At 40.7% G+C, this 144,179-nt stretch overlaps 1 protein-coding gene and 1 pseudogene across 3 annotated transcripts; both read right to left on the bottom strand.

Moving 5' to 3' along the window:
• Positions 1-23,092: 23,092 nt before the first annotated feature.
• LOC132437640 (elongin-B pseudogene) lies at positions 23,093-33,381 on the bottom strand (annotated as a pseudogene).
• A 24,904-nt stretch (positions 33,382-58,285) lies between these two features.
• On the bottom strand, positions 58,286-137,892 carry SNAP25 (synaptosome associated protein 25). 3 transcript variants are annotated; one of them, XM_060031229.1, is made up of 8 exons: positions 137,742-137,892; positions 87,021-87,156; positions 85,049-85,090; positions 77,410-77,458; positions 70,399-70,516; positions 66,295-66,420; positions 63,622-63,766; positions 58,286-58,607 (listed from the first exon to the last, which is right to left on the bottom strand). In XM_060031229.1, exons 2-8 carry the CDS (start codon positions 87,090-87,092, stop codon positions 58,539-58,541), a joined length of 621 nt encoding a protein of 206 aa, XP_059887212.1. In that variant the 5' UTR covers positions 87,093-87,156; positions 137,742-137,892; the 3' UTR covers positions 58,286-58,538. The 3 variants fall into 3 exon arrangements, with proteins under 3 accessions (XP_059887212.1, XP_059887211.1, XP_059887213.1); XM_060031228.1 differs by lacking the exon at positions 70,399-70,516 and adding an exon at positions 70,114-70,231; XM_060031230.1 differs by lacking the exons at positions 70,399-70,516; positions 137,742-137,892 and adding exons at positions 70,114-70,231; positions 116,215-116,311.
• Between the last annotated feature and the right edge of the window lie 6,287 nt (positions 137,893-144,179).

Raw genomic sequence — 144,179 nt, 5'->3', positions numbered from 1 at the left:
ACTGCGTAACTTTTATAGACATTTAATATCAAAATGAATAAAACTATGATGATTTTCACATGCCCACTCTATAGATAATGACAAATATTAGGGCGAGTGGCCAAGATGGCAGAGAAGAAAGACCCCGAGCTCACCTCTTCCCATGGACACGCCAAAATTACAACTATTTACAGAGCAACTACTGATGAGAATGACCTGAAAACCAGCAGAAAAGGTCTTCTACAACCAAAGATATAAAGAAGGAGCCACAACAAGACAGGTAGGAGGGGTGGAATGATGAGCATTCGCAAGCTGAACATCCATATGTCACCAGCACCCAGATCAAGAAACAGGACACTCCTCCTTTACGTCCCCTTCAGTCACTACCTCCTCCCAAGAGAAACCACTATCCTGACTTCTAACACATAGACTAGTTTCACCTGTTGTTTGTACTTTACATAAACGGGATCATACTTTTTTTTTTTAATAAATTTATTTATTTTATTATTTATTTATTTTTGGTTTTGTTGGGTCTTCTTTGCTGTGCGCGGGCTTTCTCTAGTTGCGGTGAGCAGGGTCTACTCTTCATGGCGGTGCGCGGGCTTCTCATTGTCTTGGCTTCTCTTGTTGCAGAGCACGGGCTCTAGGCGCGCAGGCTTCAGTAGTTGTGGCTTGCGGGCTCTAGAGCTCAGGCTCAGTAGTTGTGGTGCACGGGCTTAGTTGCTCCACAGCACGTGGGATCTTCCCAGGCCAGGGCACGAACACCGTGTCCCTTGCATTGGCAGGCGGATTCTTAACCACTGCGCCACCAGGGAAGCCCCCAGGGATCATACTTTTTTAATAGGAGAAAAGCGTACAAATTTCATTTAATAATTTAATGTGCACACAGGAATCGTCAGAAGACAAATGAAGACACAAAGAAGCAGTTAGGACCAAGAGCTTAAATACTTTTTTAAAACAAAGAAATGATAAATTTTTGGAGAAGTAACAAGACAAAGGGGGTTGGGCTGGGGCAGTAAATTATGGGAAAGGGACTAGGAAATATATGGGGGGAAGTTCCCTGGGTGCCTAATGGTTAGAATTCCAGGCTTTCACTGCCGTGGCCCAGGGTTCAATCACTGGTAAGGGAACCGAGATCCCACAGGCTGCGTTCCACGCTCCCACTCCCCCCAAATAATAATATGGATAAGAAAACTGAAGCACAGAGGATAAGTGATTTGCCTGAGTATCCCAGGATGGAAAGCAAGGAAATATATGGGGGAAACTAATGGGAGATAAGGGTTATTTTAGTAGGGTTGTCTTATACAGATCCATTTTGGCATCAAATCTGTCTCCAGTGATAAGAATGTTCTTCTCTTCCTGGTACAGGGAGGGAACCTTTCTCGTGGGAAATGTTATGAAGCGTGTTTAAGTAGAAAGAGAATTCAGAGAGCCCTTCCTGCACCTGTTTCTCAAATGCCTTTAGCTCAAAATAATCAGTATGCCATAGCGGCATATTTTGGGTTGGCATGTTCTGATTCCTTTCATGGGTAATAGGTAAATACCTTAGTGGTTCTCTCTAAATTTGCTTCAATGGACAGCATACTGTCAGTAAGCAGTATTCATGCCTATCCTCTTTCACCCACCATTGTGTTTGTGAGATTCATCCATGTTGTTTTGTGAATTTATAGATATTTCATTTTTGTCGCTATTTTTGTATTGCGTTGTCTACATAGATCACAATTTATTTATTATCCATTCATCTGTTGATGCACATTTGAGTTGTTTCCAGGTTTTGGCTGTTATGAATAGTGCTGCTAAGAACATTCTTGTACATGTCATTTGGTGAACATATGTATGAATTTCTTTGGGGTATATACCTAGGAGTGGAACTGCTGAAACATGTATGCTCATAGTCAGCATTAGCAGATAAAGCCAGGGCGACTCACAACTAACCATGTGAAAGTTCCAGTTTTATTCCACATCCTACCCAACATTTGATATTTTCTGCCTTTTAATTAGCTATTCTGGTGGATTTTAATTTGTGTGTGGTTTTAATTTGCATTTCACTAATGAATAATAAAGTTGAGCATCTTTTCAAATGTGTATTGGCCCTTTAGATATTCTCTTTTGTAAGATATCTGTTCAAGTCTTTTGCCTATTTCTATCACATTGCCGTTCTTTTTCTTGTTGATTTGTAGGAGTTCTTTACATATTCTGGATAAAAGTCTTTTGTTGGATATATGTATTGCAAATGTTCTTTCTGTGAGTTGTGTTTTAATTCCCTTTTTGGTGGCTTTTGATGAACAGAAGTTTGTGATTTTAATATAGTCCAATTTAATCACTTCTTTCCATTATGGTATTTTGTATTCTGTTGTTTTTTATTTTTTTTTAATTTGCCTACCCAAAGTCATGAAGATGTTCTATTTTTTTTTAGAGCTTTATTAATTTACTTTTCATACTTAGATCTACAGTCCGTTTGGAACTGATTTTTGTGTAAGGTGTGTAGGGGTCAAATCACATATAGAGGAGTATAAAAAGCCAAAAGTACAGAAATTTATTTAGCTTCGTAACTTTGAAAGCTTAGGCTTAGAAACTACAGAGCTTGATTTAAATCATCCTCAGCCTCAGAAAGGCAGAGGGGAAATTGTTAGTGACAGGTAATTGTCCAAAGCAGAACATTTAAAAAAGAATTGACAACATGCTTTCTGAGTGAAAGGTGCTTCCTGATCAGTTTAGAATATTTCAAACCAATTTGCTTAAATCTTAGCTTGGAATTTAATTGCTGAGAATTTGTACTTTCTTATCAAAATGTATAATGATTAATCACCCTGTGGGCTGAGACCTTTTCCTTCCTATAACTGCAGTATAAAATGTCAAAATGAACAAATCTCTCATTGTTATCTATTGTGGAAGCGGAATATAACCATGGAAGTTTAATATATGAGAAAAGAGAGACCAAGAAACTTGGCTGGACAGTACCCTCTAGTTGTCCACATCAGCCCCATGCTTTAACAGATGAAAAACCAGAGGCCAAAGACATGTCGGGGCTTGTCCAAGGTCCTGCAGGGAGCTAATGAGAGAGCTCCATTAGAAATGGCGTCCAGACCTGCAATTCTCCTTTGACATGTTCATTTTGTTGCGTACATTTATCTAGGTTTTATTCCCAAGATAAAAAAATAGCGAATTGCTGGTATCAGGCAGCAAAATTTCATTCATGGGAAATCTCTGTGTATCAATCACCTATTGCTGCAAAACCAACCACCACATACTTGTGGTGTAAAACAGCAACAATCATTTTTTATTGTTATTATTATTTCTTGTGGTTTGGGGGTTCACTGGGTGCAGCCACACAGTTCTCAGTCAGGAGTCTCTCATGCAGTTGCAGGCAGATGGCAGCTAGGGCCAGAGTCCTCTTGAACTCTTCCTTACTCACATGTCTCCCTCACATGTGTTTCCCTCACAGGGAGGGAAAATAGTTTTCACGTGCCATTGGGAGGAGAGTAAGAAGAGCGTGTGAAATGGGAGATAGCATTGCAGCCATTTTGGAAAATACAATGGTCCACGCTGTGGTATAATGGAGAATATATCTCATCTTTTCCTCAGTTCCTCACACAGAGCCTCAAAAACCCTTAGAATTTTCTATAATAAGAATGTCTTTGTTATGCCAATGAGGTGACTTTTAGTGAGACCCTACTTAGCTTTAGGATGGAGGCTAGTCACCAGAAAGACCAACCACATGATTTGAAAGTTGGAACCTTGCACCAGCCTAACCTCCCGGAAGGAGAAGGGGCTGGAGATTGAGTTCAATCACATGCCAATAATTTAATCATGCTCAAGTAGTGAAACCACGAAAACTCTGGACACTGAGCGTATTAGTCTGGGTCCTCCAGAACTAATAGGATATACAGTTGACCCTTGAACAACGTGGGAGTTAGGGGTGCTGACCCACTGTGCGGTAGAAAATCTGTGTATAACTGTATAGTCAATCCATCATATCCGCTGTTTTGCATCTGCAGATTCAACCAACTGCAGATCGTGTAGTATTGTAGTATTTACTGAAAAAATCCACATGTAAGTGGACTGTGCAGTTCAAACCCATGTTGTTCAAGGGTCAGCTGAGAGCGAGCGAGGGAGAGAGACACAGAGAGAGAGATCTCCTGTTTCTATATATACATAGATTTTTCTATGAGGAATTGGCTCACATTATTATGGAGGCTGAGAAGTCCAAGATCTGCAGTTGGCAAGCTGGGGACCCGGGAGAGTCAATAATATAGCTCCAGTCTGAACCCTAGTCCAAGGGAAGGAGAAGACCAATGCTCCAGCTCAAAGACAGTCAGGCAGAGAAAAGGAATTCTTTCTTATGCAGGCTTTTTCAGGCCTTCAGTGGATTAGGTGAGGCCCACCACACTGGTGCGGGGATAATCTGCTTTACTCAGTCTACTGATTCAAATGTTAATCTCATTCAGAAACACCTCGCACACACACACCCAGAAATAACGTTTATCCAAATTTCTAGGCAGCTAGTGGCCCAGTCAAGTTGACACATAAAATTAACTATTGCATAGAGGCTCACTGGAGCTTCCCAGTTGGTGAGTGAGTTACACTGATGTGCTGGGAGGGTGACATGCCTGAATTCCATGAGGAGATGGCAATAAGTTCTGCCTTATCTTCCGAGCTTGCCCTGTGCCTCTCTCCATTTGTCAGATCTGTACTCTTTTTTTTTTTTTTTTTTTTTTTGCTGTACGCAGGCCTCTCACTGTTGTGGCCTCTCCCGTTGCGGAGCACAGGCTCCAGACACGCAGGCTCAGCAGCCATGGCTCACGGGCCCAGCCTCTCCGCGGCATGTGGGATCTTCCTGGACCGGGGCATGAACCCGTGTCCCCTGCATTGGCAGGCGGACTCTCAACCACTGCGCCACCAGGGAAGCCCCAGATCTGTACCCTTAATAGACAACTGTGATTATTAAGTATAGTACTTTCCTGAGTTCTGCAAATTATAAAACCTGAGAGGTTCACGGGACTCCTGAATTTGTAACCAACTGTTTAGAAGTGCAGATGTCCGAGGGACCCCACTTGTGGCTAGTGTCTGAAGCGGGGTCAGTCTTGTAGAGGACTAGTCTGTGAGGTCTGCACTAATGCTGGGTAGTTAGTATCAGAATTTAATTGTTGGACACCCAGTTGGTGTCACAGAATTGGTGTCAGACAGACATACCTTGTGACATTGATTCTTCTTCAGTTACCAAATTGTTTTTTATATTTGTCTTATTCTCACTTATCTTAAAGGGGAATTTAATATATATGGTGCCTACTCCAAATACTGTAGATAGCTTACAGGTATCACAGAATGCTCACAGAGCTCTCTATTTTTATCTCCAAAGTTCACTCTTTTCCATTTTCTCCTTAATGCCAAAGATACCCAGTGAACCTTTGTAATTTCCACTCCAGAGGATTTCCTATACTGTCTTAAGATTTAAGGATCATGAAGGCTTGGGCAGCACTCCTTTCTGATAGGTCAGAGTGTTCTGCTCTGATGGAGATAATTATAGCAACATCTCCAGAGCTCAGCCCTTGGATCTTTTCTCTTTTCTACTTACATTCTCTCCTTAGTTGTTTTCATCCAGTAGCATGACTTTAAATACCATCAATATACTCCAAACTGGATGTCTCCTCTGAACCTCAGGTGTCTACATTCAATTTCCCAGTCAACATCTCCATTTACATGTCTAATCCTCTTCTCAAATTTAACATGTACAAAACTGAGTTCACAATATTGTCCCCAAATCCTGCACCTCCCACAATCTTCCCAATCTCAGTTAATGGCAGCTTCATCCTTCTAGTTGCCCAAGTGTGATCCTTTATTCTCTTTCTTTCACATCCCACATCTGATCCATCAGCAAATCCTAACAGCTCTTTCTAGCTATATTCCAAATTCAACTACTTTTCTCTACTTCGCTGCCACCACTGGGTCCTACCATAATTATTTCTTGATTAAATTATTACAATAGCCTCCTAATTGGTCTCCTTGCATCTACCCTTCCCCTCCCACCTTCACATTCTATTCTCAACTCAGAGGGTAAAGAGATTCTGTTAAAAATAAGTTAAGAGGGCTTCCCTGGTGGTGCAGTGGTTGAGAGTCTGCCTGCCGATGCAGGGGACGTGGGTTCGTGCCCCTGTCCAGGAAGATCCCACATGCCGCGGAGTGGCTGGGCCCGTGAGCCATGGCCGCTGAGCCTGTGCATCCGGAGCCTGTGCTCCGCAACGGGAGAGGCCACAACAGTGAGAGGCCCACGTAACTCAAAAAAAAAAAAAAAAAAAAAAAAAAACTTAAGAAAAAATAAATAAGTTAGATCATGTCGCTTCTCATCTCATGCCCTCCAATGGCACCCCATCCCAGTCAGAGTAAAAGCCAAAGTTCTTAGCAAAACCTACAGGCCCTGCATAACCTGGTTCCATGTCCTCTCTGACTTCATTTCCCAATCTCACCCCCTTCTCGACCTCATTGCAACCACAATGGTCTCCTTCTTGTTCCTCCGACATACTAGGCACACTCCCACCTCAGGGCTGTTGCACTAATTATTCTCTTTGCTTGGAGTGATATTCTCCCAAATACCCACATGGCTCACCCCTCACTTCATTCAGGTCACTACTCAGAATTCTGCTTTTGTGTAAGACTTTCACTGGCCATTTTATTTAATATTTCAGCCCAACTCCTCCCCAGATATTCATATCCCCCCTTCCCACTTGATTTTTCTTCTTAGCTCATATAACTGTCTAACACACTATATATTTTACTCATGCAATGCCCAATTAGCAGCCAAGTTAAGTACTTTAATCAACTTAGGAGTCTAAGAAAAGCTGAGATTTGTAATAGCCAGGAAAGACTTCATAGAATAGGAGGATTTGAGATGCCTTTGAAGAATTGGGTGGGATTTAAATAGGCAGTAAGTTGAAAGGATGAGAATTCCATGTGAAAGAAGACATGAACTATTTTCCAGAGATTTGAGATGCAAAAAGTATGAGTATCTCTTAATAAGTAGGGCATTGCAGTACATTTTTGGGCCTTTCCTTGAACACAAGGACATTTTCCATATCTGTTTCCTTCATAGGTTATCCCAGTACCTGGCATAGAACAGAAATTCAATAAATGTCAGGTGGATTATTAGATGAGTGGATGGATGGATGGATGGATGAACAGATCAAAGGATGGATGAGTGCATAGGTGATACAGACTCATGGATCCAGATACCTTCTATTTAAATGACATTGGATTCTGACGCGTTATAACCATAAAGATAATTCTTCACCTAGGGGCTCAAAAACTGACTTAGTTTTGACCTACACAGGAAAGAACCTTTTAAAAAAGACTATATGAATTTTTTCATTGTACTAAAACATACACATTAAATTTACCATCTTAACCATTTGTAAATGGTTAAGTAGTGTTAAAGATATTCAGTTTTCTGAGCAATAGATCTCTAAAACATTTTCATCTTGTAACACTCAAACTCTATACCCACTAAATAGTAATTATCCCACCTCCCTCCCTCTACCAGGTCACCTTTGTACTTTCTGTTTCTATGATTTTGACTATTTTAGATAATTCATATGAGTGGAATTATACAGTATTTGTCCTAAAAAGACCATAAGAAATTTAAACCTCCTCTTATGCTACTTTGAAAGGAGCAGTCATTGGAAAACATTCTATCAATACCTTGGAAGCTAAAGTTTCCTGCTGCGCAGTTCAAAACTAGATTGAGAAACAAGAGCTGATTATGAATCTCTCGGTCTGATCTTTATGTTTATTCAGTAGGAAAAATGATAATTATTCTTATTATATAAATGAGGTAAGTCAAAATATCATATTTTATCAATTCTAAGATACTCATTTTCCCCCACATTTTAATATTTCTGAAACAAAGATGTGTCTTATAATCAGTGGTGTTTTCACATTGCATCGTAGTTCAATTGGCAGCAATGTTTCTTTCCTGATGTCATTTTTTATTGGTGTATTTTACAAGCATTTGTATCGTAGAGCTATGAAATAAGATAAATGATTAGCTCAGAATCTCACACCCCATCCATGGTGGGACTGGGATTGGAACTAAGGTTTCCTCAGATTTAAAGTAATGTTTTAATGGCTAGTAACATTTCCACTAGAAAATGGAGGCTTTCCCAGATTACTTTTATGCCATACCACATAAATTTAAGGAAACTATCATTCACCTCTAGATGGCTCTCATTTGATGTTAAAAGGGAAGAAGTAATGAGTTTCAGAGACACTCTCTTAGGACAAGTTTCTTGCAGCTGGGATCTTACCTAATGATGTGAGACATAGCAAAAAACAATACAAGAATGTCTCAAACATTGCATTGGACATCTTCCACTAAAAAATTTATCAGAAATTCAAATTTAACTGGGCATCCTGAATATAATCTTGCAACCTTAACCTCACCTAATCTTTGAAAGAAGGGAGATCAATGGACTGGCTTTGACTTTCCACAAGATTCTCAGCAAGGGGAGCTGCGTGGGGAGATGTGAGATGATCCAGTTCATCAGGAATAGAAGCCCTCTGGACAGTGTCTGATCCAGGATCTTGGGAGCTCCCTTGATTCAGCTCCTAAGATTCATGTTGGAAGTGTACCAAACCCTCAATTTGGCTGAATGCCAAATGGCCTAGTGTTAAAATAAATAATAGGCTGAAGCCAAATATTGTCAACTTACGATGAAGTTCTATGGCAGGTTGTTTTCTTTAAAAACTCGAAGCCTAAATGGAATTAAATAGCAAAATAAAAATAAATATAGGTTTTGAAGGGTATTTTGTTTAATGCCATGAATGATAATAACCTAATAATTATGCAAAGACTACAAATATGATTTATATATAGTCTCTATTATTCTGCTTTCCATTCTTATTTAAAATTGTACAAATATTTGTTGGCTCAAGAAGGATAATGTGTTCTTCCTAAAGTTATCTAGCAGAGGCATTCTTGCTTTAATATTCCTATTAAGCTGATTTTTTTCTTTAATGATTTAACTATTGGAAAGTTTTTAATCATTACTATTTTACATAAAATTAACACCACAATGGTTAATTATAATAGCATTTTATTCTTTCAGTAATAAATACAAATTTCAACTGAGTGATAGAAATTTAGCACATAAAGCACACAGGGAGATTTTTATTCAACAGTATATCTAGATGCTTACTTCAATTTGAAAATATTCAGATGTTAACAACAAATTCAAAAGAATAACACGTCTGTTTTATTTAATTGATTTTTTAAACATAAAGTGTGGCCCTGCATCAGCCGCATCACCTGGGAGGAATGTGCAGGATTTCAGGTCCACACTAGACTTACAAAATCAGGATCTGAGGGTGGGGCTGCGTTTAACAAGCCCTCCACGTGATTCCAATGCACAATGAAGTTTGAAATACTCTGGCCTTGAAAACCAATCTCCTGGCCACTGCCGGTATCTCAGACTCATCTCAGACCTAGGGAATTAGAATCTGCATCTCAACAAGATGCTGAAGTGATTTGTGCGCACATTAAAGCCTGAGCCACACTCTTTTAGAGTTTTAGTTTTAAAATATACCAAAACAGGACTTCCCTGGTGGCGCAGTAGTTAAGAATCCACCTGCCAATGCAGGGGACATGGGTTTGAGCCCTGGTCCGGGAAGATCCCACGTGCCGTGGAGCAACCAAGCCTGTGCACCACAACTACTGAGCCTGCACTCTAGAGCCCGTGAGCCACAACTAATGAAACCCGCGCACCTAGGCCCGTGCTCTGCAACAAGAGAAGCCCCCGCTCGCTGCAGCTAGAGAAAGCCTGCGTGCAGCAACAAAGACCCAATGCAGCCAAAAATAAATAAAAATTTAAAAATAAAATAAAATATACCAAAACTGAATGTTGTGTTTCATCACGTCTCTAACCAGCTAATGCTGATGAAAAACCAGTGACTTTGAGTGGTCCATGTGCCCAGACTGACAACTGGACTGGATTCAAGACTTTCCTTATCAATGAAATGTGGGGATTATTTCAACCAATGGTGAGCATATGTCAATCTTGTTCTATTATTTGTTCTATCCACAGTGTTCCTTTTCAATCCTTAATTAGCATAACCACCTCAAAAACCCTCTTACCTCCTGTCTAGTCCTTAGCCCTGGTTTTGTTACACAGTGATAACTAACCTATACAGTGTCCCTTAAAATAGCTTTATCAAAGTCACACAGAGGAGCCTTTTAAGTGGGAGGCAAGTAGGCTCTACCAGGACCATCACTCTAAAAAGCCCTCTCAATTGGGAAATCCACTAAATGCATTTGCAGAACTGAGATTTTAACCCCTGCTTCAGACACATTAAAACGGGCACATCAAAAGTTTGCTGTAATAATCATATTTTATTCTCTCTTCTTCCTAATCGTGTGACTCCCTCCAAATGTGTTGAGTTGCATCCTGTATCCACTTCCTTATCTTATCAGTAGAAAAAAGATCTGAAATGTAAGGGTCAGAGTCCTGTAGTCAGTCCAGAATTAACATTTAAGTTTGAATTCCAAGTTAAATATTGGTTCTGATCTCTCAACTTAATATAGTCTTTTGGGAGAAAATATCCATTTTTAACAACTCTTCTGGCCATAAGACCATTGTTTAAATTTAACCTAAATCCCTCTAGTAACTGAACAAGTTCATTTCTACTCTTGGAGAGGAATGCTTGTTTACGGCTCCACAATCCCAGATATGCTTTGGAATTGAACATTTTTGGAGTGTAGAAAGGTAATGCAGTGCATATATGGCATACTGTATTACACCTCCAGGGAGGTCTAAAGCAGCATCCTGTAACAAACACATTTAAATCTCTGCAATGAAACATAAAAATTCACAGTAAGAGGTAAATAGACATTATAAACAGTTTTATGTGAGTTCTGGTTTTGTCATTAAATTTAAAAGAAACTTTTAGTTTTCAGAGCTTTCTCTATTTGGGCACTATGAATAAAAGACTGTAGATTGCAAGTTGCTATAAAAAAACTTAAAAAGAGCGAACATAATTGGGAAAGCTGAAGGGAAACAAATGAACAACAACAGTGATGTACACTGGAAAAGCTCATCTAACGGATTTCTTCCCACAAACAAGCTTGATTTGGAATGAAAATTGTCTGGTTCCTCAGGGGCCAGGTTCAGATCCCCAGCCCGGAGACCTTACAATAAAAAAGAGACTTATTTGGATTGGGAGATGGGTTTTAGGGAGAGATGGAATGAGGGGAATATTAAAAAGCCTTGTGAGCACCTAGAAATGGCATCTTGTATGTGGGTTAATTATTTTCAATGATGATTCATCCCCCTAGGCAGTTTACAGCTTTTATTTCTTCCTTTTAAAATTCATCTACATCAGTGTGGTTAACGGTGGGTCGTTCAGGACAGATCCATTGTTCTTGTAGCTTTTGAGAAATCTCAGGTTCTATTTCAGGTCTTTTGATTTTGCATCCCAAATCATCTGGTCCTCTTTGCTCCTTGACTGTTTTTCTTGGCCCTTGGGTCTTTGGTTATTTAACTGGCTTTTGCTCAAGGAACATAACAGGTTAGTGAAAAGAAGATAGAAATTGGGAAGCTCTAGCTCTCCTTTAAGAAACATATGCTGCTTTTTTTTTCTAAACACATTTCTGAAGATTTTTCTTTTGGCATCATCTTTTAAAGAATGGATCTAAGCTAAGATGTGTCAGATCAAAGATAGATTAAAAATTCAAAAGCAAATAATTTCTTTTTCTCAAATACATTACTGAATAGAATAATCAAGCACTTCAGAAGTGTAAGTCACTTTTCGGACAGTCTCAGGGTTTTCTGTAATGTAAATTTTATCAATATATAGTGTACATACAGAAAATTGCACAAATCATAAGTGAGCAGATAGATGACTTATCACAAAGCTTACATGCTTTGTAGCCAGTGCTCAGACCAAGAAATAGAACATGACCAGCAAGCACTACAGAAGCCCATCCTATGGTCCCCACCTCAAGAGATGCCAGCATCCAAACTTCAAACAAGACCATAGATTAATTTTGTTTGATTTTAATTTCATTTTTTTAAATTTTACTTTTTTATTGAAGTATAGTTGATTTACAATGTTTGTACACTTTCATATTGTAAAATGATTACCATCAAGGTGTTACTAACACCTGCATCACATCACTTACAGTTTCATTTTTGTGGTGAACATTTAAGATCTACTCTCATTCTCTCAGAGACTTTCAAGTATATATAGATAGATAGATAGATCCTCTGCCTATTCTTTTATCAGATTTTTTTGTTTTGTTTTGTTTTGTTTTGCTATTGAGTTGCATGAGTTCTTTATATATTTTGGATGTCAACTCCTTATTAGAAGATGATTTACAAATACTTTCTTCCATTCTGTAAGTTGCCTTTTCATTTTGTTGATGGTTTCCTTTGGTTGTGCAGAAGCTTTTTAGTTTGATGTAGTCCCATTTTATTTCTGCTTTGTTGTTATCTTTGCTTTTGGCGTCAAATCCAAAAAAATCATTACCGAGACCACTGTCAAGGATCTTACCTCCTTTATTTTCTTCTAGGAGTTTTATGGTTTGGGGATTGAAATAAAATGAATTTCCTTACTTGTTCGGTTTTTGTCTTGGACAGAGCTCATGCTTTCATATCTTTAATGACTAAGGGTTGGTGGTTAAACTGGCAAAGATGAATCTTTCTTTATTACATCTGAGTATGGTAACATCAGAGGGAAGAAATGACTGTTCTTTTAAAGCCTGCAAGAATATCTTTTCCCCAAATTACTGCCTTCCTGCCCCTGGTTTGGTAGATCTAATAAACTACTATCTTCTCAAAGATTCTCTGAGGCCCAGGACATCATGTGGGCATCAGCATCAGTCTATATTAAGTCCATCCTTAGCATGCTCAGCAACCTCTGAGTTTCTGCTAAGATGCTGAAAATTTTTGAAAAGTGTGAGAATGTTTAAAGTGGAAATTCTCTAAACGCCTAAGTGTGTATGAAGGAGGTTGCAGAATTGATCTGACAAGCATTGGACGGCTTTGAACTAAGACATATAATACAGATGCTCTTTCAAGATTTGAATTTTATGTAGCAGTATCATTTTGTCCCTCTAGAAGCCCGCTTAACTTTTGAGCACAAAAGGTATTATGGAAAAAAGTATGTACTTATTCAATTTCATTTGTCACAAGGAAGAAAAAGCAACCACTTTCCCATACTTTACTAAAACACATGCTTTCTACAAAATAGAATTCTAGAAATAGCAGGGGACAGAAACTTTTATTTACTCTATTTTCCACTTTTGCCATTATAGAAGCAATCCTGAGATTAATAATAAAAAAAATCTGAGCATCCTTCTTTGCATTGCATCTGTGTTGTGGGTTCAGTATTAAGTGATTAGAGAATAAAGAATAAATAAACAAAAAGACCTTATTATTTTTTTAAAAAATATTTATTTATTCATTTGTTTTTGGCTGTGTTGGGTCTTCATTTCTGTGCGAGGGCTTTCTCTAGTTGCGGCAAGCGGGGGCCACTCTTCATCGCGGTGCGCGGGCCTCTCACTATCACGGCCTCTCTTGTTGCAGAGCACAGGCTCCAGACGCGCAGGCTCAGTAGTTGTGGCTCACGGGCCTAGTTGCTCCGCGGCATGTGGGATCTTCCCAGACCAGGGCTCAAACCCGTGTCCCCTGAATTGGCAGGCAGATTCTCAACCACTGCGCCACCAGGGAAGCCCCAAAAAGCCCTTATTAACCCTTATTTAAAAAATGGCTTTTGGCTTGAGGTTTTTTTGGTTTTTTGGTTTTGGGGTTTTTTTAAGCTTGACGGTTTTTTTAAATGTTTTTAGTTTATTTATCTATTTACTTATTTATTTATTTTTGGCTGCGTTGGGTCTTCGTTGCTGTGCGCAGGCTTTCTCTAGTTGTGTCAAGCGAGGGATACTCTTCATTGTGGTGTGTGGACTTCTCATTGCAGTGGCTTCTCTTGTTGCAGAGCACAGACTCTAGGCACGCAAGCTTCAGTAGTTGTGGCACATGGACTCAGTAGCTGTGGCTCGCGGGCTCTAGAGCACAGGCTCAGTAGTTGTGGCACACGGACTTAGTTGCTCTGCGGCATGTGGGATCTTCCCAGACCAGGGCTTGAACCAGTGTCCCCTGCATTGGCAGGCAGATTTGTAACCACTGTGCTACCAAGGAAGCCCTAACTTGAATTTTTAAATCATGGCGATTGAATGTACTATTTGATGGACTTTTCATAGAAAATGTAGAATGTATTTAATGAATTCAAATTAGAAATTTTGGTGCGGGGGCTCTCTTAAAATCTGGACTAAGGCATCAGCAGAAACTGAAGTATAAAAATCTATTAATTGTTCTTTGTGTAAAACTCTACGAAGCTATTATTAGAACTGTTATAATCAAAGGTGTCAATACAGAAAAGTTTATGGCTGTAGAAATTTTTATTCTGCATATAGGCTATGCAGAAATGCCACCTACTTACTTCTCAGGAATTTTCACTGCCCACCACAAACCTGTTTTCACTGAGATACCAAGCTTTATATTCATGTCTGCATTTTTCGGTTTGCCTCTAGAGAATAATTAGGCAGAACCAACAACACTGAAGATAATTAAAAGGTTGCAATAGATTTCAGAGGTAGCAAGAAATAACACCGAGCAAAGTATAGAGCTTTATGCACTATAGCAAAAAAGTGGCTGGATTTTGAACCTATAAACCAACCAGATTATTTTTGTAGTATGAATATACAGTTAGGTTATCACGAAGTTGTCTTAGTGTTTTCCCCAAATAATCTTTTTACCTTGAGTCAATGCATAGGACCTCAAGACCACTGTTCCTTATTCTTTCTAAATTAATTACAGACTGAGGTAATCTAAGGTCAAAATAGCAGTACCTATCTTACAGAGATTTAATTGACATATACATTGTATAAGTTTAAGATGTACAAGGTGATGATTTCATGAATGTATATATTGTGAAATGATTACCACAATAAGGTTAGTTAACACCTCCATAAGTTAATATACTTATCTTGTGGGGGGGATAAGAATATTTAAGATTTAGTCCCTTAGCAACTTTCAAATATATAACACACTATTGTTAACTATAGTCACTATTGCTGTACATTAGATCCCCAGTATTTATTCACCTTAAAACTAGAAGTTTGTACTCTTTGTCCAACATCTCCCCATTTTCCCCACCCCCCAGCTCCTGGCAACCCCAGCCTAGAGTCTGTCTGCATGAAACATGTCTATTCACATCCTCTGAACTGGATTAAATTGCAGTATTTAACTTATTTATTTATGTTTTTTGCTATCGAGTTGTATGAGTTCCTTATATATTTTGAAGATTAGCCCCTTATCAGATAGATAATTTGCAAATATTCCTTAGATTGCCTTTTTATGTTGTTGGTTCTTTCTTTTGCTGTAAAGCAGCTGTTAGTTTGATGTAGTCACACTTGTTTATTTCTATTTTTATTGCTTGTGCTTTTGGTGTCATATCTAAAATATCATTGCAAAACCAATGTCAAGGAGTTTCTCCCATATGTTTTCTTTTAATAGTTTTACAGTTTCAGGTTTTAAATTTAAGTATTTAATCCAATTGGAGCTGGAGTGCGCGGTGTAAGATAGGGGTCAGTTTTCATTATTTTCCAGGTGATTATTCATAAACTTCTCTCTTAGAACTGCATTTATTGCATCCCATAAGTTTGGGTATGTTGTGTTTCCATTTTCATTTGTTTCAAGAAATTTTTTATTTCTCTTTGATTTCTTCTTTGACCTATTGTTTGTTTAGGAGTGTGTTGTATAATTTCCACATATTTGTGAATTTTTCAGTTGATCTCCTGTTATTATTTCTAGTGTTACACCATTTTGATCAGAAGAGATCCTTGGTATGATTTCACTCTTCTTAAATTTTCTAAGACTTGTTTTGTGACATGATCTGCCCTGGAGAATGTCCCATGTGTACTTGAGATGAATGTGTATTCTGCTGCTATTGGATGAAATGTTCTGTGTATGTCTGTTAGGTTCATATGGTCTAAAGTACAGTTCAAGTCCAATGTTTCCTTACTGATTTTCTGTCTGAATAATCTATCCATTGTTGAAAGTGGGCTATTGAAGACCTCTAATATTATGGGTTGTTGTCTATTTCTCCCTTCAGATCTGTTACTATTTGTGTAATATATTTAAGTCCTCTGATGTTGGGTGCATATATTGGGTTGGCCAAAAAGTTCATTCGGGTTTTTCTGTAACATCTTACGAAAAACCTGAACGAACTTTTTGGCCAACCCAGTATACTTACAATTGTTGTATCCTCTTGATGAAATGACCCTTTTATCATCATATAACAGCCTTCTTTGTTTCTTGTTACTGTTTTTGAGTCTATTTTGTTTGATATGAGTATAACTACCTCTGTTCCCTTTTGATTTCCATTTGCTTGGAAAATCTCTTTCAATCCCTCCACCTTGAACTTATGTGTGTCCTTAAAGCTGAAGAGAGTCTCTTGTAAGCAGTATATATTTGGGCATTGTTTTTTTAACCCATTCAGCCACTCTATGCCTTCTGATTGGAGAATTTAGTCCTTTTACATTTAAAATAATTAACAGGTAAGGACTTATAATATGATTTTTCTTAATTGTTTTCTGGCTCTTTTGTAGTTTTCTTGTTCCTTTCTTCCTTTGATGTCTTCCTTTGTGAACTGATGATTTTCCATAGTGGTATTTTTTGATTCCCTTCTCTTTATCTTTTGTGTATCTACTGTAGGTTTTTGCTTTGTGGTCGCAATAAGACTTATAAAAAGCATCTTATAGATTTAACAGCCTAATTTACTCTAACAACACCTTAACTTCAATTGCATAAAAAAATTCTACCCTTTTATTTACCACTCCCTCCACACACGCATTTTGTTTTGGATGTCACAATTTACCTCTTTTTATATCGTGTATTCATTGACAAATTTTGTAGCTACACTTAATACTTTTGTTCTTTAGGCTTTATACTAGAGTTAAGTCCTTAGCATACAACCATAATACAGTATTAGAGTTTTCTGGATTTGACTATATACTTATCTTTATAAGTGTGTTTTATATTTTCATATGTTTTCATGTTACCAATTAGCAACCCTTTATATCAGCTTGAAAAGTTCCTTTCAGCATTTCTTGAAGGCAGGTCTAGTAGTGATGAACTTCCTCAGCTTTTGTTTGTTTGGGAAAGTCTTTACCACTTCTCTATTTCTGAAGGACAACTTTGCCAGGGAAAGTGTTCTTGGTTAGCAGTGTTTTTCTTTTAGCATTTTGAATATATCACCCTACTGTTTCCTGGCCTGTAAGTTGCCTGCTGAGAAATCTGCTGATAGACTTGCAATGGTTCTCTCGTATATGATGATTTTTTTTCTCTTGCTGTTTTTGAAATTCTCTCTTAGTCTTTGATTTTGGACAGTTTTATCATAATATGCCTTGGAAAAGATCTTTTGGGTTGAAATTTTAGAGGGGAACTTTGTGCTTCATGAACTTGGATGTCCAAATTTCTCCCCAGATTTTGAAATTTCTCAGCCATTATTTCTTAAAATAAGTACGCTGCCACTTTCTCCCTTTCTTCTCCGGGACTCTGGTTATGATAATGGTAACTCAGTGGAAATTGTGATGTCATATTTGGCATAATTGTATCAATATCCCAAAGGATAAGTATTATTATTTTTAAAATTTATTTATTTTATTTATTTTTATTTTTGGCTGTGTGGTGTCTTTGTTGCTGCGTGCAGGCTTTCTCTAGTTGTGACAAGTTGGGGCTACTCTTCATTATGGTGTGCAGGTTTCTCATTGCAGTGGCTTCTCTTGTTGTGGAGCACAGGCTCTAGGCGCGTGGGCTTTAGTAGTTGTGGCACATGGGCTCTAGAGTGCAGGATCAGTTGTGGTGCACGTGCTTAGTTGCTCCACGGCATGTGGGATCTTCCCGGACCAGGGCTCGAACCCATGTCCCCTGCATTGGCAGGCGGATTCTTAACCACTGCACCACCAGGGAAGCCCCAGGATAAGTATTGTTATCCTCATTTTATTGAAGATGAAAGTAAGGTCCAGTGTCCCACCCAACAACTTATGATTAGAAGCTGTAGAGATAAGACTCCAATGAAAATCTTCCATTTAAATTATTAGTAGACTGTATGATTTATGGCAATACACCTTGCATTGGCTTTTGTTTTTTCAGATTCCCAGAATGTTATAAAATTCCCCACATAGCAATTTCATACTCTGTATCCCTTTACAGAATCTCTGCCCATAAAAATTATTGATTCAGGCTTCCCATTGTTTGGGAAGAAGAGATACGTTTTATTAAGTTAGGAATGAGAAATGAATTATTTATTGAACAAAGCAAAATGAAACATTGATTAGAAGGAGCAAAAAGTATACTGAGCTTCCTGAGAGATGATCTGGACCTCATTGTTCAAGTTCTAAACATACTGAATACAGAAAACAGAGTCAGCAAGCATATCGTGGAAACTATTCACGGACTAGACAGAAAAATATTAACTCATAGAAAGCTCACAGAGTTGATTCTTAGAGTTGGAGCACCTGTGTGCTTTAGTTTCTAGAGGCGATATCACTATTAAAATTGTTTAATCTTTCTGGAGCTCAATTTTCTCATCTGTAGAATAGGAATAATAAAGCCTATTCTTCTCTTGGGGTTGTGAAGCTCAAATGAAATAATAACCATTACTATTGACTTCTGTGCTCTTCCTAGGACCCTCTGTGGGCAGGCTATTTCTTCTTGAGTGAGAGCAAGGGGCACATGTTGCTCCAGTTACTGTGAGCCTACAATTCTTCACCCAGTTCCAACATGTAAGTTCTTCCCCCACACCACCAAGCTGGGTGTCCTATAATTCAACTCAATTCTGACACTGTTTACTTGGAGATACCGTCAGATTCCACAGGTTAAAGGCTCAGTCCCCAAGACTAACCTCCACTTCAGATACCAATCATAGTCCAGGCTGTCGCCCATGCTTCTGACCAACTGGTTACAAATTACAGCATCCCATAACCCAATTCTTGGGTTTGATTAATTTGCTAGAGTGGCTCACAGAACTCAGGAAAACAGTTTACTCACTGAATTACTGATTTATTACAAATGATTTTAAATGCAAATCAACAGCCAGATGAAGAGATTCATAGGGCAAGTGTGTGGGGAGGGGCACGAGGTGTCCATGCTCTCTGAGCATGCCTTTCTCCCCAAATCTCTACTTGTTCACCAACCTAGAAGCTCTCCGAAACTCCTTCCTTCCTTTCTTTTTTTTTTCTTTTCTTTTCCTTTTTAATGCAGGCTTCATTACATATGGATGGTAGATTAAATCCTGGGCCATAGGCGATTAAACTCAATTTCCATCCCCTTTCCCCTCCCACAAGGTCGGGAGTGGTGGGTAGAGGGTGGAGGTGGGGGGAAATGAAAGTTCTGACCCTCCAACAGGCAAGGAGCCCCCATTCTTAGGTAACCTAAGGTCTTTCTGAAATTCACCTCATTAGCATAACAAAAGACACCATATGGCTCTCCACACTTAAGAAATTCCAAGCCTTGTAGGAGCTCTGTGCCAGGAAAGGGAAAAGAAGACCAAATGTACATTTCTTATTATAAATCACAATATCACATATCCTAAGCCAGCTTTCTCAGGAGAGAAGAATAAGCCCGTCATTTTTCAGCTTAAGGTTCCTTCCATGTAGCAATGCCAGTTGGAAAATAGTCAAGACCATGTGGATATGTCGTTATTATGTATCTATTATGTCTCCATAGAGCAAAAAACTAAGGCTTAGAAAAATTAATTAACTTTGCAAATATCACACAAATTGTAAGCTATAGAACCAATATTTGTATGTAGATCTGTAAATTTCTAAGTATTTTCTTTTAAACAGTATCTACTATTAAAGTCAGATATACAACTAATCAAAATAAACACATATTTGTACCATAATTTGAGAAGGTTTTGGGTTCTAGAAAACACAGATTGGCATTAGTTACTCACCTGGCATAGTTATTTTATGTAGATAGTCACAAAAATTTTGCTTCCATACTTGCTTTCTTCTTTGTGGTCTTCCTGCTGAAACAACCTCAGAATTTCCTGTATCACTGAAACTGAAGAAAAGAGAGGGTCTATTTTTAAGAAATTAATATCTAAGTATTATAACTTATATATGCTTATTGTGGATAACTTGGAAAAGACAGATTAAAAAAAATGTATAAGGTCAAAATTACCTAGTGCCATTTAGCTGTAATTCCTGTGTATATGTTGCTTATATAAACTTCCAGAAAAATGTTGTGTTACAAAATCGGGAACCTTTGACAGGGTATGAAGAGCAGTTTTCTTTCTTTTTTTTTTTCCCTGATAAAACATTTTTACTACATCAAAGAATTAAAGTGTTTAATATTATATTTATATCATAGTGAATGATACTAAATATCTGTGGTTTTAAGACATGTGAGTAAAATGTTTTGAGGTTGACCTTTTGTAAAACATCACAGACTTGGATCATTTCAAAGACTATGTTGGAACTCATGCTAGGATCTCGTTCAACTAAAGTTTTTATGTTGCATAGTTTAAACTGTTCATTTTCTGACATTATCAAACATGATAAATTAAAGATTATGTCTCAATAGCCAACTATAGATATTCTAAATTAAAGAGTGCCTTTATCACTGTAGTGAAAACGATTTTAAGCACTTTGAAATTTTTGCAGCTATTATATAGATATTCTTGAAGTTTCAATAGTCAAGAATATACAAAAATATCTCAGTAAATATTTATTTCAGTTTATGTATTCAATTATGAGTAGCTTCTTAAGCAAGAATAAAGATTCTTTATTCCCTATTTTCTTTACAAATGTTTCATATGACAACTTTTGTAAAAATCTTGTAGTAGGCTTAAAGAGTGTTAGTATTTCATATTTTAGTTTGTTGCCACTTAATTGAACAGACATGAATTTAAGAATAAAAAGCATATCATTATGAAAATAATTATCAGTTATGTTTTCCTAATACTGCTTTCTATACCTGAAATGATTATTAAATTGTAAATTATTTTATTAAAAAAAGAAATACTCAAAAGGGTTCAATGAATATTCTTGAGCACTTACCATGTTTTATTTTGGGTTCTCCTAAAAAACAGGTCCTGAGACAAGGATTTGAGAGTAATTTGGGAACTAATTTGAGTGTAAATTGGGAAGGTTTCAAGATTATTTAGGAGGTGAAGGGAACACAGGTTGGGGATTTTCTAAGTGAGACAGGGGAAGAAAAAGGAACCAGTGACATGTGTCTCACTGAGCCAGCTACCATTATGGATGACTGGAGCTTGATTCTGCTGGGGAAATTCTGTAAGCTAGTGTAGGATACATCAGGGTCAAAGGAACTTGACCTACCTGAATATCAAAGGAACTGGGACATTTATACACTAATTGGCAGAGGGGGCTCGGGAAGAGAGTGAAAACCCTGAGGGAAACAAAGGCAGAGGCTGGCTGTTGAAAGTTGGGCCAGGGTGCACTGAACTACTAAGAGGAGTTGGGGGATGCAGGTGGGACAGGAGCAGCACCTGATTTTCGGTGTATAGAAGTATAGCATCAATAATTGAGGAAAGCTAAAATCAAAATGGATGAGTTTTTCTGAGCACACAAGTTGGATTGAGCACAAGTATAAAATCAGAGTTGTTTTTTCTCTTTTTTTTCCCAAAGCTCCCTTGTCTTGTTTTTCTATTTTCTTTGTTCTTGCCCTACAGGTTTTCCCAACCAGAGCCCCCACTGCCAATGGGTGAATAAATATCCTAGTCACTTCTACTAGACTACGCTGTGCAGTTCTTCAATACTCAGTCTTGTCTCGATTGTGCCTAGACCCCTTCCTTAGAATAGTTTGCACAATCTTTCCACATTCAGAGAGCCTGGGATGTAGTATTAAGATTGGCTTCCATTTTAGGCTTGGTCCTCCTGTTTTCTTTGTAATTTGTCCCTGCTGTTTTTAAAGAGATTTGCATTGATTTTGTGACCTGCTAGTGGATGCTTAGAGGAACTTAATTGAAAAGGGACTGTGAACAATTTGGTAATGTGGGAAATGTAATGTAGGGGGTAAAATGAAAAATATTTAGCACACAACATGGTGAGGACACTTAACAATCGCCATGGACTCTTGACTGAAGTTTGGTTCTCTACTCCGCCAGAGTTAACTTTCTGGTAGTTGGCTGATTCTGGGGCTTCAAGGGAGAGAGGCTGGGATGACTGGGATAACTTGAGGATTACCTAAGGGGCTCATAGCCATGGCTAACTACCAATTGGCACTGAGATATTATAATATTTTAACAAACTGTAAGTGCTGGCTGAAACTCAGCCCTGTGTATAACCTAAATAAAAACTTTATCAATATTTAGTTCTTTGAATTGGGTTTTTTGCCTGCACCTGTTTGCATATGGGGAAAGGGAGTCTACAGAACCTCCCAAATGTCCGTAATTCACACTGGTTGTGGTCTAGTGACAGTAGGAGGTATGACCTCTAAAGTGACAATATGGACTGGATTAGTCTAGATGGGTATCTTAAAACCCTTGCTCTGATGCCATTTCCAAACAACAAGCAGTTGTGTACGTTTATTTATCTACTTTTGTATATAAGGTTATCAAGGAAAAGCTACAGGCTAATTTTTCTCTTTTTCAAAAAATATTATTTATTTTTGGCTGCATTGGGTCTTCGTTGCTGCTCACGGGCTTTCTCTAGCTGCCTCGAGTGGGGGCTACTCTTTGTTGCAGTGCACGGGCTTCTCGTTGTGGAGCATGGGCTCTAAGCACAAGGGCTTCAGTAGTTGTGGCGCATGGGCTTAGTTGCTCCGAAGCACGTGTGATCTTCCCAGATCAGGGATTGAACCCATATCCCCTGCATTGGTAGGCTGATTCTTAACCACTGTGCCACCAGGGAAGTCTACTTCTTCTTGAAAGTGTGATCCCCTGATGCCTGCTATACATAGCAAATTCCTGAAGGAAAACACCAGAATATGGATGAGCTGAATACCAAAATCTGGGTTGATTTTTCTTTTCTTTCTTTTTTTCTTTGTTTTTGGCACCCAATCTCTTTTATGGAGTGGGGGGAGGCCCTGAGGGGGAGCTCTCACTGCACAGCTTGTTCATTAGCGCTGCTTCCTGGGTCCTGCGGCTTCATCACATCCGGCAACTCCGGTGGGCTGGAGAAGGGTTTGATGGGCAGGGTCTCAAATGCTTCACCTGCCGGTAAGGCTAGCCCCACCCGCGTCTGGGTCTGGCTGGTGAAGCCACACTCACCCAATATCTTGCCATCGTCCAGAAACCGGTGGTCCTTGTACAGCCGCTGCTCGTCTGGCAGCTGCTTGAGAATGCCCTCGACGGTGCGCTTCAACAGGAACATGGTGCTGGACGCTTTGCCTTCCATAAAGATGATGGTCTTGCGGCGCCGTATTTTGAGGAACACGTCCACACCGGCTACTGCCTCTCCCCTTCGACTAGCCGGAAGCTCCGCCCCCTTCCTGGCAGCCCACACGCCGGCCCCCAGGGTGCCCGAACCTGGCGGCCCCGCCCCGCCCCGCCCCGCCTCGTCTGGCTTGATTTTTCTAATCAAGGGGAAGTAAGTAATTTGGAATGCTAAGGATTTAAATGAGTCATGAGCTTTCTCTTAGAAATAAAGAATTTGGTATTTCTCTGTTTTCAACATGTGTAATAGATTCTGAAGGAGATTCTGAGAATCTATGGTGCTGTTAAGCTGAATCTACTGTACAAATGAATAGTGTATAATTATTGCAAAATGTATAATTTTCAATTGTATATTCGTGGATTTAAATCACTTCTGATGTGACTTTTTCCTGAAGCGATTTTTCTGATTTCATGTTCATGCTTTTTTATTAATATTGTTGCAAAGAAAAAATATCCTCCAAAACTTGGAAGAAAAAAAAAAAAGATTGTGTCACCTTTGTTTTTATTTTTAGACAATGTCCTGTTCCTAGGTCAAAGTTGGCAAGTTTTGTTTGTTTTCTGTAAAGGGCCAGATAGTAAATATTTTAGACTGTGCTCACCACGTGGTCTCTATTCAACTCTGTAGCAAAAGCAGCCATGTATAATACGTAACAAATGGCTGTGGCAGTGTTCCAACAAAACTTTATTTACAAAAAACAAGTGGTCAGCTAAGCCCAACTATAGTCTGCTGACCCCTGCCCTAGAGTCACAAGATATACAAGTTTGTTTGACTTGCCATTTACTGTTGATTAAGGTCCAGACAACTCACAACTTTGTAAAGTTGGATGTTCCTTTATTGGAAACTGGTAAGATATAAATGATTTTTCCCAATAGTAGGCAAGTAATTTTTGTGCAATGAAAATTATTTTTGCCTGATAATAACACGAATGATTTTTCATACATAGAAAAGTTAGTCCCAAAGACTGGTCTTATTTCTGGTAGGACAATGACCAATTTTGCATCTAACTTTGTGATTTATCACAGCATTCTTCCTTTGCTTCATTGATTATATAATCATTAGTTCTCTGTATTTTTTTTTATAAAGCCAGAAATGGTATGATCCCTTTTTATTTATTTATTTATTAATTATAAATTTATTTATTTTTGTCTGTGTTGGGTCTTCATTGCTGTGTGTGGGCTTTCTCTAGTTGCGGCAAGCTGGGGCTACTCTGTTGTGGTGTGTGGGTTTCTCATTGTGGTGGCTTCTCTTGTTGCAGAGCATGGGCTCTAGATGCGTAGGTTTCAGTAGTTGTGGCACGCAGGCTCAGTAATTGTGGCACGCAGGCTCAGTAGTTGTGGCATGCAGGCTTAGTTGCTCCACGGCATGTGGGATCTTCCCAGACCAGGGATGGAACACCTGTCCCCTGCATTGGCAGGCAGATTCTTAACCACTGTGCCACCAGGGAAGTCCTCCCTGTATTCTTTTCTGAACCATCTTTGTCATCCTGCTGTCTCCCTCATTAATGAGTTTAATAAAACTTAAATTCCTGCTCATTATGGTTTTATATAAGAATTGCAATCTATGAAACACTTTGAAAATTATACTTTGGATATCATTCTGTTAAGATATTTACCTAGATTAGACCCCACGTTCTTGTCCTTCAATTTTATGACCTGGGAGAGGAAGAAAACAATGTTCTCAACTTCCAAACCAACAGGCAATTCTAAAATAATGGAACTAAGAGCTAAAGATAAACTATCTGAATGTGATACAGAAGCCACAGGTGCCTTGGATGGAGCAACCATTTAATCTAAATGCTGGGATGTGTCTTCAAGTTTGGTGATAGTAGAAAGTGTAGGAGACTAGAATGTGTGATCCCAAAATATACCTCTTTAGCATAAATGTCAATATTTAAAATTGACTATTTTGAGAAACAGCAGACACAGGAGAAGTTCTGAAAACAGGGTATAAGTTGTCTTTTTGTAAGGGAAATTTCCATTTGTAGAGGAAATTTCCATTTGTGAAGGTGTCTTCCTCTCTGTACCAGGAAGAGAAGGATGACTCTAAATCACAAGAAACTCATCAATAGAGAAGGAACAGTCTTAAATCCGCATAGCAAACCTTATGTTTCTTTACATACTTTTCCTGGTCACCTTCCCATAACTTACCTCCCCACACCCCCACCCCACACCCTTCTTCTTCTGTTTTAAATGAAGATGGCATTTAAGCCCAAGTTCTAGCCACCTCTTTGAGTTACTCATCTGTGAGTTTCTCCCATGTATATGTGAGATATACATGTTGATAAATTTCTGTTTGTTTTTCTCTTGATAATCTGTCTTTCATTACAGGATTCCCAATGGAGAGCCTAAAAGGAGAAGATATTTCTTCTCTCCTACAAAAGCATAGGCATGTGTTTTAAGTTCTATTATAATTTGATAATGTGCACAGGATAAACCTCTCACATCAGTTTCTATTTTCTGGCAACATTTATCTCAAGATTGCAGGTATTTTACCCACTGGAAGTAATCAGCACACTTCTCTAATGCTGCCTTTACTTCCATACATTGAAAGTGAAACAGAATTAAAGTAGCTTTCAAGTGTATGCTAAAAACATTCATTTAATAATTTTTCCCAAAAAGCAACCCTCAGGGGAATTTGAAAATTCCACCTACAGTTCCCCCTTTGGCTCACAGCAATGACTGTACCTGCATTCAGGAGAGGCTGAACCTTTGAAGGACAGCTGAGTTCATGCCAATCAGCAGGCAGTGGCAAAATGAAATGAATTTTTTTTCGCATTAGACTAGATGGTGTAGTGCCAAGCTGAAAAATAGTCTGTTTCATTTTGGATTCATGGGGTTTTTTTCCTAGTCTTTGATTTGACTTGAAAGTCAAACTGAATGTCTGAGATAAAAATGTCATGCAGATCATAACTCAGTGCTCCTGGGTTCATTGGAGATGGACACAGTTGAAACTCTTGACTGAGGTATAGAGAGGTCAGTTCAGCTATGCTGTTCCCCAGCCATCCCCTGCTATTCCTCACTCCAAAAGAGTAGTTCACTTTATTATGTCCAGTTGAACCTCAGGTAAGAGGTTCAGCTGGGCTCCTAGAAGCTTAAAGACAGTCAATTCATGAAAGTATTAAAGGATAACTTTTTAGAAAAAATAAACCCACATACATATTTAAAATGGACACATGTCAAAGATTTTATTTATTTAATTAATTAATGAGGGAACCAGTAAGATGTTACCACCAGTTCAAAGGAGACTCCAAAAAGAATACACATATGTAGGCTATCAGGAATGATGCAATGAATTTAGATTTGCTTAACTTGTGCCAAAATAGCTTCTTCCACAGAGAGGAGGAAAATTAATTGAACCTCCTCCAAATTCATTTGCATATATGTGGACAAGAATCATTTGTATCTCTTTCAGTTCTCTAAAACTTACAGATTTGTAGAAAACATTACTACAATGAAGGGTGTAAAGACCCCATAGAATCAGATAACTTGGAGGGGTATGCTAGACAATGCATAGTTTTCCATTGAAAACATCAGGAATTTTTTAGCTGTATTTCAGTCCTTCATAATTTTTCCCTACAAAAGAAAACCTGACTAACATTATGTTTGTATCTCTAAGGTTATATAAAACAAAAAAGGCGATAGTGTCCTTCTCCTGCATCTGTTTGCCAAAAACAATCAAAATAGGGCAACAAATGAACTTGAGTAGCAGATACTTGAAAGCTGGAGAAAACAAATGGAAGGAAAGTAAACTTTAAAATACCCTTTGCTTAATCATTGTCTTTATAGCACATTACTTTGTGTTTCACGTTGTGGAAAATTTTAAGAGAAACACTACATGGATGAGCTGTCCTTTAAGCTACACTGTTTTGATTTCACAACTTTTCAGCATTTTGGAATGTTAGGAAAAGCACCATGAATCTTTTAACCCTGAATCAAAAGCTTTGGAAAATAATATGAAAGTCTTATGACAATTTTTCATGGAAGAATTAGGAGACACCACACTGCATTCAATCCAGCAAGCCTTCCTAACAACTCTTCTTACATACCTCTCCCCCCACCCCAAAATTCCACTCCTAATGGCTGTTCCTCAGTCTCTTCTCTCTCACCTATGTTCCAAAGGCCTTTAGTTGTGCTAGCTTATCTCCCTATCATTTCTTTTTTTGCTTTTATAAAAGGTAATTTCATCTTCTCATCTTCTTCAAGTTTTCTCTCCTACTGTGCCTCTCAGCACAATGTCCTGGTAAACGAACCAAGCAAATACTATATCCTTTGAAGTGAATGAAGAGGGATACCACAAAAACTTGTAATTTGATATGTTCCTTCATGCCACACTTTATTTTCAACTTAAAGATTAAATATCTTTGCTATATACCTTGAAATATAATAGCTGCTACATCATAATTTTAAGTAGGTATACCACACAAGATAATGATTTTTATAAAAATGATAACATTTATAAAAAAAGGATTCCTAAGCTTTTTCTGAATGTTAACTGGGTTCCTCCTGACACTCTCAAAATTCGGGCAGGCAAAAGGACTGTATTAGTTTTCTAGTGCTGCCATAACAGAGTACCCAAGAATGGATGGCATAAACAACAAAGATTTATTCTCTCACAATTCTGGAGGCTGGAAGTCCAAGATCAAGGTGTTGCCAGGGTTGGTTTCTTTTGAGGCCTCTCTCCTTGGCTTGCTACCTTCTCCCTGTGTCTTTACATGGTCTTCCCTCCATGTGTATCTGTATTCCAATCTCCTCTTCATTTAAGGACACCAGTCACATTGGATTAGGGCCTACAGTAATGACCTCATTTTAACTTAATTCCCTCTTTAAAGACCCCATTTTAAAACACAGTCACATTTTGAGGTACAGAAGGTTAAGATTTCAACATATGAATTTTGGAGGGCCATAATTCATCCCTCAACAAGGACTGTTCTTTCAATTTCAGTAGAAGAAGGATGTCAGGTGTTCAGGGACTAAGTGACCACTGAACAGTCTAAGGAACACAGCCAGCACATCCAATTGATAATCTGTACTATGGATTTCTTTAAGTCATTCTTAGAAGAAAGAGATGTTAGAATTACAGACCTTCTTAGAGTTTCAGAGTTGGCATTATAGAACAAGAAAGCAATGCTTTTTTTGTCTTTAATTTAAAGATATAAATGATGGACATATGCCAACCTTATAAATATCCTTCAAGGTATCTAGGTTAGCTATTTCCATAGCTGGTCTAAATATTCATGCAAAAGTATTATAGGTATTTTTTGTGTGTTTTTTAACAACTGTATTGAGATATAATTTACACAGTGTAAAGTTCAGTAGTCTAAAGTGTACAATTATCATGAATATTTATGTGTGTAATTATGTGGGAAATTATTCTGCACTCTATGTAGATTAATGTTAATCTCTATGATAACTCTACAAGGTTGACATCACTGGCATTTATAGATGAGGACATGAAGCTTAGAAATGAAAATAACTTTCTCAGATTCTCCCAGGTAATAAGTAGGAGAGTTGGTCATTCAAACCCAGGTCTGTGGGGTCTAAAACCTAGGCCCTATATACCACACCACTCAGCTAGTCCTTCCCCATTTTACCATATGTAACACATTCTCATTGTATGGAAATCAAAGAGCACAGCTAAATAAAAAGAAAATAAAAATCATTTGTAATCCTTACCCAGAGTTTACCATCTATAACCATTTTGATATGTAACCTTACAGTTGTTTTCCCATTCATATGTGTCAAGCACATATAACTTCATACACATAAACTCATTTGTATCTTTATTTTCTTCAGATAAAATTAAGTGTATCTCTGACCTTCATCCTACAAGGTTGTCAGGAGATCCTGGTAAGTATTGAGGCTCCTGATGTTCCTTGAGGTCAAAGAGAAAATTGGGAGATTTGTGTACTACTGGGAGAGTAGAGGGAGGCCTCTGATCTTCAGTCTAGCATGGCAGCCTTCATTATTGTCTATGGTTCAGCAGTTCAGGAGAACAGGAACTGTACTGATTCAGGGCCCAGAGGAGCACAGACAGCCTTGCTCCAATGGGAGGCTCAGTGCTAGTTTTAGCTTCCTTCTGAGATCTTGCTACCTAAGGGTACTGAGAAGCGTGGGGTCTGGGTCCTCCAGCTCACTGTGCACCCCGCTCTACTTTAAGGATTTCCCTTTATCTGCCTCTGCCTGTCACTCTTTCTCCTGCAATTCCTTCTCCCATTGTATAGTCACTTTTTTTTTTAACATCTTTATTGGAGTATAATTGCTTTGCAATGGTGTGTTAGTTTCTGCTGTATAACAAAGTGAAACAACTTTACATATACATATATCCCCATATCCCCTCCCTCTTGCATCTCCCTCCCACCCTCCCTATCCCACCCCTCTAGGTGGTCACAAAACACCGAGCTGATCTCCCTGTGCTATGTGGCTGCTTCCCACTCACTATCTATTCTACATTTGGTAGTGTATATATGTCCATGCCTCTCTCACTTCGTCCCAGCTTACACTTCCCCCTCCCCATGTCCTCAAGTCCATTCTCTACGTCTGTGTCTTTATTCCTGTCCTGCCCCTATGTTCTTCAGAAACTTTTCTTTTTTTTTTTAGATTCCATATATATGTGTTAGCATATGGTATTTGTTTTTCTCTTTCTGACTTACTTCACTCTGTATGACAGACTCAAGGTCCATCCACCTCAGTACAAATAACTCAATTTCATTCCTTTTTATGGCTGAGTAATATTCCATTGTATATATGTGCCACATCTTCTTTATCCATTCATCTGTCGATGGACACTTAGGTTGTTTCCATGTCCTGGCTTTTGTAAATAATGAACATTGTGGTACATGAATCTTTTTGAGTTATGGTTTTCTCAGGGTATATGCCCAGTAGTGGGATTGCTGGGTCATATGGTAGTTCTATTTTTAGTTTTTTAAGGAACCTCCATACTGTTCTCCATAGTGGCTGTATCAATTTACATTCCCACCAAGAGTGCAAGAGGGTTCCCTTTTCTCCATACCCTCTCCACCTAAATAGACATTTCGCCAAAGAAGATATACAGATTGCCAACAAACACATGAAAGGATGCTCAACATCACTAATCATTAGAGAAATGCAAATCAAAACTACAATGAGGTATCACCTCACACCAGTCAGAATGGCCATCACCAAAAAATCGGTATAATCCCTTTTACTCAAGTTTAAAAAAACAAGAGCTAGGAAGGGAAATGTTTACAGTTCACAACTCCCTTTTGAAAAAAGAGAGAGTTAAAGGACTTGGCTATTGTGAAAAAATTTTTAATTTATTTATTATGATTATGATTTACAAAATCATATTCTACCTGCTGTTTTTATCTAATTTGACAATCTTTATTGTTTTTAATTTGATTTTTTCTTATTATTGAGCTTAAAGAATTTTTTGTGTATTTTGGATATAAGTTCCTTATCAGATATGTATTTTGCAATTATTTTCTTCCATTCTGTCTTTCATTTTCTTAAGTGTCTTTTATAGAACAGAAATTTTAAATTTTAATAAGATGCAACATATCAGTTTTTCCTTTCATATATTGTGCTTTTGGTATTGCGTCTAAACACTCAGTTTCTCAACATATAGGGATTTTCCCCATTTTCTTCTAGACCTTTTATAGTTTTTCACCTTACCTTTAGATCTATGATTCACTTTGAATTAATTTTTGTAAAGTGTTAAGTCTATATCTAGTTTCCAATATCACTTATTGAAAATACTGTTCTTTCTCCATTGAATTGCCTTTGAGCCTTTGTCAAAGATCAGTTTGACTTTGTGTGCTAGATATTTGGCTATATTTTGTTGGTCTATTTCTGGGCCCTTAATTCTATTTCATTGATCTGTGTGTCTATTTTTTTTACTGATACCATGCTGTTTTGATTATGGTAGCTATATAGTAAGTCTTGAAATTGGGCAGTTTAAGTCCTCCAACTCTGTTCTTCTTTTTCAATATTGTGTTAGTTATTCTAGGTCTTTTCCTTTTTGATATACATGTTAGAATCAGTTTGTTGATATCTACAAAATAGTTGCTGGGATTTTGATTGGGATTACAGTACATCTATAGATGAAGTTGGAAAGAATTAACATTTCTGGCCAGGATTGTCCACCAATGACCCATGGGAGATGGTTGATGAATGCCCAAGCTTTCCCATTGCTCAGGTGTGACATCTCTGTGCATGTTCCACAGAGCATCCCAGAGGTCCCCAGGAGGATCAAGCACCAGTTACCCACAGTGGCAACTTCTCATTAAGATAGCCTTTATTGAATATCTTCTCTTCCCTGTTCACTTTCCCATTCCCCTACCAGTTTTTCTTGTAATCACCTCCCAAATAAACTACGTTTCCTCAAAACCTCTTCTTAGGGTTTGTTTCTGGGGGATACAAACTACAACAAACCTGTGATAACACCCATATACTAAAAGTCAGGCTCAAATAAGACAACTCCATTTCCTACATGCACCCAGTTTCCAAAGCAGTATCAGACCTAATCAATTTAGATAGAAATTGCACAGTCAGATAACTTAATGCCTACCCTGAGCATTCAAATTATTCTGTAAGAGATAGAAAACAAGTGCCCCTCTCAAGTCTGCTCTCTCTCCAGAAGGAATAAAGGATAAAAACACATTTAATTTCAACAAGCATGCATGTGTGAGAAAATCTACCTCAAAATAGCTAAAATGGTAAAATATATGTAGCTATTTTAAAGCCAGAAGATTTGGATTCTCCTCAGGCAGCTTTTAGCTTCTAGGGTTTTATGGCTCACTAGCTTTAGGTTAGAAAATTAGAATTGCAAAGTATGTTGTGGTTTTAGTCTCTGCCATTCTTTCATAGTTTTGTAATAGAAGGGTTTGGGGGAGGCAGGATATGGGAGGGGGGGATAAAGTTAGGGAGGAAGGAATGAAATGTACCAGGAGAACTTGTCCAACTATCTGTCTTAATTTTTAACAGCCTTCAAAGCAAGTCATGCACGCTGAGTATTGCAGAAACACTAGACATTTGTTGGGGGAAAAAAAGTCTTCTGGGAATGCACTCCTTGCAGGGAGAAAATGGCTTCATAAAGGAATGATGCAAACACTAATCATTGCCCTGCCAGCAACTTCTCTCTTTATTTGCAATTGCAGAATGAAATATCCCCTATACCGAAGCCTCAGTCAGCTGCAAAAACAATGTGTTGTAATATGATATTTATTTTTGCTGAAATGGAGCCACAGCCTTGCCATTCCAGATTCTGCAGCCTTGCAAAAGCACCCAGAGAGGCTTCGTTGACCTTGGGGGAGTGCAGAAGGCTAATGAAACATCCTTACTTTTGCAATTTAATTTTTCTTCAAGAACCCAAGCCAGAGCTAGACGAGTTTCCATCTAGCTTTTGGAGGGAAAAACAAAAATGAATTAATTAAGATTATCAGACAGCCTTTACAAAATGTAATATCAGCCCTTTATTATGATATAATATCAGCCAACACTTGCTTCACTTTCCTTGCGAGGAATCGGATTGGAGCTGCTGATCATGGAAGAAGTACTCTGTTGTCTCAACCCACACATTCAAGCAATTTAAATCTAGTCTCCCAGAGACCTGACATCATAAAGGGAAATTATGTTCAGGTCTTCTAATCTATGAAAACATTACCTCAACACTGTTCAACTCAGTCACTATCATGATTTTGCTCTGTCCCTGAATCACCAAACTTCACAGAAGAGAAATTATTGCTGCACTATTTCACCACCTAATATTTCCTTAATTCTAAGATCGGCTGCCATAGAACACTTGAATGATGCTGTTCTTTGGAAGGCCATCAAGGACTTCACCTTCTCCAATCCAATAAGCATTTTTCCGTCCTGATGGACTGCACCATTGGATACTGCTTACCTACCTCTCCTTTCATAGTGAAGCCTTGTGTCTTCTTGCCTTTGTTGACATGGTGCTTCTCTCTTCTTGCGCATCCTCCCAGCCCTCCCTTGTGGTCATTCTCCAAAGGCTCTTGCTTCCAAACTCCTACTCTTTATATTCGATAAGCATCCATTCTCATATTTTTAGTCATCACCTCCCTGATGGCTGGAGCTTAAGCAGCAATCTTGAATGATGAAATGCCCTTGAGGATGGAATTCCCTAGTAGAGGATGCTGAAGAGCACATTAGAAGAAGCTTGGCCCCCTGATGACTTTGTTGGATGCACCATATTTGTTTGGCCTTGCATACCTCCTGATTTCTTCTACATGCTAGAATAAACTCTATGTGTTTAAGTCATTGTTAATTCGGATTTTCTGTTATATGCCACAGAATCTAATTCAGGTAGTAAAAATGGGTATAATAATGCCTTCTCGTAAAGTCAGTGTAAGGTTGACACGATATAATATAGGTCATATGCCTGGTTCTTGTGCTTAGTGAGGCAGAGCCCTACGCAGTCAAAACATTGTAGATATTATTATTATAAGCTCTATGCCTACACTCGCAACTTCATAATGACCATACCACACCACAGAACGTCAAGTACATTCAAAACAAATCCCTTCCAAATCCAACTCCTCCTCCTGATTACTTTATTCTTTGGTTTATGACATTACTAATCCTTAGTTGTAAATCAAAGTTTTGATTCTCTTCATTCTTTTCCTCCTAATGTAGAATTAATTGCTAATCTTATTTATCTAGTCCTTCAAATTTTCTCCAATTAATTTCCTCATTTTTCTATTTCCCCTGCAAACACAATAAAAAGTTGAAGCTTTTTTTATCACCTACCCAAACTATTGCAATCATCAACTCAGTTGTTTCCCCACTTCTTGCATTATCTTCCTCCTCCAAGTTATCCTGTGGAAACCCTGAGATGAATCTTCCAAAAGCACTGCTCTAATCTTGTTACTCCTCCAATGAAAAACCTGAGTGGCTTGTCATTGCTCACTGTGTTAGACAACACACTCCTCAGACTGGTGTTTGAGACCTCAACCTATCTTCTGGTCCTCTTCTCCATCTCCTTCCATGCTCATCAATCTAGACTCTTTGATTTTCCTTCTGCTTTCTTAATTCTGTCCTTTGGTTCACACTTCACTCATGGAGAATGTCCTCTTCCTATTACACTCTCTACATTTCAATATCATAGCTAACTTTCAAAGCTTTATGGAAATGCAGTCAATCCTGGAAGTCCTCCTTCCAAAATAAATGTGATTTTCCCTTTACTCAAAGCACTTTGTATCTCTCTTTGGTGCTTGTGCTCTATTGCTTTATAGCAGTGATTCTCAAAATTTAGAGCATCATAATCACCTGGAAGAACTGTGAAAATAGATTTCTGGGCCTGATTCCCAGAGATCCTGATTCGGAGGGTCTGGGGTGGAGTCTGAGAATCTGCATTTCTAACAAAGTCTCAGGTGATACTACTGCTGCTGGTCTAGGGATCACACATTGAGAACTGCTTTCTCCTTATCTGTATCTCATTCTCTCTACATTGTAAACTTCTTGAAATCAGACAATATGGTTTATTCTAATCTAATATTTCCTGAGACTCCCAGCACATGGTAGGTAGTAACTTTATTTAAATGGAATCGAATAGAACAAGAAGCCAAGTTTCTGCTTTCGAAGTTGGCATTGTTTGGAGTTACATTCAATTGTTGGTGTCCATCATCTAGAAAGAACACATCTAAGTGCTTTTGCTGAGAGCATAGCCAAATTCGTTCTGGTCTTTACTTTTTTCTTGGTCTGGGCAAGACCAAGCATGTGCTTGGAGGATTGTTAGGTATTAAAGGCAATGACATGACATGGGTTCAGGGGAAGCAGTAGTTGAAGGGCTCCCTGAAAGGAGTAGGATGACAGAAGTTCAATATTTGGGAAATTAAGTGTGAAGGTTGCCATGGTAAAGTAACAACAGATTTCAAATCTATAATTGTACTTGGAGAGAGGCATGTTAGAGACCCCCTCCATATACTTTTGTTCCCTCTTATGCTTTTAATGTTTCAGGAGTCAGTCACTGTGAATTCAAGTTGCGCTTCTAATTGCCCTTATTATTATTCTCAGAATGTTCTTTAGAACCAACATGATTTTTAGGAAAGGAAATTAATTGCAGCTTTTCTTGGTTTGGAAATGTAGGTAACTGGGTATTTTGGCAAATTCATGTCCTGTTTTCCTCCTGTGTGTAGATAACAGACTGATAGTCTCCTTCTGCTGGTCTATCCAGTTATCCAGTTAAGGGCATTTTTTGCTGGCAGGTGAGAGAAAATTTTGCATATGGAAAGTGTTTTTGAAATGACAAGAAAATAAAGGACAAGTCATCCAAAGAAACAAAAATTCCACAGTCATCCCCCAAAGGCCTTCGTCCTTAACTTTTAATATTTCATGTCATACTTCTCATGAAATAAGTCCTACAGAAAAAATGAAGGATGGATGGAGACCATTACAAGAAAGGATATATATCAAATAAGGATATTTTTTATTTTAAAGAGGCAATTCAGTTATACCCAGATGGAACATTAAAAAAGTCACAGCTATGCATCATCATTTTTCAGCAACTGAACAGATGGTACCTTTTCATTTGCACTGCGTGCCAACATAGTCAGTGCGTTCGGCTGTCTGCCCCACCCCCATCATGATTCCAAGTTTGCATGTAAGAGGACTTGTTGGTTAACTCAGAGACCGCTTGGGAGACTGCATTGCCTGGGGCTTTGACATTACTATTTTATAATATTTCCTCCTTCAAGGAAGCAGATGGGATAGTCAGACCATGACTTTTTTCTACTGTTCTTGAGCAAGGCACCCCAAGGCTTTCTGCCCTTTCCCAGAGACAGGCCACAGATCTACAGTGATGGAGAGAAGCAGTCAACATCGGCAGACCTTCTGTTAAAAGCTCTTGTTTACTTAAATGTCCTATTTCCTTGCTATTTTTGTTTCTAGAAATCAGGGAGATACTTATCCTTTCTTGTCTCAATAAGGTTAAAAATTACAACTGATGTCATTAAGGGCCCACAATTTATGTCCTAAGTAAAAAAAAAAAAAAAAAAAAAATCCAAAAAAAAAAAACCAATGACAATACACCACCACGACCACCATCATCCCACCTGACTGTTGGAATGGTTTGCCTGGGGATAGTGATAGAAATTCTGCTTCCTCTAGAGAAATTACTACAGTCTTTTGGGGGATGGGGGGCCCAAGAAAATCCCACATAGGGAAGGCACCAGGTAAATAATAACTGAGAAGGAACAAGGAGAATGAAATTATTTGCCAGGCTATCTCATGCTGTCCCTCAATTTCTGCTTCACTGTGATAAAAAAAAAACTGGCCAGAAAGCAGAGAATCCCGAATTTTAGCATACCCTTGGGTCCTAAGGCATTTCACAGTCTAGCATTTACTTATTCACTTTAATTCTTTGCTTCCTATGTGATAAGCACTTATCATTTTCAACATTTCAGGACTATGTTAACCACTGTTGTCTCCTGTTCCCAGCTGTTAATGTAGAGCTGCCAGTCCTTTGAAAAGCTCTGTCTTCCTATTCTTCAGCCCTTCCTGTGTCCCTGCCCTTGGCCCTGTGGCTTTACATACAGCTCCTTCCCTCCAGAGGCTGAGCTTGCTTCCCTGCCCTTTGATTCTGATTTATCCATGTGACCTACCTTAGCCAATGGAATATTAGCAGTTGTGACTCAAGCAGAGGCTTGAGAAAGAACTTCTTCCTTTCCATTGTGGTCTGTGTCTCTGCTGTCTCCATGAATGCGTGCCCAGGCTATCTTGCTGGAGAATGAGAGATGTATGGAGTAAAGTTAAGTTGTCCCATTTGTCCCAGATAAAGACAGTCTAGATCAACCAAGGGCCAGTGGACTCTAGTACCAATCCTTTATCTTTCAATCCATTGTCCAAGTCTGGTTTTACCTCCAGTGTAATTCTCGAGTTTGCCCACTTTTCTCCACCTCCACAGTCACTGCCTTAGTTTAAAGCATCTGCACCATATTTTGCCTGAATTTTGTAATGGCCTCTTAGATAGGGCCTTGCTTTCCCTCACGCTTCCCCATGAGGCTGTTCCCACTCAGCAGCCAAGGGATCTTTTAAAAACACAAATCAGAGGGTGTTAGTCCCCTGGGTAAACCCTTTGATGGATTCTCCTTGCTCTTAGAACAAAATCCAATATGTTATAACACAACTTTCAAGGTGTGCATACTGTGCTTCCTCATCTAAACTTATAAAACCCTCTTCCATCCTCTTACTAGACTCCTATTCTACTGATCTCCTCTTTTTTACCCTCAAATGAGCCAAGCCCCTTCCCGTTTTAGAGTCTTTGCCCATAATGCTCCCTCTGGAATGCCCTTTCCCCAACAATTCGAATCACCATGCCCTCCATCAATTTCTGCTTAAACATACCTTCTCCTGCAGATCCTCACTGTCCTTTATCAAACAAGCCCCTCCTAAGTCACAATCAGACCATTGAGATGGTTTCTTTCATAACATTAATCACAATCTATAATTATTCTATTTATGTATTTGGTTCTTTGTTGGCTGTCTTCTTCTTAGAATGTATGTTTCTTGTAGACAAGAATTTGATTTTCTTATTTTCACTGATATTTCCAGCATCTCACCTATAATCAGTGCTCTGTGTATGTGTGTATGAGAGGTTAAAACTGGAGGGCTCTCTCTCTCACACACACATACAATATACATGTAATAATTATTTGTGTGTATATGTTAATGAGTATTTTATCTTTAACTTCACACAAATATGTAATGCATATGTGGAACACACATATGCAATGTATACATTTGGGTATAATGTACGTATCTATGTAATGAGTCCTTTGTTTTTAACCTGACACACACACACACACACACACACACACACAATTTACTCTTCAGAATCTTGAATTATATAAAAATATAAGTTGGACATCTTTTTATAGCAGCAGATATAAGCCCACCTCATTCCTCAGGTTGCATAGTATTCCTTTGTACCACGGATGTACCACAGTTTATTTAGCCAGTGTGAGCTAGTACTAAAATTGTTCCCATTTCAGTGATGAAGAAACAGAGGATGAGGGAAATCATTGGCTGAAGCAGCCCGTGTTAGACGTGGGGTCTGAATCCCAGTAGTGGAATGGGAAGTGCGGACCTTGGCCTAGCACTCCCAGGGCATGAACACAGTTGGAGGCAAGTTTGTTGGGGGTCAGTTCCTGTTGCTGTTGCACTTCTTTGTGGCTTTCTGTTGACAGTCCTCTCTCCAATCAATCCATCCCAAGTTGAATGAGAGATATATGCCAGTGGTTTCCAAATGTTAGTGCCCATAGAATCACAAGGAGGTCATGTTAAAACACAGATTGCTGGGCCCCACCCCAGAGATTCTCACTCAGCAGATCAGGGCTGTGGGCTGAAATTCTGCATTTCTAACAAGTTTTCAGGTGATGCTTATGCTACCAGTCCATGGACCACACTTTGGGTATGTGAAGTGCTCTGTAAACTCTAAAGCCCACACAAACTCAGGTGAATGTGAACTTTGAGTCTTTATTAAGCCCCTACTGAGTGCCAACTATGGTGACAGGCGTTATGGGGAAGAAAACCCTACCATGTGGGGCCTCACCACAAAGACTTAAGAATTTAGTTGGTGAAAACAAAACGTGTTGCAAAAACATAAAATTTCAGTGCAAGGAAGAGTGAGATAAGTGTCAAAGGAATAGTCTTAAATTAGAAACCAGTTCTGGGAAAAAGAAAAGACACTCTGTGCAGACCATCAAATTTTTGGCATCTACTTATTGAATATCAATTTCAAAACTTTCTTCCTTCATTTTAGTGAGTGCAGAATTAGCATTCTCCTGGAAGTCATTGACAGCTGTTTTGAACTTCTGCTTGCTGACCTGTCTCTTAGCTAAGACTGTCCTAAGATCCACATCGCCACAAAGGGAAGCTGTCTTAGGTAGAGCCTGAGATGAGGATTCTTGTGCAAGTGATTTATTTAGGGAGGGCATTTAGGAGGAAACTGTGACAGGGTGAGGAGAGTAGGACAAAGCCAGGCAGGAGTGGAATAAGGGTGTGGTCTCATCTGTAGCCTCAGCTTGACACCCTGAGGAGCTCTGGAGCATGAAGGGCACCAAGAGCTGTCCCACTTTGAGTCAGGGGGCCACACTTAATACCCCAATGTCAGTCAGGCATTGGCAGTGGATTGCCCTGGGGTGGTGTGGTATCATCTCCTGGGTGGGGCACCTCCCATCAACACTTTCAGTAGGACCCTGCAGGCCCAGGGGCCCCTCCACTGAGGTTCACTGGCCTCCTGACTTTCCCCAATTTCCACAGTCTTTGTAAATACATGCTTTTCTTGTCTTATTTCACAAGCATGTATTGCCCACATATTCCAGGCACTGGGTATTTGTGAGATCCTTTCAGGGCCTTAACTCCTCCGTTTCAAAGCTCACAGTGATGTTAATTGATAATGAAACCTGACCTGGTGGCTACAGGGAGAACCCTGGGCCTCTCTCTCTCCAGGGCTGAACATCTGTAATTTAGCCAGTGTGGGATTTAATGGCCTACCTTTAGTCTAGCCCTCTCCTACCCTACTCCACACAGTTGTCTGGAGAATCCCCAGTAAAGAAAGTCTGACCACTCTCATGTAAAATCTTTAAGGGTACCCTGTCGCCCTCAGGTCTGTAAGACCCTTCATGCTCAGATGTCTGCCTTCCTCATTTCTCACTCATTCTTAAGCTCAAGGAATGCAGAAATATCCACTCACCAGGGTCTTTGCATGTCCAGGTATTAGGTTGTTGTAGTACAGGGAATAATGGTTACTCAAAGATGTTAAGTACTAATCCTTGGAAATTGTTAGTCTTAGTTTATAAGGAAAAGTGTCTTTGCAGATATGATTGTTAAGGATATTGACATGGAAAGATTATCTAGATTATTCAGGTGGGCCTTAAATGAAATTACAAGTGTCTTCGTAAGACAGAGGCAGAGGGAAATTTGACACCGGGAAGACAGAGACAAAGATTGATAAGGCCCTAAGCCAAGGAATGCCAGCAGCCACCAAAAGCTGGAACATACTGTCCCCTAGAGCCTCCATAGGGAGTATGGCTCTGTCAACACCTTGACTTCAGACTTGTAACCTCCAGTACAGTGAGAGAATAAAATTCGGTTGTTTTAAGCCACCCAGTTGTGGTAATTTTTTAGAGAAGCCTGAGAAAACTATTACAACTGTCATATTACCTATTTATGGAATGACCTGCCCCCCCCACACCCACTCTCTCCCATAACACATAATCCATCAGAATGATTCCTATCTCGGCAGCTTACATGCCACCTCTCCAGGTAGGCTCTTAGACCTCTCCTCCAGGCCCCATTCTGAGTAGACACGTCTCCTCTATCTCCCACAGTTCCTTGAACAATCCCCTCTTATTGTTCTTGTCTTATTCTTTTGTATGACCATCCCTAGGTCAATCTCCCTGTTAAGTTAAGAATCCCCAGGGGCCTCATTAATTTTTGTATTCCCTGGGTTTGGTACAGTGCTGAGTGCAAAGTGGCATCTTGGTGAAGGTATGTTTCTTGGCATGAAGAGGGGGTAGATGCTGCTGTTCAGTGGCCGAAGGGGAGATTCGGGGATCCGCAAGGCCTCACATCATTGGCCAGGGCCTGCTGTACATGGGTGGGTGACAGCTCCCCTGGTGGAGTCAGCCACACGCAGGCTTCTCACCTGCGCACCTGCCCGTCAAGACCTCCAGCTCAGCCTGCTCGGATGCTCTCTGAGGCTTCTGGCCTGGGGTGCTCCCCTCAGCTTTGTGTCTGCAGAGCCTGTGTTTATTTTCTGCTTTGCTCTTTTTATATAATCCTCCTCTGTCCACTTACCTCTCCTGCCTCCCAAACAACTGTGACTCACAAACACAAACGCTGCTCCCTTTTCCCATTATTTTTAGGAGTCTCACGATTTCCCTCATTATCACCTTTGGGCTAGAACAGGAGTTGGCCTGCAGTGTTTTCTGTCTCAGGGCCAAGCTGGGGAGAACAAAGCAAGTGACATTCAATAAACTGGGGGTCATGTTAGTGTTCTAGCAATCTAGTTGTTTTGAGGAGGTAGCAGCTAAATGTGGAACTTGAAAATTAGGAACTGGGCTTCAGTCAAAGGGATAATGTTAGAGTTTTTTCAATTCTTCTTCTACAAATTAGCTGTCCAACTCAGACTTCCTGGACAGCATTTGCAGTCAGACTTAACAGTTTCTCCTAAAACTTGATCGTTTTCTATTAGCCTCCAAGGAAGGTAGATAGTTATTTTGTCCTTTTTGTTTTTTTAAACATTAGGTAAAAGGCTTCCAAGGAGAGGGTTTCGTTGTTGTATTTTCTCCCCTTTATGCTGTTTAGAAGCCATTGTAATGTTACAATTATGGAACCTGGTCTTTGGGGGAAGGTTCAATAATTTATTCACAAGGTGGATGAATTTGTTATCTGTTGCTGCATAACAAACTGTCCCCAAATTTAGCAGCTTAAAACAACAAGCATTTATGACCTCACAAAGTTTCTGAAAATCAGGGTATATTCTGGCTCAGGGTCTCTCATGAAGTTGCAGTCAAAATGTTGGTTGGGACTGCAACAGAGCAGGACCCTATGGGCCTTCCTGGGACAGACCCTACCCTCATATATTCTGCTGTAGCTCCTCTCTGAAGTATCCAGGTAATAGTATCTCATGCATATTTCTTGAGTTTTTCAGATGCTAAAAACCACCACCAAATAGAAGAAATTAACTACTTGATGATCATGAGCACATAACCCCCAGACCTTCTGGCGCCTAAGGATTAACAATGTTAACTGCTTTGTTACCACACCATCAACCAATCAGAGAACTGTGCATGAGCAGATCACATACCCTGTGATGCCCCTCCCTCACCTGGCCTTTAAAAATGCTTTCCTGAAATCCTTTGGAGAGTTTGGGGTTTTGAGGGGCATGAGCCACCCATTTCTCCTTGAGTGGCCCTGCAATAAACCTTTCTCTGCTCCAAACTCCAACGTTTTGTTGTTTGGCCTCACGGTGCATCAGGCACATGAACTAGCAGTAGGTAACAGGACTACTGCAGTCTTCAGAAGGAGCTGGAGTACCTGCTTCAAGAAGGCTTTTTCAGGTGCCCATTGGCTGGAGGCCTCAGTTCCTGGTCATGTAGACCTCTCTATGTATAAGGTTGCTTGAATGCCCTTATGACATGGCAGCTGGCTTCTGCTTCCAGAGCAAGTGATCCAAGAGAAAGAAAGGAAGAAGCCACAGGTCTCTGATAATCTAGTCTCGGAAGTTACACACTGTCACTTCTGCCTTATCCTATTCCTTAGAAGTGAGTCACTAAGTGTCCACTTAAGGGGAAGAGAATTAGGCTTCACCTATTGGAGGGAGCATCAAAGAATTTACATATATATTTTAAACCACCAGAGTGGCTTTCCTTCAAATAGCTCCAGAGAAGGCAAACAAATCCTTGTTACCCTGTGGATAAAATACCACCTGGTATTTGAATGTTCTGCTGAGAGGTTGCAAGAGACATGGAAGTCTTACCTAATAATCATTGGAATAGTGAAAAAATAATACTTATGAGAACGGGTGAGAGGATATTCTGTTCTTTTAGGTATGGATAACTGGAAGAACTTGGGAAGAGTAGGGGATGCCATTGGCTTCAATTTAGTACTTTCTGTTTAATATATTCAATATTAACTAGTTATCTCATTGTGGTCTTCCATTTGGCAATTCAATACCAAGGGCCATGATGAATGAAACAAAATCCCTGCCTTCAAGGATGAGATACAGATGGAGTAATGCTATCCCAGCTAAGCTGTCCAGCCAAGCTCAGCCCAGATATAACCCTATCAGACCCACAGATGCATGAGTGAGCCCAGCAGAAACCAGCAGAAACACCCAGCTCAGAACTGCTGAACATGGAAGAAATGTGAGACATTAATATTTATCGTTGTATGCCACTGAGTTTGTGTGATTGTTTCTGACACAACAATAGTAACGGATACAAGTTTATAGTGTCATGAAAGAGACAAACATAAAGGCAAATTTTGCAATGCAATGTGATGCATGTTATACTTGAAGATTTAATAGGATGCTCTGAGAAGAGTGAGAAGGTAGTGTTTAAATCTACCTCAGAGTGGTCAAGGCAGTGGAAGACTTCAGCTGATGCCTGAATGAAGTTCTAAGGATGAGCAGGTGTTTGCTAGAGTGGGTTGGGAGACTGAGGTGGGGGTTGAGGAAGCACATCCTTTTCCGGTAACTGCAAGCCTCTTAGTAAGCTAAGGAGCAATAATAATAAATTGTTCCTAATTATTGGCAGCCACTGGATCATGAATAGCTTCATATGTCCTGCTAAAGAGTTTGTTCTTTATCTTAATGGTAACCAAACCACTGAAGGACTGGAGGTGCATAACATGAATGGATTGATGGCTTTTTAAGCTCGCTCTGGGGGTGGTGTGGACCCAGGCAATTCTTGGGGAGGCTAGTCTTGAATCTGTGTTCTTCCACATGTGGCCATAGGAAAGAAGGGGCAGAGGAGGAAGATATTAGGAGGTGGTGCAGACAAGGCTTGGCAACTGATTTAATGAGGACGTGGTATCTGGCTTCAGTCCTGAGGCAGAAAAGTTTGGAAGCGGGGGCGGTATGCAATTCAGTATGGGTCATGATGAATTTGAAGTGGCTGTGGGTGAGCTGGAAGGAGGTGTTTAGTAGGCAGGCAGAAATGTGATTTGGGACATCAGAAAAGAAGCCTGGAGTTCTAGTTTTAGGCATCATCTGCATGGAGGCTGTAGCTGAAGCTAATATAGGCAAGGTTGGGTTTATGCAAAGTGAGAAGCAAACCAAACTCAGTACTTCAGGGAAACACTAACACCTAAAAGATAGGCAGAGGAAGAGAAACCAAAGGAGACTGAGAAAGAGAAGATTCAGAGGCAAGAGGTTTCTTATAAAACAAGGAAGGAGTTTTGAAGTTGGAGGTCAACAGTATCAAATATACCAGAGAGGTTGGGGCATAGAGGATTGGAAAGTTTTCTCTTTGTCTTGTGCTCAGAAATTATGATGAACTTCATGGTGACCTTACCAAGGGTTGAATCAAAGGTCATGAAGGGTGAGAGAGTAGTAAGAAAATGGAGAAAACAATGGCTGTTAACTATTCCTTGGTGGAAGATCCATCCATGGTCTCTAGACCTCAGCTCTGATTTCAGTCATGGAGGGGTAGATAGTCCTGTGCAGTCTTTGACTCATTTCAAGCACACAGTGTCTTGAAAACTTTAAGTTTTCCCTTCTGTCCAGGGCTTCTCCAATGCCATGAGCACCAGTGAGAGCTTGCTCAGCCCTGTACATGAAAGCTTGGAAGTATGGGGGAGTTAACACCTCTGTGGGGGAATCAACAATCCTCCACCCATGTGGATGTGAGCTAATGAATGAATGATTCTGTCTTGCATTATTCACAGTAGCCAAGATATGGAAACAACCCTAAGTGTCCATCAGCAGATGAATGGATAAAGTAAATGTATTGATAGTATTTACACACAATGGAATATTATTCAGCCATAAAAAGGAGGAAATCCTGCCATTTGTGACAACATGAATAAACCTTGAAGATATTCTGTTAAGTGAAATAAGTCCAACAGAGGAAGACAAATACTATGTGACCTCATTTATATGTGAAATCTGAAGAAAAGCTGAACTCATAGAAACAGGGAATAGAATGGTGGTTGCCAGGAGCTGTGGGTAGGGGTAATAAGGAGAAATTGGTCAAAGGGCACAAACTTCACAGTTATAAAATGAATATATTCTGGGGATCTAATATCCAGCATGGTGACTATAGTTAATAATACTGTATTATATATTTGAAAGTTGTTAAGAAAGTAAATCTAAAATGTTCTTAAACAAAAAAAATTATAATTATGTGAGGTAATGGATGTGTTAATTAACCTTATTGTGGTAATCATTTTGCAATATAAACACATATCAAATATCACCTTGTACACTTTAAACTTACAAAAAATTTTGCATGTTAATTATATCTCAATAAAGCTGGAAAAAAAGAAAAGAAAAAAGAATGCTCTTGCCTTTCCTCTTTAGACTGGACAATTCTGAGAGGCATTCTGTAAAGTTTTCAGAGGTTCCCATGGAACTGAGCTCCATTGCCCAGAGCAGTGATTTTGACAACACATGCTTGTGCTGGCTTTTCTTCCTTACCAGATCCCTCACTCCTGCACACTGGGATTACCTCCCAAATAAACTGTCTGAATCTGAATCCCTAACTCAGGTTCTGCTTTGGGAGAATCTAAATTAAAAAAGAAATCTTTTAGACTAAAGATTTAAGGTGAATATATAGATATCAATAGGTACTCACTCACTACACCCCTTTTCCTTAAAGCTCCTGTTGCTTAGGTGGCCATGTTTTGTGTCACATGACCTAACTCTCCAGCAATAGCTAACTGGAGCACGAGTGAGCATGTGACTGAGCTCAGCCTATCCAAACCAAATGTCAAAGAGTCAGCAACCTATGATGTTGCTTGTTGTGAAAATAAGGGAGGAGCTAATTGGATTCCCTGTTTTGGGAATCAGACTAAGAAAGATCTAGGGAATGAAGAAGTGATGAGAGCAGAAGCTGAAAGGTTGAGATGGATGAGTTGGACATGGTTGGTCCCCTGCAGCAGCATTATGAGAGAGCAAAAGCAGTGAGCTAACGAAAGAATATAAAGACAGACAGAAGGGGAGCTTCCACAGGGCTCATAACTATGCTCCTTCTGACAACTTCAAAACTGACAACTTCACTTTTTCTCTTGAAATACAAGGTAAAATCATTCTAGGAGAGAGGAAACGAAGAGGATGGTTCAGAAGGGGTTCCTTTATATTTGAAAGCCCCTTACAGCTGAAGGGAGAGCCAGATGAAGCTGGGGACTCTATTTTGTTGTTTTTATAACTCTTTTGAAACTTCTTGTTGAGGTATATAATATACATCCAAAAAGGTGCACACATGTCATATTCTAAAGCTCAGTGAATTTTTGCAAACTGAATACACCCATGTAACCAGCATTGATGTCAAGAAACAGGACATTATTAATGCCCCAGAAACTTCTCTGTGTCCTGGTTAAGTTACTAGCCCTTCACTCTAAGGGTAATAACTATCCTAACTTCTAACCCTATGGATTGATTTATTCTGTTTTTGAACTTTATATATGTGGAATCAAACAAAGTGTTCTTTATATTTGGCTTCTGTCATTCTGCATTGAATTAATAAGGTCTATGCACCTTGCTTTAGCATGTAGCTGTAGTTTGCACATTCCCATTGCCGGAAGAATTCCATGTGTAAACAACCATAATAGATTTCTCCATTCTATTATTGATGGGCATTTGAGCAAATCCCACTTTGAGGCTATAATGAATACTTTCTGCTATGAACATTCTAGTACATGTCTTTGATGAACGAAAGTACATATCTGATGGGTAGATACCTAGGAATGGAATTGCTGAATCATAGTGTATGCATATATTTAGCTTTTGTAGATACAGTGATCCCTTTGTTTCCTCGGGGGATGGGTTCCAAGAACCCCTTCGGATACTGGAATCTGCAGATGGTCAAGTCCCTTACGGATAGATTTGTGGTCGGTTGAATCTGCAGATGCAGAATCCCAGATATGGAGGGCCAAATGTCCTGCCAAATAGTTTTCTAAAGTGGTTGTACCAATTTACACTGTCACCTGCTGGGCATTAGAGTTCCAGTTCCATGTGTTTTTATTGGCACCAATCCAGGTATTTGTGTGATTTTACCCTATGTTCCAAAGGACTTCATGCAAGTGGGATCAGGCAGTGGGCTGCATTTATCCAGAGTTTGGGGTTTATAGTCCAGGGTTGATGGGCAGAAAGTTACAGATGTTGGTACAAGAGTGGAGGAAGTTGTTGACCAGGTCTCTTGGTGACATTAGGAAGTTGGACTTAGAAAAAATGTAGGAGAAGCAGCTAGAAGTTTAGATGAGTTTGAAGGGCATGTACAGATATGTAAGAACATGAGAGAATGGAAGTGTAAAATTTTTGGTCAGAGATGAATTTTTTTCTCTGAACTTTGGAGCAATATTGGATGAAACTGAGGATGAGAGAAGCTTTGCAGTGCAGAAGCTTATAATCAAGGTCACCTTGATCACTGTGAGAATAAAGGTAGGGGGAGGGCTTCCCTGGTGGCGCAGTGGTTGAGAGTCCGCCTGCCGATGCAGGGGACGCAGGTTCGTGCCCCGGTCCGGGAAGATCCCACGTGCCGCGGAGTGGCTGGGCCCATGAGGCATGGCCGCTGAGCCTGGGCGTCCGGAGCCTGTGCTCCGCAACGGGAGAGACCACAACAGTGAGAGGGCTCCCGCATACGGCAAAAAAAAAAAAAAATAAAATAAAATAAAGGAAGAGAGAAGGACCAAGGATTGCAGGTGAGGTTATTTCCGGAAGATGAAAGAGAAATAGTAACAAGGAACTGAGTCCATAACCAGCCCCTATCCTCCAATCCTTCGGGTAGTTGGTTTTTTGTTTTTTTTTTTTTTCCCAGTACGCGGGGCTCTCACCTCTGCGGCCTCTCCCGTTGCGGAGCACAGGCTCCGGACGTGCAGGCTCAGCGGCCATGGCTCACGGGCCCAGCCACTCCGCGGCATGCGGGATCCTCCCGCACCGGGGCACGAACCCACGTCCCCTGCATCGGCAGGCGGACTCCCAACCACTGCACCACCAGGGAAGCCCCGGGTAGTATTTTTATCTAAAAGTTCTCTTTTATATTTCTTTCTTATTTCCTTTTAACTAGTTATGTCATTCTCTGCTCCCCCACCCCCATTCCCTCAATCTCTTCTGTGTTGTCATTTTGCCAGAATTGCTCAATACTATCTTCTTTGGTGTTCCTCTTCCTTATCTCCCTCCTAATGCTAAACTTTCTGGCCTTTTGCCTTTGGGTTTCCAGGACTCAAAAAACAAAAACAAAAAAACAAGCCTTCCCTGTTACTTTTCTGTTAACATCCAAAGCCTTTGATCCATCACTAATATATAGAACTTTATTTTTTTCCCCATCTATTCTTCAGTTTGTCCCTTCTGTTGGTCCTCCAAATTATTCTAAAACAGAAGCTTTTAAAGGTTTCATCTTATGTTGTTTTTACATTTTCTTTTTTAGCAGTGGAATCTCTTTCAAACAAAATCTCATTTGAGACCCTATATATAAAGCAGGGAAATATGGAGCTGCTATTATGCTGTGAATGGCACCCTCTAGAGTTGAGCAGTATGCAAACTGCACAACTGTATGCAATGCACATCAGATGCTTCTTAAACATACCTTCCAACTCTCTTGTCCCTGTCTCTTATCCCAGCCACAGCAGTGGTGACCAGTTTCATGCAGATGTCAACCAGCCTCACACAAGCATGAACTGACAGTACCCACCTCAGCCCCACTTCTCACTTCTGCCTGGAGGCCTTTGATCTTCTATGGCAGGACAACCTTGAAAAGAGCCCCTTGACATTCAGGTGCCTCACTCAGAAGTATCAGGGAGTTGATGCCCTGCCCTGTGGCTATCCTTAACTAAAGGCAGATGGAAGCTGATGGGTAAATCTCCCCAGCTTGCCCCAGGAAGATGGTCCTGATGTGCATTTCACAGGGCTTCTCAGCTGCCCCATGGGAATCAACACCCAGGTGCCTGTTGCTTGGCTAATTCCATATGGCTCCCCCTCCTTTGCTATTTTACTCTGTTATCCCTCTTTCCTGCTCCCTGAAATCACACTCCCAGATAAACTACTTAGACTTATGCATCTATCTCAGCTTTGTTTTCTGAGGAACCAACCTGGAATGCCTCCTAATTCAGTCCCTGGAGGTTGGGGACAGCACTTCCAAGGCACTCCCTTGTTTCTTCTTGGCTTCAAATCACTGCTCTGGAATAAGATTATGTTGAGATAGTTGGTCAGGATATCTCAACTGAAGAATTAATTGTTCATTGTTCTCAGAGCTGAGTGGGCTCTTCATATTTAAGGTACAGAAATGAAATTTTGGAAGCCAGGAATTCCAGTAGGCCATTGTCATGGTCAAATCAATAGGTATGGAAGGTAAAGTGGATTTTCAGTGGAGACATATAAAAGCTCTAGCCCCTTAGAGAATCTCTTTGTCCTAGTTGGGGGCTTTACCTTTAATAACAAATGAGGGTATGGGTTTAGCTCTCTAGAGCTTTCTATCCCCCCCAGTCTCTGAAAGTTTAAAAACACACATCGTTAGCATTTTCTCATCTCTCCTAAACTGGCGGTTGTGTCGGTTCCTTTAAAGAAGTTAAGATGGTGCCTGGGAAGACAGTAGTCTCCTCCCACACCCCCATTCCCCAGACAACCAGGATACACCTTGTGTGTACTTAAGCTGTCTCTGACACACATAATTTCTTTTTCATCCCTGAGTAATCAGTCTTTTTTATCCTTTTAGCAAAGAGAATGGCGTATTTTTGTGCAGAAAAGATTGGGAGGAAAGGAAAATTAAAGAAAGCACCTGCCCTCCTCCTGAGAAATTTCCATGTAAATTCCCACAAAATAGCAACAAATAAAAGATGGCAGGGAAAAAACCACAGAAGTTTTTAGAATAAGGATATTTGTCAGGTACTGGTTGAGGATCCAGTTCTAGTGTGAACATTTTAAAATGTTTTCTTTCCAGTTCTGGTGTTTAGGGGTTAATGATGGTGCTGAAACCCTATTGCTTTGAATAGGAGGGATTAGTTTCGTTATTTTGGGATTAAGGTCAGTCTTATCGACTGGCTGCCACATCCTGTCAGCAGTGCCCAGTCCTACAATCACTCAGCTCGGGTTCTCAAATCCTCGCTTGGGCTGCTGCCTGCTGAGCCCTACAGTTTTTCTTTTGAATATGACTAAAGGGGAAGAATATTCGGGTGTGCTTACTCTAAGGCACACAGAGGATCTACCCTGATCTTTTGCTTCCTTGAGATGACAAGGACACAGAGGACAGAAGGAGAATTCCATAGGCCTCTCGGTTGGTGTGGTGGATTGATTGCCAAGATAGCCATATAGTTCACCTCTCTCTGCATCCCTGCCCTTTGCAATATGACTTTAAGCCTTTCCCAATAAGAAGTGTATTTCCCTATCTCTTGAATCTGAACTGATCTTGTCACTTGCTCTGGCCAATAGAATGTAGTAGAAGCAATGAGCCTAGACCTCAAGAGGTTTTGCCTACTTCCACTCTTTTTCTTGGACTTTTTCTGATTTTGCCCTGAGAGCAAATCTTGGTTGACTTGTTGGAGAATGAGAGGCCACAGAGCGAAAAAGGGAGGTTCCTCAGCAGACAGTTTGCCAACTTGCCCAGCTGACTGTAGTTACGTGAGGAGCCCAGCCTAGACCAGAACTGCCAGCCAAGCCCAGCCTCAAATGCCAAAATGCAGAATTGTGAGCCAAATGAATATTTATTAAGTCACCATGTTTGGGGGCAGCTTGTTTTGTAGCAATAGCTAACTGTTACAGAGGTTCACAGCCTCCACCATATTCTTTGGATCCTTTGCCTGGTTTCCCTTATTATCATTGATAGTATTGGCAACAGTGATAACAATAGGTAATATTAAGACAGAACTGTAGAGTGTATGACTCATTTGGGTCTCACAATAACATCTAGGGGATGCCTTTTATTTTGTCTCTTTTTTAAAATTTTTAAAGTTTTTGTCTGTGCCATGTGGATTGTGGGATCTTAGCTCCCCAGCCAGGGATCGAACTTGTGCCCCCTGCATTGGCAGCACGGAGTCTTAACCACTGGACTGCCAGGGAAGTCCCTGGGATGCCTTTTATTTTGGATGTGAACAATGGCAAAAACAGTGCTAACACTCTTGACTTTTATTACCTTTGGGTAAAGGTCAAAGAGACTGATAGAACTTTAATGGTGAAAAATTTAGCAGACCAACTGCTACAATTCAGAATGGAGATAACGGAAGCGTTTGTTAGTAGGTTTAACAAAGTATGAAGCATTTTTGATGTGAAAATTAATTTATTTAAACTTAAGGTGAAGTCCAGGGAGTACACTGTGTGTGCACATATGCAATGAGTGAATTCTCTAACCAAAAGTGGCAAGGGAGGCCTGTTTTCAATCCTGGTGGTGCTATGTTCTCTTTCACTTTATTTGTCATCTTGTGGCACATAAGATTTACAAGGCATTTTAATGAACATGATCCCACTTGATAGTCTCAACCATCCTGTAAAATAAGTAGGGCAAGCATCATTATATCTGTTTTGCTTAGACATATATAGACTAAGGCCCAGGCTAGTCTTAAGACTCCTGATTGAATTCTCTTTCCATAGCACATCCAAGCTACCCTTCAGTTTATAACTTTGTGAGAGGGAGCACATTGTCTTTTACTATAAGTTTTCATCCCTCCAACCCTTGTTTGGGGAAGGTGGGTGCTACATGAGGGGCAGAAGCCAGATTTCACAAATGCAGAGCCATGAGTTCAGACAATAATTGGTACTGCTTTGCATGCAGCTCCTTGCTCACCACTGAGGAACGCCAGTTTCTAGACACATGCAGTAGGAATTAAGGGGCATTTTACTGAAGAAGGATGGATCCAAAGAACAGTGGCAAGTAAAGAATGCTGGCAAGTGGGTGGCAGGCAGTGCATTTCTCTATGGCAGTGTTTTGGAGGAGATGATCAGAAGCTGGCATGAATCTCATAAAAACGTGTTGTCTTAGGTAGGGCTTCCCCAGAAGGGGACCCTGAGGCAAGGATTTGGGGGCACATAGTTTATTTGAAAAGAGATTTCAGGAAATACAAGTAGGAAGGTGGCAAAGAGGCAGAGAAGAGAAGACAGCCAATAAAGAAAGTGACAATTACCAGGCAAGATGTCATGTGAGGAAGTTGAGATTGGTTCTACTGATGATCTCTGGGAGACAATATATTGAGAACACATGCCTCAGAGCCATCCCAACCTGGGGCGAAGAAGCTGGGGAAACCACTCACCCAGCCCTATCCATCCTTGGTTGAGGACTGCTTCCAGGGGCATTAAAACTTCAGCACTTCTGGAGAGGGTGTGGAGAAAAAAGAACCCTCCTACACTGTTGGTGAGAATGTAAACTGGTACAGCCACTACGGAGGTTCCTTAAAAAAGTAAAGGTAGAGCTACCATATGATCCAGCAATTCTACTCCTGGGCATATATCCGGAGAAAACCATAATTCAAAAAGATAGGGCTCCCCTGGTGGCGCAGTGATTGAGAGTCCCCCTGCCAATGCAGGGGACACGGGTTCGTGCCCTGGTCCGGGATGATCCCACATGCCGTGGAGTGGCTGGGCCCGTGAGCCATGGCCGCTGAGCCTGCACGTCCGGAGCCTGTGCTCCGCAACGGGAGAGGCCACAACAGTGACAGGCCCGTGTACCTCAAAAAATAAAAGAAAATTAAAAAAGATATATGCACCCCAATGTTCATTGCAGCACTATTTACAATAGCCAGGACATGGAAGCAACCTAAATGTCCATCGACAGATGAATGGATAAAGAAGATGTGGTACACGTAAACAATGGAATATTACTCAGTCATAAAAAATAACTAAATAATACCATTTGCTGCAACATAAATGGACCTAGAGATTGTCACACTGAGTGAAGCAAGTCAGAGAAAGACAAATATCATATGATATCGCTTATATGTGGAATCTAAAAAAATGGTATAAATGAACTTATTTACAAAACAGAAATAGAGTCACAGATGTAGAAAACAAACTTATGGTTACCAAGAGGGAAAGCGGGGGAGGGATAAATTGAGAGATTGGGACTGACATATACACACTACCATATATAAAATAGATAACAAATAAGAGACTACTGTATAGCACAGGGAACTCTACTCAATACTTTGTAATGACCTATATAGGAAAATAATCTAAAAAAGTGTGGATATATGTATAACTGATTCACTATGCTGTACAGCAGAAACTAACACAATATTGGAAATCAACTTTACTCCAATAAAAATTAATTAAAAAGAAAAAAAAAGCTTCGCACTTCTGGCGTTCCCTGCCCCAAGGCAGAGAATTGCTGGTTCTTCACTGTAAATCACCTTTTGGGAGAAGAGGTAAGTGCTCAGAGGATGTGGGCAGGGCACTAGCAACATCTGCTAGAAGGACTGTGGGTCAATTTCTCCAGTTTGCTTGTGGAAAGAGAATCGTGAACTCAAGGCAGCAATTCCCAAAAACAGGATGGTCTTGAAGCTGTGCTGTGGTGAGAGGCTGGAGGAGCTAAGGACTATGTGGTGGGTGGGAACATTAGCTGGTGGCGCCCTGCCTGGGAGTGAGGCTCTAGAACAGCCTGGGAGGTTTTGGCAACTCGTTCTGGAAATAACTGAGAGTACTAGAGTTAAATGACTTGTTCATGGTTTAGTTTTTCTTAATTTCCTTGTTTCCCCTACATTCTAGGAGATGTATTTGAGTTTCCAAAAGCTAGTTGGAGAGCCTGAGGTATATGACTAATGTACTTGAAGGTAAATTAATAAGTTGATGATTGGATGATGGCCACTTAGAGCAAGAATTCCCAAATCTTGGATCATGAAGTCAACACTTTTTTACTCTTCTAATAACATTTGACTTAATACTCATCCCTTGCACACTGTTTGTTTCATCCTTTGAGCCTTCTTGCTCACAGGGCCAAGGATTTCACAAGTTTCTTCTGGACAATGTAGGAAATACTTAAAACCAGTATTGATTGAGCTATAGAGGAGGTACGCCAGTACTACGAAATGAAAAGATACAGGTAGTTTGTACGTTCCTTTTATCACTCCCAGCCTCTGCTTCCCAAATGGGTTCGCTCTGGACATATCACTTTAGTTACTCCCAACATTGAACTTCACCTTTTCTTCCTGGATCACTCTATTTTAAAATAACACCTTCTCTCCTACCTCCTACACTCTTTACCCTCCTCACTGCTTTATATTTTTCTGGGGCAGTTACCATCTGATACACTTCATATTTTAGTTGTTGGTTTATCTGGATAGATAAAACCCCCAGCTTGAGTGTAAGTTCAATGAATCGAGGGAATTGTCCCTGCCCCTCCCACTCCCAATACTCAGAACAGGACCTGGCATAGAGGCTCAATAATCATTTCATGAGGGGCTTCCCTGGTGGCGCAGTGGTTGAGAGTCTGCCTGCTAATGCAGGGGACACGGGTCCGAGCCCTGGTCTGGGAGGATCCCACATGCCGCGGAGCAACTAGGCCCGTGAGCCACGACTGCTGAGCCTGCGCGTCTGGAGCCTGTGCTCCCCAACAAGGGAGGCCGTGATAGTGAGAGGCCCGCGCACCGCAATGAAGAGTGGCCCCCGCTTGCCACAACTAGGGAAAGCCCTCGCACAGAAACAAAGACCCAACACAGCAAAAATAAAAATAAGTAAATTAATAAACTCCTACCCCCAACATCTTCTAAAAAAAAAAAAATCATTTCATGAATGAATGAATGAAAGGTGGGTTTACCAAGACCTTCTACTAAGAAGCCCAGCACATTTGGCTTTACCGTTCTTTGTGAAGCCAAATGTCTCTCGGGGTTTCCTGACCAGCTGAATTGAGAGAAGCACAATCCTGGATTTATCTTCCAGGCCTCTCTGCAGCTTTGGAGACACACACATCTGGCTTGAATCATGCCTCTGTCACTTATTAGCTTAAACAAGAGAAATCTGGTTCAAATAATCTATTCATTTCTTCTTCTGCAAAATGGGGCTAATAATGTCAAGTTTTCAGAGTTTTTAAGAGTGTTTAATGAGTCAACATTAATGAGGCACTTCACACAGCAGCTGGAATGTACTAGCTGGCCACAAGTATGATTTTTCTTCCCTTTCTCTCAATTTCCAGTGCCGTTATCAATGTGCGGACAAATCAGTGACACAAAGATTGGGACAAGGTGGTCAAAGCAGATGCTGGGGGAGGATGTGGAAAAAAGAAAACCGCAACTAGAAATGGAGAGGCAGACAAGAGGAAAGGACTCTGTCACTAGGACACAGGACCACCTTTCACCTTCTGGTGTTCTGTTGAAGGCTCACGGATGAGAGGGATAGAAGACTTGGGCTTCGCAGTATTCCACCTTGCTCCAGTAATTATATTTCTACTGTACTTCCTGAGTTGGTGCGTTACACAGATCTGATTCATGCCTGGGGAATATGTCTTCCTTTAGCCAAATGAAGCTGACTGCATTAAAGCTGAGGGTAGACAAGCTCAATTATCAAAGGAAATATGTTTCAGAATGAATTATGTGATGGACCTTAAAGCAGGATACCCATGTCTTACTTTTCATGTATCCAGTGTGGGATTTTAATTACTCAAACAATGTGGAACCACACTCACTCACCTCACTGAGAACAGATGGAGTTTGGAAAAGAATTTTCTAACTCGGCCCATACATCGACCCCTTAGCAGCTTCGACATACACGGTATATTTATTCGTCTTCTCCATCTTTGAGCATCCTCTCTATTACCTTAATTTTAAGGAATAAATGTGTTGCTAGAGTTGGTCCTTAGAATAACTTCTCTGAGCACCTGGGTATCTCTAGAACCTGTTCTGAGGTTTGGGAACAGGGTAAAGAACTGCAAACATTCCCTGAGAATGATGAGCTTGTCATCACTGTTTTTACTTCTTAGCTGCTCTCACCAAACCTCCAGAGTTAGTGGTGAAATGATATGGCAGCCAACCAGAGCAATCAAGATACATTTGCCTGCATTGCCGTTATGGGGTAGGAGACAGAGACAGAGGAGGTGGCAGAGGTGAGAGAGATAATGGTGGTGTTGGTGAAGGTGGTGGAGGAGATGGAGGTGGGGGCAACTGTGGTGGTGGCAGTGGTGATGAATGAGATGGTTGTGGCTGGGAAGGTAGCAGTGATAAAGATGGAGGTGCTAGTTAAGACAGTTAGAGAGGTGGCAGAGGTAGTGGAAAGGTCAAGGTGGTGGTAGTCGAAGCAGTGGTCACGGTGGAGGTAAGAGGGTATAGGTTATGGTGGAGGTGATGGTGGGAGAAGTGTTGGTGGCAGAGGAAATGATGGTGGTGAAGGTGGTAATATCAAGAGCAATGAAAACTTATGTTTGCACAAAAACTTGAGCACGAACGTTCATAGCAGCATAACTCATCATAGCCCCAAAGTGAAAGCCATGCAAATGGCCATCAGTGGATGAATGGATAAACAAAATGTGTTTTCCATACAATGGATATTATTTGGCCATAAAAAGGAATGAAGCTCTGTTAGATGCTACAATATGGATGAACGTTGAAACCATGATGCTAAATAAAAGAAGCCAGTCACAAGGATCACCGTTATATTGTATAATTCCATTTACAGGAAATGTTCAGAATAAGCAAGTCTATAGACAGAACTTAAATGAGTGGTTGTCTATGGCTGAGGGAAGTAGAATGGGAGTGATTACTAATAGGTATGGGCTTTCTTTTGGGGATGATAAAAATAGTCTAAAATTAGATTGCACAACTCTGTGAATATACTAAAAACTATTGGATTATACATTTTAAATGGGTGAATTTTATGACACATCAATAAAGCTGTTAAATAAAGTGGGGGCAGCAGCGGTGGTGGTTGTGGAGGGCTAAATTTGGTGGGGATACTGGAGAGAGGAAGGAAGATGAGAGTTGACTGACACCTGATATACCTCAATCAATGTACAGCCAAGTCTGAGTACCACAGATATTTTTCCCATGGAATTTTTTTCTATGCCTTCTGGCTGAACTACTTTTCCCCACAGACAACACTGAACCTACACACAAGCATTTCTGAAACAGATTATAAAAATCAAGCCAAGTTTTGGCTGTCATTGGATCGTGTCTAGAAGGGACACCTTTGCTTTTTCCATGCAGTGTCCTCAGCACACAGAACTGGCTTCTTAGGAGCAATGGGATAGTAGCCAGATTTCTTCTTCTCATGTGAGTGCAAACTCAGACGGGGGTCCATGAAGAAATTAAAACAGACATCTGGAGTCTATAATTTTTAATAATTTTAAACTAGCTACAAAATGTCAATCACATCACAAACTGACAGAGAAGACAAGGGGGAATTTAATATTACATGCTGTAATGATATTTATCTCACAGTTTATCTATATTTCATTCATTTATATTATTTTTTAAAGGTTTCTTTATCAGCTACTAAACATCTCAGCAATTTGGTGTGCATAGCTCTAGATTAAGCAACAGAGAATTGTACTGATAACAAACCACAGGGGAAATGGTGATTAATAAGAATCAGCCTTATAAAATTTACATCTCCACACTGTTTCACAGCAAGGTTGCTTTCTCCAAAACAGAGCCTTCAAAAGCAGCAAACAAACCCTATATTACATCCATTTGACATAGTTTCAGCCAAACATATATTTTGCTGGAAATGGTTCAATGGTGAGCGTGTTTAACCCATCTTTTTAAAAACAATTTTTTTAAAAAAAAGGATGATTATGATTAATAAGTCTAAATATTGACAAAAAGAAAGTGACACTATTGCAGTTTTGCTGGTATAACTTAATCTTGACAGTGTCTCAATACTGAGCATGCTTTGTTGTTGTTTTGCTGTTGTTGCTGTTGTTTTATATATGTGTTTTCTCATCAGTATGCTACTGTCATGGAAATATTTTGTTTAAGTAGGAATCTAAAAATCTATTTAGTTCTCATGCATAAATGCATAAATCACATCACTTTGAGTGCAATGCCTGTTATGTAATTCCACATTGTCTAATCATGAAATCATAAAGACAGATGACAGCCGTGAAGAACCAAAGACAGCAAATTTTGAGAGTTTCAGAGCCTGACACCCAAAGAAAGGACAGTGGCAGTAGCTCTGTGGAATGTCACAGTTTTACAAGAACAATACTGTGTATTGAAAGAATCAACACATTGAGCATTCCTAAATTGTTGTCATTCAGCAAACGCCACTGAGGAGAGAAAAGGAAAAAATGAAACCCAAGACATCTTACATAGGGAGTTAGAGCCACCAAATGACCACTATATACAGCCTTTGGAAAGAAAGAGACCCAGAAAGAACAAAAGACACGTAGTATTGTTGGGCTGATGGATGACACAAGACAACATTCACAATGGGGGCGGATTGATGTGTGCATGTGTGCAGACCTACTAGGTAATACCATGAAAAAAGCATGAAGGTGCCATCTTGCCCGACAGCATTTGGAAGAGGACAGAGGTGGGCACATTTAACCACTCCCCAGCATCTTTGTTGCACGTTGGTTGGCCTCATCAATTCTGGTTTTGTTGGAATCAGCCTGGAGAAAGGGGAAAGAAAACAGAATTCAGTTTACCCATTCACATTCCATTCATCCTTCTGGGTCTAGTTCAAATTCCTCCTGTTGGGTGAAGGCCTCTTGAGACTTCCCTGATCAGAATGAACCATGCCTCCTTTTGTGTTCCCAGAACCATTGCTTATGGCTGGACTTAGACATGATCACAGAAGCTTGATCTTAGTTCTCATGACTCTTTTCCCTACTATGGAGAGCAGAGTTATATCATTTATCTTTCTCTTCTGGAATGACACCCAGTGATTTCTATGGCAGGCATTCACATCCGTTGGATTGAGTTGAATTCCTGCCATTTGTACAGTTATTAGCAGTGTCACTTTGGGAAAATTACTTAACATTTCAGGGCCTCAGCTTTCTCATTTATAAGCTGGGGATAATAAAGAACACTGCTAATGAGCACAGTTCCACTCATTCAACTTTGACAACATCAACTATGAGGTATATCCTGTTATTAGCTCCTTTTTCCAAGTGAGGAAACTAAGCAGAGGGGATTTAGGCAATTTGTCTAATGTCACAGAACTAATAAATGAGGAAACCAGAGTCAGAAGGCCAGCACCCTGGAGTCAGCGTCCACACTGGTAGTCACTATGTTAGTCATTTTACTACTTAAGTTTGTTATGAGGATGAAATGAGTTTATACACATAGTATGCTTAGAATAATGTTTTGCAAAAATTAAGGGCTCAACATATCTTATCTTGTAATTATTGTTATTGGGTGAAAACGTAGTTTGCTTTTAAGGATGTTTAATAATTGTTTAGCCCCATTTCTGAAGACTTACTCTTATGAGTTATAACTGGCTTGTTTTAGCAGGGGATCATTTACTATCATTTTGTGCCTTGACTGACCTCTCCACTGCTTGAGCTACTTTTTGCTCTGCATGCATCATGAAACCCAGGTCTGCTACCTGGATATACCTTTAAACTCCAGAAAATAAACTATTCCTGACATCACTGAGAAATGTATGAGTCAGCAAGTAGAAGGGAAGACAAAAATTCTTTTTAGGCTGTTGTTTTCCTCTATTATGATTGGTAATGTTGTCTGTCCCTCTCTAGCCTGGGAAGAGGGGAAGGAAGCTGAGAGGCAGTGTAGGGAAACTGGACTGTTTTTATATCAACCAGTATTTACTCAACGGTTACTGATTTTGCATCTATGACTGTGCTTGGTGCTTTCCAGTCTCCACCAAGTTGTGTCTTCTTTATTCAGTTTAATTGTGAATTCCCAGCACACTAGAGTTATCAATATTCAAATAGAAATTTGCCAAGTTAAAATAAAAAATAATTCTAGATTATTCATAACTCTAAATTATCTGGCAATGGCTCCCTACCATCTGTTTGGATAATTAAGAGTTGACTTCAAAACAGATAAGATAGAACACTAATTTTCCTTGATTGCCTTGATCTATAGATTCATATTTTTGACCTTAGGTTCCTAATTTGGGAAATGGGTATTCTCTCCAATTTTACTTGGCTCTTAAGTATTCCCTCTTCAGCTACAGAAATAATGACTCTTTGGTACAAAGGAAAATTAGAGGCTCAGACCAGTGTGAAATGCTCCTGAAGACTGGATTATTCTATTTTTCCAGACTTAACTTTGAGAACTGTTCAAATGAGAAAAATCATCCATTTAAAAATAGATAGCATTTCTGGAGGCAAACATTCTAGGATTTCTTACATTAAGAATGCACTGATGAGTCTTCACATGATGGTACAAGAGGATATTTTGAAGTAGAGCATGAGGTTACTCTTTGGATATCCTCAAAGGATCTGGGAGGAGCTGGAACAGACCTATCTTTAACAGCCATCTGTGATGTCCACCTGAATTATTTCTGAAGCATATCAAAATTCCAGCCCATACAGTACAAAAGTGCCATATCTTTATTATATAACAGTAGTGCTTTTAGAAAAAACTCCTGAGATAATCTTATTTTAGATGTCTTCCTGGTATTTGGAGAATGTGTCTGTGTTTATTCTATTTATATGCTTTTTAGGACTTTATTTATGTAATATACCCCATTCCAACTTTCATATTTCTATGTAAAGAATCCTAAACTTGCTAATATACTCAAGATATGGTACATGATTTGCCCTTGTGAGAAACCCAGGATGACTAAAAAAAAAGCCAGTAAGAGAGGTAGAAGGAGTATTCAGTTCACCCTTCTGAACACTCTGGAAATCTCAACTTCAGACCATGACAGGTAGATTTTAGGCCACAGCTCAGACTTCCAGAAGTGGATACTCACTATCCCACATGGCAGCCTGTTCTGACCCCAGATTTGCACTGTTCTCTTATCATCTTTCAGGTGAGGAACCAGGTCATGAAGCTGGTGAGCAGGAAAACCTTGCTGGTACTCAAGATCTTAGTTTTCAAATTCCATGTTTCCTTGTTGATGAGAGAATGTGAGCAACGCTGAAGCTTCAACTTCACTGTATTTCAATGTGTGCATAGCATCTTCCACTGACAACTTTAAGTCCAAGTTTGAACATCACTAAGTTGTTTCCTTAGCAACAGTTCCCATAAAGATCTGATATAAACTTGCCCTGTTTTAATAGTTTTCTAAGAGAATCGTAGCTTTTTAACCTTAGAAGATTGTCTATATATAAATATCCTAAATCAGAAAACAAGGTTTTCAAATAGACAAAGTAATTTCTTGACAGTCCATAAGGATGTATTGAAAATTGGGTTGTTTTGGACTCCCAAAACTTCACTGCTATCTGAAGTGATGAGAAAGGATCATGACTGATGAAGTTGGGTGAAGATTGCTGTTGGAGTCATGAGAGAATATGGGAGAAACATCAGAAGATTCTCTTTTGTTCTACAGTGTGATTTAATCTTAAATATGCAGGAGACCTCTGCATACCATTTCCTGTTATCAGAAGTAAGAACTTGCACAAGAAGATAGAAGTCTACTAATAATTTTGTAGCTCATGTAACATGTATCATTTGGAGCAATGCTGAGTTGAAATGGGCTTTATCTCAATCATATCCACATTGTTATTTTGAGGGGAAAAAAAGGCTAGTTACTCAATGGCAACTAGACCCCTACCTTACTTCTTAAGCAATTCAGCATTCAAGGATGATATAAACTGTAATGACTATTTCCTATCCACTTGTCTGACTTTTGATTAAACCTTATAGCTGCACATGTCTTTGCTCTTATAGCAAACTTGGCCCAGAATGAAAGGTATTCTCCTAAAGAAGAGAACTAGAAATACAAAGTGGCAGAATTAAGATGTCACTTGCCTTTCCAGGAAAACAGCTTGCTTAAAGCCCAGCTCTATCAATAAAGATTTGACCCCTCTCTTTTAGTAGAACTTCTCCTTCTAGGACTCTAAGTGAGTTAGAGATACATTATCTCCCTACATCTGAGTCAATTGGGTCCTTTGATAGAAAATGACTACTCTTCATTTTTTAAAAATCATTTTCCTGTTGGAAGGTAGTTCAGCAATTATTTCTTAGTTCATTTTTCTGGGCCGTAAAGGTTAGGTCCATTTCTGTTGGCTCTAGTGCTTTATGAAACCCCCAATATTGTTCTGAAAATCTATTGATTTGCTTTAAAAGCTTTAAAAGCTTTAGCGTATCAAAGGCTCTTAACAATAATAAGTATGTCATGACTTGTAAAGTAGGCAGAGCTCAAGTATTTTGTCAACTAACATTGACATCTGTGTAGCTCAATATTGATTAGCCAAAGTGTTATGCAATCAAATATTTTTAATATAAAGTGCACAGAACACAATAGGGCAAAGCGTTCCCTTTATGTCTACTCATTGCTTTCTCAAGTCAGTGGAGAATGCTTAGGTACTAAGAAACTGAGTATTTAGCCTTATGATTCAAGAGATCTCAAAAACCATCCTTCTTCCCCCTACCAAAGTGGAATGAGTTGTTGAAAAGAAACTCAGGGTTTCAGCCTCAAAACTTCAATATCTTCCAAGGAATAAACTCACACAATATAAGATTAGCCACGTAGAATCGATTATAGATGCACAATTACCATTAAACCCATAATGTGTCTATTTCTCCCTGTTTGCATTTGGACACCTTTAAGAGATTACAAGCAATATTTAGGAGTCTACTGATTGGGGAGGGGGTGGAATACAAAGACATAGAGACTGAATCAGATTTGCATAGTGTAGAATACCAGGTTTGGGTGCCCCAAATCTTTATATAAGAGCTTTCCAGTGTTTCTTTCTGTTTCTTCCTAATCTCAAGCCCAAACCTACCCTTTTCCATTCTACTGTCTCCACTCTTCCTTATGCCTCTTGTTGACACTAGGGGGCTCAGTCTTAGCATGACACCTGGTGTCCTTATGTGAACGCAGCTTCATCAGATTATGTTCCCTACTTTGAGATCTGGACATGTGCACTGTTGAACTGGAAATGGAATCTGGGACTTTTTGAACTGTCATTAAAGCTCTGGCACTTATAAAATCAAAGCTCATATTCATCATCTGGCTAACCTAAAATAACTATTCTTTTGCTCATTTCCTGATTCTGTTCCTACATCATCTCCACCTGACAAGCTCCTAACCATCCTTTAAGACTCAATTCAAATTCAACCGTTTTTTTGGAGATTTTCCCATCCCCTGACCCTTGAAATCTTTCCTCATCTAACATGATTTAGCATTTGATGTGTGGCTTTCTTGGCAAATTATATTTTCATCTGAAGCTCACTGCCTTCTGCAGGCTGTGAGTTTCTTGGCAGTTGGGATGATGTCTTTCTCATCTTAATATGTCCTTTGATTCCTAACACAATGCCTGAAGCAAAGGTTCCTCTGAGGAATATCTGCTAGATTAAATTCTACCCTGTTATTTACTTATCTGTTGCTGGATTTTTGTCTTAGAAAATTAAGGGAAAATGTCTATCTACCAACGTCTGAATCCAAAGTCACGGTTTGAGGGTCTTGTTATGCCCTTCGCACTTCCTCGGTGGTTATTTCAGAGGAAGTGATAAGCAATGGAAACTTGCTGAATGCCACATGCTCACCTTCTCCATGATCCTGTCGATCTGGCGGTTCTGTGTATCGATCTCATTGCCCATATCCAGGGCCATGTGACGGAGGTTTCCAATGATGCCGCTCACCTGCTCCAGGTTTTCATCCATTTCATTTTCTCGGGCATCATTTGTTACCCTGGGCATCAAAGAACAGTTTTTAGAAGATAGGAAAAAAACTCAAATACCAAGGACCCAAAGTTTAGGGAAAATCTGTAGACCTCTAGGTATCAATCCTATCCTTTTAAAATTTCTATTCTATACAAGAACACATGTTCGCTGTTGTACATTGGAAAATGATGTTTTAAAGTGCATTATTGAACACTTACATTTCTATTTTTAAAGAAGACATATTAAATAGATTAATTTATCTTCTTCTCTTGCTTCCACCAACACATCATTTCCTCCCTTCATATGTTTATCCCAATTTTCATTTTTTTAAGGGTAAAATCAGCTGGGAGGATTAGTTGGGAGGGTTCCAGGTCAGAGAATGGAACTAGTTAGAAACTGTATTTTTCTTTCTGAAGTGTCAGTCAAAATCTCCAAGACTCAAATTTAGAATGAAACAAAAGCTACTGTACTAAGTCAGAGAATTTCTCCACTCATCTTCTTCCCCATTTGGGACCAACATCAATGGGAAGAGTAATGAGAATTACCGTCTTCCCCTTAATCCTGTTTGCTCCCAAGAATTCCAAAGGGAGTTACTTGTTCAAGATGACTTTTACTTGCTCAGATTTCAATGCTATGGGGGTTTTGGTGGCATTGTGAATGGTTGATTTCAAGGAAGAAAACTGTGATAAAAGATTATTGTTTCAGTTTGAATGGGGAGGAAGGAGTTGGCTCTCAAAGTGCCTTATCCAAAGTGCCTTCCCATGTTTTTCATAGCTCAGCTTGAAAGTTAAGAGGGCAATAACTCTTTATTGTAAACAGTAGGTACTTATTCCAGAATGTCTGGCTAACTAATATCTTTCTACAACAGATGGTGATGAGCTAAAATATGTTCAGAGGGGTTAAAATCCATCCCCCATGGTAAATCCCAATGCAGACTGCCCCCCTAAGGTTTTTAAAGCAGTCCAGGCCAGATAAAATTAAAGGGGAACTTCCTAGATTTCTTCTGTAGAAAAGAAGCTTATTTAAATGATCTTCAGCAGCTAAGGCATACTTCTGGTTCCAGGGTTCCCAGCCCTATTTGCACATTAGAATCACCTGAGGAGCTTTAAGAACTACTGATACCTGGATCTCATTTCTAGAAATTCTGATTCAATTGGTGTGGATTAAGTCCAGGCACTGATACTTTTTAAAAATTGCTCAGGTTATTCTAATGTGCAGCCAGGATTGAGGACCCCTGGTCTGGTTTCCCTTGGAGCAAGTAGAAACATGAATAGAATTGTCATCTGTTATTTCTAGGTAGATATCTAGATCTTTATACACAAATGGCAGTGACATTTGAATCTGGTTTGTTGGCAGTCTCAGCTACAAAGGCCTGGGTATAGATGGCTGTACAAACAGCAACCCTAGTCATTGCTAAGTCCTAGTGTAGTAACCTGTAAAAAGTTATAGTTTTTTTTCCTTTTCTTTTTAACAACAGAGATATTTGTTCTTATTACTATTTTCTGATCTCTTGAGACTTTAGTTCCGAGTTGGCAGGTCTGTATGACTTGAGATTTTTTAATAGATGTTTAAGTTAGCTTTTGCTTCCAGATCTCAAAAGAAACGATTAATAAGAATTCAGGTCTGCTCATTATTCTCTACTTGTACCCCCAGATCTGTTCTCTGGCCTTCTTTGCTCTCTGCCCAGAGAGGCTGACCTCTCTACAACCTTATCACCCAGGTTCTCTTACTCTGCCCTCCAGTAGGCTTTGTCCAATGGCCAGTGAGAGACTGGAGGACAAGAGACTGAGGAGTTGGGGCATTTATTTCCCTTTCTAGTTTCCTGTTGGGTTTGACAGTGGCTGCATCTCAACCCACAGCCCCTGCCCATAGCCATAACTACAGTTGGGTTCTGGTGACAGCTCTCTCCTATCCTTTCAGGATTCTTCCTGCTATTCCTAGTTCATAAGTGCTTCGCCATTCCTTATTATTGACCCTGCCCACATCTCTGTAAATAATCTTTCATAAGTTCTGTTCCAATTAAACTCACAGAATGAGACACCTGTTTACTGCCACACTGATGCTGGATGTGGTCATGTGACTTGCTTTGTCCAATGTAATGTGGACAAAGGCTTGATAAGTGCTTGCTCATCAGAGCCTGCCCCTTGGGTTGCTGCCACCACCATGCAAGAAACCTCAGCTCTCCTGCTGGAGAGGCCACATAGAAAACAATGGATGCTCCCTACTCACAGCCCCAGCCAACCACCAGACAAGCAAGGAGGGCCATCTTGGATCATCCCTCACCAGGGTGCATGTAATGAGTGAGTCCAGGAGAGGCTTTTGGAAGACCTACTCAGCCAACATAGAGGTTCAGAAGTAGAAAAATGATTTTTTTTTTCTTGGCCTCTACACGCAGCCTGTGGGATCTTAGTTCCCCGACCAAGGATTGAAAGCAAGGAGTCCTAACCACTGGACCACCAGGGAACTCCTTAGTTGTTGTTTTAGAACCACTCAGTTTGGGGTGGTTTGTCACTCAAAAGTAGATAACTTACATAGCGCCGGCTGCACAAGGCTCACCTGCGGATGAAGCCACCACTGATGGCCATCTGCTCCCGTTCGTCCACCACACGAGCAGGCTGGCTGGCCACAACTCCATCCTGATTATTGCCCCAGGCTTTTTTGTAAGCATCGCTTGATTTAAGCCTATGCAAAAAAGAGGGTGAGTGACAAGCAAAGGGGGCAGAGCATCAAGCTCACAATAACGGTTACCTCTTCAAGCTAAGAACTGAACCAAGCGAATGAGTTTTAATTCGAGGCATTAGAGAATACCGATATATCATAATCTGGACCCATAGAGTTGGCCACCACCATGCCTCAGCTACTCAGGATTTCATTTCCAATCAAGTCAATTGCAATTGTCAAGATGGCAACCTTTGCCCGCGGGTTATTCTTGTTTTGGTTTGTTTTTGTAGTTTAGTTGGATTTAAGACAAGGATTAAGGTAGTTAGAGGACATTCAGTTCTATTTCAATGACACGGTTATATTTTGAGACACAAAACACACAGAAAAAACATACTGGCAGACAGACACAAAACAAGACTGCCAAGTAGAGTGTGTACATCACACCACAGGAACACACTGTCATCAAGAAAAACATACTGGACCAAGTTTTTACACACCATCATGCAAAGATTCCCTGCTTAATTGTTTTCCCCCAACGCATGTGTGGAAACAAGCATTCCCACTCTGCATGGAGAACATAAAGGATTGGTGGTTGGCCAAGCGTGATGGTCTGTGAGTTGCCTCTAGAATGATTTGAATTAGATAATATATCGGTACTTCCAAACAGTTACCATACATCCAGAATCGATGTACAAACCTTTGTCCACAGAGACAAAAAGTAAAAGAAGCGTAGTGAAATGAATGCAGGAAAATAGAAGAGAGAACAAGCCATCTAGCACCAAAAAGGGAAATCCCTCTACATCTTCTTCATGCACCAGCTACAGGCATGAGTAGAAAGTGAAGCATTCTCATTTAAGCCAAACTACTCCAGAAGTTGACCATTCTCAAAAAAGGCACCAGCAGGACAGTAATAGCCTTCATGAGGATTTGAAACGCAGTTCAATAGCTTCTTTGTTGGGCTGAGGGGCAGGATGGGAGTGGTTACAGACTCCTACTTCAAACTGTCCTGGGATGTGGTGGGGGAGAGTGGTCTGGAACTGGTGTGGTCTCCGTAGGCCATATTTCACTGAACTGCCTTGGAGAAAAACTTAAAATCCAGGCATACCTGTTGTGCCCAATAGAAACATGTGCAGCGTGTTTTGGTAGGTGTGTTGTAATTGAGCAATCAAAGATGTTTTTAGGTTCTTTGCATAGTAGAAACCACATGCTTTTTAGTCCAAGAACAGAACTTCCTTTGGTCCCATTTTTACATTTTCTATTATAAGACACCGGAATTTAACCTTTTTTTTTCTTTTAGTGTAGGACCATAGCCATTTATTAAAACTGGCTCTAACACTAATATTTGAAGATTAGGGACCAAGAAACCTTGGAGACAAATTGGAAAATTGTACAAATGGAATTTCAGCAACTTCCACAATCTAGTGTATAATACCACAGCCTTAGAGCAGTCAGAATTCACTGCTCTAATGAGCCAGGGGCCCACTTAGTGGGATAGGATCCAAAATCTAATTTAATGGAGTTTAGAGTCTGGTTTTGTTGTTGTTGTTTTTTTTCAAATCCCCATCTCCTCCATCCTCACATTAACAGAAGTTATATGGACCTTGTGATGCTTTCTGCTATGTAAAATGTCTGGTATACCATCTTTGGCAGAGTCAAGGGGGTGGGAAAGTTTGCGTTTCTGAACGAAGGCGAATCACTGCACCCACAATGCTGCACATAGACTCACATAACTGCCGGACATCTATCATAGTCCTTCGAAACATGCCGAGACAGGGCGAAGCCCTCAGAGAGTCCAGGGCACCACCAGCCACTGCGTTGTGACACATGGTTTTTAAAGCATTATTTACACACAATACGGAACACTTCAGTCAAGCTTTGAAGCTCAGTTAGGGTCTCTTGTGCAATAAGGAATTACTGCCGACTGGTATGTGGAATTCATAGGGGTTGTCATTTCATCTGAACATTAGAATCCATCCCAGGGAGGGAAGGGGGCCTGCCTCCACCTTTTCTCCACATACAGTTGATGGATGGGGAAAATGTACCTGTGAAATTCATCACAAAGCAGGTAGACATCTCACCTGGGGGCAAGTGGCCACTGAAAAGGATATACAGTTAAATCTTGACTAACTGGAATGCGTAGCAATGTCATTTTGGTGAATTATTGGACTTTCTTCATTAGCAGTGGGCCATGGCGGTACATTTTATTTCAAGGGTGATGGCTGAATATCTGTTAGATTCTTGAGCTACTTTCCTGCCTCAGAGTCTTAGGGCAGTGAGCATGATCAAATCATTCCTTGGTTATGGTTTCTCTTGATGTGTCTGATGGCCTTTCCTCTGCAGCTCAGCTCTTACTGTTTGGTCCTATTGGATGTAGAAGTTATATAGAATGGAGACTGAATGAAAGAATGCCAACTGCCTAGATTGACCTTAAAGAGAAACACTTTAAAATCCTTGATGGGATTTGTTCTCTCCTTGTTCATTTGTCTTTTTGTTAAAAGTGGAAAGGAGCAAAAGTATAAATATACTCAAGGGTTCCAGTTAGCTAGATTCCAGTTAATCAGACTTTACTGTAGATCATTCTTTAAAAAAAGAAAAAATAAAAGTTTAAATTTATTTGTAAATTGAGCCCCTCCCCCTCCTAAACAGGAAGTGGGATATTTTAAATCAGCCTCAAAGTTTAAAGGATGTGAATGGTCATATAATCAGCTAGAAATGACATCAATTTCTATTCTAAAAGCTAGGATCAGGAGAGCTTTTAGGAAAAAGGTTTCTGTTCAAAGGGAAGTGGGAGGGGTGAAGGGGATCGGGTAACGGGTTTAATTTTCCAAATGCATGTTGGACAATCCGCTCATGCATTTTTTTTTCACTGCTAGTCAAAGGAGACTACCTTCCAGAACCCTTATTTTCAGGTTCCTTCTGTTGCAAACCTTTATAACCACATGTCACATTTCTGCTACATTCCAAAAAAGCATTGCAGAACCTTAATAGTTGAATGTTTTGTGATGTTGTGCATGCAAAATCTACACATTTCAACATTTCGGCCAGTGTACAGGGAGGTCTTCCAAGAGGAAGAATTGGAGAGGGATGGGTCCAATTTGGCTAAGGCTTGAGCACTTCTTGTTGAAGGACTCATTGCCTCTGAGTTGGGTGCAGCTGTGGCATCTACGGGTTAACCACTGACACGATTTGGCAACTGGTGGGCAGTTGAAAGGGTGAGTTGCTGTCATACTCTCTAACTTATGAAATGCTTGTTTGGGCCAAATTAACTCTTATTTTTGCTTCTGAAAAATCAGACCTTGATACGTGTTTCTCATCTTCCCAACTTACCCACAGTCTTTTCTAAATCTGCAATTTTGGCTTTTGGGATTTAGAGAACATAAAATCCCTCTTTTATGGGATTTTATGTTCTCTAAAGCACCTCTTTCTTGAGATTAGTCTCTGTCTCGAGGTACACGTTCTGGAAAATGTTGAAACGTTCATCAATAAAAGTTGCTGACAGTGAAGCTTTCACTGTAGTATGCCTGATTTTTAATGCATCAACAGTAACTCCCACTAATATCATCTATGCTATGAGATGAATGCATTGGAGACGGTATTGATCTGTTCTGCATGCCACATACTCATCCTGCCTTTGCACCCAGCAGGAATGAGCTTGTCAAGGCTTGGAGATGGGCCTTGGGAAACCAAAGCTTCAGGCAGGCAGGCAGCACCTACTTGTTACAGGGACACACACAAAGCCCGCAGAATTTTCCTAGATCCGTCAAATTCTTTTCTGCTTCTTTCATGTCCTTATTGATTTGGTCCATCCCTTCCTCAATGCGTTCCAGTTGTTCTGATTAAACACAAGTATTTTATCCCCACAGAATGAAGCAGATGAAAAAGGACAAAGAAAAAAAAGACAAAACTTCAGACATTCACTTTGACATTAAAAAAGAAAAAAAAAAAAAAGAAAGAAAGAAAACTGGACGCCACAGATTAGAGCTGGTACCCAGTACCTACTTGTTACAAGGACATATGAAAAGGCCACAGCATTTCCCTAAATCTTTTAAATTTTTCTCAGCCTCCTTCATGTCTTGGTTGATATGGTTCATGCCTTCTTCGACACGATCGAGTTGTTCTGGTTAGGACAAAGGGATGACAGTGTGGAATGAATTTTTGGGGGGTTTCCAACAGAACATGAGAAATGTCTATGTGAAACGGAATTTGAAAAAGAAGGAGAGCTATTACAATGCATTGTCCGAGAGGATGCATTGCTGGAGTCAGCTGTTGCTCCCCTATGCAGCCAGGGGTGGAAGGAAATGAACAAAAATGATGCTCAAATAGTTTATAGTGCAGATACGATGGGATGGGGTAGGTAGGCCTGTTAGATTCTGAGGATCCAGGAAAACAACACAGCATATTCACTTACTCAGACACCAGTGAAACCCAAGAGAAAGAAAACAACATGTTAGTTTATGTTTTAGGCATTCAGATGTAATGCTACTAGAGAAAGTGTCTGCTTCAACTTTAACAGGTCTCAGTCTTCTGGTTTTTAAGCATCCTCAACCAGCTAAGGGTAGAAAATAATCCACCTTCTTCTTTGGGAAAAATAACAACTACAGTGATAACTATCACTGGATACCATACAGTTTTTCCCCCTAGCAGTGTTTCTCTAGTCAAAGGCAGGCCATGGACAGCTCTTGGTTTTGAATACTCAATTAACACAAGTTCTAAGAAAAGCAACATCAGCACAGCAATGTTATAGGTAGTGGAACATTTAAATTCCTTTTATCCTATGACTTCCTTGTAATGAAAGCTTTGGAAGGCATTTCACTTCTCTGCCCCTGATTTCCCATTCTCCACAATGGGAAATGCTAGACCCCAACCCCAGGCAGAGCATGGGAAAAATGAATGCCTGGGTCTCTGGAGGAAGGTGATGGATTGGAACATAAAACAGTACCAAGTCATCACTGCCAGGAAAGCTGACCTTAGTATACCTAAGACATAGATCAATACCCATAAAAATGAATCATACTTCTAGGTCACCAGGGTAACATACACCAACTTGATTAATTTTTCAAAAGTTGTGTCATCAAATTGAGTAAACTATAAGTTCCATGAAGGGATTTTTAAAACAGCTTTTAAGACCATTAAGACAGCAATGGGATGTCTTGGCTGTCTATTTACAAAACCTAATTACATTTCTATTCCTCCTTTCATCTATATTTTCATGCATCTATGCCTACGCCTCTGGGAAGGAAGGCATGATTATAATAAAACTGGTAAATACATTTCCAGTCTAAGGGCATACATAATCACTTAAAAACAATTTCACATTAAATTGTCATTCCAGTCGAAATTGTCATTCCAGAAAACTAAGCTAGGTTCACTAGTGGCCCAAACTGGAGAGACTGTCCATTTGGAAAATAAGAGCCTATTATGTTCTCTTTTGTGGGGCTGAGGAATAGAATTCAGCTTATTAAGAATCTGCTATCTCTGCTCTGCTTTTCAAATGACAAGGGAAAACAAAATGTTTATCCAGCATAGGCTAGCCGGAGGAAATAAGGGTGCAGTGCTGGCAAACTTTTGCTGAATAAATATAGGTACAGTAATAGCTTAAGAAAAATCTCTAAAGGGGCTAAAAAACAAATGGATGACAATTCTTTACAATCCAGAGAATTCTGTACTTTTCTGAAGACTTCATTCCAGTTTCCTTTAAGGAATGCAATAAATTAGTCTGTAGATCAAACTAACTATCAAATGAGGGGATTGGTTGGGGGGAAAGGAGCCCAATATTCTCAAAACAAGAACTATGTTAAGTACAGACAGAATAGGGACGCCAAATTCCAATCGAGGAATTGCTAATGGCTTCGTGGAGAGCTGGGTTGAGATGAGATTGAAGCATCTGGGTTCAGAGGGAAAACTTGCTGGACTCAACTAATGACAGCTGACATATGCACAGGTTATGGCATGGGGACACACATTCAGGTGTTTGCCTTTCCTAAGGAATTTCTCTTGAGTTAATATTTTCAGCTAAGATAACTTTCTGACATTTCAAGATCCCCACCCACTGTGTCTCCAGGGATTAGAAAATAACATAAATAAAAGTGAACTGGCCCACAAGTGTTGAATTTCTGAACCAGAGAATTCAAATTAAAAGATAAAAACAAACAGGCAGGTCCAAATCCCTATTTCTGAGAGCGGGGTTCGGTCATGTTTTGCCAGTTTGTTCAGCAAAGATCATAGCAAATAGGAATTCTGGAGTTCTTTCAGAAAAGTTGATTCAGAAAACTATTTTATTGCTCCAATATTGGTTGAATGTTTCGTTATACACAATTATCAGTCAAATCCTTAATTAAAAAAATATTGTGGGACTTCCCTGGGGTTCCAGTGGTTAAGACTCCACCGCTTCCACTGCAGGGGACACAGGTTCGATCCCTGGTCAGGGAACTAAGATCCAGCATGCCTCATGGCATGGCCATAAATAAAAAAATAAACAAAAATTTAAAAAATAAAAATATTTAAAAAGAAATTTAAAAATATTGTGGAACCATTTTGTCACAGATATTCTGACAATAATATTTCTTTTTTTTGGTTCCCTCTTTGAATGTGAATGCTATAAAGGCAGGGATTTTTGCCTGTTTTGTTCAGTGCTATGGCACATAGCAGGAGCTCACAATAATGGCAATTTTAAGAGTGTTACTGAGTTACGTTTGTGGATATGTTTGGTGTATTGGGACTTCACAGCACTTAAATGATTTCTGTGAAGATTTTCCTCAGGAAATGCTTGAAAGCAATCAATATCCTCATTCCATTCTGGCGTAGACAGCAGCATCTGAGAGGCTGATGCAATGCAGTGTCTAGGGTTGACTGCTCCTTTCCTCCCTAAACTTACTTTCTGGCTGTTTTCTGTTTACTCTTGGAGACTGGGAGGGGAATAAGATTTGGGATTGGGGAGGTATTCCAGTACATCACACTATATGTTGGGGCAAGAGATTGTTCTTTCTTTTGCTATGATATTTGGATGACTGGTTATTTGCAATGGATCCACCAATGGCAGGATGCTCAGGGATCTAAGTTTAGACATCTTTTCTATTAATATTATGTAAGTAAAGCAGCATGGGACCATTAGAATCCTCAATCTAGTAAAAAAAGAAACAGTAGAAAAATAGCAAGAGGTCAATGCTATTGATTGATCCAATGTGTAAGCCTTCATGAGTGTAACCAATTACAAGATGCTGCCTACATGATTTTCATTTTCCTTAGAATTGATGACCATATGGAAATTCATTTAAATAAATTTAAATAGCCACGTGACTAGGGGCTACCATATTGGGCAATGCAGCTTTAGTCATTCATAAGAGATATTGGTGAGTGGACTTTAGCAAGAGGGATGTTTTCACAAATTTTACCCTGTAGTGCCATGAACCCTTTAAGAAAGTTGGCAGGCTCTGTGGATGAGGGTTTACTTTTCCTTTACTCTGCCAGGCAGTGGTCAAAGATTTCACTGTTTAGTTTGTAGCCGTTCCCATGGGATTGTCCCAAGAGCAGCATTTTCAGCATCAAAACAAACATATAACCCAGCAAAGACCAACAAAGGGAACAAGAGATATGGAAGTGAAAGGTTAAATCATCCCACATTAGGGCTAGGGGTTTTTCATGGGGATTTCTCTTGGAGACAAGAAAAGTCCAAGGACGTAGGACATTTCAGGGCCATCTGTCATGCTCAGTGCTCCTTGGTGTCTCCTGACACCTGGGTGTAAAACAAGAATCCCATAAGGAATTTCCTAGCACAACCATTTAGCAGGACAACCTGGATTGGTTCTTTAGGCAGATGGCTGTTTCTTGAGACTTCTGTGCAGTTGCAGTCAACACTTTTGGTGTTCAGGCAAAGACAAAATTAGTAGAGCATAACTGGAGAGAAATTTTAAAGCAGTTTCTGATCTAAACAACTAAACACAGCATATGCAGTGTCAAAATGCATTTACAATGGCAGTGAAGATAGTTGTTGACTCATCAGTCATTTCAAAAGTTCTAATCTCTTCTTACAGTATAAATGGAACATGTAGCATTTAAGACCAGGCAGAAGCTACCCACTTTTGAGGGTTTACAGTTGCATGCTTCTCATCAGTATCAATTATTCACCACACATCTGGTAAAACCCAGGTTATCCTAGGAAATATGTTCAACCAAGAAGTTAGCATTTATTGCTATGTGGCCACAATTGAAATGTCTTAGCTGAGAACATTAACTATCTTGTGGGGGTAATCTGCAATTTTACTTCGTTTCTCAGAGAATAATGTAAAGATGTTCCTGAGAATCATTTGTGTTTAAGAATAATATATTTTTGTATTATATTGGAGATTTTGGCAAATTTTGCCTGTAGATTTTCTTCATCAAAGTACAATGAAATTTGAACTCAATATCTTATTCACTTTCTTTTTGACTTCAGATTTGTATATATTATTTTTTCATGTCAATGCTTTATAATTAGGGGAGAAAATGGTATTATCCTGAACCTTTCTCAAACTTTTTCTCTTACTGCAATGCTCCTTTTCTACTCCCTTCACACGCAAATTATTAACTAAAAGAGTTAATAAGATAGAACTCCTTATTACCTGAGTATATATGTATCAATTTAGCTCTGGAAATGTGGTACCACTCTTCTGTATGGGCACCTGCTGCCTAATTAAATAATTTTTTTTAAAAAGCAATGATTTGCTGTGTCCTGAGTTTCAAAGTCTGGGACATTGTTATACACATCAAGCCAGCAAGTCTTATGATTTATAGCAAATTCATCTGGAGAGTTCTGAAGACTGCCACAGCTATTGTAATTCCTTCAAAATACAACTCCACTAGGCTTCATTATTTTTGTATTAATTTTGACAATTTATATTTTAAAAATGGGGGGAGAAGTGTTGGGATTGATGTTCAATTGTTTTTTTAAAAAAATTTTCTTCCAATTTAAAAAAATTAGTTGGTGTATATTTATTGGAAAAGTTCAATACAAATAAATAATATAGAAACAAAAGTCTTTATATAGCAGCCATGAGGGTGTACCCCTCAGATCTCCCTTCAAGAGGGACCCTGTAGTTAGCTGACACCTCCAGCTGTTGCACCTATGGGATCTACCACATTTACATGGAAGCCATGCCCTCCCTGGGATGCTTCTAGCCAACAGCTGAGCACAATTTACTAGAGCGGATGCATCCCTGCCCATCACACGGCTGCTCCATTGGGTTGTCTTTGCTCCTGGGCTGCCTATCAGTCTGGCTGAGACTTTCTCAGAGCAGCACTACAGAATGAGACTCTTCCTACCCAATCCTCCTTCTGCCCCCTCTCCTCTCACAAGTGTCAAGCCCGCATCACAGTCCAAAGGCTCTCCCTGCCTACTCCTGCTTCCTCTCCCCTTCACCCATCACAGACATTTCCTTAAGAAGTCTCACACACTTCTAATTGATTCTTAGCAGTTGCTTCCCAGAGGACCCCAAATAATACACCTTCCTTCAGTCCCTCCCTGCCCCTGCTGTAACTCTTCAGAAGTCAGTAAAAATTGATCTCATATACTGTAAAGGTTGCAGAACATTTTATGCAGAATTTCTTTCCTGGCCATATCATAATTGATTTGGTCAGTCTCCCCACTGACAGACATTTAGTTTCCAGTTTTACACCATTACAGGTAAGGCGTGTATATTTTTCTTCATGGAGTTGTCAGTGAATATCTGCAGCATATAATTCTATGAGTGGAATATCCTGGTCAAAGATGGGTGAACATCAAAATTTGGAGATATTATCAAATTACTCTTAAACTTTGTACCGATCAACAGTGCCCATCTGTAGATTGAGAGTTTCTGTTTTCCCAACATATTCACAGCATTGATTGTTATCAATTAAAAGAAGTTGTGCCAACCTGCTAAAGAGTGGCATCTCATTACTGTTGTTGGGTGAAGCATGGTTTCATTTGTCTACTTGGAAACTGATGATTTACGTATTACATCCATTGTTTCTTGTACGTTGTTGTCCTTTTCTTTGATAAAATGCAAGGTCTCTCTGTATTTTAGGGAAATGCCTTATGTCTGTTATCCATAAGGCAGTTTCCCGCCCCCTCCCCCCCTCCCCAGTTTGAGGTTTATTCTTAGAGTTTGTTTATGGTGTTCCATGTTGTAAAAATTTTATATTTTTATCTTTGACAAAAAATTTCTCGTGATTGCTAAGAGTTTTCTAATGTCTTTGTAAAATATACATAAAGAGAAAAAATTCTGCTAAATCTGATTATTATGATAAGAATTCAGAATGGAATCAGGTAACTAACTTGTGGCTAGAATTAAATAAATCATTGCTGTATGATTCTATGTATAAATCAAAGAAAAAAAGTTTGGTATTACCCTTCTAGGTTCCACTGTAGACTAAATATGCTATACTAAAATGTTGGCACTCTGATGTTCACTGCTTCTAGTATTTCTGTAATAATTAAAAGAAAAAGTTCAAATATTTTAAGTGGTTCAATTTTCCACTTTACAATGATTTCCCTCAGTTTATGTCCTGTTAAAAACAGCTTCCAGTTATTCAAGGAATTCTCATAATGACTTGGAAATCAATATTGCCAGATGCTGAATTAGGATGGTCAAAAGAAATGGACAATATGGTATACTATACTCTCATTCTATTTAGGAATTATCACATCAAATTTATGGGAAAGATTGGGGATGAGGAGGAGAATTCTCAAACTCTCCAAAATCCTATCATTAAAAATTCAAACAAATGACTTCTGCCTTCAAAATTCTATTACCCCAACACATATAACAGGGCATGTAGTACCATTTATTCAACCATGAAGATCTCAACATTTCCATACATTTACCAACCTTTTCAACAGAAAAAGGAGAAAAAAAGCAAGATAAAAACTGTAGAACTCTTACACACATATATGTGCATAACACACATCAATGACCACCTGTAGATGCACAAATCATTTTTTAATGGACTTTATTCAGATGAGGAATTGTTCTTACTGAAGAAATCTGAACTTACCTCCTTGTTCATCCAACATAACCAAAGTCCTGATACCAGCATCTTTACTCTACATTCCAATAATGGTAGCAAAGTGGAAAAAGAGTTAGAGAGAGAAAAGAGAGAAAGAGAAATCAGTAAGGGGACAATTAGCCCTAGATATGGAAAATGAAGAAGGACCAAAGGAAAAAGAGGGAGGAAATATGGCGGAGAGTATTAGGGGCTGGGGAGGAACTCAGAGAGGTGGGTCACCTGTGGACTTGCTTCATCAGTGATTCTCAGATAGAAGAAGGGGATGTAGCTCAGTCTCCATGGGGTGGGGCTCAGGATGGGGCTTGGCATGGACTTGAAATACACATACTTAATATTATAGTGTGATTTTATATCTGGAAAATAAAAATGCCTATAGTTTTTGTAACACCAACCACAGAAAGCAAATCTTTCAAAATCTTCAGGACTAAATCTTCTCTGGCACGATAGATCAGAAAGTTTCCCTAGGTGAACTGGGGAGGGGTGCTCTACTGAAAAGATGTGTAAGAATCTTGGGAGTGGTGGTGAGATTTTTAGGTTTATCAAAAAAGATGACAGCTTCACAAAGGTTGAGAAACATAGCTCAAAAGGAAATTCAATCTTCCATTTCTTTCTCTATGGAGAGAAGTTCTGCAAGATTTAGAAAAGGGAATGACAGATGAGAAATAAGGGCTTTTTCTAATGAAATCTGAAATTCTGCACAATAATATGGTGTGAGAAAATAATTCATCCACAAGTTTTACTACAGTTTTTTTGTTCACCCCTTATGCTCTAAATAAACCAAACAGCCCTGAACTATTTAGTGGAGGGGAGTGGGAATTGGTGGGTGGGAAAAAAGGAGCAGAGATATTTGCATTGTTCATAATCATCATTTCCAGGAACTAGTTATGTAAAGACCTTCCGTTTTATAGGGTGATTATTAATAGATATTAAATGGCAGTCCTTACAGTTTGGATTAATTGTTTTTTCAAGAAAAGCTCATGGTGGTACCTAGAATAAATTCTAAAATATGTCTCTCATGGCCCCATTTATTTTCGACTGACTTACATTAACCTAAGAGAGAGATGTTAGTGGAGGTCAACAAAAGTGTTTTGTTTTGTTTTTTTAACAGTATTTCAACAATTTAATTCCAATAGTGCTTTCAAAAAATAAAATAAAACACTGAAAATTATTTCTGTGAGCTTTTATAAGCTCACCATTTCAGAGAACATGTGCAGTTAACTCTCCCAGACAGAAAAGCCTATTTTGCTTGTTTTAAAAAAATTGAATGAAAGATTCTTTAAGTTGTATAGTGCTTTATAATTTTCAAAACTTTCACATACATGATTTCATGTAATCATATAAGAACCCCTTTTTTACCCCTACACCTCTATGGCCCCTTCCCCCTTCCCTCTCCCCACTGGTAACAACTAGTTTGTCTCTATATCTGTAAGTCTGCTTCTTTTCTGTTTTAGTCACTAGTTTGTTGTGTTTTTTAGATTCCACAGATATCATACAGTATTTGTCTTTGTCTGTCTGACTTATTTCATTTGACATAATACCCTCCAAGTCCATCCATGTTGCTGCAAATGGCGAAATTTCATTCTTTTTTATGGGCTGAATAGTATTCCATTGTATATATATACCACAGCTTCTTTATCCATTCATCTCTTGATGGACACTTAGGTCATTTCCATACCTTGGCAATTGTAAATAATGCTGCTATGAACACTGGGGTGCATGTATCTTTTCAAATTAGCGGTTGAACACATTTTGATAAGTTTTAGTTGCAAAGTCAGGATGTAGTTTGGAGAGTGATGGCTCAGGATGACTTCAGGAGTCATTGACAGCACAGATTCTGGAGCTAGACTCTGCCTTGGAATCCTGGTGATTTTCTTTTCTGGCTGCAGGACCTCAGGCAAATGTCTTAATTGCTCTGTGCCTCAGTTCTCTCATTTGTAATACAGCAATCATAATAGTTCATACTTCATTGAGTTCTTATGCGAATTCAGTAAATTAATAGGCGGCACGTGTTAGAACGGTGCCTGGCCTATAGTTAGCCTTACACCAGGGTTAATAAAATAAATACCTTCACAAAATGCATCTAGCGCAGGATATCTGGGCAAACTAAAAATATCATCATTACAGACTACCACCAGAAGTTTCTAGACTACTGCTCAAACTTTAATGTGTATATGAATTCCCTGCATAGAAAACATCTTGTTAAAATATAGATCCTGATTCAGTAGGACTGGGGTAGAGACTGAGATTTTTCATTTTGAACAAGATCGGCGATGCTGGCTGGTGCAGGGTCATACATGGAGCAGCAAGATTCTAGACCCCACAAGACATTTCAAAATCTTGTTCTTCAATGTGTTATAAATGGACATTTGTCTACACTAGACTGTATTTTAACAATTTCTATGCCCCTTTTATGCAAATTTTAGCCATTGTTTATGAGAGGAAATTGTAAAATGCAGATGGCTCATTCAGGCATATGGATGTGACAATGCAAGTTCCAGTGAGGATGGAGTCATCTCAGAGAGCATCTTCTTCTCTAAGGACCCAACTCAAGGCTATGCACGAGATTTCTGTTCTGTTCTATTTGGGATGGAGGGTGAGAAACAGGTGAGTGACTTCAGTTTGGTCAGTTCAGCTCTCATCTGTTGACCCTTTCTGCTCTACCCATTTATGTTATATAATAAATAAAATAAAGTATAATTTCCTCTGCAAGTATAATTTCCTCTTTGTTCAATTTGGTGCTAAATGTTTCAGTGCTGGAATGATTCACAGAACCACCAAGAGTTTGCCCCAATTTGAGAGAACAGAAGCAGTGAGCACAGGTCAGAGAGTCAGGAATGCTGGATTATGTTCTTAGCTCAGCCAGTTAATAGTCTTGAGATTGGGGAAGAGTCACTTGACCTTTCAGGATGCTTTCCCATATTTAAGATAAGGATAGAGATGCTAAATAAGATTGGGTAGTTGCTAGGTTGGTTCATTCACTCACTCGTTCATTAGTTTGTTCATTCATTCATTCATTCACTAAATGGTTATTGTGCTTCCACTCTGCCCCAGGCACTAAGGTAAGGGCCAGACAAATGCCTGGCTTCTAAACTGTGCTTCACAGAATGATAAACAGTTTGGTCAAGCGAACAGAGCTGGCATCTGGGAGTCAATAATTCTGAATTCTAGACTTATCTTTACAGTTCTATTGCTCTAGAGTCATCTGTTCTGTGTCTCAGCTTTTCCAGCTGTCAGATGGGGACAGAAACAGCTCCCTCACTTCCCAAGATTTATAAAGACAAAATAAGCTACAGAACCTAAAAGCTTCTACAGGTTCAACTCCACTGGAGGCCATGATTCAAAAACTGAGATAAAGGATTTCATTTGTGTGGAATCTGTCAGTTTAGGATGAGCTGCTATGTTTGTTTTCTTAGATCCTTTTGCTTTTTGTGGAATTCTCAAAAAATTTTTAAATATTGTGGGAATTGCTGGTGTAAGGGAAATGTTGTAAGAATTCACACTCTGGAATCAGGTAGATCTGAGTTTGAATTTCATCTCTGTCTTTTGTGGCTGTGTGTCTCAAGCAAGTTTCTTAACCACTGTGGACTTCAATTTCCTCCTTGGTAAAATGGAGAGCAAAGCAGTAGAAAAAGTGACTGCAGGGATTAAATTAGGTAATAAACTCTGAGCACAGTCGCTGGCATATAGTAGGTTCTCAATAAATAGTAGAACTTATATTTGGCTCCACTTTTTGCTGACAACTTTTATCAAAACAACTGGGTGGTCCTTTGGAGGAACTAGGAGGGCAAGAGAGAAGGACAGGGATGGGACGATATCTTGGGGGAGGCAGAATATTACTTTCTCTGGTTCCTTAATGAGTATTATGTTTTAATAGCTAGGAGGGAGAGGAGGTTGTTCTATTTTTGTCTTAGCTCAATTCCTGGTTCCTGTTCAAGATCCCTGGGAAACTTGTCTAACTGTGAACAGGGGGAGTTGGAGATGCCAGTGATTTTTAAAAATATATTTATTTGTTTACTTATTTTGCTGCACTGGGTCTTAGTTGCGGTGCATGGGATCTGCGTCGCAGCACGCGGGCTTGGGCTCTTCGTTGTGGCACATGGGCTTCTCTCTAGTTGCAGCACTCAGGCTCTCTAGTTGTGGTGTGTGGGCTCCAGAGTGCGTAGGCACGGTAGCTTCGGCACGTGGGCTTAGTTGCCCCATGGCATGAGGCATCTTAGTTCCCCAACCAGCGATTGAACCCACATCCCCTTCATTGGAAGGCAGATTCTTAACCACTGGACCACCAGGGAAGTCCCTGATTTTTTTTTTTCATTTCTTTCATTTTACTTTTTATTTCTCTATTCTTATTTTTTTCTTGCTGATGATCTAAGACCATGTTTATAGAACATTTTAAAGTCCTTTGTCATCCTGCAATGCTTTTCCCAAAGTCCAATACACCTGAGCTAAAACTAGGCCAGTCCAGACACTCTCTTAACCACGAGAGTTCCAAAAGATCCCTACAACTGCCTACCTGAAAACAACTGCTCAGCCTGAATTTTCCACCTTTAGTACAAAGTCTGGCATAACAAAGACATAGCTTTAGAATGCTTATTTTCTTCTTGTGGCCAACGTGTTTCAAAAGATAAGTTGGAATGAAAAGAAAAGATGCTGAAACACCCATAAATGTTGGGGAGCCCTCAGTAACCACCACTGCGTGAAAGCTCTGTGTGGGGCTTTGGATCAGCCTGCCCTAGGGCAGTGTGGCTTTTCCGGGCTTTGTTCTATAGCCCAAGGCATTAACATGTAGAGCTCATTTCCTGCAGTTAGTATTAGCAGAGTTAACTTTTTTGTCTGGAATCAAATAGTATTCATGACTCTCCCTCTAGAATTCATTGTCCCCTCCTCTGTGCTCCTGAGGCAGGTGTGGCCTTGAATTTGGAGAGCTATTTTCATATCTGTTTTTCTACATGATATCAATTTTGATCTTCCACCTCCAGCATCAGGCATTCCATAAATATTTGCTGAAATGCATCCATCAAAAGAGCCAGTTCCCAGCCCCAGGCTGGGAACCAAGTGCTATGTGATTTCTAATCTTTTTATGTGTGTATGGTATTCAGCTTTTCTGAACTTTCTCTACTGATCTCTGTGTAACTTTACATTGTCCTTGATACACTGATGATGGCTTCTATTGAAAACCAAGCTTCCATGCCTTCCACTCTGTTACACCGTAAAGTCCATGAGGGATCGCACAAAGTCCTATACATTCCACTGAAAGTGGGATTGTTTGCCTCAGGGAAACTTCACAAGTTGAGTAACCTTTCCTGTCTTTGAGACTGAATTTCAATAAGCATTCAGCTCAATTCAAATTATATGGCACTGATAGACTTTGGGATCATGGGCAAGATCCTAGTATTTCAATGCTCAGATTTTCCAAATGATTTCTGCCCTTGATGAATATTTAATGCTGATTCTCTTTAAAGAGAATTTCCTTCCTGATTGAAAGCAGAATAACATCTGACTGGCCAATGCCCTAGATATAAGGGATGTTTGACCATCAATATAAGATAACCCAGGAGGATGTAAGAGCAATCAATCTAGTCTAATAATGCCTTGCTCATAATTTCCTAAGGATGGAAAGTCTAATAGCCTCCTCTCATTTGTTAGAGGTAGGAGACAGCATCCATCTGTTTCACCCCCTGTTCTAAGATGCAACTTCATGCTTGATCGAGAAACACTTTAGGAAAAACAAAAATGTAATATTTGAGAATCCTACTTCAATTAATAGAGCTTTTGAGATTTTTTTTTTCCAGAATAAATTAGAGCAGACACTCCTTTTCCAAGACTGGCCAACGTTGCCTGCAATTTAAGAAGACACAGAAAAAGAAGTCTCTGCAGCCCAAAGACTCTGATGGGGGAGGGGCCAGTTGGGAAAAGTGTGTTGGATGCATTCCTCCATCACTTTCTGTGCTCTGGGCAGTTTCAACATTGCACAGGTGGGCAAACTGGTGATAGATTTTGCAGTTTAGAAACTCCCTTCACATGTGCACACATACAAATGAAAATGAAATATGAGCTTGGAGGCCATGGTTGAAGGTCATAAACACGAATCAAGATAATGATGTCAGCTGACTTCTGGGCTCCCTGCCTTCCTGTCACGGTGAGAGCTCACGTGTGGATGTTACTCAGATCTGTTCCTTTTACTTGTTCTCATGACAAGATGAGGGGCAACATGTGGATTCTGAAAGCCTCACCGACACTAGTAGATTTAGAATATCTGCCTCCTTTTTGGTCCTCAAGTACTGCGTGAGTCCCAGGACAGCACAAAGAAAGCATTTCTCTTCATTAAGAGAGTGAAGGTTGCTTTCCTGTGCTGCTGAGGGCCCCTTGCTGGCCCACCTCCTGTGGGGGCCAATTTGTGCTATGCTGCAGGCTCAAACTCTCATTTTTCATGATAATAGATCTCCTTCAGTGGACCCCCTTCCCTTCCCAGGGGTCCTCTGAGCTCTTGGTTGCCACCTTCTCCTCCTGTAGCAATTCACAGTAGCAATTCACAGTTAGCTATATACCATTCTTAGCTGAGAAGCTGAAGCTGCAGAAGTAAGGGAAAATGTTGGCTTCCATAGTGTAAGAGGCGGCTGCCCTTCCTTTTAGCCTTATAAAATTGACACTTTTCTCCTTTCATGTCATTGCAAAAGCAATTTACAGTAGCATGAGGCAAGTAGGCTCATTTGATCATTCTGCTAGAAAACCCCCAAGATCTCTAAAGATGATAACCACACATGAATTTATACATTGATAAGCATTTTCAAAGCATAGATAAAACAGCATCTCACTGAATAAAAATGATTAGACTTGTTTTATTCAGTTAAGATAAATATAGCTCATCCCATTCTTTTTCCACTTCATCTCTCCCAACGGACAAGTTCAATTAATCCATTTATTCTTCCTGGTTGACTGCCGCTCTCCCAAATTGGAATAAATGAGGTTTATTGCAAATGCCCTTTTGATTCCATTATTGCTGTCTGCCCTATTTCACCCATTTAAAAATAGTCACGGATTCATTAACCATGCCTTGAAAATGGATGTTAAATCCAGAGTCAGGAATATAAAAGAGCTTCTATATTTACATGACTAGACTTGATATTTCCCTTTATTAAAGGATTTTCCTATTATTTCATGAATTTTAGTGCCTGACTATAAATGTAACAATTTCTGAAAATTATGCCTCTCTGGGTACATATTTTTTAAAGTGATATATGTAGCTAGATTTAAAACAGAAGGCCAAGATTAGATGTAATTTAGAGGCATCAAAATCAGTACAAATGAGGATTTTATGTAGATAATTCTTTCGTATATTAAAAAATCGTTCTGATTTGTTTTTGTGATTTCTTGGGAACATTTACATACTTGGAAATACCACCCTCTTCTGCTTCCGAGACTAGGAAGATAGGCTGGGCTGGAGGGAGAGTGAATACTTTGATGGCTACCTGGCAACTTAAATATAGCATCTCTCTCATTATATGGCTTTCTGGTAGCTACATTCACACTGGAATAAATGGGACAGTGGTCTAGAGAAAGGCAAAGGGTCTAGGCAAAGGATATGTCAGCCAAAGGGATTAGTTCATCTTAAAATATAGTCACTGCTTACCTCTTCAACCAGTTGTAGCATACGACGGGTGCTTTCCAGCGACTAAGATAAAAAACACAAATATTATGAGTGCAGGATCCAGAGTTCTTGGAATATCAGAAAAACTTTCTTCACTTGGGAAACATAAAGGGTTGTTATCACATGTTCTTTGAAGTTTGTAACTGAACCACAATTTCAATCTCTTTCCTATCAGGCTTTCTACATAATAAGATTCCCTAAAGCAATTACATTAAAGCTGATTGTCATAAAATCAAAACCAGACGAAGTTGATTTTGATATCAAAGACAAAGTAAGCTCGAAAAGGTAATTTTGCATGTGCAGGAGGCATGAAAAATTATCTCGAATACTCAGAGGACTAATTTGGCCTCCCTGGACCAGGAATATTGAATTTTAAAGGCAAATATCATTTGTCATGAATTGAGATGAATCTAACATCGATTTTCTTATAAAGCTCCTAGAAACACAATTGGAAGTTCTTATCAGTACAAATTAAGTTGTTGCCCTAGGGTGGAAAAAAATCAAGCGTGTTTGAAACAACTAGTCTATAGGAGAAAGCTATAATAATTATCTTCATCCTTAGATAAGAAAAAATGAATTCAGCACTGGCCCCTTGGACACAGTGTGGTCACTTTTTTCTAAGTTCCTTTTAAATTACTAGAATCCAGCAACCAGTGTGATTTCTCAAAAGCTGTGCTTTTCAATGGCAAACTTATTTTGGACAAGAGTTTGCAGGAACATGAAGCATGTTCACTTTCCTGGAAGCACTGTCAGCAGGCTGCTTTTTGAAATAGAATGGCTGTAAGCAGAGGTATGCTGGTAATGTTAACAATGGGCTCTCCAGAAAAAAGATGTGTGTGTGTGTGTGTGTGTGTGTGTGTGTGTGTGTGTGTGTGTATTATTTTAATGATATAAAGGATGACTACCATAAAATTTATAAATAATAATAAAATACACAACACCTTATTGCAAATTCTGTATAGCCAATCGATTTTCACAGAAAACTTTTGTTGATTTTTGCTGAACTCTTGTGTCCACAGCTAAGCACGCATAAAACAAGAGCAGCTCTGGCATGAACGCTGGTTGATATTTTCATTTACGTGAGTGAATAAAAGGCAAGTGAAAGAATGAAGACATGTTTGGGAACTTTATTCATTTGTCAATGATGCAAGTGGCTTCTCTGCTGAAGAGAATCATAGTTTTCAAATACTGGAAGATTTTCTCAATTCTTTTTTGTGTTGCTTATAGTGTAATGGTTGCGGAGGTTCATACTTTTAAGTTTAATCTGCATTATCAATACTTTTCCACTTTCTTAAGTCTAGAGGGTCAACAAAACAATAGGTCAAGCCCTGATTTGTAGTGTTTGCAGATTCCGTCGTGTAAATACTTTTTCCCTCTCTGATTTCTAACTACACCATGGTATCACTGAAGGTGAACTTGGGAAGGTTCACGGTAACACGCCACTAGACGGTATCCTCACACTACAGATACAACACATGCCAAGAACTTTGAAAGCATAGATAGTAGTAAAATCATTAGGACGTGACGAGATCTGAGTATTTATTACCTTTGATTTTAATATGATCTATTCAATTGTCAGTTTATATAATTCAATTTTAATACCACCTTGCAAAGTTGGACAATGTAACAACCAGCTCTCAGAATTGAGCCAACTCTGGCACAACGCTGGCTGTAAGACACCCAAAGATGGTACTTTTCTTAGAGGATCTTGACTTCTCTAGATTTCTAGGCATTGGAAGCTTGGGCTCAGTCACTGATCTGCATGCAAGTTTTATAACCAACCCATTCCTGTGTGCAGAGCCCTTAGATATATAGGAAATCAAAGTCATACTCCTCCTGTTTTTGTTTTTTTTTTCTGAGACATGAGAAGAAGCCCTTTTCCCACCTCAACCTGAATAAGACAAACTACGCAGCTCTCCATCTTTTGCTCCCTTCCCAGGTCTCCATCCCTCACCTCATCAGCCAGCTGGTCAGCCCTTCGCTGCATCTCCTCCAGCTCATTGCGCATGTCCGCGTCTTCAGCCATGGTAGGGGTGGGGGTTGGCGGGGTGCCTGGGCTGGGGCGTCAGTGATGGGTTTGGCCACGGAACCTGGGAAGTAGCAGATTTGAAAATGTGAGAGCTTATATGTGTACAGGCAGGTGTGCTCAGCTAGGGGAAGGTCTCAACGGTCCATACTCTGTCTCCATGACTCATCTTCTGAGCTGTAAGCTGTACCCAGACAGGAGTCTGCAGAATGATGCTCTTTCTCCAAAAGCCACCATGAATACCTATTCGCCTACGTTACAATGGAGATGGATACCTGTCTGCCTATGAAATAATTTTTAAGACACACACCACTCAAGTTTGAAATGTCAGTAGGGAAGGATGTGGTTCCGTGTTAGAATACCTTTAACCTCCCACTTATTTATTTCTATTTTACTTTTTAACAGCTTTATTGAGGTATATTTGGCACACAATAAATCCCATATCTTTGAAGTATACAATGAGAAGTTTTGACAAATGCATCCTCCCAGGAAACCATGACCACAATTAAGAAAATAAACATATCCATCACCCCCAGAAATTTCCTCATGCCTTTTATAATCCTACCCACCCACCCATCCCATCTCACTGTAGCCCCGTGCCAAGACAACTGCTTATCTGCTTTCTGTCACTATAAATTAGTTTGCATTTCCTAGAATTTTATATGAATGGAAAGATACAGTATGGATTATTTTTTTCTGGCTTCTTTCACTTAGCATAATCATTTTGAGATTCACTCATGTTGTAGCATGTTGTAGCAATAGTGCATTCCTTCTTGCTGTTGAGTAGTATTCCATTGTATTTAGGGGCATTTAAAAGCAAAAGACAGAAAATCTTTCATCTCTTTCAGTTGTTATCAGAGGTTGCCAAGAGGGCTTATGTGGGTGTGCACAGGAATTTTTCTAAAGAAGGATGGGCCCTTGGTCCTGAAACGTGACCTGTGCATTTTTCTGGCTGCTCTCTTGAAATCCCGTTTAGTGCAACTTACAGTTAACCAGACTAGGCTACCTCCAGAGCCTTTCTTTCCCTACCCACCTCCTCCATTCTGGCCACCAGAATATGTACTCATGATATGATGTAGAGTTTTAAATGCTTTGCGTTTTACTTAAACACAAGTCTCCATTTTAGAAATTAGGGATCTAGGAAACAGAATTTGGAAGAAATTTATACCAAGTCATTCCTAAACTTTGAGATGAGCAGAAACAAAATTCCTATATTCCTCTGAGTGACTGGGATCTGCCCTCCAGGATAAAATGGTGGACCAGAAATGCTGAGTAGATTGTGGGTCGTAGCTTTGATATCAGAAAGACGTAGCTGTACTGCTGGTTCTGGCACTCAGTTGCTGGGTGACTCTGGACAAGTTTATCGCTGTCTCTGAGCCCCAGCTTTCTCAACAGCGTAAATAATACCAGACTCATTGGCTTGTTGACGGGCATATATTATAGAAAGTTCTGATCAACCTTGTTTGAAACGATGTGGGAGCTTAATATTCAGAAAGCTTGCTCATTCAGGATAAGCCTGTACCCTTTGCTAAGAGTGAAACAAATCCAGTGTTCGTTAATTAGCTTTCATTTACTGATGGCTGGGCAAGAGGCATGTTGCTGCAGTGCTGGTCACCCACGGAAGCCTGAAAACAGGGAAACCAACCGAGTGCCTGAATCTCCAGTCTCCAAGCAGCACCTCTCAAAGGATTTCCAGGTGGAGACAAACAAGAGCGCTTTCTCACCCTGTTCTCCATCTTCATATTTTGCTGCTGGGTTCTTTGGCAGAACTTCTTCCTTCAGTCTAAGCCAGCAAGTGACCTTTCCTTTTAATAGGCCAGTTTGTTAGAAGATAGAGGTCTTTGTGCTTTCAGACCTGTAGTGCTGTTGCTGTTTCCCACTCCTCTACGTCTGTTTGCAGATGGATGTGCCCCCAGAAATTCTTAAAGCATTTCCTGTCCACAGGGCACTGTATATTTGCTATAGACAGATACAGGGTGTGGTGTGTTTTCCTGTCTGTAGTTGTTTGTAGAATTTCCTTTGCCTGGAGTTTCCTGTGATAGGGTTTGTGTTTCCTGGACCATATTTTAAAACAAGAAATGATGCACGGGGCTTCCCTGGTGGCACAGTGGTTGAGAGTCTGCCTGCCGATGCAGGGGCCACGGGTTCGTGCCCCGGTCCAGGAAGATCCCACATGCTGCGGAGCGGCTGGGCCCGTGAGCCATGGCTGCTGAGCCTGCGTGTCCGGAGCCTGTGCTCCGCAACGGAGACGCCACAGCAGTGAGAGGCCCGCGTACCGCAAAAAAAAAAAAAAAAAAAAAAAAAAAAAAAAAAAAGATGCACGGAGTACAATATAAAAGTGAATTTGCCTTTGATGGACAGAGTTTTAGGACTACAAGTCAGATTTAATCCATGTGATTAATCTGGGATGACCGTACAGCCCTCATAAAGATGCCTAATTTTCATGACCAGCTGACCAAGGTTCCTAGACTCAGCATCAGCACCGGGCCATTTGCATCAGAGACGGAGACGTCTGAGGATCTGTCGCTGTCGAGGTATGCGGTACAAAGTGGGTTGTCTACAGTTATCCCTTGATAGCAGGTGTAATTTGTAAAGCTCTCATTCTCATTCTGCATCCAAGTCTATTTGAGACCCACATTGGACACACAGCAGACGGGCTCTGGAGAAAACCCTTTCTCCCACATCAAGGGGCTTACTTATTTACATGAATTAGCCTAAGACTGCTTTCTTATGTAGAACCTGGACTCAAATATGGGGTTAGGGCTCAGGAACAGAAGGTGAGTGTGCGTATTTAGGTGTGTGCCTTTGATATACGAGGTTGACAGAGACATGGATGGCTATTATGCTGGGGACATCGGCTGTTAGTCCAAGTGCCATAGGGCAGGAATGTCATGGAAAAAGTGTAAGCAGAGTACGCCCTGAGCTAACATCTATTTCTCTTCCTGTTTCACACTTTAATTAAAAGAACAAACCTATATACATCAATACCCATCGGCTGAATTATCATAGAAAGCTGAAACCTACATCTTCGTGTCTCCCCACACCGCTAATCATTTGAACAAGGCTTCTGTAGGACAGATCCCTCTCTTCTTGTAGACCCTGCCTGCTTTCTGGTGGAGATATGCTTTCAAATTCAACAGAAGTTTATTAAAGACTCACTGTGTTCAAAAAGCCCAAAGAAGAACACAGGGACTTTATAAACCAAGTCTGACAACTCTCCTTAATTATTAATAAAATCACACTAACACTTAATGAGGGCTACTCTTCGTAGGGCGCTGTTTTCAATGTTTTCACATAATAACTAATGTAAACCTTAAATGACACGTGGTATGCATCCTGTTAGTATCCCTACTTGGTAGATCAGGAAACAGGCTTAGAGGTAACTCTCTGCTGATACACAGATAAGTTTCAGATCATGAGTTTGGGTCATTTTCAAAAACATATTTTCAAAGCATATTTATTCTCAAAGCAAGTTGTGTGGATATTTTGTCTTTTAATTAAAAACTGGAAGTGATTTTATTTTTAGTTTCATTTATATACTGGAAAATAATGTAGTGGTCTGACAAGTACATCTCTTTTTTAATTGAAGTATAGTTGATTTACAATGTTTCAAGTGTACAGCAAAGTGATTCAGAACATATATATATACGTATATTCTTTTCAGATTCTTTTCCATTATAGGTTATTACAAGATATTGAATATAATTCCCTGTGCTATACAGTGGGTCCTTGTTGTTTATCTACTTTATATTTAGTAACATGTATCTATTAATCACAAATTCCTAATTTATCCCTCCACCCCCCTTCCACCTTTGGTAACCATTAATTTTGTTCTATGTCTGTGAGTCTATTTCTGTTTTGTAAATAAATTTATTTGTATCATTTTTTAAGATCCCACATATAAGTGATATCATAGGATATTTGTCTTTCTCTGCCTGACATTTCACTTAGTATAATAATCTCTAGGTCCATTCATGTTGCTGCAAATGGCATTATTTCATTCTTTTTTATGGCTGAGTAATATTCCAGTGTGTGTGTGTGTGTGTGTGTGTGTGTGTGTGTGTGTGTGTACACACCACATCTTTATCCATTCATCTGATGATGGACATTTAGGCTGCTTTCATGTCTTGGCTATTATAAATAGTGCTGCTATGAATATTGGGGTGCAGGTATCTTTTTGAATTAGAGTTTCTATCTTTTCTGGATATATGCCCAGGAGTGGGATTGCTGGATCATATGGTAACTCTGTTTTTATTTTTTAAGGAACCTGACAAGTACATCTCAAGTATATCCCAACTTTTGATATTATTTATCATCCCTACTTATGTTGTTAATTTCCAATTCTTTTTTTCCCTTGCATTTATTCTTACTTTATTTCTCTTTTCTTCCTAAGATGTGTTATCATATTGTTCCTTTTCTATCTTCTTGAATTGATAAAAGATTCATTTTACATTTTTTTCTTATTTTTGGTACAGTATACTACTTACTGCTATAAATTGTCCTCTGTGTGTTACTATGGCCCTATCCTACATGTTTAGGCATATAGAATGGTCTTTGTTATTTATTTCTAAGTAGTTTTAGATTTCAGTTTTAATTTCTTCTATAACTCAGGAGTTATTTGAAAATATGATTTTAAAATTTAAATAAGAAGGTTTTTTTTTTTGGTAATTTCTAATTTTATTTTCATTATGGTCAGTGAAGGGGACCCACATGATTTCTGCTTTTTGAAATCTGGTGAGATTTTCTTTGCACCCTAACGTATGACCAATTTCTGAGAATGTTTAATTTGTGTTTGAAAAGAAATTCTATTCCATATTTGACTCTGTCTAGCTACCTACCTACATCAAATTGAGCTGAAAAGGAAGGTGTGTTATTCAAACTCTCTGAAATCCTTACTCAACCTGATCTATTGACTTCTGTGTATTCAAATTCTCCATAGGAACTATAGTTTTATCAATTGCATCTTATATTTCAGCCCATTTTTTGTTTTTCTATTTTACAGCTAGGTTGTCATACTAATAGACCCCCAATGGCTACACATTCATGGTGGATTGTAACTTTTATCAATATTAAAGAATAGTATTGTACCTGTATACCCCATTTCATTATCTTATTTACATTACACAATTCTGGTCAAACTCAAGGGATTGGAGTATATGTCTTAGCCTATCCCTTTCATCTTCACAAAACAAACCCAACAGCAACAACAACAACAACAAACCAGTATCACACATCTAAACTGTGGGAGGTCTCATTTGGCTCATGACTCAGAATCTAACAGAGAGGGAAGCCACCTGTTTTCTCTGGGCTTTCGTCCTCACCTGTAGAAGGAGCCATCTCTTGGATGTGTTTGGAGGAAGGTCTCTTTCCCCAACTGTGATGGTACGAGAATGTGATCAAGGATGGGCCTAGTGCTATTACTTTCACTGGTGAAATTTCTCCTTGAGGTTAATGCAACTGTAAGACTCAAAGTGCTCATTCTTTTTTTTTTAAAAAATTTTTATTAGAGTATAACTGATTTAAAATGTTGTGTTAGTTTCTGCTGTACAGCAAAGTGAATCAGTTATACATATACACATATCCACTCTTAAGATTCTTTTCCCTTATAGGTCATTACAGAGTACTGAGAAGAGTTCCCTGTGCTATACAGTCGGTCCTTATTAGTTATCTATTTTATATATGGTAGTATGTATACGTCAATCCCAATCTCTCAATTTATCCCTCCCCACCCCCTTTTCCCCCTGGTAAGCATAACTTTTTCTACATCTGTGACTCTATTTCTGTTTTGTAAATAAGTTCATTTGTACCACTTTTTTAAGACCCAGGCTTCTTAAAGATTGCTCAGAATTACTCATTGATCAAAATCGATTAGGCAGATGGTTCCCAACCCTGGCTGCACAGTGGAATCAATCACAAAGTGTTCATTCTAAGGGAAGGGTGAGCACAGTTACTGCTGCTGAGATAAGTCCCTAAGTTTCCTCAAGCACATCAGAAGCATTATTTATTGTGAATTATCCGAATTAGGCCTAGGTTTGAAGCAGCCTTTCTCGATTAAGATAAATCAGCTGCACTTATCCAACATTCTGTGTCACATAACTCTTGTCAAAATATTAGGTGTGGACTTCCCTGGTGACACAGTGGTTAAGAATCCACCTACCAATACAGGGGACACAGGTTAGATCCCTGGTCCGGGAAGATCCCACATACCGTGGAGCAAATAAGCCCGTGCACCACAACTACTGAGGCTGCGTGCCTAGAGCCCATGCTCCGCAAAACATATTTTCAAAGCATATTTATTCTCAAAGCAAGTTGTGTGGATATTTTGTCTTTTAATTAAAAACTGGACTCAAAGAGAAGCCACCACAATGAAAAGCCCATGCACCGCAACGACGAGTAGCCCCCGCTCGCAACAACTAGAGAAAGCCTACGTGCAGGAAAGAAGACCCAATACGGCCACATATATGTGTGTATATATATATATATATATATATATATATATATATATATATATATATATACACATATGTGTGTGTGTGTGTGTATATATATATATATATATATATATATATATATATATATTAGGCATAGTAATAGTCATTTATTGACAACTTGCTATGTGATAGGAATCAAACCAGGAACTTCATATAAAACTTGAGGGTTTATATAGGATCCCCCAAACCTTTGCTATTCCAAGTGTGGTCCTCAGACCAGCAGAATTAGCTTCACTTGGGAGCTTGTTAGAGATGCAGAATCTTAGGCTCCACCCCAGACCTCCTGAATCAGATCATCTACTGCACAAGATCACTGAGCATCAGAAGTTTGAGAAGTGCTGCCCTAAACCACATTATCTCCATGTTAAATGAAAAGAATGAAGTAGAAGTTGATAACCAACCAAGATCACAGAGCTGCAGTGGAAGAGGCTGAGAGCCCCACCTTGGGAGCCTGACTCTGCCTGTCCCTCCACCCAGCACTGCATGCTGTTACTTCACTCTGCCCCTTCTATACGACCTGCAGACTTCCAGTAGCATTTTCTTCCCAAGAATCTGAGAGCTCCATGGGGTCATGGGTTCTAAATGTCTCACAACAGAGTCTTGTACTCGGAGGGTGGACAAACTGGCTGATTTCCATGAGATTAAGTATTTCATTCAGAAAGCAAAGGGGAGATGCTTATCAGAAAAAGCACACTGGAGACTTTCCATCTTCCCCAAATAATAGAGTCTGTGAAGGCTAAGACTTATTATTTAAGATCATTAGAGCTCAAAAGGGAGAAAACATTGAGGATTTTGAATGCTGGAGACTCTATGGATGGTCCTGATAAATTCTTCTTCTTCTTCTTCTGAAAATGATGATAATTAAAGTTCATGTCTTAATGCTAAAACTAAGGACCTGAGCAAAGAATAATTTTAGCAGGTAACAGGTAGCAAGGTTCTGTTGGCACTTCTATGGTTAAAAATTGCCATTTCTTAACTCTGCTGTGTTCATGGTTGTATAAGTTCTTCAAAGTGTGGACTGGACTTGGCTCCCTGTGACTCTACTTTGAACATTCTTGTGCATGAAATTCAATGTCCTCTTTTCACTACTGGTTTTAATAAATTTCTTAGTTGAATGAAAAGAGCATCTTTCAAATATGAAGAATAAGTGACTCATAAATGAACTGATTTACTATCTTACATACATTTTATGTCCATTATGTGGTTCACAGATAAGTCTCAAGTGACTTAGGGCTTCTCGGTAGTGTGATCTGAGGTCTCCTTGCATCTAAAACATTTTAGTTGCTTATTAAAATACATATTCCCAGTCACACCACCAATGAAAAGAGTTCTATGAAGATGGGGCTGGAATTTGCATTTTTGACAAAACCACAAGTCCTTCTTATGTGCCCAGAAAGGGAGAATCCATGTGCAGCATCACGTAAGGCCAAAGGGCTTTGCAAGTATCCAGTGGGCTGACAGTCCTATGATAAAGCCATCTAGAAATACAAGTACATGGTTGTCCAGCATTTAGGAGGCCATCTTGATCTGAGATGGCAGCCTTCTTTTCTCCCCACCATGTTCTCCTCAATATTTGATGGCATAGTATGTGCTGGGTTAAACACCATGAATGCATTCCCTATAAAAGAATTTTGCTTAAGAACCATCTCAAGTGACAAATATTTCAACCAGCTCACAGAATTGTCATTGTCTCCGTTAGTGTTTCTGAGGGATGGCACTGACCACCATTAGAGCCCAATTCTTTTCAAACTTGGCTTATTTATTTTCTAAACCACTGCACCCCACCCCATTCCTAAATGGGACTCTATGTTTGTACATCTGGATATATAAACAGATACAGTCCTGATCTGGTAAGTTCAGCTTCCCCAATGAGCCCCTTCCGTGGGCTATTCTGGGATTAATGACAGCATGGCTGACAGGCAGCTTTGCCTTGGTTTTTGCTTTTTACTGACCTGGGTAGGAGTGGCCTGGCATTTCAATGCAGCCAGCTTTGGCATCTCTTAATTGCAACAGGGCAGCCAGCCACAACCAACATTGATTATGCCTAAATTTCCCCTTTTCAGAAATGCCAGTGTTTCCTTTGTCTGTTTTGCAAATGTGGCCAAATGGTTATTTAGCACTGAGGTTTGTATTATGCAGCAGTTCCTGATTGTTTACTTGGGAGCCAAGCACAGAGGACTCACTGACCAGAAGAGAGGGAAAGGCAGAACTGAACCTCATCTCATTTACCCTGATCATAGTCAAAGCCAGCCAGAGTAACTTGTTCATCCATTTAACCAATATTTACTGAGCGCTATGGGTTAGTGCAGCCACATCTGGCTTGCAGCTGGAGGGGAATGGCTGCCTCTAAATGGTGGCCACAGGAGCTTGAGCTGGAAGCCTTTGCTTTCAGTTCTCCTCCTCCATCTTGCCTTAAGAGAGAACTGATGAAAATGTTTGTATCCCAAGGTACCTGGCTTGGTTCCTGAGGGAAGAATGATATCCATGTAAGACTAACACTTGGCCACATGAAAAACAAAATGCCCTAAATAAAATGATTCCACTCAGGAGTGCAAGAACATATAGAATCCAAGACCAGGCAGAAATACCCTCCTTCTCATCGAAACAAATTCTTTTTGTGCCCACATGACCAATCAACAGAAGGAAGCTGCTGTATGTTCCGGCTGCTGATAACTTGCTTTCAGTTGTAGATGCTGTTGGTGCTCTGCTTGGCATCCCCAGGATTTCCCTCACTTGGTTCCATGGTGTCATCCCCCAATTTCTGCATATTTTACTCTGACTCATGCATGTGACCCTCTTTGTAAAACTGCCTTAATGCTGCTTCACCTGATCCACTGAGAGCTGCAAGTCCCTGGGTCTCTCCAGGGCAGACCCATAGCTGGTGACCTGCTGGCTCAGGAGTACAGAAGCCCAGCTTTTTTTTTTTTTTTTTGGCCTTAAGGTGAGACACACCATGAGATGCAGTGGACACTCCGAAAGTTCTCTCGAGGTCATGCCAAAGCTAGGACCTTGCCTGCCATTGCTCTACTGCCTGGCTTCCTCTCCGCCTCGCTGTCCTCTTCCTCCCTCTCCCTTTCTGGTTTCTCCTGGTAGCGCCTTCTTAATAAAACACTTGCACACAAATACTTGTCTAAGCGTCGGCTTCTCAAGAACCCAACCTAAGACAACTTCCATTGGCTTGTGAGCTATACTTTATCAGGTACAGATGATTGCAAATCAGGTACTGAAAGAATTAACAAATCACTGCATTAGGAAAGGTTGGGGGAGAACAAAAATTCCCTGTGTTCCCAGTCCTGCCAAACAATATGGGAAGTCCTGGCTGGACTTCATTGGATTTGAACACTCCACATCCAAAATATCACAGAGTGGTTAGACTTGAGGGTTATTGGAGCATCATCCTCACAGAGGGAAGGGAAACTCAAGGGTGGAGTAGTTTGTTGGTGGCTGCATCATCACCTGGAACCCACTTCTTTTAACTCAAGAGCTAGGGTTCATCTTAAGGTATCACTGAAACAGGAAATATCAGAAAACTCGGGAGGGAGGAACCCGTCTTGTCTGTGCACATTGACTGTTTTCAGAACGTATAAACAATAGCATGACTAAGGCCAATATGCCCTGTGCTCTTTTCCCACTGTTGATTTGAGGCAACCACTCTTTTTATCTGCCATGATATCATCCCTCCACTAACAAGACCCAAACTCTAGTTTCTTCTGGCTTGGGTCTTTTTGGTGGGTACTGGTCTTGGCATAGAATGTTTTCTTTCCTCAATTGAAAGGAGGCATGTGAGCTGTATGCGGTTTATCAAAGAATCAGTAGTGTTTGCGTTGCTAAACTAATTGAGTTTCAGCATTTTCTGTTATTTTCCTTCCTCCTGGAGACATGACGAATAGCTTAACAGGCAAATGACACTGGTTACCATGATCTCTGTTTTCCTAGGAAAGGTACTCTTGGTGAAGACACCCAAGGCCAGGTCCTCCATATCACAGACCTATTATCCTTGTGAATAGTTTATCCAAAACCCTAGGCTTCCTGTGCCTTCAGAATTTAAGCAAAAATGCACACCAGGTTATTAACTTGATCTTTTTTAAAAATTGATTTCAATGGACTCACCTTTCAAACTTAGCCTTGTTCTAAGTAATAATGTCTCTAAAATCAGAAGTTTTGTATTTTCTTTAATAGACATTAAAATAGACACATGACTATTAAAATCTTAAGGAACAAACGTTTTTCATTATCCTCTTCAGCTCACTTGGAGAGCCATCAAGGGTGTGTGTGTGTTATCTTTGGGAATTCACTCACCCACTCACATTCTTGTCTGTATTTCCACATGTCTGACCCATGTAGAGGGGTCAGAGATAGGCAAGAGAAGCTTGGCAAAAAGGGGTTCTGAGAGCATGGATGTAGAATATTTGGGGTGTGTGTGAGTATGAGTGTGTGTCTGTGTGTGTAAGTACCTTTATCCTGGAATCAGGGAGCCCACAGAACAAGCGATATCTATCAAAATTCATACTCATTAATTTGTGGTTAACTTGAAGTTGGGAGGAGTACAGGGTGGTCAAGAGCTTTGACATATTACAAAGGAAGGTATGAGAATGTTTAGCTGGGAGAAAAGAAAGCAGAACAAGACTTAATGGTTACCACGAGGAAGAGACATGATGACTGTCTTTGTGAACCCAGAGGCCCACCTTCCTGAAACAGCTACTACAAGTGTTTCCGTGTCCTTTATCTGTGATCTACTGGGAGGTTTGCTAATTAACATAATGGATGTTAGGGATACTTTTTAACTGGTGAATTGAGTGTTCAAAATAGGGTAATTGGCTAGAAATGTAGGCACTAACATCCCACTTAATATGAATTGTGTGTGTGTGTGTGTGTGTGTGTATACTCACTCAGTCCAGACCTACTCATTGGCTTAAGGCTGAAGTTTGGTCCTTGATTCTGTTATGGTTAGGGAATTGTCTTGCCCACTGATTCTCATCTGGAGAGTTTACTAAAACTCAGCTTGCTAATGCAGTATGTGATTCCAGAACAGGGTCTGATAATTTACATTTCTAAGAAATTCTCAGGTGATAACTGTTGCTGATGGTTCACGGAACACTCTTTGGGAATCACTGTTGTGGTCTGACTATAAGGTCACCTGAATCCTCCTACTAGAATATTTTTGCAGCTTCCCTAATTAAGCCTTTTCTGCAAGGTTCTTACTGGAGTGTCAAAAAGAACAGAAAGCTGAGACATTGTACTGGTAGAACAGGTTGTCCAACTAGGATTGTGTCTTCTTTCTAATAAATATTTGCATGAAGGGAAGACTTCATCCTGAATCTTGTTTTCCTTATAACATAATATCTAGTTTCAAAGTCATGGGAGAAGAGACCCACAAGCATCACCTACTCTAACTAGTAGAAGCTGCGGCTATCTATGAAATAATTACTGAGAGTTACCAAACTGTGAGAAGACAATTTGCAACAGACTCCAAGGAACAAAACCATCAGCACTGGGGGCAAGTTACAGGAAAGTAGAGTTTGGCTCAGTAAAGAACCTTGGAGCCATCTGTCCAAAGTCTGAGTTGGACACCTTGGATGAAGTGAGTTCCTGTTCTTGGAAATATTCAGGAGAAAGCTGGTGGCCTATGGTCAACAGATTCAGTTAAGAGAGGGGACACTGGATCAAGCAATATGTAAATTCCTTTCCAAACCTGAGGTCTCCGGCTCTATAAAGGATGTCAAAGTGGATTTATGATGTTGATGCTTCAAGGCCAGGCCCGTTGCAAGAGTGGGATCTTTGCAGCCATGGCAATTGGGATTCACTGAGTGGCAGCACCATCGGCCTCTCCGTATTAAAGGATCCTTTGTGGGTAGAAACCAGAAACATATTTCCCAAGTGAACAAGCTCCCAGGAAGGGGCTGATTCATTTGCAAAGTCTGCTTTATGGAGGTGAGAACCAAAAATGCCAACCTAATGATTATTTCTTAAATTCATTGACAATCTCATATCCAACGACACAGGCATTCGCCCTGGGCTTTATAAGTTTCACCTCTGATGGAGATAATGTGTTTTTTGTTTTTCGGGTTTTTTTGGCCTTAGATAACAGTTCTGTTCTGTCTCTCCTTGAAGCAGCCAGCACCTTCAAAAACAATCCCGCTCCAAAACACACCCATCATGGACCAAGCTACTGGGCGGTTAAGCTAAGAAACTCGCAGAAAATTACTTGCTCTAGAAATGAATTCACTGCAGGGTTTCTTTAAATAGCAAAGCTCCTAGCTTACATTCTAGCATTTTCCAGATCATTAAGTGTTTGACAGAGAGAGGGTGAACAAAAGATTAAAAAGTCTGGCCAAAGCACCAGGAATCTCAGCTAAAGGCAGAAGGGCTCTAAATGATGTGATTTGTAAAATGAGAATTTACTCAAATCTCCAGTTGCTTATGATAAGTAACCAGTGTATAAATTTGATTTCTTCAATTACTCAATTTGGCATTCAGTAACATTAATATGGAGTAGATTTAAAAGGCACTTTGGACTAAATCTTGTGGGCGGAGGGCCCGGGAATTTTTTTTTTTTTTTTTTTTTTTGCATGTACTGAGACCATAGGAGGGAAGGAAGCTTCCTGTGACCAAGTGCTAAGATGTTCATGCCGGATAAATCCCCACTCAATGTGAGTTTCCAGTGTTCGCTTCTATCATTGTATCTGTGTTTAATCATGGACAGTTTCAATATACAATTCCAAAAAGTTAAAAACATGACTCTCATGAAATTATAGAGTGAACGTGTGTCAAAAATTTATTTAACTCATTAATGAGGGAACCAATTAGATGAAAAAGCTGGTTCACAGATAATTCGTATATAATGATGCTGGCTTGAGATTGCTAATTGGATACAGAGCTGGTTTATATCTTACAGGGCAGTAAAACTGTAACTTTTCTACTAGACAGAAATCATTTAAATCTCTAGCACACAAAAATCTCCAAGTTAATGAACCGGTAACTTCACAGGGTCTGGAGCCTGATCAGAAGTTAATAGTAAGTCAAACAAAGAGAATCAAGTAATCCTTGGGTGGGTCCCTTAGACTTGTATCCACTCTTTTGCCTTATTTCTAAGTTTTGGATAATTTTTCTTAATGATAGAAATAATCGAAAGAGGTGAGTTTTGCCTTGGGCACTATGCCAGGAAATTTGTGGCAGCCACCAGATGCTTCTTTTGCTTTGGAAGGCTGAGTGCTTTCTCCTAGTGTGCTTCGTAAAGAGGATTTAAAAAAAAAAAGGTTCTCAAATCTGGGGTGGGCGGGGGAGCACATTAAAATCTCAAAATCTCCTGGGGGGCTTTAAAAAAATCCAGGTGCCCAGGCAACACCCCAGCAATTCATTGAGAATCTCTGAGAATGGATCCAGGCAGCAGGATACATTAAAGCTGTTGGGGTGATTCTAACTGCAGCAAGATTGAGAACCAGTGAACTACTTAGAGTCAGTATATACTGTGTATGCCTAAAATAAATTTATCTTTAATTTAGGATCATACCGATATATATTATCCTGTTTTTTCTTTTATTTAATTGTATTTTGAAAATTTTAATTAATCATTAAATGTTTCTCAAATACCATTTTAAAAGACTATACTGTGCTTCAGCATATAAATGTGTTATGATTTATTGGGCTTATTTCTGAACATTTAATGCTATTTTCTTTTTCTTTTCTCTTTTCTTTTTTTTTTTTTTTTTGCCATTATAAGTTAGACTGCTATGGACATATTTATACAAAAACTTTATCTACTTCCTGGATTATTTTCTTATAATGGATTTCTGGGAGTGGATTTACAGGTCAAAAAAAAAAATTGTTTTAAAGACTTTCAAGACATATTACCCAAATTGCTTCCTATAAAGTCTCATCAGTGTATACTTTTAAACGGATGAGTTCTTCAATTTTTCATTTACATAATATTTACATATTCTAATAACAGTCAAAAATTCATTTTCTTTTAGTCTTTCTCAATGGTTATTTTTAATTTAACTTTTTATTCTGGCTTAAATTTATATTAGAGTATATACAGAAACAGTTAAAACTCTAATTTCATATTTTTTCCAAACATCCTTTTTACAACATCCTTTGTGGAATAATTCATTCTTTTTCCATTAATTTATGTAAAATAAAATATGTAGGTGGGTTAACTGTGCTTTGTAATGGTTAATAGACTCATAGATACACACGCCAGTTTAAACTACTAACAAGCTATTTTGAGTGTATTCTTGCCTCAATTTTAACCATTACTATTTCTTAGAGATGTCTAGTTCTGATTTTAACTCTCACTCACTTAGAGAACTCTTAGTGTTGAAAAGCAACTCAGATCTCATCCTCCCTAAGATGGCTTTAATCTGTCTGCAAGCAGCTTGTAGCTTTGCCAATAAGAAGCCTGCCTAAATCCATCTGTTCTACTTTAAATATTCTCCCTCTGTAATATTGGTTATACCCTTATATTATCTATGAAGAAAGACTTTTCTACACTATATCCCAGACTGACTTATTACCAATTCTGAATTTAGTGGGATCCATTTTCATATATTTTTGTTTGCATATATTTAATATTATTTCTGTAATAATTATAGCCTCATTGTTCTGTGCTTAATAGCCCTATTTACAGTCATTAAATGAAGGCTGAAGTTATCAAAGCCACATCACACAAAAGAAAAGGAGGCCAGAATTTTAAATTATGCTCAAGAAAACAGAAACATATTCGATGACTGCAGGACACATATCTCTCCCTTCTATCCCTCAAGATTCCTCTATTAAATCGCAGGAAAGGTAGACTCGCCTACTCAGTTTTTTAATGAGCTGTGCTTCACTAGCTTTATTACTCTTTGTTAGCTTTGCTGAGTCTGAGAAACCTTCACTGTGCATCTCTTATTTCCAGGCGTTAAACAGACCCCTAGTGACTGTGGGTTGCAAAGAGGAACAGCTGACCTTGGTGGATTTCCATAACCCTGAGAAGGCAGAGGAAGTTGTATGTGTGCTAATTGTATGCTACCGTTCCAGAAACTGAGAATAGCTTACCCTGACTCATTCAACCTCTCCCACCCAGCCTCTGTCTTGATCAAGGAGTTATTTGCTCCTCTGAAACACACACACAAGATGTTGGACAAGAATTAAAGGTGTTGTCTGTGGCCAGGGGAGCAAGTATCACTTAGAAGTGCTTCCCAGCACCAAAGAGTCCATGTGAGACCACCAAACTTTTGGAAACCTGGCAGGTTGGTAGACCCTTAGCTGGCAGATGGCTGGGCCGAGGAGTCCCACTGAGTCTCAGCAATCTTCTTACTTCAAATGAAGAAACAGTTGGAAGCCCAGACCCCCTGCTGTGGCTGAGCTGAAGGAGGAAGTTGAGCAAACTTTCCTGAGGTCAGTGAGGTGCAGAGCAGGCTGTACCTGTTTGGGGAGAAGTTCCTGAGGCTCTGAGACTACCCAGTGCATGAGAAAAAGTTTCCAGTGACACAGGCCTGACTAGAAGGCATCTTGCCTTGGGGACACAATGTTCTCCCTTGGAGGATTCTGAATGCTGCTTTCTTCATCCACTGTGAGCCCCGAGCCTACCTATCCTACTTCTCCCCCTGCCCCCAGAGTGCTTACAAAACAAGTAGCTCAGGGTGGGGCCAGTTGCTCAAAGCAAGCCCTGGCTTTGTGGGAACTTCAAGGTTGGAGCCTCCTCTTTTGGGGCTCCACAAGTTCTAGGCAGAGAGACACTTTTAGAGTTAAGAGTAAGGAGAAAAGGAGGTGGTCCTAGACTGCCTCCTCCCAGGAGCCAGCCCTAAGCCAAGAATCTGTGTGCCAGAACCTGGTTTACTGGGGGAAGTGCCTCAGCAGAGACCAGGGAGGGAATAGAGGAAGTAGACTGAGGAAGGGGAAGAAGGCAATCAAGACAAGATCATCCCACGGGGAGCCCTGGAGTGTAAGACGTACCTTAGAGTATGTGCTACCTCAAGGCCACGGAGCTGGGATTTTGGACTTCCACACCAGTCAATTGTGGGTGAAAGCCACTGAGTAGGCCAGTGGCACAGAGACCCCCCCAGGTATTTCTGAAACTCTATTCAGGGGAGGCAACCCTTTGCATGCATGGAGTCGTAGGCTGTCTGTAGCAGCAAAACCTGCAGACTCTGGGCAAAAAGCTGGTGCAAGGGATCCAATGAGATCTTATGGTGGCCCCACAGTGCTTGCTATAGGAGCTCTGGGGACACATCTTCTTGCAGCTCTGGGTGGAGCGGTACCCCAGAACCAGAGAGAAGTCGTCTTGCCAAAAGCAGGTGGTAAGACATCTGTGGGCTCTGTGGGAACATGAGGCACTTCCTGCTTAGGGAACCCTGCCAGTCAGCAGGGGGAAAGCCTGGCCAGGTCACCCTGAAACCTGCCTGGACGGGACCTTTGCACCGACAACACCTTTTCTCCAGTCCCAGGGGATGCGTGACGGGTAGATCACAGAGCTTTTTGTGTCATTAGACTGTATGTGCAGCTGTCAGACAACTTCTGTTAGTAACACAAATACACCTTTGGAGTTATTATTGAATGACACCCCAAAGGGGAATTCTTCTGCATATACAAATTATGTATTCAGTCCTTATCATTCTGAGAAGTTCAACAACACTCATCAGCTCTGCTAAATGTCCAGGACCCTTGGCTTCTCAGCCATTCATTCAAAGGCCCTAATAATAAGGGAATGATCACTGAGCACTTAGTATCTGCCAAGCCCTGTTTAGATCCAGGGTAATAGTCCCAGCAACTCTGTGAGGTGGGTGCCTTTATTATCTCCATTTTACAGATAAGGAACCAAGGCACAGAGTGGTTGAGTGAATGGCCCAGTGTTCCCTAGCTGGTAAATGGCAGAGTTGAGATTTGAAGTCAGAGAGTCTGAGTCCAGAGTCTTTGCCCTTGACCACTGGGCTACAGCATGGTGGACCGACAACTCTGAGAGCTTATTGAGTAGATTCTGGATGAGAAGAAGCCAGAATTCCACCACGATTTGGCTCAAGGCCCGGTAAGTCAATTCCACTTTAAAAGTTAGATCCTGCTCTGGCTCTCATCTGCTCTTCTTATAGTTTATAGCTGAGGAAAGAGAGATAAGGTAAAGGGAAGTGCTGTGGTCAAGATCACACAGTTCTTAGTATCCTTAGCACCTCATTCTTGGTCTGTAGCCTTTCCATTCACCTTATTGTCTTATTCAGATTCCTCAGCTATTTTCTTCCTCAGAAACAATAATTAAGAACAGTGAACATTCACTAGGTCCTCAATATAATATGTACCAGGTGTTTTGCTAAGCGTTCCACATGCATTATTTTCTTTAATCCTAGTTATATGCCTATGTCCTAGGAGGCTATTTTTATCTTCATTTTTTCAGACGGAGAGCCTGAGACTTAGGGAGGTTTAAATATTTTGGCCAAGGTCACACAACTAGCAGGCGACCAAAACCTAAATTCCTTTTATTGGAGAATCAGTTGCTCTAATTACTTTCAAGAAAAATTATCCAAAACTTGGAAATAAAGCAAAAGGATGATCACATCCTTTTATGTCCCACTGAGGAATTGTCTAATTGGCTCATGCAATGAGTATCTAATTTTCTAGGGGAATGTGCCTTCGTTTGGCTTTCTATTTTTTCTCTTTCTCTTTTAACAGCTGTATTGAGGCATAATTGATATACAATAAATACATATATTTAAAGTGTACAGTCTGATCCACTTTAATGTCATATGTACATTGCCTGTGAAACCAGCACCATGATCAAGGTAATAAATATACCCATCACCCCCAAAAGTTTTTACTATTTTCTCTTAATTAGAGACCAGACGACCAAATGAAATAGTACTTTATAGAAAATTGAGCAAGTGACTTTTGTCCAGTAGAGATGCAAATGATTCCTCTTTGATAGAAAAGATAACCCCAAGTGTTATAGTTTTATTGCCCTATAAGACATTAATCAGTTTCATACTTAACTGAACGAATTTATTCTAACATTCCTTTCCTGACTGTTTATATAAATCTTTGTTCCTCAAATGCTCTGTGAATGAGCTTTCCCAGGCTACTGGTTCTCTCACTAATGACATAAAGGAACTTTTGACATATTCTCACTATACATTGATAGGAGAGTCATGTTTTAATTCTTTGGACATTGCACTTTGCCACTAGTGAGTTAGCATATGTGTGTCTTAGAATGTGTCAATGTATTCCTATATCCCCAGGCTCTTCCAGAGAGCAAATCAAGGCACATATTTTCTTATCCACCTAAGGATGGTAGAACTCTAGATGGTTCTAGATGGTCATGTCAGCCAAGGCAGAAAGCAAGCTTATGATCCTCACTCATTCTTATTTGGTGTGTGCTGGCGGAGTGCCCAGCAAACACAAGTGTACAGAGAATTTGTGCCTTGAATCTCTCCAGGTTCCTCTTCTTTCCATTTCCCGAGGTTTGAGATTTCTTTTTCTGTAGCTGCACAAATATCTAAAATTTCCATAAATTCACTTTCTAGGAGGCAGGTATTACAGGCGAAAGGGCTTTTCTGGGTCCACAGTTCACTAGAACCTCAAGGGGATGTGATGTGAAATGAACGATTTCATGAATAACAAAAAGGAAACACAAAAGCCACCCAGGAAAGGTTGGCCTGTTTTAATCACAAGTGCAAACATGGCTCCCTTCAAATAGATGTATGTGTTCCTTTCCAGAGGTAGCAGCAGGTTTGTTTAACATTTTCTGAGGAATCAGATCTCATGCTTATTAATCATTGCTCCCTCAGGAGCAAACCTGATGAACATGCTTACCTACCTACTTACTTTTACTGTAATCCTCCAAACCCCTGTGATCTCATTTGCCATAATATCACCTCTCAACCCTGCTCTGCCTCCTTTATCTGGCCAGTTTCTACTCAGCCTTCTTAATTTAGCACAAGTGGCATCTCCTGGAGGAGGCTGGTGGCTTGGCCAAGGCCCCCTCTGGACTCCTGTGTGCTCTTAGGTGTCCTGTCCTAATATTTCTCACTTCATGCTACATTGGTCTCTTTATGTTACCTACATCTCCCACTATCCTGTTACGGGTCTTCAAAAGCTACCCTTTTAGTCCCAGTGGCTAGCACACAAAACACATCAAGTGACTGTTTTTGAGGACAAGGATCAGAGCTCACACTTTTTTTTGATGTGGACCTTTTTTTTTTTTTTTTTTTGGTTTTTATTGAATTTGTTACAATATTGCTTCTGTTTTTTATGTTTTTGGGTTTTTGGCCCCAAGGCACATGAGATCCTAGCTCCCCGACCCGGGATCGAACCCGCACCCCGTGCATTGGAAGGCGAAGTCTTAACCACTCACTGGACCACCAGGGAAGTCCCGGAGCTCACACTTCTTTGTAATAGTTTTTGTTTGACTTGATGCTGGGCTCTCAAACATGAGTAGACACTCACATACATGTTGCTTGTTTCCTGCAGTTTTTTTGGTACCAATCTTCCTTTGAGCATTGAAGGCAATATGTCCTCAGTTAATTTGGGCATTTATTGGACAGTCCAATGAACAATTTAAGAAATCACAAACATACACACACTATATGACATCAGAATCATAGACGGTAGAGGGAAGTATTAGGGGAACATGTTAAGGCTTCCCTTTCCAAATGACACAGAGACAACTCTTGGCAATTGGGTGTCACTTTTGTGGGGCCTGACTAATGAGCCCAGAAAATGTAGCCCCAGTGCTGTTTACCAGGGACTCTGGTTCTAATGGAACCAGATGGAAGGCCATCAAAGTCCCCCAAACATGAAATCATGAAGTTATACCTTACATAGCTTACACCCTTCTTCTCACTTAGACTCAGCTAGCTCTTTCAGAAATTCCCTGGACACCAGAACCAGCTCTATTTCAAAACAGTTTTTGTGAACTTTGGTTAAAAAATAAGTTAAAAATAATTGGATTCCTGAAGAAAATGAGTTCCCTAATTAAGAAAATATCATTTTAAAATGTAACTATAGAATCAGAAATCTTGAAAAGTTCTTGAACATTGAGGTCAGTTGGTTTTTTTTTTTTTTGTTTGTTTTTTTGAAGGATGTTGGCTAAAGGAGTGCAAGTTGGAATGGGGTCCAGGACCAGCAGCATCAGCAGCCCTAGGGAACTCACTGGGAATACAGATTCATGAGCTCCACCCTAAGCCAGCTGAATTGGAGCCCCTAAGGGTGCAGCTCAGGAATTTATGTTTTGCCAAGCTCTCCAGGTGATCCTGATGGTCACTAGAGGTGCTGACTTAAAACTCTCCAGAGGGTCAGCTGTCCTCCTTGGGAAGCAAATCAATCCATTCTGCAGGGTTCTCAGTAGACCGGGGCTTCTAAAAAGGTAGCTGCATCAAAATCACTAGGAGAGTTTGTTAAAACACCGATTCCTGGACTTCAACCCTGGGGATTCTAGTGGGACTTCTGAAGTTCCATTTCTATCAAGCTGCACAGTGGTTCTGCTGGTCCATGGACCACACTTTGAGAAGCAAGGACAGACATCCAGAGAGCAATGAGCTGATCATACATGGCTACAAAAGCTGTACTCCATGTAGTCAGGACATCATGAAGCCTTGGCAATCACGAGGAGGTTTTTGTTTTTTCCCTGTAAGAAACTCAGCGGAATATTACTGGGCTCTTTGCTGTTTAAAAATAGCATAGAAGTCTTGGGAGCAGGCTCCTTTCTGTATCTTCAAAAGGCAACATCTTTGTGCAGTGTTTTCCTTTCATATCTTTTTTGATGAGGACAGTCACTTAAATATCAGTACTTAGAGGCTGCTGGGACAGGGCTCATAACACTACCCATCCCAGGGCTTCCCAGCTGAGCCCCTCACCAAGGAAAGGAATAAATGAATAAATGAATGAAGAAGTAATGACTACAACCTCCACATCTAACTGTAATGCCTGTTATCAGAGAGCCTGCATCTGAGTTCAGAACTGTCTCATTGAGCACCATAACCTCACCAGAAGAAAAGCATGGGCTATAAAATGAGATGAAAATTACCCCTGCTTATTATTTTCAACGAGAGTGAACTGGAAAAGGGGTATAACATAGAACTGGCCAACTGTGTGTCCATTCACTGAACCTCTCTGAACTTCCATCCTTTCATCTGTGAAGCAGCATTAACAGTACATACCTCAATGTTGCTGTGAACAGAGCTTGTGGACCAATGTGGTTCATGGACCAGTGGCATCAACATCACCTGGAGTCTGCTAGAAATGCAAATTCTTAAGCCCCACCCCAGGCCAACTGAATCATAATATCTGGAGCGGGGTCTCAGCAATCTGTGTTTTAACATGTCCTCCAGGGGATTCTGATACACACTGCACACTAAAGTTCGAGTAACACTGGATATGAAGACCAACAGTAGATTCTCATGGTCAAGACTAGCTAAGGAGTGAGGGTGCACTGCTGCAAATGCTGGCTCTACTACTTGCTGTGTGATCTCAGGCAAGATGTTTAGCCTCTCTGTGCCTCATTTTCCTCATTTTAAAGTGGATTATTGTTGTAAGGATTAAATGAAGTAACACAGGTAAAGCAGTTAGCAAAAGGGCTGACACATAGGGCTCAACAAATGGTATTACTGCATATTTAAGTATAGATAGAAGCAAGGCCAATGTTATACCATATATATAGTATAATAATTATTTATAATTATTGCTTCTGGACCATGAGGTCATTGTTGACTTACTTTTTTATACTTTCCTTCACACTTTTTCTACAATTTATATGAATTCTTTTTTAAACATCTTTATTGGAGTATAATTGCTTTACAGTGGTGTGTTCGTTTCTGCTTTATAACAAAGTGAATCAGCTATACATATACATATATCCTCATATCTCCTCCCTCTTGCGTCTCCCCCCAACCCTCTCTATCCCACTCCTCTAGGTGGTCACAAAGCACTGAGCTGATCTCCCTGTGCTGTGTGGCTGCTTCCTACTAGCTATCTATTTTACATTTGGTAGTGTATATATGTCAGTGCCACTCTCTCGCATCGTCCCAGCTTACCCTCTCCCCCACCCTTGTCCTCAAGTCTATTCTCTACATCTGCATCTTTATTCCTGTCCTGTCCCTAGGTTCTTCATAACCATTTTTTTTTTTAGATTCCATTTATATGTGTTAGCATATGGTATTTGTTTTTCTCTTTTTGACTTCACTTTGTAAGACAGACTCTAGGTCCATCCACCTCACTACAAATAACTCAATTTCATTTCTTTTTATGGCTGAGTAATATTCCATTGTATATATGTGCCACATCTTCTTTATCCATTCATCTGTCGATGGACACTTAGGTTGCTTCCGTGTCCTGGCTATTGTAAATAGAGCTGCAATGAACATTGTGGCACATGACTCTTTTTGAATTATGCTTTTCTAAGGGTATATGCCCAGTAGTGAGATTGCTGGGTTGTATGGTAGAACCTCCATACTGTTCTCCATAGTGGCTGTATCAATTTACATTCCTACCAACAGTGCAAGAGGGTTCCCTTTTCTCCACACCCTCTCCAGCATTTATTGTTTCTAGATTTTTTGAGGATGGCCATTCTGACTGGTGTGAGGTGATACCTCATTGTAGTTTTGATTTGCATGTCTCTAATGATTAGTGATGTTGAGCATCCTTTCATGTGTTTGTTGGCAATCTGTATATCTTCTTTGGAGAAATGTCTATTTAGGTCTTCTGCCCATTTTTGGATTGGGTTGTTTGTTTTTTTCATATTGAGCTGCATGGGCTGCTTGTAAATTTTGGAGATTAATCCTCTGTCAGTTGCTTCATTTGCAAATATTTTCTCCCATTCTGAGGGTTGTCTTTTCATCTTGTTCCTTTGCTGTGCAAAAGCTTTTAAGTTTCATTAGGTCCCATTTGTTTATTTTTGTTTTTATTTCCACTTCTCTAGGAGGTGGGTCAAAAAGGATCTTGCTGTGATTTATGCCATAGAGTGTTCTGTCTATGTTTTCCTCTAAGAGTTTTATAGTGTCTGGCCTTACTGAATTGTTTTTATAACCAGAAGAAACACTATAACAATGATGTACATAAAGAAGGGAAAGTGTTAATAGCTGAGTTATTGGGTTGGCTATGGAATATCATATGGGTCCTCATGGGTCTCCCTCCATTCATGCCTTATTCTTAGAGCCAAGCATATCCTTTATTGGCTTCTGTACATACATGTGTGAGTTTGATCATTCCTATGCAATCAATCAGGAAGAAAAACCTCTTAGGCCTCATTACCCATGGGCCTGGGCTCCAGATGATTGATTGGACTGAGGTGATTTCTATACCTGATGGATCATAAGACAGACCATCTGGAACAGAGATAAGTCATCTCAGCTAAGGTCACTCTAGATCAGCTAGCCCCCAGCTGACCTAGCAACTGACCACAGATTGAGCCTAACCAAGATGAGAAACACTGCCCAGCTGAACTCAGTCCAAATTACTGACTTAGAATCATAAGCTAAATAAATGAATACTGTTGAAGCCACTAAGTTGGGGGGGGGGTTTACTTGTTACCCAGGATAAGCTAACTGATACACTGGGTATACGTCAAGAGTTTGCTATTACGCCATCATCCTATTCTTCCCTCAATATCCAGCAGTCAAATTTCTTTTTACTCTTTTATGTTAAGAGTTTTACAGACAGTGGGACTATCAGGATAAGTAGGCAGCAGGCAGCAAGTAGAGCGGAAATAAAGCAGGCTCGAAAGACACATCCGTAATGGAAGGTGCTGTCTTCACGTCCTTTAATAAAAGAAAATAGGCCAAGAGGAAAAAAAGAAGCCTGACTTAATATAAATTTTTCACATGGCATCTCAGGAATAACCAGCCAGTCTATTCTTAGTCTTTTCCTCTATTGAAGCTGAAATTTATTTCCACTTTAATGTCTATCTTGGTCTGAAAGGCAATACTGAAGTTATGGGCCAGGACAGGAAGAATGGAGTTGGGAAAATAGTGTTGGCATCTCATTTCTTTCAGGAGCCTGAAAACAAATCAATGTAGGGCTGGACCCAGATGTTACCATCAATCTATCTCTTTACTGCTCTGCTGATGGCCATTAATTAATGAGACCTCAGGTGCAGCATTCTGGGCAGAACCAGGGTGTCCTCTGCAGCTTCACCCATCCTTTAGGTAGTAAGAAATCTCCTTGCTTACCTGTTGAGAAATTGCCTATTCTGTTCTAACTTTTGGGTCATATTGATTTTAATTAGATGAATTTGGCCATCTTAAGTGCCTGGAAGCACCACAGTTGACACATAGTTAACTCACCGCATGCCAGGTAGTGTCTGACCTCTCTGTGTGTGATAATCTCCACAACAACCCCATTATCATTTCTCTACCTTATACATGAAGAAACTGAGGAATAGGAAGGTTAAATAGCTTCCCTCAAATCTGAGGCTGGAGCACCCACCATTAATGCTTATGTTAGATCTCAGCCAGATGACAGGACAGTGCCTAGGATATAGTAGATGTTCAATAAATACTGTGTCTGACTGACCATGTGAGCCCTAACAGAGATGTTGTACCGCGTGCTGGCAAGCGCTCCTAGAGAATGACTATTAGTGATGGGTACTGATTAATTCTCCCCTTTTATCCCTACTTTTCCCTTTATAGGGCCACTCTTAGCATATCTATTCTTTATGGATTTTGAGGGGCCTATGAAATTCTTTATGGCTTAAAAGGTGGAGATTTGGTAGGAAGTTCAGGAGACTTGTCTGGAAAGTGAGATTTCCCAGCAAGCACACTGTTTTCACTCGGGTTCTGTGTGTGCTGTGGATGACAGCTGGGGTAGTGGTGGAGATTCTGGGCATGGTGGATAGCAAAAGCACCACCCCCCTACACACATCTGCCATTGTCAAGGTGGCTTGCCTCTTTCCTTTCTTTATGTTTTAGCCAAACGTCAACATTTCTTGGGCTCAGCTGATCGTTCAGCCTTCACTGATAAGGAGAACCTTGCAAGTACAATTTGCTCCCCTCTCAATAAATTGGTCAGCTCCTTTCATCTCTTTCTTTCCACCTTCTGTCCCCACCCCACAAACACATACAAATGTGCATGGAACACACCCCCCACCACCATACTTTCTTTTGCTCTCAACCAGGAAAATTCAATGTGAGACTCTATCTTTGAAATACAACCACTCAGAATCAGCTCAGGGTCAACATGGCCCCAGTGAAACCCCTGGAGTTCTGAGTTTTCCCAGCAGGCTTCAGACAGAAATGGAGTCAACATAGTCAAGCGTAAGATGAATTCCAATGAGCTCCACCAAATAATGCCAAACTCGAGGATACTAGTTACCTGGGCTGAAGGACATACAGTTTTGAAGTCTCGGGTGTCAGTAAAGGTGTGTTTAAAATTTCAGTCATGATGTGAATTAACATACTTTATTCCCTGCCAATTTTGGAAGCAGAAAGATGATTTTATATGGGGACAAGACAGGACAAGGGAAAGGACATAGCTTATAATTTACATGTGCTCTTGAGGTTTCAAATATGGCTGCAGTGGTAAAAAAGCAAGCCACAGCACTTCATCATGAGTCTGTTTAATTATAAATTCATTTAAAAACACATATCAAGCACCTGCTGTGCGGGAATTGTCAGTGTGAGTGTGTGAAAGATGAATAAGATAGCATTCCTGTCGCCAAGAAGTTTGTAGCTGAGTTCAGGTGCAGGAATATGGATCTAGAGACATACCCAGGCCGTGGACCTGGCAATACTTTGAAACCCACACTGACCAGAAAATAGTACTTATTTTTGACTCCCAAATGTAAATTAATGTTCATTCTCCCGAAACATAATTTAATAGCTAATCTAAGTCTTCTTCCTTCACATTACCAAACTCCTGACATAAAAATGAAGGAGGACAGATTGATTCTCTTAAGTGTGGAAGACAAAGCACAAGGATCTGTTTTGAATGGTCCAGATTCTTTTATACTGACCACCAGTATGAGTTATTGAAAGCGTCGTCTTCCCCACTCCTACCTCCCTAAAATCAAAGAACTACTGAATTTTCCGAAGGGCACATTCAAGAATTGAGAAAGCAAGTAAGAAGGTAAGAAAGCAAGAGAGAAGGAGACTTCCTGTGAAAAGGATACTTAATGTCGGATGGCTTTTGGGGGAGCCAAATCTTTCCATACATCCCTGATCTCCTTCCCCTAACCTACCCCCCAACATCCTTCTCTTGTCTGGTATAAATTTACCCAAGATTTCACAGATGCTTTCCCTGATGGGACTCCCCTCCCCTGACCAGGCCCCGCCCCATTTTAAACAATCTCCCAACACTCTATAATTTTGTTTGTACCATTTAGCGTAGTGTAGCGGTTGCAAGTATGGACTCCAAAATGGGATTTCTTCAGTTCACATCCTGCCTCTGCCACTTTCTGGCTGTGTGCCTTTAGGCAAGCTGCTTAACTTCACTGTGCCTCAGTTTCCTTATCTGTAAAATGGGTCTAAGAGTAGTTCCTACCTCATAGGCTTTTTTTTTTTTTTTTTTTTTTTGCGGTACGCGAGCCTCTCACTGCTGTGGCCTCTCCCGTCGCAGAGCACAGGCTCCGGACGCGCAGGCCCAGCGACCACGGCTCACGGGCCCAGCCGCTCCGCGGCATGTGGGATCCTCCCGGACCGGGGCACGAACCCATGTGTCCTGCATTGGCAGGCGGACTCCCAACCACTACGCCACCGGGGAAGCCCCCTCATAGGCTTTTTTTTTTTTTTTTTTTTGTGGTACGCGGTCCTCTCACTGTTGTGGCCTCTCCCGTTGCGGGACGCACAGGCTCAGCGGCCATGGCTCATGGGCCTAGTCGCTCCGCGGCATGTGGGATCTTCCCGGACTGGGGCACAAACCCGTGTCCCCTGCATCGACAGGCGGACTCTCAACCACTGCGCCACCAGGGAAGCCCCCTCATAGGCTTTTTATGAAGACTAAATGAGTTAATATTTATGAAAATGATGAGAACAGTGCCTGGCATATAGTAAGCGCTAAATAAGTGTTCATTTAATAAATAAACATAGTGGAATGAGTTGTTTAATATGTTCCTTTCAAATATAAGTTCCAACTTATTGTTTTATGTCACTGAGGTGAATTATTGTGGCACTAGATGTCTGATGCACAAGACTGGAGTAAGGAAGGCATTACTATCCCACTATTATTACTACTGTTGGTACCTAACATTTATGGACTATTTGCTCTGTGTCTGGCACTGTAGTCAAAACTTTATGGGCATTGTCTAATGTAATCTTTACAAGTCTTAGAAATAGATACTATATTGATACTCATTCCTCAGATGAGGAAAAGGATGCTCAGAAGGGACTAAACAATCTGCCCAAGGTAACAGCCAGGAAGTGCTGATTCAATCCCAGGAGATTTGAGGAGCATTCCAAGTTCTGGATCATTTGAGGAGTTCGCACGATAGTGACTGGGAACTAAGGCAAAGAGATGGGGACAGTATGATGGCCATGGAAATGTGTCTTTCAGATTTTTGCCTGTAGGTGGGGTTTGAGTACCACCTCCACCCCACCCCCCTCACACACCCCTTGAGGGTGGGCTAGACTCAGTGACACATTTCCAAAGATAAGAGTATGGAAAGGGAAAAATAGTAACTCTACAGGGGAAAGACTTGGCAAGCACTACCTTGGGCAAGTAGTATAATATCACCAGTGATGTAATATGGATTTGCTGTCCCCCCTGACACAAGGTGATGAATAGGACACTTCACTTCTGCCATATTCTTTCCCAAAACCCATAACTCGAGTCTAACGGTAAGAACAACAGCAGACAAACCCAGATTGTGGGACATTCTACAGGGTGCAGGGCACTACTCCTCAAGACAATCAAGGTCATAAAAACCAAAGAAAGATGGAGAAACTGTCATAGATCATAGGAGACAGGGAGAAATAACAACTAAATGCAATGTGGTATCTGGACTAGATCCTGGACCAGGAAGAGAACATTAATGGAAAAGCTGGTAGGATCCAAATAATATCTGAAGTTTGATTAATAGTAATGTCAGTTTCTTAGTTGTGACAAATGTACCATGTGTTCAAATGTACAAATGTGAAAATGTAAGGTGTTAACAATGGGGGATATTGGGTGGGAGGTGTACTATCTTTGCAACTTTTCTGCAAACCTAAAATTATTCCTAAATAAAAAGTTTATTTATTTTTTATTCCTAAATTAAAAATGCCTCCAGAAATTGTGATTTGATTGGTCTAAGATACGGCCTGAGCTTTGGAATTTTTATAAGATCCATGGGGATCCTGATGTGCAGACAAGTTTAGGAAACCATTGATCCACATTCTTAAGAGCTACTGAGTTGAGTGGTAAAGCCAGTTTCTTTTAAGTAAAGTCACAAGGGGCAGCTGCTTTAAGGTGGCTCTACCCCTGAGCTACTGGTTCCATCTCTGTGATGACGGTACAGTGGTTCTTTCTGGAACAGCACTCCTTGCAAATTTACTCTCACATTTATCCTCAGAAACAGGACCTTATCTCTTTGGTGGGACACTCTAATGTACTGGTTAGATTAATCCTAATCTCCTATTATGCTGGCTAAGTGGGTATTCAGACCTACCTTTGGAGAACCAAACTAAATGGAGTCACTATTGTCAGGGACAAAATGTACATGGTCAATACAGGCATATAAAGGAAATGTAAACTAGACTTACAGGAATTTACAGTTCTTCTCAGAAATCAGAAGAGGACACTAGCCAATCCTCAAACTCCAGGTCTGTTCATGCCAGCTCTGGATTTCCTTGTTCCCCTCACTCAGCTCCCCTGATCCAAATGAGAAAGAAGACCACTGGGCAACCAGTCAGCTGAAAAAGACAAATAACTTCCCTATGATCCCATAAAAATCCCTTAGTCTGTGAGCAACTCAGAACTCATTGCTCCCAGAGTCTTGAGTTTCCCAGTTTGCATGCAGGTCAAAGCCTTGCAATAAACTCATCCTTCTGCTTTGTTTTATTCAGCGGGCAGAGTTTGGTTTTTGACACCTTCTAGCACGCAAGGAATTTATTCCTGAGGAGCTGGGTGAATGAAACAGCCGTGAATCAGTTAAGTGCCTAGTGGGAGGTGACTATTTAAAGGTTTTTTGAAGAGGATCTGTGGGCAATGAGAGGCTTCTCCTGTAACAGACCTCCCAGGTTAGCTCATTTAATTTCTTTACATTTGGGTTCAGTGTTTTCTGGCAGCAGGGCGCTTCACAGACTAGTCATCTCCCTCCCTCACTAGAAGCGTAGTGGCTACCATAATGGATGCTGGAGGTGCCCTGCCCAGATCCCAGTTACTCTTTGCTGGCAGGTGTACCAGTTTCCCAGATGCTGAGCTTGCTGTGGCTCACAGGTTACACCTGTCATTTCTCCTGAGCCCTGCTCTTGACTGACAGGGCCCACCTCCCCTGAGATGCCTGGCCGTTTCCAGGCTGCCCAGTGACTGACTGATACAGAGCTACCTCCTTGCCTCAAGGCAGGATGAACTGTGATGCAACCCACACTCCAGAGCTGAGGATCAGACTGAGGCTAGTCCACAGCTGAGATGGCATCCTTGCCAGGCTCTTACCCCTGCCCCATCCTGTTCCTCTCATGATATTACAGGCTGACCTGAAAATCCTTTCTCACTGAATCACTTGCACTCGTATTCCACTACAACCAGGGAATCAGACTTACATCAGCCCGCATCCTGTTCCAGGCGGTGACTGAGGGGACAGTAGATAGGGTCCTCCAGTGGCCTCCCACTCCAAGGATGCTCACCAGCTGGCCATCCCTGTCTAGCTGGGAACCCCTAGTAAGTCATGTCCTCTCACTGGGTCTCAATTTCTCCATCCACAGCTACCTCCTATTGGGCTCCCTGTTTCCGCTCTTGTTTCACCCCAATCCAGAGTGATGTTGGAAAAAGATAAGGCACATCACGTCAGTTCCTTTCATAGAACCCTCCAGAGGCTTCCAGTACTCCCCCACCAAAAGCCAGACCCCTCACCAGGCTGTGCAGTCCTCGCTGATCTGGCGCTTCCTAACTCCCGGCCTCGTTTCACACCCCGTCTTCTCCAACAGCTCTGGCCACTTGCTATTGAAAACACACCATCCTTCCTGAAATACTAGCCCCCACCAAGATGGTGCCTTCTTCTCTGGAGCTTGACTGCCATCCCCTCAGAGAGGTCCACCCTCATCCTGTCTCACATTTCTACTTCACACTGTTTTAATCTCCTGTTTAGCCCCTGTTCCATCTGATGTGGTTCTTGTCTGTCTGCCTGTTTGTTGGATGTCTGTCTCCTCCCACTAAAACGTTATCTCCACGTGAGATCTTGCCTGACTTGTTCACTCTGTTTCCCCAGTGCCTAGAGCAGCACTAGGCATGTAATAGATGCTCAGTAAATACATGGGGGCGACAGAAGGAGGGAGGGAGGGAGAGTCGACGGTGCTTTGAACTCCAACGCCACAGCACGAGGATCTGAACCCACTGATGACCTCCGAGGCCCAGGAGGCTTTGCCAGGCTGCCTATAAATCATAGAACAAAGAGACCACCCTTGCCCCACAATGGCACCCCTCTGCCAGCATGCCCCCTCGAGGTCTGTCTGAATCCCTGTCTTTCTGGCCAAGTCCTCGCTGCTCTTTCTGGTTCAGGGAAGCCCAGCTTTGGCAGGACTCAGCATGCTGAGGGCCCTACAGTCCACACTGGCCTCTCTTGAGCAGGGTGGGCTGCCCTAGATTTCTTGCTCAGCTCCATGGAAGCTCAGAGAGGCCGCAGGGCATCCCCATTACCCCCAGCAGCTGCTTCACAGAGGCGTATCCGTAGCTCATGTCAAGGACCCCCAGTGCCCACAGTGATTGCTGGCTCCACAGAGCGAATGAAGTCATTTGCATCAGTCTCCAGGGTTGCTAATGGCAAACTCTGCAAGTCGACTCCTCTAGAGGCCCCTGCCTGCTCTTCCAGGGCTCTGAGGGCCTTGCCTCTTCTGGAACAATGACTGTGGATTGAGGCAATCAAGGTCAGAAAAGTGCACGCGGGCCCCAACTCAGGCTGGCAGGCAGGTCTGCAAACAACCAAATTATCCAGTTCAGAGCGAGCGCTGGCTGCTGAGAAAGGGTCATTTGGGAGGCCGCTGACTGCGATGTGGATCCAGGTGTCCTCTAGGGTAGGAGCCTGTAGATGGCTGCAGGCAGCAGAACTGACCTTTACCCCAGGGTGGGGGTCAGAACTCTAAGACAGCTCTCAAGGTTCCCACATAGCTCTGTGTGTAATCTCCTCTCACTGAGTGTGGGCATTTGTGAATAGGACAGGATGTCACTCTGTGATTAGCTTATGTTCAATGGAAAAGGGTAAAGTGATTCTGCAGGTGTAATTAAAGTCCCCAATCAGTTGATTTTAAGATCATCAAAAGGGAGATTTTCTGGGGTGGGCCTGACCTAATTAGGCAGAGCTCTTAAACCAGGGAGCTGGCCCTCCCTGAAGAAATTCTCCTGCTGGCCTCGAAGAAGTAACCTGCAATGCTGTGAGAGGGTCTGCAAGGGGGCTGTGTGGCAAAAGGACCCGAGAATGGCTCCTGGCGACCAGCGAGCCAGGAATCAGCCCTACAATGCAAGAACTGAATCTGTCAACAACCCGAATGAGCTTGGAAGAGGACCTCAGGCTCCAGATGAGGATGCAGCCCAGCTGACCCCTGGACGGCAGCTGTGAGACCCTGAGCAGAGAGCCCGGCCACAGGGTGCCCAGACCCTTGACCCATGGAATGTGTGAGATGTTTTAAGCCACTAAGTTTGAGGTAATATTGTTTCACAGCAATAAATAAGGAATACACCTGGGTTCCAGAGAGGCCCCTGTGGGTTCCCGGTGCTGCCTCCCCCAAGTCAGAGGGCTTCTACCTGCTCCTGTCTCCCTCCACTCCTCTGCTTAGGGAAGGCTCACGGGTATCGCAGTGTAGTGTGGAGGCTCCACTTAGCAAGCGTTATAACAAAGTCACAACAGTGTCCTTACTTGTGAGTGAGGGGGTTGAGTTGAAGGCTTCACATTTCTTACAGCTCAACATTCCGTGATTCTACAGTGTAATACCACCCCTGGTGGCACAGGTGTGGCATGGCACATTGAGTGGTTCTAAAGGCCCCAGAGCTGGGATCTAAGATGGGATTCAAAACTAGGTGTGAATGACCCAAGGCACTCTAACCTTCATTCTCCATTAAAGCACTTTGGATTGTACCATTTAAAGGGCCTCTTTGGACCCATGGCGTGAAATTTACACTCACTGATCTATACCAGGGCATTTTCCATCAAAGACCTCTTGTTTTGGTTCTTTCAAGTCCAACTTTAATTTGTTTTTGTCCCATGAGGGGTGGAGAGTTTCTGCCACTCACCAGTACTGACTCCAGAGCAGCAGAGTTCATACTGGCACTGACGCTCTATCGATAATGTTTTTCAAAGTGATAGCAGGGTTCCCATGAAGTCCGATATAATGGCTCTAAAATGGAGCTGTGCAGCAGCATTTTGCACCCCACATGCTCCCCTTTATATTGTTTTGCCATCTGGAGGCTGAAGTTCTGTGTTGACTGCTGTGGTATACTCCCTGGGACTGCAGGAGCTGCTGACTCCTTCCCACTCCCCTGCTGGCAGGCTGGAATTAATTATTCCCTCTCCTGTTCCTCACCCCACGCCATTTTATTTTTAAAATATTAACAACGGTAAAGTGGGACTTACATTTTTGTCTGATGCTTAAAAACAAACCATTTGATCCTGTTTGCTTGGGGCTCATGGGTGAAATCAGCCTTAAAATCACAAGATGCCACAAAGAGATGATTCTCCGATTCCTTTAGTAGGAAACCGGAAGTAGCAGGACCTGCCAAAACCCCGGACAGATACTGGTTGGAGGAGCACAGATCATGGGTGGGTGTGAGCTGAAGGTGTTTAAGGATCCGGAGATTCAAAGATGTAGTGAGCTCGGAAAAAGCGGTCACAGGGCTCAGGGTAAGGGGGGCCTGGAGGATGTGAGGGACAGTCCACTATCCTTAGAGAGGGTTTGCAACACTGAAGGAACAGGAGTTAACTCACTAGAGGCAACTTGAGAACTGGGCTGGGGTTACAGTGAGTGGAGCTTAGACTTGAAAATGGACCTGGATTAGAATCTTAGCTCTGTCATTTTCAAGCTGAGGGACTAAGGTAATTTTACTTACCTTAAATTACTCACTGAATCTCAGTTTTCTCAGCTGTAAAATGAAACAAATAATACCTTGTAGGTTGTTATGGGAATCAAATGAGATGATGTATGCAAAAACCTTAGCTTAATGCCTAGCAGACGGGTGCTGAATAAATGGTACCCAGCTGGAGCCCAGTGAATACATGTTGAATAAATGAAGGGCTGAAATATCAATGTGCCAAAGCTGGAGACAGCTGTTTTGATGCTTGGGGTGTCTGGAGATGACAAGTTGCAAAATCGTAGCAGCCATTCTTGATGCTCCACCTGTATCACCTTGGTACTCACCTCTCCTGTATATTCTGAGAGCCTCTATGACAAGCATCTATGACTCGGTGCCTTGGGGATTTCTCCAGTCTCAGGAGTAGGCTTAGCCTCTTACTGGGCTGGGTGCAAGTTTACGCTCCTGGGAAGAGCCCTTAGCCACTGAAGGATGGGAGTTGGTACATAAATACCCTAAATTCCTTGCCCTTCAGGTGGGGTAATTCAGGCATATTGTGTACTCCCTCTGAGAGAGGTCCTAGCAGGACTGAACCCCAGCAGGTGATACCCTGCACTCTGATGTCCCCTGTATTTGCTTCTTTCCCACCCCATCTAGCTCCCCTGCTCACTGATCACTGCTTCCTAGGATTATCTCCCAAATAAAGTATGTGCACTACATCCTTCTCTCAGGGTCTGCTTCTGGGAGGACCCAACTTAAGAGAGCATTCCGATTAAAGAATTTTGAAGGCTTTACATTTTTAGTTTCTTTTGTTTTTTTGCTTTGGGGTTTCAGTAACCTGAAGCCGGTAGAGGATTGAACAAGTGGACAGCTCTTCTGCCCAGGGTGTGATCCTAGGAGTCTGCCATCTGATATCTGAAGTGATTTGAGAAAATGAACAGCCAGGTCTCAGAATGGTCTTTGAGAGTGCCTGACTAGATAGCTGGGTGAGCCGGGCGTTGTCTGCTAATCTATGGAAGAGTTAAGATGAAGGCTCTCGTGGGTCTGCTGTGAGGCCCCGATGCAGGTGCCTCGTTTGTTTCCGTGACGCAGCAGCGCAGCTGAAAAGGCTTCAGGGTTTTTTCCACTGTCTCATCCCTCGGGTTCCCATTTCCAAAGCACTCTTTGGATAAAGGGTTGGCTGAGGATTGTTTCTAACATTACGGGGAGATCTTGAAATTATAGGAGAAATCAGGGTTTTCTTAAACAGGAGGGACTTCTGGAAGGACAGAAAAAAAACTTCAAATACAACTGCTTTTGCCGAGACAAGCTCAAGTGAAATTTCAGATAAAGAAAAATCATCACAAAACAGTAGGAAACTGATATTTTTTTCCAGTTTGAGCCCAGAAAGTCTTACTCATCCTCAAAGTTCGGAGCAGAAAATTTTCCCTTTGACTTTCCCTGAATTTACCAGACATCTGGGTCTGTGACTGCTTAGGTGCCTTGGAGAGATGCAGCAAGGTGTTCCAGGTGCCCTCTTGACCCAAGGATATCCAAAACTTAAGTCCAAGGGCTCCAAATCTGGCTGAGGAAGGAATTGGAAGGCTGACAGTGGCAGGGTAATAATAACGCATGCTCAGGTTTCCTGCTTTGTGGAATGTAGTGGAAGTTATGCAGGCCCAGGATGGACAGGTAGAGCCTAGAGCCAGCCTATGGCAGATGGACGGGCTTTCTGTGACTTACGCTCCCAAGACTGGGGGGCTGTGGTAGATATTTTTACAAAAATGGCTGTAATAATTCCCCTCTCAGTATCCATAATCTGGGGGTGCCCCTCCCACACTGATTCTGTACTTGGCCACGTGACTTACTTTGGCCAATGGGACAATAGCAAATGTGGCCTCACCAGACTTGAGAAGTGCCTACACCTGGTGGCTTGCCCTCTTGTGCTGTTTTTGAATGGTATGTGGTCTAGTCACCCCTATTGCCCCAGCCAAGAGCCAGCACCAACCGTCACTCATGAAAGTGAGGATGTCGTGGACCAACAAGACTCCAGCCAATCGACCAGCTGAATAAAGAACCGCCTAGGTCACCCACAGACCCATAAGCGGTAAGAAATAGTTGTTTCAAGCCGCTAAGTTTTAGGGTAAATTGTTACCTAACAAAGACCAACTGTTTCAGGGTCTCCCAGCTGTCACTGGCACCTGAATGACATGAAGACACACCCCTCCCTCCACTCCATCGACTTCACCCCACTACGCCACCACTGAGGGGGCGGGAAGAGAGCTCAAACCCTGATGAGCCACCAGTAGAAATCTCAGGATGTTTTCATATCACTTTATAGCTGTTGCAAATATCTCAGAATATCATATTCTCAGCACCACTTTGAAATTATGGTAGTTATTGGACCAAATATTATTTAATGCTTAATTTTTAAAAGATTATATATTGCTATCCACAATTTAAATATTTTTATAACTATACTTTAATATAATTGGTTTCCTATTAAATCCTTTGTATTTTATTTTATACATTAAAAAATACGACTCTGCAAAGGGATCCAAAGGCTTCCTCAGACTGCCAGGAGGGTCAGTGGGAAGAACAAAAAAGCTAACTCTATTCAGATTAAAATAAGAAAAATACCCCGAAACTTGGTTGGTCTATTTAAGGCAACCAATCTTGTCTCCAAATACTGACATAACTTAAGAAGACTAGGAAAAGTTGTGACAAGATAACCCAGGAAACTTCTAGCTGTATCTGATTCTGGCAGGATCACAGAACCACCAAGAATGCCACAACTTGGGTAAGCAGTGGAAACAAACTCAAATGCCTACAGGTGTTGGGAAGATAATACAGATGTATGGACTGAAGCAGGTATATGAAGACAAGTGGTGTTAGGCTTTGTGGCAAATTGGAGAAGAAATACTCTGCCTTAAGTCATTCAGATTTAAGATGTTTGCAAACTCAGCATTGGCCAAATGAAACAAGTTTGTGGATAGTATTAAGCCTAGGGGTCATTAGCTTGTCATCCATGGATTAGGAGCAAAACTGAACATCTGTTCAATCTTCATCCTCTGAGCTGGCTCTGCCATCAACTTAAGTAGGTAGGTGATGTTTTCCAGGGCAATCAAATTTCTTAGGCCTCAGTTTGTATATCCACAAAATGGTTACTTTTTAAAAAATCATCTTCCTTTCCAGAGCTGTCATGAAGTTAAAAAATTAGATCACATTGGAGAAACAACTTGTAAAAAAAAAAACCCCAAAAATATCTTTAAACAAATGCAAGTGTTTGGTAAGTGACCTGATAAAAATTGTCTGTGTACATAGGACACATAATATGGCTTATTATGTCAACCTTGAACCTGGTTCTTCCCCCAACGGAACTGTGTGGCTCCAGCACATAAGACATACTGTTCCGTGATGCTCCACACCATTGGTGTGGAGCTTGGCATTCATTCAATTCATTGGTGTAAGCTTGGCACCTGGCCCAAGCTGGACCAATCAGAGCCTTTCCCTGAGATTTTTTAACATGGGGTACAGAAAATGGCAGTCCCTTTTCTATAGTGGATGTGCAAGGAGTACAAATTAGGTGTCCATGTTTCTGATATATAGAGGGAGGAAATGACTTTTTAACAAGAGAAAATGAAGTCAGTGTATAGAAAGAAGCACAGGGAGGAGGCAGCACGAGAGCCTTGGTGGTGCTTGACTCAACTCGACTCAACCCTGAGTTGTTCCTGAATTCCAGCAACCTCTCTGCCCTTCCCATGGTTTGACTGTTTAACATTTACTCAGATTCTTTGAGCAATCAAACATCTCCATTTTTGCCTAAATCACTTACATTTGGGTTTTTCTGTCATGTGCAAAACCCAAATAGACATAAGCAATATAGCCAATCATTTCAGGACGCTCTACCTGGCAGCTCAGAATCATGGGAATGTTCCTAAAATGCTTTTATAAATGTTGGGTTACCATTTGAGGCTGGAGACCTCTGAGGGGAACAGCAGACTGAGAGATTTCCTGAGCAGGCTGTGGGCCTGTGCTGGAAAGAAAATTTGGAAAAGATGAGGCAGAAGTGGCAAGAAAGCACAATGCAATAAAAGAGCACTGAACTGTGAGTCAGGAGCCCAGGCTGTAAGGCTCACACTGTGACTTTGGTAAGCAATTTATCTCTGGGCCTAGTCATTTGTCATTTTCTAAAAAGTGCTAATTTGTATGTTCTGCCCTAGCAACCCAAATCTATAATTCTATATAAGATGAGTGCTAAAAAGAAGGGTGATGTGAGCCATCAGGATCTTTTCCCCAAGGGCAATTGGTGCTCTGATCCAGAGCAGCAAACAAAAAATTGCAGGATGAGTGGGAAAGGGTCAGGCCCCTTCTTGCACCTGTGGCAGTTTATTGAGGCGCCCAAAGCAAAAGCAATGGGAACTGCTTTATCCTTTGCACAGTGGGTACCATTTCCTCTCTGGTGTCCTTCAGGGGTTGCAGGCTCGGACTGCAGAAAGAAGGGACTATCCTGTCATTTGGTGAGATTTTATACTTTGTTAACTTTTGGGAGCAAGATTCTGGGAGCCAGAGATTGAGTCATTGTTGCAGGGGAAAAAAGATAACAAAGAGCCCTATGGCCCCCACACACAACCCCCGTCTTCATTCTGTGGACACTAGTCTTCCTCATCCTTCAAACTCATTCTGATGGACAATAGCATCCTTATAACTAGGTCAGAAGAGTGAGTGGAGACTTCTCTCCAGTGCCCCAGGACAGCACTTCTCTCTCTAAATACCTAGTCACAGCCTTTGTAAAGCAGAGAAGAGGGGAAACACCTCATCCTCATCAGACCAGTTCAAGATCAATGTGAACACTTGAAGGAGCTACTAAAGATCTCTAGGATATTGGTTCTCAAACTTGAGCATGCATCAGAATCACCTGGAGGTGATGGAAACGGAAAACTCTTCCCCCATTCTCAGAGTTTCAGACAGTAGGATGGTGTGGGGCCTGAGAATTACATTTCTAACAAACTCTTGGGTGATGCTGGTCCAAAGATCACAGTTTGAGAACCAATGTCCTAGAGTAAGGAGCCACTGATTCTGAAGGGTCAGTAATATTGCACTTGGGATCTTAAATTCAAACTCAAGTTCCCTCTTTTATTAGCTGCGTGGAAGGAGGATCCATTCTCTGCCTCTCAGACTCATTAATTCCTCCCTTGTCCCTTAAAATAGGAACCTTCACTCTTTGGGAAGATTAGTATTAGGAAGATGGTTTCCACCATCCCTTGCACCCCTTTCTTTATTTGCCCTTCTAACCCCCAGCTTAAGTGCTCTGTGAGATGGGAAGTTGGCAGTAAGGAAGCATACCTCAGTCCTCCACTTGGCTTTTTCTTTTTCTTACTCATAGCAAGGTTGCATTTTCTGCTCCTCCAAGCTGCAAATCTTCTGCGCCTTGGGAGGGGTGAGTGGGGGAGTAGGGGCAGGACCTAAGGTATTCTAGCTGTGCCTGACTACACTTATCCCCATAGCTCTTCCTCCTTTGGTGGCTCTCCATGTCTAGACTTGGAGAAGGACTAGAAGTAGAACTAGTCTGATTCTGGCTGCTGGTTCTAACCATTTTCTCCCAATCAAGCTTTGACAAAAATCCTGATATTTTCATCACTAACGTATATATCAGTTGGTTCATGGAGGTGGAGAGAGGCAGCAATTAGCACCTTAGTAGGACCTTGACCAAACAGTATCCTCTCTGAGTCAAGTGTGGAAAATTATGTTCACCATTTAGGAGGTTGTGTAGAAATTAAATATAATACTACTAGCTACAATGGACAGTAATATAACAAGTAGAACATAGTAGGTGCTCAAAAGACAGTGTGGATTTCAAAAATCTTTCCCAGCAAGCTCTCGTGTCCTGTAAGCCTAGATTTGCAGGAATTCTCCCAAAATTGGAGGTCATTGCTGCATAGAGAATTGTTTTGGGAGCATTTGCCAACTTTGGACAGGAATCATTCTGTGAATGCAGCCTAGGATCATACATTTTGCAGTTCACATAACTTGCTCTGTTATATATATATTATATTTATTGGTTTATATGAATATAGCTAAAGGTTTTGACAATGAGGTGATGCATGTAGGAATCTTGTTCCTAAAGCTGGCTGCAAGCAAGAGTCTGTGTTTGCACCTGTCTGCCTATATATTGTGTGCACATACAAAAACACACATGGAATATTTACTAAGGAACCCAACACTCCCCGACAAAAAACATTACACTCAATACAAAATGAAGCCAACAGATGCAGCTTCAATAACGGTTCACTAAATAGCTCACAGCAGAATTATTTTTCTTAAGCTAAAGAAGGGTAAGTAATTTTGCATATCATTTCTTTTTAACTCCTCAAGGGCCCTAACACCCAATGCATTAAGCAAGAGGGGCACCAGTGTTTCATTAAAGCATAACCTGAGCTTCTTCATCTCCAAAGTTATCCTGAAAGTCACAAAGCCAAAGCAGAGATGCAATTCAAAGGCATTTTAAAAACCCTTCCACAAATAGAAAAAATCAAAGACTGTTGACACATTTTCCCATTTTATCATGCATGCTGCTCAAGCTAAAAAATAGTATGATGGCAGGACCTGTTACTTCTTTAAGCAAAATCCACATTATAAAGAGGAAAAGAAGCATATGGCCTGCAATAAGAACACTGGAAATCTGGCACGGCAAACAGCAGACAATGGAACATGATAACAACAGTTCATTCTTCTCTCCCAAGTGGAGGTAACGATACTTCACAAGCATTAGCTCAGAGTCACATAGCAACTACAGGACGTATGCATGGCAGCTATTGCTTTCTTTGTACAGATATGAAAACTGAAGCTCAGTTCAAGTTAGGTAAGTTGGTCAGGGTGATACAACTGAAGTGGCAGAGACGGGCCAAGTATGCAGCCCTCTGACTCTAAATTCTTCATTAGCATTTTAGCCCCTGATGCATAGGTGATAAATCCAGTGCCCCATGAGTTTGTCTGGATATTTAGTTTCTCCAGGTAGCTCATACCACCACATCTCACCTGACTTTTTAGTCCGCAGGACTGAGTTTTTGGATTTTGCTGACTCATGTTCTACATATCAGGAGCATACTTTCTATTAGAAGATCTCAACGGATTGTGTGCGACTCGTGGGAAAATTCATGAGGTGGTGGGGAAAAACATGGGCTTTGCAGTCAGAGACAAGAATTCCAAATGCTTTTAAGGTTGTCATGGAAATTAAATGAGATAATGTATGCCAAGGGTCTAGCTCAGCATACTATGGGCATTCAATAAGTTAGTTACTTTTTTCTTATGGTCAACAAGTGGTACCTCCATTCTCAGCTGGAGAATGTAGGGCACAGAGTAACTGACCAGTGGTTTTAAAGTTGTTTCATAAGAAGGACTGGGGGAAAAGTGCAACATTCAATGCTCCATTGGTAATGGCTTTTTCTCAGTGATAAATGGGACTGATTTACCACATCATGCCTCAGTTTATTTTTCTCTCCTAGGCAAAAGGACACTGGATGTTTGAAAGGATAGGTTAGAAATTGATGTGTTTGGAGGACATTTTCTAGGAAGCCAAATGAACATGGAGAGCTTCTATACACCATGCCACCAATTCTAACAGAGAAGCAGCAAATATGTGGCCTCAAAGACAAGAGATGGCTGAAGCCACCAATCTACTTCCCTGGTGACTCTATGTCTCAGTGAACATGTGAAGAGGGGCATCAAAAATATTCTTTCCATATTAATGAAAAGTAAAGAATTTTGACTGTACTATTTTATATACGTTAAACAGCTTTGTTTTATGTGTGAAATTGACCTAAATAGGTCATAGGCAATGGTTCTTCATTTCTTTATATAAACCTGCTTTTAGCAATGCTTTTCATGAGACTCTTCAGATCCTTCATTAGCATTTTAGCCCCTGATGCACAGGTGATAAAACAGCAGGTCAGAAAAACAACTTATTTGCCAAAGTTTGGCAGCTAGTTGGGATGAACAAAAGTGCTTCCTTGGGACATAATTTTATTCCAACATTTAGGGTGAATCTGTATTCCCAAGTTGTTCTGATCATAACATCTGACCAATTAAAGAAGGAATTACTTACAGTGGTAGAATTCTTTTCTCTGCAAAGGGGTAGCTGATATCCCCACTCACCCATTCTTTTCCTGTATAGCTGGTGTGTGACAGGAACTGTTATAGGTACTGAGGATTCAAAGATGGTTAAGATATTGCCCTTGCTCTCAAAGACTTTTATATTCTGTTAAGGAAGAGAAATGCATAAGTACATAATTACAAAGCAATGTGATAAATGGGAGCTTTGCTCATTGGTAAGAAGAGGTAAATTTTGAAAAGCAAGAGCTGGGAAACTAATACATTCTTCTATCTGATCCTGAATCTGTAAACTTGTTTAATGATAAGGAGTTTTCAGAGGAGGAACGTGGATTGGCTCGGGAGGTCCTGTCATCCAAAAGATGCTGCCGCTTCTCTGTCATTCTGTTCTTGCATTGCTTCATGAATTTTATAGTTGGGACTAGGTTTTCTAGCCTAGGAGATACCATGTTTCTTGAAGCTTAACCCGTTCTCTGCATGAGTGGTGGGGAATGGTCTATATAGGGAGAGACTGGGATACTGGAACATAACATGTTCTGAAAGGAAATTTTAGCAATACTGCCACATAAATAGAGGCAAATTTATACAAGGGGATATCTTAGATATTTACTAAGTTCCTTGATGGCTGAGGCTGGTTCTTAATTTACATTCTGTTTATGACAGCAACCTTTCCATGGACACTGATCACTCAGTAGAAACCTTTAGTCAACTGCATATTTGGACAGACAGCCAAGTTCTTTTCTAAGTTGGGTTAATGTCTTAGAGTCTAAAAGGGATTCTATGTGAAACATGTCTTTTAAAATAATACCTCAAAAAGGGATGCCCATCAAAATACACGGAGGGCAGAATCATTCATGTTTTATTCACTGCTCTATCTTCAGTAACCAGTACTATGTTTCCCTGGCACATGACAGATGCTCAATAAATATTTGTTGAATTAATTAATTAGTGAAGAGTGCCATAAGGACAGCTGATTTATGTTTGAGGAATACAGGAATAGTCATCTTGAAACTGGAAAAAGTAGATATGTTCAGCAATTTCTCAGGCATAAATTAGGAACACTATCTTGATTTCTAGTGTTATAATGAAGTTATAATGGACTTTCCTATTAAAGTAAAAAAAAATTCACTCTACAGGACTACTGCATATTGAAATAGTTTGCCAGTGTTCTTTCTAGCAGACTTACTGGCATTTATTTCCTTCTACTTTCTGTTTATCAACGGAAAAGCTGCAGTGTGATTTACCTGTAACTAGCTGTCAGACCAACCTTAGACTAACTTCAGGGAAATTTAAGAAATATACTGTTTTGCAATTTGTCAGTCACTATTCTATGAAATTGTACAAAACATGAATAAAGGTGATCAGCAGTTTGGTCTGAGATTTTCCATGGAAGGAAATTCTGTTCAACCTGTAGAACTCTGGGCTGAATTGAGAGATTTCTCTAGAATAGGAATGAGGCAGGAGTACAGGGTGACTCTAGCCTCAGGGGGCACCTAAGAGGCTTCCACTTTCTTACATGTTGTCATCAGTAAAGGACAGAAACCACTCATTCAAGCCTGCAGGCATGAAAAGTCATCTCTTAAGTTCAAAATCTGTAACTAGGGTCATTTGGATGTAGGAAGTGATGGGGAAGCAGGGACCAGATGGTCATTTTGTCAGACCTACCATTCTAGCAGGAAAATAACATTGCTCTTCAAGTATAAAATGGACCATCTTCAAGTATAAAATGAGGTGAGTCAGCAGAAAGTGCAAACAGTCTCAATTTAAGACCTGAGAATTAGCCATCTTTGGGTAATAGGAACCAAATCAAATCAACAACAAAAACCCCCAAATAGAATAATAGATAAGTAAGTTCTTTTAGTTTTCCCTTCACAGGGATCATAACTCAACTTCTTTTACAAGCTAAGAGGATCAAATTTATTTTTCCATGACCACAGAAAGCAGTTCATAAACCTAGCGCAGCTGTCATTCAGTACCAATCCGGTGTGAGCATTGTTAATTCACTTTGAGTTTCACCAGAATGGTTGTTAGGCATTTAAAAGGAAGCACTAACCCTTAAACAGGATTTACCCCATCTCTTTTTGGGAATACAGATTTGTTCTTCTCATCAGTTGATCACTACTGAAGCTAACCTCTGTGAGTCAGCAGTAAGAAAATCAGTTAGCAACTCCCCTTGTCAATGCTTTACTGTGATGGAAAGATGCTGAAATCTGCAGCAAGAATGAGTTTATAGCAACAAGGAGAACATGGCTTTTCTGGAACTTGTGAATTTAATTAATAAATATTGTACCGCCAACTGCTAACCTCCAAACTTTATATCTCATAGGCTTTAAAGCTTCCTCCTCTCCTTGTCCCTTGTCCTTGAAGACTTTTTGTAATGTTATTTTACCATCACCTCTCCATCCTCCAAATTTTATTAGTTTTTGAGCTGGCTACTTAAATCATGTAACTCAGATCATATGGAAATGTTACTTTTTAAGTACTTAAGAGCTCACAGACTCTTTAAAAGCTTCTGTTTCCCCTTTTCTAAGAGGCAGAGGAAAAAAGAGGAATGAGGAAATAGCAGCTAATAAATTGCTTTAAGTCAGACATAAAGACATGATCAAAAGGGGGTCTAGAAAGAAATTTTTTGTAACAGTTAATTAGGTTGAAAAAAGAATTATAAAAAGTTTAGGCAGGTTGTAGAAATAGTCTGTTCCAGACAGCAATAAATCTGAGTGAGAAGGAGGGGAGATCCCCATAGCAGTGATGACTCAGATCAGGGCTTTGAGGAAAAAGTCAGGATTTCTTAAGTCTGACCAGAAAGACTTCAGAAAGATGATGTCAAAGAAATTACTGAGGGAAAAATAGAGAGAGATTGAAGGGGGTGCTGTGGATATAATTAATCTTACAATGAGGGAGGGAGTCAGGTCAGTTACTGAAGCAGTATTAAGGCAGTGCCATCTGAGACCACCAGGTCACTGGCGTCAGACTTACTACCTAGAGTTTTCACCACTGATATCATTGACTTCTGAATGGCATATTGGAAAACATTAGTTCAATTCTGCTGCCATTCTGCAGATGAAGAAACTGAGTTCAATAGAGATTGAATGACTATTTAAAGAAAATGACAAGCAATTGCTTCAGGGCTAGATCCAGGTCTCCTGGCTCCTGATCAGCATCCTTGCCATCATGCTCAGCTGTCCAACTGAAAGGGAAAAGATATTGCAAAAAAAAAAAAATCATATACATTCTCTGTGCCTTATTTAGCCAGTATGAAAAATGTGGATGATGCAAGAGGTAGCAGAGTATATAGTTAAGAGCTTAGACCCTGGAGTCAGACTGATTACATTTAAATCCTGGCTCTGTTCTGTGATGTAAAGCAAGTTATTTAGGTTTTCTTTGCCTCAGTTTCCTCATCTGTAAAATGGAAATAATAATAGCACCCTGATTATAGGATTGTTATGAAGATTCAGTGAGCTAGTACTGGTAAAAACTTTTAGAATTAGTGGTTCTCTCTTCTCTCCCACAGACCTATTCTGATTAATCACTGCTTTGGGTATCTCTGTTCTAAATCAGATTTATGGCTTACTAAATGTTACCTAAATATCATATATGAAATGTTATCTAATATCATATATGACTCTGGTTTGTATCATTCACTTGGAAATCAGAAACTGCTTGGACTTTTATATTGGGTGAAGTGCTTTGAGATCCTTGTGAAGAAAATTATGTAGAAACAAGTAGCTATTATTACAGCAATGACAGTAATTCTGAAGAGTTCAGAGTGCAGACAGGGTTCTCTGGAAATTTCTCTGAAGCCTCTTTCCTCTTGTAAGAATAATTTTTTAAAACCTCTTCCTCCACTCATCATGTCCTGCTTCCTCAATGCTCTGTCATATCTCCTCCTTCCTGCTTAATAACTTGGAAGGCCTTCTGCACTCAGTTTAATAACCACCAGTCTGACCTCCTAAAGCATCAAACGTCACTACCTCCAATTTTGCCCCAGGGAGTCAGCTTAGAAATCAACAAGTTACCCTAAGGATGTCTCTCCTGCCAGTGTTTTGGTGAAGAACAGATGAGAATAGTCCCTTGACACTTCACAGTGAGAACTGAAATAGCAACAAGATCTATGTCTGCAACTGCCATTTAGTCCTCCACATGAAGCCATTGACTCTTTCAGTTCAGCAGTTCTGTCAGAATTTGGAATTGTGAAGCTCTGCTGTGAGAGTAGTAACCACAAGATTAAAAATGAAATGGGTATAGTTCAGACCTCAAGCAAGCGCCGGAGTGAGGGTAATCAGCAAAAGTCAGCTAGGCTGCTAGGATGGTAGGGAAAGAAATATGATATACTGCCCACCACACCTCAGTTTTTCAAAATTTTACCATAGTATCTTTTCCTTCCTTCCTTCCTTCCTTCCTTCCTTCCTTCCTTCCTTTCTTCCTTCCTTCCTTCCTTTCTTTCTTTCCTTCTTTCTTTCTCTCTCTCTCTTTCTTTCTTCTTCCTTCCTTCTTTCCTTTCTTTCCTCCCTCCTTCCTTCCTTCCTTTTTTTTTCCCCCAGTTTTAGCCACTTGGAGCTGGTTCTATGTGTCATGCTGCCTGAAACATGAACAGAAAACCTGGCATCTTTTTTCATCTATCCAGTCAGTGTATTTGACAGTGCAGAATACTCAGAGGGCCCAAGAGAGTGTTTGCGTGTTTATTATTCAAGTGTACCTGCTGGACACCTCTCATCCCCAGACGCCTGACCCGATTTTCAATCTTCTTGGTAGGCACTCATCTTGAATAATTTGTTCTAGTCAATAACGAAAAATTGAAACCTACAATTAACTTCTGGGTAGGACTTAGAAGCCCATGTATATACTGAAGGGTGGTCTTAATAGATGACTAAATGAGGACTGGTTACTATTTTTTTAATTAATCATCCTTTATGATAACAGTTTGCTCCCCTCTATTTCTGGAAGAATGTAAATTTAATTCCACTCAGTCAATAGCAATTCCAAGATGTTAAAAAAGACATGGTTACTTTGTTATATCAGCTTCTGCTCAGAAATCAACTTTAGAGGATAAAGCACTAAGTCCTCAGTGTGGCATTCAAGGCCTTTCATAGGCGGCTCCAACTCACAGTTCCAGCATATTCCCCTTTATAAGCGTCCCACTTCACCCAAATGGATGGGCATTTTCAGGGTTTGCTGACCATACCTTGGGCTTGCCTAACTTGTAGTTCTGCCTATGCTATAACTTTTACTTAGCAGAGTCCCCTCACCTCTCTCCAACCTCCCAAACCAGCTCAGGTCCTGCTTCCTGTCTCGATCATTCTAGTCCACTGAAATATTGTCCTTCTCAGAATTTGCATTCCTTATTTTTGGTCGCATTGACTTGGCAAGTAATTATACACTCTCTCATGATTTTTCTTCTACTGTTTTATTGCACTTTCCTTCTGGTATTATTAATTTTTATTGTTTGTTGTTTTCATTAAGAGTACTAGATGTTAGGGCTTCCCTGGTGGTGCAGTGGTTGAGAGTCTGCCTGCCGACGCAGGGGACACGGGTTCGTGCCCCAGTCCAGGAAGATCCCACATGCCGTGGAGCGGCTGGGCCCGTGAGCCATGGCCGCTGAGCCTGCGTGTCCGGAGCCTGTGTGCTCCACAACGGGAGAGGCCACAACAGTGAGAGGCCAAAGTACCGCAAAAAAAAAAAAAAAAAAGAAAAAAAAGTACTAGGTGTTAAACTTATTGAGGTCAAAGACTATATAAGCATGAGGTTTTACATCCTCAGTGGGGTTCATTTATGTATCTGGTGCTCACTGATTGAGGAATGTCTTCCAATCAGGTTGGTCCCTGCTGACAAGGGATGACACTGCAGAAATATATTTAGCACTGAGGCTGAAAACACCAATTGCCTTACCTTTATAGAATTGTAAAGTAGTTCCATGATGTGAGAAAAATAGTTTATTCATAGTGCATCATATAAAAAGCAGAGCTATCTATTTTTATCCTTCATGTCTCCTTTGTCAACCTCTTTCTCAAATTATCTCTCATTTCTCCTAATCGTCAAAACCTACATGCTCTGTTGAAGGCTGGCTGCTATGAGAAGAGGTGCTACTGGCAGATAGATCAGTCTTCTGGTTGATAACCATCACTCTGGGGTCAACACCTAGAGTTTAGAAATGTCTTTATATAAGCGAATTCAGAGGCAGTTTGTATTGTGTTTGTGCATGTGTGGTCGTGCATGTTTAACGAAGTAAAAATAAAATTGTGAATTCTTGGGAGATTTACCATGGAGAGGTTAATAAGATTACAAATTGTTTCATATTCTGAATGCCAAGGTGGTAAAGCAGAAAATGCCAATGAGCAAACAAGCAGGTACCACTGGAGGGTCTGTGTGAATGTTTCCTGGCACATCTCTGTGTCCATCTGCTCCTGCCTCTGCTCACCATATTGCCCTGGATTGTTAAAATTTAAAACTTAAAATAGGAAATCTCTTGATATTTTTCCTGAAGCTTATCAATAATGTAAATGTTAAATTCATGTTTCAATTACATTTTTTTAAACTTTTCAGTAAGCTATTAGCTCCATAATTGTGCACATCAACACTTCCTCCCAGATTTGTACCCTTTGCCAGCTTCACTGCAGTCCTCTACCTCTGCCCCCACTACCCCAGTCTTCCACTAACAAACAAACCCAGCAGTAATTACTAATGTCCAAGCACATAATTCCAGCAGTGTTAGGCTTTTTCATTTGTCGCAACTACGCAGAGAGCTGTCTGGACATGCAGCATGAAGTCAAAGCATTTTTCAAGACTCCTACCCATCTTGTCTCCCCTCCTCCTATCACTGAAACACAGTTATTTATTTCATCTGCAGATTGCAGAGTTGTAAAATTCTTCCATGCAGTTACATACTCTTGAATAATAATTTTACATCCATATCCAGCAACAGATCTGTATATACTTATATGGAACCACATGGTTATCCTTAAAAAACACTAGGAAATAAATAGCTGGGAATGAAAGTACCTTCTCTATGTGGACACGGCATTGGAGCACCTCTAATATATAAATGGTTGGAGTTAATGACTAACTAAACCCAATCCAAGATCTTATTTTAAGGCTTTTCAGGGGATCATGATAGCATTTCTTTAACGTGCTGTATAAACATTCTTACATATGACGCTATTACTCTTATTTAACAACTACTCAAATAGCACAGTTTTGTTCCTGGTCATTTTATGTTGATTTTATCTATATCAAACAGCTGGGAATATCCCTGTGATAATTTTTGTTCACTCACAGTCTCCAAACGTCAGAGTAGAAAATGGTTAAAGTACTTATTACTGCCTCAGCAAAATCCCGCAATGCTGTAATGGAAATTGCAGTAGATCTTTAGGTCAGAGTCCAGTTTCAGCCTAACACCATGGTCCTTTCATCTGCATCACCCTGAAGGACACAGTTAGATTCCCCTGAGGAAAGCCAGTCTTAATGTTGTCAAAATCAGAAACTATCCTGAGATAACAAATGTCCATAGGAAATACTTCCCCTCACTCTGAAACTATGGCCAAAGAGGTTAAATCTATACCCTGTAAGACCTGTAATATTTCTTAGAGATGTATTTTTATGGGCATGTGCTTGTGTCAATGCCTAATTACAAGGATGGGAGAGAGGAAGAAGGATTCATTATTAAAGTTGATTCTGCTTAGTTCAACTACCCCTACATTTTTTATCAAATAGAAACATGTAGAAATATATATCGCTCCTATAAACAGATTGTGTTGGCATCTTCATATATACCTCATTCATGATCACCCTGGATCTGTAGACAGATCTGTTCTGTGTTTAAAAAAAAAAAAAAAGAGAGAAAAGAAAGAAATAAACAAAACCCTTGATTTCTGACTGGAGGATAAATGCAAATTTTTAAAAATGTGTTTGTTTTTTACCTAAAAAGGGGGGGGGGCGGGGAGGGGAGAGGGTAACACAGAAAATTTCCACAAGTAGACTTTTTTTTTTTTTAGGCTATGCAGGAGCTAAGGATGGGAGCTGGTAATTGCTTCCAAAGGAGTCCTGTAGGCAGGATTTTTTTTTTTCCTTTCTTTTTTTCTTTTAACCTACTACACCTGCTCTATTAGGGGGTCTCCGTGAGACCTAAGTCTCAGAGAAGCAATTTGGCCTGCAGCCCTGGAACATCTAGCCCCGGCCAGGCATCTCTGCAGCAGGTAGGTGCGCCGGGGCGGCCGGACCGCTATCCGCGGTGCTGAAAGGTCGCGGGCGCCAGCGCAGTCCCTTGGTATTGCTGTCCAGGGTGCTGAGCGCTGGCCGCCGCAGTACGGAGGCGAGCCCGAGCCCCCGCCCCCGCCAGCCTTCCGCAGAGCCCTCCCACCCAGCACTACCCGCCCGCCTCCCGCCAGCCTGCAGTTGACGTGGAGCAGGCGGCATAAATCAAGTCCGTGGGGCATGGAGGCTGCTGTGGCGGCTGCAGCTCAGCTTGCCCGGGGCGGGAACTCCCCCTTCTTTCGCCTCCCCAGCGCCCACACCCTGCCTTCTCCCTAATTCTTCCCTAGATAATAGCGCCCTAACGACAAGTCCTAATAATCGGGTCAGAACCACAGGGTTTGTTTTTCTTGATCTACAGAAAAAAAAAAAAAAAAAAAAAAAAAACCAAAACCCCACAGCCTAAACATCTCTTAAAACTGCATCGCAAAATGGAAGAGACAGAAGGTCCCACTACTGTTTAAAGAGAGTAAGTTATTATTCCGTACGTATTCTTGCACTTCCTCCCCATCGCTCCACCTGCACTGTTCCCATTCATCCCTTCCCCAAGCAGCTCACCTCGAAAATACTTTATAAAGCCCCAGGTGGGAGTCTAGCCAGACGCGCACACACGGAATACCGCACCCTAGGTGCACAAATTCTTGTATTTGCCCAAGCTCACTTGGTCTGCCCAGCTGTGGTCCCCTCTGGGTATGTAGCCATCTAGAGCCAGAACCACGACCTGGGGAGGGGGGCTCCTTACCTTGGCTTCTCCAGAGGGTGGTGTTCGCCCGGTCCCTGCAGGTTCCAAGTGTGGAGGAGCCGCCGAGCTGGGAGGGAAGGAAAGACAGCGCCTGACCTCCTCGAGGTTTCGTCTTCAATGCAACGTGAGCTCTGCCCTCATCAAAGATGGCCGTCCCTTTTGACGTCAGCAGCTTTTAATAGCCCTCTCCTGGAGAGGCGGGGAGGAAGTGTGTTGAGGGGAGGGCGGAGGGAGGATGGGGGCGGGCGGTGGGAGGGGAGGAGCCGCGAGGGGCCGAGCACTTGACTCAGCTCCCGGTTCGCTGTACTGCAAACCTTTGTATTTTAGTCTTTTATAAACACCAGAACGGGACGATTCTTATGACTCCTATTTAATACCCGGTCACGGGCAAACTCATTTATCTCGCGACTGGTTATCTGACATTCTGTTTTTTTGTGTGTACGTGTGTATGTACATGTATATATGTGTGTGTGTGTGTATGTATATGTGCGATATATATGCAATATATTTGCGATTATATATACAAAAATTTTCCCCTGCTGAGTTCGTCTTTGGTTGAGTCATAGAAGGGGAAGGGAAGGCAGAGGAGGAGTAGACGGCAAGGGGGTGGGGGGAGATTTCAGCTGCGATTTTGCTTTTTCTAAAAAAGATAGTCCAAAGGGGCATCCCTGTCAACTCTCACCAGCTCCATATATGGCCAAGCTACGTGGGTTGCTATTTTTATGAGTGATTTCTTCATTTTATCAAAGTAGCATCGAGGCTTAGAGTTCGCTTCAATGTGGTCAGTTGGGGAGAGAGATTAGTACACGTTATTTTAAAGTACGTCAGAGCAATTATCGCTGAGCGATTTCAAAGGAATTGGGGGAAAGGGGAGGGAGGGGTAGTTAACCCAACCAGCGTGGGTTTGCTGGAGTTCAAAGCTTTGGGTTGAGAGTTGTTTGCGGAGGCCAAAATAGGTGACGCTGTTTGGGTTTAATTTGCAATCGGAGCCTGGGTTTTATGTTGGGTTTCTTAGGAATAGTTCACAGAGGCGCGTACACGCCTCCTAGGACTGACCAGACTTCTGGGGGTGGGGGTGGGGGTGGGGGTGGGATAATGTGGGGGGCTGCGGCTTCAAGGATTGCTGGGACGCTACAAAATTCTGGTGCTTCATTCAGTGCACACACCTGGGTACCAATCAAGGCTACCTTGGGGGCCCTCTGATGCTCAAAACAGGACGTGGGCGAGAAACTACTAGTGCTGGTCATAGGAGAGATTAAAAAGAATAATCATAAAGCAATAATCCTGTCCTCCTTTGTTGTGTGCGTTAGGCGCCAAGGAAGGGGGGTCATATGCAAATGGTGGCAGCCTCTCGGATGATTCACAGGTGTTGGGGAGGCTGTCGCGGGGCACTCCGCGGGGAGGGCGAGCTGGGAGCGCGTGGGACGTGGGGGATCTCGGTGAGGAGCTGTTTGTACTTTTCTGGGAAGGATGCGATTAGAAGTCGTGCCTCTCAATGTTAAAACTTGATGGCCTCTTTTAGGCAATGGAAAATCCTTGCCTGGGGCTGGGGAAACGAACATCACCTCCCCGACCCCAACACACACCCCTGCTCTGTGGGCTGAGAGCGAGCTTAGGTTTTTAACTGCACGCGATGAAAGAGAGAGAGAGAGAGAGAGAGAGAGAGAGAGAGAGAGAGAGAGAGAGAGAGAGAGAGAGAAGGGAATGGAGAATAAATCCCAGGAAAGAAAGGAGGAAAACAGAGTTTTAATGGGGGCATTTATAGCGAGCAGAGCTGTAAGAATTTAATAAACAATGCCTTTAATTGAAATAAGTAGAAGTCACTGCTTCTTTAAAGATTCCTTGACCCAAAGGGCATTTTGAAATATTAATGTTTTCAATAATAATGAATGAATAGTGTTTGGATTTTTATTAAAGCTGGATTCTTAAAACACGGCATGTTGCTGAAATTTGTTTACTTCATTAAACATTTAAGATTCATATACAATAAAGAAGAAGAAAATCTGCCTGGTCCTCCGATACTTGACAATAAACGCCTAGTTATGGTTCTCACTTTCACTACAGAGCAAGCTGGAATGGGCTGGGAGAAGTGACAGCGAATGCGGTGATGTCACTACAAAATCCTTCATAGTCAGGATTTTTTTCCCCCAAATGTGACACTTTTTCAGCATGTAGAAGTCTTGAGGGGGGAAGCCTGAAGTGGAGAGAAACGAAATATGTATTTGGCCCTCAGTCTGAAAGTCATTCAGGCAGAAAGTTTTGTGCAGGAATAGAGGAGGTGGGGGATTTTCCAGATTAAAAAAATAATAAAACTAAAAAAGTAACTACACCAGTGATGTAGGCTCAACTGTAGGCAACAGCTCTGTGGCAGTCACAGGGGAGGACTGGCTTGGTATGCTGAATTTTCAGCTGCTGATGCCCCACATTGACATCTTAAAAAATTACACAGTAGAGGAGAGAGTCAGACTAATTCAAAGCATCACAGAAAATACCACAGGCCCTACGGGATTATGCTGTGGTGGCGGTAGCATTTCTCATTCTCCTGTGCTTATGTTAAAAAGATGCTGTTTGAGAGATTCTTCATCTTGATCTGGGAAAGGTAGCAGAGTCTAATTTAGAAAACATAAACATTGGATAAATATAAGTCTACTCAGGAAAACCAGACATCCTTAAATGTGTTTTAATAGGATAATGAGATTTTTTTTTCTTTTTTTTTTTTTGGCTGGGTTGGGTCTTCGTTTCTGCGTGCAGGCTTTCTCTAGTTGCAGAGAACAGGGCCCCCTCTTGGTTGCGGTGCGTGGGCCTCTCCCACTGCAGAGCATGGGCTCTAGGTGTACAGGCTTCAGTAGTTGCAGCATGCTGGCTCAGTAGTTGCAGCATGCGAGCCCTAGAGCATGTGGGCTTCAGTTGTTGTGGCACACGGGCTCTAGAGCACAGGCTCAGTAGTTGTGGCGCACAGGCCCAGTTGCTCCATAACATGTGAGATCTTCCCGGACCAGGGATCAAACCTGTGTCCCCTGCACCGGCAGGCGGACTTCCAACCACTGCACCGCCAGGAAGTCCCTGATAATGAGATTTTTTCCCCCCTAGTGTTTTCTCATTGCTTGATTAAAAAAAAAAAATCCATAGTCATCTTTGCCAGTAGGGAACCAGCAGATTTATGTTATTCAGGGTCTATAAAGGCCTAAGCCATACAGAGAAGAAAGGTAATGGAAAATTCACTCTGAAATGATTCAGCTCTTGTGAGTTATTTCTACAAAGATCCAACGTGTAGAGTAACGAATTCTTAGGAACTCATTTGATGAGTAATGAGAAAATTACCTGCTCTGCTGGAAGGATATTTACACTATGCTAATGTAGTCTCTGAAAGCTTTTTCTGGTACACCATTCCCCAAAGTACTCTGGTTTGCAACAACTCCAGATCTAAGATATTTAGCTTGTATCTCCCAGGTAAGGAGCGAGATGCATGGTTGACTCAATAATTACAACATCATGAAGAATAATTATAAAAGTTTTTATAAAATGTTGTAAGATCTTTCCAAAGTCAGTTTGCAAGTAGTTTAGAACTAGCCCAGCTCAGAACCCCCTTCTCCAAGGTCCTCCTTTGGGCCATGCCAGGCACCCTGTGACAATATTTTGAAACATTGTGAGGGCACAAGAATACATAATTTGACAGATCAACTGTTTTAATTCCTTGGGTTTTTTTTCCACATGGTTTGCTTGCCACTTTCTCTTTATATGTTCTTCTAGCCCTTACCTCATCCCCCAACCCATTTATAGATAGTGACCTAAGAGTACCTGGGAAAAACTTAAATTCTGTAGATCTAAACTCCTTTTTCCCTGAAGCCTCTGAGGTAGAGACATATCCTGTAAGAGGTAAAAGCAGAACTAGGGATATTGGTTTCTGTTTCCGGCTTGCCATGTTGAGAAAAAATAAGACTGCACACCAGGATTTTAAATAACACCTCGTTCCTTACTAAGAACAGCATTGCAGGATGGAAGGAGAAGTGCTCAGCAGCCAGATGCTGGGTGCTTTCAAACTCCTGTTCCTTAATGCATCAAAATTACAGGGTTTCTTTTGTATGGGAATGCATCCCAGGACCCTCTCCAATACCGAGATATGCAGGTGGTCAAGTAGGGAGGAAGAACCCTGTGACAGTCAGGGACAGAGGGAAGGAAAAAATAGTAGTTGAAATAAGCAAACTTCTAAAAGGCTATTTGAAAGGGATCACAGTATTCCTTTAGTAAGTCTTTCAAGAATCTTATTAGCTCTCTAAGCTCTCTGTACCTCAGTCATTTCACAGGTAAAATGGGGACAGTAATTATAACCAACCCGCAAAGAAATTGTGAAGTCTTGGTTAAATAAATCTCTCAATTTGATGAGACTTTTAACTTTTCCTCTAAGTAATGAAATGTAACTCTGCTTTAATATGAAGGGTTGAGTTTTTTCATTAGCTACTAATGAAATATGTATCAATGAATGGCCCTGGGCCTTGATTTCTTCATCTGTATTAGTTCATTCATTTACTCAACATTTACCTGCCGTATGCTTGGCACTGGAATATATTGGGATTTAAGTAAAACAGAGGAGGGAAATAAGGATTAAAGAGGTTAAATAACCTGACCAAGGGCACAGCTAATAAATGGTACAGCTGGAATTTGAACCCCAGGGCCCAAGTTCATAAACACTGTGCTTTAGTACAGACTCTGCCAGGCTCATTGGACTTAGCCCATCTGTATCTCTCCAGAGAAACAGAACCAATAGAATATGTATATATATCTAGACACACACATTGTCTCTCCCCCATACTACCCTCCCCCTCTCCCTATACATATACATGCAAAGGGATTTCTTCTAAGGAATTGGCTCATGTGATTATGGAGGCTGACAAGTCTCAAGACCTGCAGGGTGAATCAAGCTGGAGACCCAAGACACCAAACCAATGGTGGTATAGTTCTAGACCAGAGGCCAGCAGGCTCAACACCCATTGTTTCAGTTTGATCTGAAGGCAGGAACAAGCCAGTGTCCCAGTTTAAAGGAAGCCAGGCAAGAGGAATTCTCTCTTACTCAGGGGAGAATCAGCCTTTTTGTTCTACTCAGGGCTTTAGCTGATTGGATGAGGCCCACCACATTAGGGAGGGCAATCTGCTTCATCAGTCTATTGATTCAAGTGTTAATCTCATCCAAAGGTACTCTCATAGAAATGTTTGACCAAATATCTGGGCACCCTGAGGCTCAGTCAAGTTGACAGATAAAATTAACCATCACACTCTCCCTTTACAGCTAACCTCAACATGTTATGGCTTATGTATGACTATTTTCATTAGCAGCTTTGGGGTTCCACTTGCTAATGGGATAAGTCTATGGATCACTGACCACAAAGTGTGGTTGGGGTGAATTTCAAGAGAGAATCTAGGCTGGCAAGATGATTATCTGGAGTAAACAGGAGATACATATTCCAAATAAAAGAGTGCCAAGTACAATCAAGAAAGGAATTTAGAGATCAATACTTAATAAGGAGCATAAATAAGAATTGGGTCAGAAGATGCACTCAAAATATACTTGAGAGAGTCAGCCAGAAGTCAGAACAAAACATCAATGTCAACTACTGCTTTTGAGGGGATGATATGAGGTCTTAAATCAGAATTGATCCCAAGAGCCAGGAACTCTGGCAGTGAAAATCAGGTTGAGATGGGTTGATGTGAATAATTCAGGATATGGCTGGGATGGAGCAAGGCTATCTGGCACAATTCTACTAGTGTTGACTGTGAAGAGCAGTGCAGTTCTGCCAGCCAACAGGTACCAGGCTGGGCAAGGCACTCTAATATCTCAGCAGAGAGCATCAATGATCTCTTCGTCATAACCAATGGTCTTCCCATCTTTTTAACCTCTGACTTCACATGACAATCTGTACCACTCATTCCATTTCTTAAAGTGCTCTGTCAGATGCTCTCACCTGTTTCTCCCTTTTTTGTTGGCTTCTTGTTTTCCATAGCAGATGGGTTGAAGCAGTAAAATTGCTGTGCCCAGCAGGTTAAGCTGGACATTTCCCTGAGCCCCACACAAACCCTCTGGGAGCTCCATATGTCCATGGATTATGTCCTGACTCTCCACCATGAAAACTTTTGTACTCTAAGTCAAAGAGAGGAATATCGAACAGCTCACGTTTGTACAAATTGTAAAGCACTGTCACACACGTGATCTCATTATATTCTCACCATTCTCTGAGGTATGTGTACAAGTAATTATTATTTTAATCCCAGTAAATACATGAGAATTCTGATTGATTTTCCGGACTCCTGAACTGACCACAGTACATCAAGAGAACCCAATGTCCTATCCCTTCCTTCACATGTTGTCTTAAAAATATCTGATCCATGCCCTTAGTTTAGCCATTATTTATATATGACTCTTCATTTTATATTCCCAATCCCACC

Source organism: Delphinus delphis, chromosome 15 (assembly GCF_949987515.2).
Source record: "Delphinus delphis chromosome 15, mDelDel1.2, whole genome shotgun sequence".
In the NCBI taxonomy this organism is placed as follows: Eukaryota; Metazoa; Chordata; class Mammalia; order Artiodactyla; family Delphinidae; genus Delphinus; species Delphinus delphis.
Note: the sequence above shows the minus strand (reverse complement) of the source record. Positions and strands in the feature narration are given on the sequence as shown.

Excerpts from the sequence above, each read along its gene's own strand:
- SNAP25 (XM_060031229.1), bottom strand. The coding sequence starts at position 87,092 with ATGGCTGAAGACGCGGACATGCGCAATGAGCTGGAGGAGATGCAGCGA. Across the intron at positions 66,421-70,398 it reads TTCATATGTCCTTGTAACAA|GCTTAAATCAAGCGATGCTT; the intron begins GTAGGTACTGGG and ends TTTTTTGCATAG. Across the intron at positions 58,608-63,621 it reads TCGACAGGATCATGGAGAAG|GCTGATTCCAACAAAACCAG; the intron begins GTGAGCATGTGG and ends CCCTTTCTCCAG.